Source organism: Lygodium microphyllum, chromosome 27, assembly GCF_053477565.2.
Source record: "Lygodium microphyllum isolate KBCC chromosome 27, Lygodium_microphyllum_v1.1.10, whole genome shotgun sequence".
NCBI lineage: Eukaryota > Viridiplantae > Streptophyta > Polypodiopsida > Schizaeales > Lygodiaceae > Lygodium > Lygodium microphyllum.
Window position 1 is genome coordinate 95,320,881 of NC_141161.1, and position 144,179 is coordinate 95,465,059.

Here is a 144,179-nt window from a genome sequence, read left to right on the forward strand (position 1 = left end):
GATTGCAACCCACATATCCATTGTCTCTTCATTTTAAGTGGGTGGTGGATTTGGTCACAATGCCTACATGTCTTTGGCAAATGAGGTACTTGTGCTTACTCGTGAAGACTTGACTAATCAAGTGGAAGGGAAAGCTTTACGTTGTTACGCGAGCGGTGATCGAGAGCAAGCCTCACTCACAACCCGATAACGAGATGTTAAGGAGTGACGATTGGGGTACTTGACTTTGTCGAATGCACAACACAACTTGAAAAATTCAAATATTCGATAAAACACCACAAGCCACATATAAAAACAAGACAAAACACAATGCCTCCTGAAGCTCAAAACAACTAAAAACCCGAATGTGGGTAGAGCATCACACAACCGCAACACAAGGATAATACCAACAATTCGAAAACAAACCAAGTGAGATATATTTTTGTACCTTAATAACCTTGAGCCGATGCTCGGCGCTTTGACATCCAAAAGCTCCAACTTTCAAATTGGCATGACTAGAGCTCACTCTAGCATGTGACCCTCCACTCTCCTCTCTCACATAATACAATTGTAATCAAGGGGGAAGGCCCTTAACTCTCCATTCTCATCTCCTTATATAGTTTTCTATCCACACTCACACACATTAGGCTTTTTGCTTTCAGCTTTTAGCTTTTGCTTTTCTACTGCTTTTCACTATTTTCGTTTTTTCTGCTTTATGCCTATTTGCAACTTATTTGGATCATAATTTCGTCATTTGAACTCTGAATATAGTTATTTGGATACTCAAAACTATCGAAACGCATCTGATCGACAAGCCTATGTGGGCAGAATTACAAAAATCCATCAAAATAGAGCAAAAATATTGATTTTCGTAAATCACATCATTTTTCTCCATCTTTTATCTTGGACGACTTATTCCCTTACTTGGCCTATTGTTCTTGTAATTGCACATACTTTCAGCACACATGTCCTCTTTTCCTTCAAGAAATACTCACTGACAATGTAAAACGTACGACCTTTTTCTTTGATCCTTGAGTCTTCAAAATAAACATTCTCTGGATATGAACCTGTCTTTTATACAGTGTGCCCTAGCAGGAATATGGTTTTTTGAAATGAACTCCGTGCCCAACCATCCATGATTTGACAAAACATGCAATTGATCGAATCCATGACATACTACCATTCAAACAATGCTCACACAAAAAAAATGGATGCATTGAAGAATTGTGCCTAGCCTATCTAGATGTGATCGTGCATCATGCAAAATGCAAACAAAATTCCTTGTTAATTTAAAATTCATTATCCTCACATCTCAACTCTCATCAAGAAGATATGATATACTCCGCTCCACCCATCCATAATCTCACAATCACTCTAGAAAATGATGGTCCTCAAGATGTTGACCAAATATGAACAACCCTTCTCACAATTGGTGGCATCCTTCACGACCCTCTAACTCTCCCAACCACCTTACACTCTCAACCAGAGGATCCTAACTTTGTGATGAACATCCCAAATGGTGCATGCAAAAATTGTGTGTGCTCAATGACAGGTGCTCTCTCATGTGCACGTGCATCTAAAATTTACTGCATATAGTTGCAGCAGGCCTCATGCCGTGCTAGTGTTCAATGATAGTGCAAAACGTGCATAATCCCAACCCATGGCATGGAAGTATTTGATAAGAACAGGAGACAACCCCCGAGTTCAGTGCATCAACAAGTGCAACGTGAAGTGCTCGTGAACCCATTATCCTCGTGATGTGCAAAAGTCTCGACAAGAAAACATACCTTGTCCAAAATGTTCAATAGCTATTAACAAACACAAGCTTCATCCTGTCCAAAAAAATACCAAGCTCGGCCAAGGCTATCAAGTTTCACACTCAACAAATCAAACAAAATGACAGAAGAAAATCCAAAGCTAGACAAATACAAGAAATCCAATTTCAAAATAACAAAACAAACTGTCATACAAACAACTAAGTTAGCACAAATCAAACCTAATTGACTAGGACTTTTCAGTTTTCACAAAAATGCTTGACAACGTACTAAGACAACAAATGATGTGTGTACTTTTCTCTTAGAAGAGATATTTTGTCGTTATGGCTGTGTGGGAAAAATTACAGTAGATAGGGGTGAGTTGGATGCAGATGAAGCTCATGATTTCTTTGCACGGTTGGGGATAAAGCTTGCTTTCACTTCAGTCTATAACCCTGAAGGAAATGGAAAAAGTGAAAGAGGTTACCCACCTATTGTGAAAGCATTGGCAAAAGTGTGTGGAGAGAAGGTAAAAGAGTGGCCACGGTTGCTCCCTTATGCTTTGTGGGCCGACAGAACAACTCATAGTGTTGTTACAGGATATATGCGTGCAGAATTGATGTATGGTCAAAAACCTATCATGCCGATAGAAGAGATGACAGTCACATGGAGTGTGTTACCTTGGGAGGAGGAGTAGAATCGAGAGGAGTTGTTGGCCTTATGCATTAGACAGTTGGAAAGAAAGTCAGAAGACATAGAGGCACTAACTGCAAAGTTAAGGGCAGCAAGACGGTTTGACAAAAGGCATAGACCGAGACCAAGAACCACACAAGATAGGGATAGGATATTGGTTTATGATAGCAGTTTAGATAACCAGCATAGTGCCATGCATTAAGTTTTCAAAAGATGGTTTGGACCCTATGTGGTAAGACAAGTGTTTGATAATGCTACTTATGCATTAAATGAGCTGGATGGGACAGCCATTAAACTTCCGGTAGTAGGGAAAATAATCAAATTATTCAAAATGCGAGAATCTACTACCTATGAGTTGCCAGAATTGAAAGAAAATAGTGGTCCTGATACAGGGGCTAGCCAGGAAGATATGGAAGATGAAGAAGTAGAGAATACGTTTGCAAAGGATGAGGAGGACTCAGAATCTAATGACAACTAGGATTTTGGCACATAGGATGTGCAGGTTCGGAGGGGGTGGATGTTGTGATGTTATGAGGACACAGTGTGAAAAAGTATAGAATGCATCATCATCCAACTTCTTATTAATCAAGAGAGTCAATGTGATCTGAGTCATTAGTATTAGTGTGAGTTGCATGGATTATCCGAAAATACTAGATTTTTGAATAATTTTAGTCTATTTTTTATATTATTTATTGTATTAATATGAAAATTTTAGAAAAAGCTTCTAGATTAGGATGGCATGCAAAAAGCAAGTGGCTTTTTCAGCCAGTTAGGAGATTTTTCATAAAAAAGACAAATTAACGAAATCGCACGCGTCGCGATCACTGTAAATAGGTTGAAAACTGCAAAGTGCGCAGCTGTTGTCTGCCGCAAGCAGGGGAACTCTTTCTAATGGAAGCCTAGGGGGACCTTGATCACCAGGGCGGACGGAGGGGCACCTGTCTCTGACGGGGGGGACTGTGGCTCAAGGCCAGCGGGGAGCCGCCTGCACAGAAGATGGAGGGGGGGAATGTACTGTAGAAGAGCTCCCTCCTCCTTCTTGTCATAGCCTGGGGGGGCTTTATAGAGGGTGGAGGTATGGGGGAGATGGCGCTCCCGCCGTCTGTGGGGGCTGCATGCCCCCCCTATCTCCCACACTTCTCTTTCTCTCTCTCTCTCTCTCTCTCTCTCTCTCTCTCCCCCGCCATGCACACAACAAGGGGAGAGAGAGGGAGAGTTTTAAAAAAAATTCAAATTTTTTTGAAAAATCTAGGGGGGTATGAATTGAAAGAAGAAGAAGGGGTGATCTAGGAGATCCGTGACCAAGTGCCCTGGTGTTTTACCGCCCTTTCGGAGCCAATGGAGCCATCAGATTTGGGTTCCGAGCAGTAGAGAAGGAGCTATAATTTTTATACACGTTTTGTTCTATGAAGAAGCTCCAAGAGATCTAATGCCTGGAGATTGCTTTTGAGTAGTGCGAAGATTCCAGGTTCTTTCAATACATATTGATTCAATTCATTGTGATTTGTCTTTGTAGTGTTTACCACTTGGGTATTCTCTATCTTCTCTTCCATCTCCTATCTCTACTTCCTTCTACTTCTGATCACCGGTGGATTTGACCTTTCGATAAAAACCCCTCCGACAACGTAGTTTGGTTAGACAATACATTTTATATGCAATTGCGAACACTCGTTGGTGAGTTTTTCTGTTAGTATAATCTAATTAATGCATTTCCAAAAAAAAAGATTGAACCGTCAATTTTATAAATCAAAATCTAGTGAAATTTCACCCACGTGCCGGGTATCATAAAAACTCATGGATATTAAAAAATTGGCCCCATCCCAATACTAAAATTTCTCAATTTTACCCAACCATAGAAGTGATGTAATGCAAGTGGACTAGCAATCGGAGGAGTATTGGTACAAGATGGGAGACTTGTAGGCTACAAGGAAGTTGAAACCCTATGAGTCAAATTATGTCACTCATGATATTAAGTTATTCACAATAATCCATGCCTTAAAACTATGGAGTCACTACCTATTGGAAAGAAGGTTTAGTAACAGAGTATTAGAGTCTTAATTGAATTTTCACCCAAGTTGGCCTAAACATGAGGCAAAAAAGGTGGATAGAAATACTACACGACTTTAATTTTTAGATCAAAGATCATCTAGGCAAGGATAATGTCATGGCAAATGCCTTCAGCCAAAAAGCATTTGTTAATAGTATTGTTGAGATACTGAGAATTGTATCAATAGTTGCCAACCCTATCCTAGAGCTTGTACATTAAGTCATTTCTTAGGACAAGGAATATGAAATGCTTTGACCAAAGTACTTTAAGGTGGAAGTTCCAATAAGAAACAATCTAAGATAAATGACTATCCAGCAAGCAACGGTTATTCATACTATCAAGATAGCCTTTGTGTCCCAAAAGGAGGAAGGAAATGCCAAAATCTTATGGGAACCTCATGGCAGCCAAGGTTTTCTAGAAGCCATTGTTTCTTCCTTGCGAGGTATGTGTTGAGTTTTTTCTTCTTTCAGCTTGTTCTAGCTTTCTCCACACTTGTTGACAAGCTTCCCAAGGCTTAGTTGAGCCTTGTTGAGTGTTTACTGAGCTAAGGAGCAACCAACTATCCATTTTGAGTGGATATAGAGCATGGTATAGAAGTAATGGACATCTATGGTAGCTTGATAACATAGCTATATTTTGGCCATAACTTTTAGACAGGATATCGAATTTAGGCATTCTCAAGCTAGAAATAAAGAGTGTGATGAGAGCTACAGATTTGGGCACTCACAAAGTCAACTTTGTGCAATTTTATGTTCTTTATTTCACACAAAATAGAATAGTTTTGGTTTGGGTAGCAAAAAATAAATTCCATAATTCCGAAATGCTATTTCGGTGCATAGATGGTATGGTTCTGCTTTTCGGACTAATTTGAGCTTGAAATAGCTCTGATTTCATTGTCATTTTAGTGTTGTAATAACAAGGCATCAAGAATTTATTAGTGAAAAGCTTATGCCTAATGCTTTTGCGCTGAGATTTGGGCTATGTTACATTGATCTTGGCTATGGTTACATGCCTTGATTACTTTAGTGGCTTATACAGTGCTTGAATAATCTATTGGGTTTTATACTGCGAACTCATGATTCATGTATCTTGGATACTTGGATGTCATGTACTTGATGTTTTGAGCCTACATTGCTCATTTGGCATTTGATTTCGTTCTAGTGGGAGTTACCTACGCTACTTTGGATGTTACATAGAGCTTTGGATTTATGCATCTAAGCTTGAGCTTTCTTTCATCGAGACAATGGGACACTTACTTCATGTACATGCTCTCTTGATATGTATTGGATGAAGTTGCCATACAGTGGGTTGATTTGATCACTTACTTTGGATTTGGCACTTATGTCTATCAGTGTGTTATTAGTTATATTTATGTGCTTTTGTGTTATGTATTGAGCTTTGCTTCGGTGAGTTATACATTTGGCAGCTCTTCTCTCTTTACCTTGAGATCTCATATGTACATGATGTCCATGCCTATTGTGTGTATGGTTACTAATACATTGCAATTGTGACACCTTCAGTGTTAGTTGTTCCTAGTCTTTCTTTCTTGGTTGCTTACACTTGGTTGTTGGCATATTACTATAGTTTATTACATCAACCTATCATTTCAGTTTTATGCATTCTATCTAAGGGTAGTCACTTGGATTTGACAATTACTTTATTACAGTTAGTGGACAACTCATCCTTCTAGTAGTTTCTCTTGCTTGGCCCTTAATCTAGTGGCTATGATTTTGGGTCTATTTTACTATCATTTACAACAGCATGTTTGTCTTGGATTTTGCTTTCATCTCTTGTATTATGGTTGGTGGGTCAAATGACAGTGGGAATTAAGCCATTGAGACATGAGGATGTAAAGCCCAAACATTTTGATGTAGAGGATTGGGTTGAACTTGATGAATTATGTAAATCTACAATCATTTTGTCACTCTCTAAGCATGTCTATTATAATGTTGTCTTTGATAGGTAGACTTCATGGGAGTTATGGGATAAGATTTGCAATGTGTATGACAAGTAGAGCCCTAACTCTCAGATGTATTAGCTAAAGAAACTCATGGACCTTTGTATAGAGGGGACCTCCATGTCTACTCATTTGCTATTTTCAGCCACTTGTCTTTGTAGGATGTAGAGGGTGTGCTCTTGAATGAAGAGGTAAATAAAGAGATTGTTGATGCTTCCTACATCTCTTATGCTTTGACAATCAAAGGAAATAATGGAAGGAGTAGTAATGACTGTTGTGGGAGAGACTCTCAGAAGTCTCATTCTCTTAGTCAGTGCATTGACTTGTTACCATTGTGGAAAGCAGGGCCATATTCAACCACAATGCCATAGAATGAATGATAATAAGCACAAAGAAAAGGGAAAGGATAAAGTATAAGAAAAAAATGATGATCACAACATTGTCCTAGCAAGTTCAATATCAAGATTAAAGAGATTAATGTACTGTAGATTGATTTTGATGATGACTACATACTTGAAAGCAGCTTCATCTCTTTATATTTTGTAGTTGACTGGGAGTTGTTGAGAGTAAAGGCCCATGTATCTAATTGCTCATATATCCTTTATATTGGTCATATCTAGACATCAGTACACTATAGATGATGGCTGCCTATCACTATCACTTTATTCTTTATTCTTTCAATGACATTTGAATAAGGGAAGGTTGTTCACATATTGTGATTGTTGGAGGTCCCACATATGGTATCTCTCTCTCTCTCTTGCTCCATCTTCCATAGCTCTAACTTTCGCTCATGTGCTTTCACTCGGGCTATACCTTTCAATAAAACCTTGCACACTAACTAGTCCAAGTGTGGGACAATGCCCAAGCCTTCTTAGAGTTCAATCCATCTCCCACTTATACATGCATGAGCACAAGACTGCATAGTGACCTAAGCATGCCCCTAAGAGAGTACATACCTTACAAGTTCTATGAAGATCCACAATTGCTAAGATTTTATTGAAGAACCAACAACATTAGTGGCCAATCACCCTCTTCACTAGCATGACATCCATGAGTCCTCATCTACCTTCTCACATACCCTTAGTAGATGTGTAGATCTATACTCCTATCATATCCTTTGGACAACTATGGCCTCCTAGAAGAATCACACCATCTACAATCCCTAGTACTTTAGCGATGTGCCATGGGATTGATACTCATCTAGGAGGGGGTAAAATGTTAACCCTCTCAAGCATGCAACATGAGCTACAAATTTTTTTGGGATTTTTTTATATAAAAATTCTTTTGTCAAAGATGTTAATGAGAGATGGGCTTGCTCTCATGCAAATTGTATACACTATTTTTTGAGAAATCTAAGTGAGTCCATAAGAACACATATGTGCATGCAAAATGGGATGGCCACTAGAGTGTGTTAAGTTCCCAAAAAGGGTGAAACCCTAACTAAATGTGTAGAAAAAAGATGAGAACTAATGTAGAAGCTATTCACGTGTTTGGCAACCTTGCTCTTATCTTCTTGTGTGGTTCTTGCAAGAGAGTGAAGGAGAGGAAGAGAGTGAGGAAGTGTGAGATAGTGAGGGATAAGGAGAGAAGCTTTCTCCCTTCTCGCCTCATATTTTTCTTCTCATTTCATTATATTGAGCACATGTGGGTGCAATAGAATGTGAGGTTGAAGTGAGAGGGGGTGAGGGATGTGTGTATGAAGCTCTTTTCTCTCTTCTTCTTCTCTACTTGCCCACAACCACTCACCATGTCAAGCAACCATGGATGCAAGGTAGCAAGCGAGGTGCAATGTATGTGGATTATGAAGCAATGTGCATGCCAATTGTTTGTGACTACAATGTTGTAGGTGAAGGTAAGCACATTCACTATATTGTATGTTAGATTGTGTATTTGTGCAAGTGTGAATGAGATAGGTGAGAGGTGGTCCATGCTTAGGTTAAAGTCCAGAAACAACAGGAGTGTGCCCATGGTCCTAATGTACCATGTGAATGCGACAATGTGTGTGTTAGCATATATGTCTGGATGCATGTTTGTGAGTGTGTTTTTATACGTGTGTATGCATTGTCTCTCCTTTTCTCTCTCTCTCTCTCTCTCTCCATTTTTTTCTCACTCATATATTTTTATGATTGTACAAACATGTATGCATATATGTATACATGTGCATGCATACATGTGTATATATACATGTATTGTTCATGTGTTTTTATAGTTTATGTGCATTTGTGTATGATTTTAGAGTATATATAAGTTGCATGAATATGTTACACCATTAGAATTATTATCTCATTTCATATGTTCAATTAAAAAAGAAATTCAACTCTTTTTTAATAGTGCATGTGCATTTGTGGATGTTTTTAGAGTAGGTACATATTGCATGCACATGCTCAACCATTGCATAATATATCATTTCATATGTCTAATTAAAAAATAAGTTCATATATGAGAGAGAGAGAGAGAGAGAGAGAGAGAGAGAGAGAGAGAGCATAAATATAAGCCCCACTCACCCTTCAAGAAAAAGCCCTCTTTGTGCTATAAAGACTTGGGAGCTTTTTGATTGTTTTAGGATCCCCAAGGCAAAGCTCTAAATAATATTAGGCAAATTGTGCCTAGATTCTCTCAATGCTTTGCATCAATATTGTCTTAGTGCTTTGCAATAGGGTTTGAAAGCATGTTTTATGTGGCAAAGAGGGTTCATCTTACTATTATATTATTTTAGCTATAGGTTCGGAAAGCCTTGAACCTCTAGAGGGCTTCCCGAGCCTACCCCCTTTTCCAAACCTCTTTTCTTTAATCAAAACCCCTTCCCTTCCTCTCTTTCTCACGTGTAATATTTCATTTTCTCTTCCTCTTCCCTTTTTTCATTAAAGTCTCCTTTCCTCACCTCCCTTTTTTAAATTAAAACCCACTTCCCTTTTTAATTAAATTCCTCCCCCTTTCCCCCTCTCTCTCTCATGTGTAGGGCCTAGGTTTCCTCTCTCTCTCTCTCTCTCTCTCTCTCTCTCTCTCTCTCTCTCTCCCCTTTAATTAAATCAAACTTCTTTTTAAATCAAAAGTTTCTCTCTCTCTCTCTCTGTTAGATTATTATTTTTTAATTAAACATTTTAAAAGTTTTTTTTTAAATTTAAAAATTTTCGAACATAGTTTTTCACACACTTTGAGAAGGAGATAGAATAAGAGAGAGAGAGAGAGAGAGAGAGAGAGAGAGAGAGAGAGAGAAGAAGAAGAAGAAGAAGAAGAAGAAGAAGAATAATAATAATAATAATAAGGATAAAAAGAAGAAGACGGAGAGAGAAGGGGGAGAAAGAGGAAAGAGAATAGTCTTTTTTAATTAAACTTTTTCTTCTCCCCCTCCCCCTCTCTCTCATGCATAGGGCCTAGGTTTTTTTTTTCTCTCTCTCTCTCTCAAATTAAACTTTTTAATGTAAACTTTTTGTTTAATTAAAATAAGGAGATACACACACACACACACACACACACACACACAAAGAGCAAAAAAGAAAGAAGAGGAGAGGGAGGGAATAGAGAGAAAGAGAATTATAGAGAGAGAAAATATAAAATTTAAGAGAGAGAGAGGAAAAGAAAAAAGGAAAAAAGAGGAGAGAGGGGAGACAGAGACAGAGAGAAGAAAATGAGAGAGAGAAAATAAAAAGAAGATAGAGAATTTGAACACATAGAGAATTATAGAGAGAGAAAATATAAAATTTAAAAGAAAAAGAAAAGAAAAAAATTTAAAGAGAGAAGAAAAAAAGAAAAAAGAGGAGAGAGAGAGAGAGAGAATAAGAAGAAGAGAGAGGAAAAGAGGAAGAGGGATGGAAAAAAAAAAGAGAAAAGTCTTTTTAAATTTTTTTTTTTTTTTTGAGAGAGAGGAAGGGAGAGAGAAGGAGAGAGGGGGGAAGAGAGAGAGAGAGAATATAAAATTTAAAAGAGAGAAGAAGAGAAGAAAAAGATAAAATTTAAAAGAGAGGGAGGGAGAGAAGAAAAAAAGGAAGATTAGGAGAAAGGGGAGAAGAAGAAAAGGGGAGGGAGAGAGAGAGGAGAATATAAACATAAAGAGAGAATTATATATAAGGAAAAGATAAACATACTTTAAGAGAGACTGAGAGGGGGGGGGGGGGGAAGAAAGTGAAAGAAGAAGAAGAAGAGAGAGAGAACATGTAGAGAGAATTATATAGAGAGAAAAGATAAAATTTAAAAAGAGAGAGAATAAAAATTAGAGGAGAGAGAGAGAGAGAGAGAGAGAGAGAAAAGAAAAATTTTAAAAAGAGAATGAAGAGAGAGAGAGAAAAAAAAAAGGAAAAAAGAGGAGAGGGAGATAGAAGGAAAAGAGAGGAGAGAGGGGGGAGAATAAAAGGAGAGAGAGAGAGAGAGAGAGAAAATTAGACATAGGGAATTTTGGGGAGGGGGAGAGAGAGAGAAAGAGAGAAAAAAGAGGAGAGAGAAAGATGAGAAATGGATTGTTGAGCGAAGTTGCTGTGCAATAGCACGACAACTTCGCTTGTCGCTTCGCGGCCTAGCATTCTGTGTGCGCGAAGCGCATGCAAAACGCTAGTAAGAGGTTAATATAAGAAACATAATCCGAACTCAAAAGCTTTGGCAACTTAGACTGATACAATGTTGAATGCATGGAAGTGCATATATATGGGGATGTGGTACTCACTATATACATGGAGTGAAAGACCAACATTAAGTCATATTGGCTTATCATGGCATGCATATTATCCTCACACTCAACATCACGTAATTTTGACAATCTATCGATTATATTGAGAATTTCTTCTTCTTCTTCTTCTTATTCACACACACACACACACACACACAAATTAATAATTAATCACGTACATACATAATTATATATGTATAATACATTAATTAAAATACAAGCATATATCTTTTAATAATAATTAATACGTAATATCTAATCAATTACAATGAAGTATGAACACTAAAAAAACTATAACAAAACTAATTAATGTATTGATAGTTCATGATTGACAAGTAATCGATTATGTTAATGTATTAATAACTATTACTGTACAATTATATCGTATATATCATTCTTATTATTTGTTATTATCCATATTAAACATAACTATACATAATCTTGTAATAACATGTATTGACTATTATATATATTGATAGCTATAATATACCTATTATAATTATAATTAGCTTATATAATAAATTAATGATAATTACACATAATAGTTAAGCACTAATATGCAATATAAATGTTAACTCCATTTATGTGTGTTGATTATAGGTTAAGTATAATTTACATAATAAATTTTAATAATTAATAATTAATGAGTAATCAACACACACACACACACACACACATTTTTCTTATCGATTCTTGTTTTTCATATGCTTTGTGTATGTGTGCGTGCATATATATGTGTGTGTGTGTGCATATATGTATGTGTGTATATGTGTATATGTGCATTTAATATGTGCCTGTCTATTCGTGGTCTTGTAAAAGGGTATCATCTCTCTCCTCTCATCATTTTTATTTTTCTCTCCTTACTTTTTATTCCTCTTATCTCTCACCTTTCTTCACTTCATATGTGTACATGTGTATACATATATACAAGTGTATGCATGTGTGTACATATTGCATGCATATGTACTTGTATATATTTGCGTGTGGATGTGTATGTTTGTATGTAATATGAATGTGTGTGTATCCATTCTTTCTCATTCGCTTTCTCTTCATTTTTTGTCTCACCCATATATATTTAATGTGTATAAGCATGTTTGCATATATGCATATGTGTGTGTTTAAATGTGTATGTGTATACACATATGTTTATATGTGTGCACATATTATTTATGTGTTTTTATAGTTTATGTGCATTTGTGGATGTTTTTAGAGTATATACACATTGCATGCATATGCTTAATCGTTTAATATATATATAACAAATTTTCAAAGGCTTACCTTTTTCTTTTCCATGATCATATCCTATATTCAATTGAGAGAGAGTGTGTATGTGCATGTGCAATTAAGAGAGAGAGAGAGAGAGAGAGAGAGAGAGTGTGTGTGTGTGTGCATGTGAGTGTTCAATTTATATATATATATATATATATATATATATATAACACTCCTACTCACCCTTTGAGAAAAAACTTTTTTTATTTCTTGAATACCAAACTCTTTCTTCTTGTATCACATAGGCTCTCGAGCTTTGTCTTGAGTTAATGATCCCCAAGGCAAACCTCTATATAATATATAGCATATGATAGATATAGTAGAAGTAGAAGTAGATAAGGCAAAACTCTCGAGATCCCCCAACTAAGGCTCTAAATAATATATAGCTAACATATATCGAGTATTATATATTTTATACATTTGAATTTTATAAAATTAAAATACTGAATCATCTCCAATCTGTTGAAAAATTCACATTTGATGATTGCATCTGATTAATTTTCTATTTTTATTTGTATATTGTAGAGAATGGGCCTTGCTCTCAAAAATATTTTTCTAATTTTGTAAAAGAAAAAACAAAAAAAACGCCTGCCCATGAAGCTTGCGGGGTGGCTCAAGATAACAGACGGCATAGAGAGAGAGAGAGCGAGAGGCGGAGAGAGAGGCCGCCATAGCCATGGAGCTTCACCCTTCGCTCGAGCTTGTCAGGGCCCTGTGTTCGCACGTGAACGAGCACTCGGCTGCGGCTCGCATCCTCAGACCTCTCCCGCCGGGCATCCCCCCGGGCCCCTCTCACGACTTTGCCTTCGACATGGCCTGCGACCCCCTCCTCTGCATGCAGCGCTTGAAGGACCAGTACGGTCCTTCCGTCGCCTTCAAGCTCGCCTCGCAGCCTATCGTCCTCGTCAGCTCTCCGTAAGTTCATTTTGTCAGTAGGCTTTACTGCCTCCCTATCCAAGCTCTCCGTTAGTGCATTCCCCCCTTCTGCATTTCGTCTGTAGGCTTCGTTGCCTCCTTTCGAAGGCTAGCCTTCCTTCAGTTCCATAACAATGTGTCAGGAAAGTCACTTTAAATATGTAGTCATCCTATATGCGCATAAGAAAACGTTAAAAGCAAAAGGCATCCATTGAACGAGTGGCCTGAAAACACATGAGATGATCCTAAGTTGGAGTAGTCTGAGCCATCATGAGCGAGTGCGTGACCATATAGTCTAGTCAAGAACAAACCAAACAATCCTGAGTTGTCGCAGGATGCTCTTTAGTAGAGTACTGCCTCTGATACTATGTGGAGATATGTGAGGGTTTGCAAAGAAAACAAAAAGTGTACAGACACTACTAAAACCCTATGTAAAGAAATTCACACAAATAACAAAACTGAAGAATGAGGATAAAATTAACTGAATAATGAATGCTAATTTATGAATGGATGAATTACACAATGTTCAAAGGCAGAGCAGTCCAACAGCTGATGCGGAGTTTGGAAAGGGTTGTTTTACTGTGGCAAATCATGAGTGCAGCAACTGTCATGTTGAATCAGAAGATGATGAGGATGCAGAAGATTGGAGCCAATGGTGACAAAATGTAACTGCCATGGCCAATCAATGCAATAGGCTGATGTGGAAGGCCCTTAACAAGAGGGCAGCAGGTTGGAAACCAAAACATAGCAGGTCTTTGAGGTTGGAGAACGTAGATGCAGCAATGTACAGCCCAGCCACAATCTCCAGATGATGAATGATGCTGAAACTCAAAAGTGCAGCAGTTGATAACTGGTTTTGATGGCAATATGGTAGTCAGGGTAGCCTTACCTGCAATGTCTAGGAGTCAACCTGCAGTTGGATGATGATGAGGGAGTGCTGGAATAGTAAAAGGCAGCCTGAACAGATGATGGCGATAGGCTGCAGAACTGAACAGATGCCGCCAACTGATGGAGATGGCAGCCACTGGAGAGGGAAGACTGATGATGCAAGTGACCTAGCGCACTCTCTATTTATAGAGATGGAATCAATCAAAGTTTTGCAGGTTTGCTTGTGGAGCAATTGTGCACAAATGAGCCTATGGAAGGTTTAGTGAGTAATGCATCTTTTTAGCTTAACACAACATCCTCAGAAAGCTCTTCTTTCTTGAAGGTAGTTCAGATTTGGCTTGTTTGGCTTGTCTAGACTAAGGGTCTTGCATTGTGAGTCTATGTGACTTAGACTTTTTTGAAGTTCTAGAACTGGCTCATGTGGGACCATGAATAGTAGTCAGCAAATGCAATTGTTTTTTGGTGCAGGTGATAGTCTAGCTCATCCCAGCGATAGTCCGTATGAGTGTTTCTGTGCAAATGCAGCAGTTTTTGGTGTAGGCAACAGCTGATATCCTCTAGGTGGATCATCTACATCAATTCCTTGCCTATCACTAGTTTGTAGGCTTTGATGATTTAAGGACGAGCCTTTTCATCACTCCTCTAAAAGGTGGCGAGATTATCATGATGATTTTTGTGAAGACCAAGAGTAGAGGTCACCAAGTCCATTTGTATGGCAGCCCTCTCCCCCCCGCCCCCCTTCCCTTCATGTTTCCTAGAAGACCCATCACTTGGTCTTAAGATACCTCCCATGGCACCCTTTGTGGAGGTGCTCGTACTTCCTTCTTTGCCCAATGCTATTTGATGGGCTTCTCAAATGAAGATGGTGGAGAGACTTCCTGATTTCCATCGTGTTCACACTCTATGCCCCAGTTGCTTGAGGGGCAAGTAGTATAGACAGTCTCATCCATAGGTTGCTACTTCGAGGGCTTCGATACCACTTGAGTTGGTTCACACTGACGTTTGCAAACCTATGGGTACGGCCTTCCTTGGAAAGGCCAAGTATTCCATGTTGATTATTGACAACTCTAGCCATTGTGTGCCACTACTTCTTGGAGTACAAGAGTGAGGTGTACTCCCACTTCTGCAAGTGGAAGGTATTTTTGGAAGCACAAACCTCTTGCAAAGTTTGCAGTGTATGAGCAGACCACAAGGGTGAGTTTTGTTCTAATATGGGTGGAGTATTCCCATCCGAACACTCCATCTGAGAATGGTGTGGTGGAGCGCACTAACAGACTATGCTTGAAATGGCCCAATAAATATTGGAGCATAAGAGTTCCCCCCATTCCCTTTTGGGTGAGGCCATGGCTACCACGGTACATATCTGCAAGAGGTTCCCTACTTTGGCATTGAAGGATATGACTCTCTTTAAGGCTTTCTTTTGGAAGAAGCCTTCCGTATCCCACTTTTGTATCTTTGGGTGTGACACATATGTCCATGTGGATAAGAAGAGAGTGCAAACTCAATTCTAACTCAAAGAAGCTTTTTTTTGTGGGCTACAACACAACCACGAAGGGCTATTGGCTCTACGTCCTGAAGACTTGAAAGATCGAGGTGAGTAGGGATGCGGTTCTCGATGAGGCTATGGCCTTTGAAGATCCAATTGATGGTTCTTTTGTTACAAGTGGTTCTTTGTCTCACTGACTAAGTGCCAATAACAGTCCCCCCCTTCCTTCTAGGTTATTCCCCTTCGATTGTTGATGGCTCCTTCATCTCTTACCTCATCATCAAGTGTTTCTACCCCTTCTCTTTCTCCTCAAGTTTCTTCTAAGGGGATTGAGTTGTTAGAGGGGGAACCTTCTTCATTGGATGAGGAGGATTTACCTTTTCTTAGTGAGGGAGAGTGTCTCCATGGACATGTGCATTACAGGTACTAGAAGCCTCTTGGTCTCCTTTATAGAAGGTTATGCCTATCACCATCCCTAGGTGCTATTAGAGGCTCATGTAGGAGTTAGGGATTTTTCAGTTCTCTAAGACACATCTAGGCCCACATAGATGAGCTAGGATTCAAGCCCAATGGGATAGTTTACTTTGCGTGAAATGTGCCCTTATGTTGGATTCTTTAGGACTATGGGCCTACTATAGGTGAGGAGGCTCTTGCGCAGGAAGTTTGGCGCATTGCTATGTAGATTGAGCTCGATTCTATTGAGCAGAACCCGACTTGGGAGTTGGTTCCTTGTTTGAAGAAGTAGAAGGTGATTGGCGTCAAATGGGTCTATGAGACCAAGTATCTTGTAGATGGATCCTTGGACAAGCATCAGGCAAGGCTTGTTGCCAAGAGATTTTCTTTGTGGGCCAGCTTGGATTACTTGATTTTCATGAGACTCCCCCTCTCCCTCTCTCTCTCTCTCTCTCTCTCTCTCTCTCTATCCTCTCCTTCCACCATTATCTCTTACTGCTAGGCATCAACCTCCAGCATCATCTAGGTTGCATTTTAGTGGCAACCTCCTCATCTGGCACTTCTCATCCACACCTTGTCGACAACACTCCACCTCCTGGTGTCAATGTCTATACCTTGGTGCGAGCTCCTTCTCCTCTAGGCATCATCACCTACTATTGGTGACAATATTTGGGTCTACTAGTGTTTGTGTTTTGCGTACTGGCACCTCCTTCTCCACCATTAAACATCACATTATCTAGTTGGCATCATCATCTTCAGGCCCTGCTTGCATTTTGATATCCTGGTGGCTCCTCTACAGTAGGCGATCTCCTTCTCTAGTTGGCAATAGCCCTAGAGACCATTGTTGCTTGCGTTTAGGCAAGCTCATCCTCCTCCACTTGGCATCACATCTAGCTGGTATGAGTCTTTAGGCTTGCCATTGCAGATTCAGAGGCTCCTCTTCGACGGTAGTCTCTCTATTCTAGGTGACACCTCATCATCTCTATGTTTCTAGACTCAAAGGCTTTTTCGGTAGTCTCCCTACTCTAGGCATCCTTTGTGCTACAACACCCTTGTATTAGATTCAATTCATTCATTCAAATTTTCATCATTTTATTCATTTGAGTTTCTCTTTTTTTCTCAGTGTTTGCCGTGCACATTTTGTGTTTCTTCCTGCAAACCCTATTGTCTCTTTGGTTGTTTTGTCATTTCTTGACATGGTACCAGAGCGAGACGGGCTCAATGTACTGCGAAGATCCTCTACATGAAGGCAAAGACAAGTTGCAAATTCGGCATCAACATTTGATTATTACTCTACTTCTACTGCGTCATTGGGAGATATCCTTCTTATCCTTCTTGCCCTCCCATTTTATAGCTTGACATGCTGGTACCATGGCATCTCCATCAACAAATGGCTTGTCTATTGGGTGCTCCTATTGCAGCAAGAATGGTCACACCACTAAAGATTATCGACGTCGACCTTTGCTCCCTATTGGAGTATATGTATCACAGGGACGTGAAATTTGGAGATGCTTTAATTTTGTTGATAACATGTGATTAAGTTATTCATCAAATGTGTAAGGTTATTTAGCACATGATGCACATAGTAGTTATTTCATGGTAATAGGCTAAGGACCGCGAGGATGTAGTGTGTGTCAAAGGCAAAAGTTGTGATAAGTTATGCCAACTGGGTTTTAGGAGTTAGTTGGCGTGAGTTTTGACTCTAGGACAATTATTTGGCTAATAAGTGTTGATGGTGACACTAGGGACTAGCATTAATTAATTAATGCTAGTCTAAGGGTCAATAGAGGTTGGGGACCACTCGAGGTCACAAATGGCTTAGCCAATTTAATTATGGATAGGCACATTTAATTTTGGGCAGGGTTAGAAAGACTGAAATCAATTTTCAGGATTACCTGATGTCAAAAATTAGTTAAATGACTGGAAAACACTAAAAAATAGGTTTAGAAGGTTGCCACTTGGCAAAAATACCTAGGCAAACTAAGAAAACGTTTTTGGGGTCTGGGTCTTAGCCATTCAGTTAGTTTACAGCATGGAAGAGAGAGAGAGAGAGAGAGAGAGAGAGAGAGAGAGAGAGAGAGAGAGCAATTTGCTGCAGAAGACAATCATTTGGGGGCCTCAGCAAGTAGGGGACAGCAAGGAGTCACCTTCTAGGGATTGGCAATATCATTGCTAATTAGGTGTTAACATTTTGGAGGTGTTTGACAATAGGTGATTGCATTAAATGTAGGCTGGAGTAGGCAACAGACAGAATTTAGGGTTTTCTTGCAAAGAAAATCGGATTTCTCTAATCTTGGCTTTCTCTCACCTTCTCCAACCCATTCTCAAGAGATCTGGGCATTTCTTAGCCATTTTGAGCAGATCTCAATCAAATTTGGTGGATAGTAGAGAGATCCTTGTTGTAAACTTTAAATTTTTGTAGAAACTAGGGTTCGATAGGCACCTAGGGACCTGGGCCAATTAGTGAAGGCATCGTACATTGAATTTAACACCTGAAATTTGTGTAATTGTTAGGGAATTTAGATGCTAGCCCATTCATTATAATTTGGGGCAGCATTGGGCCAGTTGGTGAATCCATTTGTGTTAAGTCTTGGGTGAAAAATCAAGGGGCAATTGGCCCAAATTGATTGCTAATTGTTGCTACAACAAAGAGGCTTTTGGAATAGCAAAGGAGATTATAAATCTCAGCTTGTTCTCATTCCATTAGTAATCAAGTTAAAGAAATACCAAAAGAGGCGCCAATTTGGGGGCCAACAAGGTGTCCAATGTCCAAGATTATTAAGGTAATTTGTGCAATTTAAGTTGTGTTCATTTGCTGATTGCTGTAACTAAGTGCTTGATCAGGAAATTACCACCCTTTCCAAGAAGGAAGGCCGGTTTCATGCTTCCATTTCCGGGATACCACTCAATCCCTTGATTTAGTAGGCTCGAGACACATGATTGCAGGCCAAAGCTTTGTGCTAGTACTGAATTTTTCTCTGACTTGAGGAATTACAGCAATATGTCCTTGTACGGCGAGATGCAATCAAGCAGTGATGATGCCTCTTAGTATAAACATTCACATGGGAATGAAGGAAATGCAATGTCTAATCTTGGACAAGGCTCAGACCATTGACAACAAGCTAAAAAATGTTGCTGTTGGGCAAGATATAGGGCCTTCAAGGCATAACGAGGCTGATGGCTAGCAAAATGAAGAGGAATTTGATGACCAATTTAAGAATCAGATGAGTACAATAGTAAATCTCTTTGTTGAATTGACAAAGGATCCTCAATTTACCCGAGTTTTAAATGCTTTGAAGAAGGACAACAAAGGCAAGAAGAAGAAGACGTCTTTTATACCTTCGAAACAGCAAGGTGCACTAAAGATAATGCCAAAGCCTTCATTTGAAGCTTCCAAAGATGGTAATTAAGCGAAACAGTTGGTACCTACGAGGCAAAGAATGCAAATGTAAGGCCATCATGGAAGTGCCAATCCAATGGATTTTGGACAGCCGGGTGTGCATGCTATGATGGGCTAGCTAGGATACTTTGGTGGAAGCACAATTTTTCATGCTATGGTTGGACAAGGACCGCATAGGTGAATGTATGGCACAAATCCCTATGGTATGCAATAGCCAATGCATGGTGTGCAAGGCCCAATATATTTGAGTATGGTTGGAAATGTGCAAAACCCTATGTATGACAGTGTTGGCTTGATGCGTGGGGCACAAAGTTGCATGTTTGGTAACGCATTTGCACTCTCGAATGCTTATGGGGCTCAAGGAATGAATGTTGATCATGCAAATGCTTTATTTGGCGTTGGTTTTGATGTGAGTTTAGTAAATGTATCCTTTTTGCAGTAGCAAGTGTATGATAACTTGACATCCAAAGGGGCAGCAAAAGACTATGATGAGGGTGGAAAAGTAGTGAAGTTTGAGTTCTTTAGTGGTGCAAGAGATAGGTTGAAAGCTTTGACTTTCAATTAGTAGTTTAATGTAGTCTATTCAGGGGAGAACTTCACGGAGTCCTCGAAGATTTGAAAGGTAGCCACTTTTTTGAAAGGAAATGCATTGCAATGGTGGTCCACTCTTTTGGTACAAGGTAAAGCACTGTCAACGTTGGCACAATTCAAGCAAATATTTGCATTGAATTGGTTGACAAGTACCTTTGAGATGGATATTGTGAGAGCTTGGAATAAGCTGGATGCTAAGGAATGTAAGAATTTGGAGCAATATAACAAGAAGTTTTGGGATGCATTGTTGCCTATTACTTTTTATTGCCTTATATCCCTTCATGAGCAAGTGAAAAAATATGTTTGTGGGTTGCCCAAAGGAATTGGGGATTTTTGCATTAAATCTAATGTATCTAGCATGTCTCAGCTCATAGAGACCGCTGCTACAACCGATGCTTTGCCGCGTGGGAAGGAATCAGGCTTCTTAGAGAGTGGGGAGAAGCCGAATAAAAAGTTGTTTAAGGCTAAGAAAAGGGGCTAATCTGAAAATCAGCATGTAAAGAGGCCAAAACAAGAAAGAAAGAGCTCGAAAATATTAGCACAACGTGGGGAATTGATGGTTACAAATAAATGTTTTATTTGTGAACAGGAGGGTTACATTGCAAGGGACTATCCCAATAGGCAGCAAGCTGAAAAATCAGAAAATCAAGGAGATTCTAAAGGAAAGAATCCCAAAATATCAATGAGATTGGTATCCGATGTATTAGTGATCAGCCCAATGATGATGCTATTGAGTTGTGTAGAGCATGGGGCAAAATTAGGGATTAACATGGAGTGATTTTTTTTGATAATGGCGCATGAGCCAACTTCATCTCTATAGACATGGCAGCCCATCTAGGCATCAGAGAGGATGAGATGGGACCCATGGGGAAAGTTGGAATGGCATGTAAAGGCCATGCAGAGCCCATCATACCGCTCATTGGAAAGCTTTGGTTGCATATACAAGGATATGTGAACAGTGAAGAGTTCTTCATTGCTCCACTTGAGGGTTGTAATGTATTGCTTGGTATGCCATGCTGTCATCGTATACATGCAGTGATTGATTCTCATGCAAAAAAGATCACTGTTCAGCATAAGGAAAAGACACTCACACTTGATATAAAGTTGAAACTTGAAAGGTGAATATATCCTTGCTATATCTGCAGTTGCCATTTCTAAAGTAATGAAAAATCATCTTTTAGTATATATGGTTTTTACTAAGGATAAGTGTGATAGTGAGAATGTTGGGAATATGTCTAAGTTAGAGAAGGATCATGTGTCATTTCTGAAAATGTATGTGGATTGCTTCTCTTAATCACTTCCAGAGTAGCTACCGCCCGAAAGGCTAGAAGATCATGGCGTAGATCTTATCCTTGGAAGTAGCCCATCTAATAAGCCACCCTACAGAGTAAATGTAGACCAATAAGAGGAGATTATGAGTCAGGTGAATGAGTTGTTAGAAAAAGGGTTGATTCAGCCCAGCTCATATCCTTTTTGTTCTGCAATGCTTTTGTTGCAAAAAAAGGATAGTTCATGGCATATGTACATTGGTTATCGTGCTCTGTACAAGATCATGATACAAGATCATGATAAAGAATCATTTTTCGATTTCTTAGATTAATGATGTTATGGATAGATTGTAGGAGATGGCCATATTCAACCATATAGATTTGAAAGTGGGTATCATCAAATACGCATTAGATCGGAAGATGTGCCTAAGACAATTTTCAGGATATCTATTGGGTTGTATGAGTTTCTTGTTATGCCTCTTGGACTTACGAATGCTCTTGCCACTTTTAATCGGATGATGGATCACATCTTCAGGCCACATAGAGGATTTGTGGGCACTTTCTTTGATGACATGATTGTCTATTCAAAGAATGAGGTAGAGCATAGAAGACACTTGGACATTGTGTTCAATGAATTACGTGAGCATAGGTTGGTTATCAATGACGATAAAAGTGAATTCTTCTTGTATGAAATTCACTTTTTGGGACATATTGTATCGGCTGATGGTATTCACATGGACCTTGCAAAGGTAAGGCAATATGATTATGGCCACCTTTGAGAAATGTGCATGAGATTTGCAGCTTCTTGGATTTATGTTCTTATTACACGAAGTATGTATGTGGGTTTGTTGAAATTGCATCTCTATTGCATGCTTTGTAGAAGATGGATATGCCATTTAGATAAATAGTAGTGGAAATTTTAGTATTTGAAAAGTTGAAGGAAAAGATGACTTCGGATCCTGTACTTGTATTGCCCAATCTAAGGAAGTCATTCGTAGTTCAGTGTGATGCGTGCGGTAACAATATTGGGGTTGTTTTTGTTATGCTAAGAAATGCACTTAGCCACTTAAACAGCCCCAAAACATGCTTATTTTAGGCTTATTTTAGGCTTATTTTAGCCAAAACCTTAAAACGGGGAGCGGATCGAGAAAGTTTAAGTGGGAGTGGATCTAGAACCCTAATTTTCTATATATTGGCAGCCATCTCTCCACTCTCTCACAATCTCGTTTTTGCAAGTTTCAGGTGTTACCAGCTTGCTGTCCACACCCCGGTCACAGAGAACATCTCAGCCCTTGCTGTCCATCACTGTTTCCTACAGTCTGGCGCTTGTTTCCAGCCCTCCACACGCTGATTGCTGTTGTTTCTGCCTTGCGACTGACTGCTGTTCATCTGCATTGTTGTCGTACAGCCTGCCACGCCAGCAAATTGTTGCACTTCCAAGCTCCAGTTGCCGCCCTGACAACTTTTCTCTCCTGTAGGCTCTGTTTTTAATCTTTCTCTCTCCTGCAAGCTGTTTTACGTACGTTTTCAGTCTTTCTGTCTCCTGCAGGCTCCATTTTTAGTCTTTCTCTCTTCTCATTGCTGCCTATATCACATCCAGCTTCTCATTGTTGCGTTTGTTGGTGTTCGACATCCGGAGGTTGCCTTGCTGCGATTCAGGATCCGTTCAGAGTACGACACACTCTCAAGCTCATTACTTCTGTCCTGATCCTAAAGATACAGGAGTTCGAGGTTCAGTATTCATTCACTGCATAGTGTGTTTGCTGCATGAGCATCGTATTATTAGTAGTCATATCATTTCATTTATTCACTGTATTCATTGTCTTTGAGTTTCTCTAACCCTAATCCTAACTGTGTTCTTTTTATCAGTCTGTGCTTTGTCGTACGGTTTCTGTTTATATTTCTGTATTAGGGTATTTTTCTTTACATGGTATCAGAGCCTGGTACTCTCTGAGAAACCTAGGCCTTTGATCTGAAAGCTCTTCGCAAGAAACAACAATAGGTTCAAATAACTTCAAACACATCAACACCAATTCAGTCTCCAGATCAGCCTATGCCAAGAACCGAGCGAGAGTAGGCCGATCAGCTTGCTCCACAAAGTTCCGACATGGTGGGAGAAACATCTGAGTACATGGAAGAAAGATAGGCAAGCTGACCTTTGAGGAATATAAACTGATCATAGTCTATCGACAAAAGAAGATTGAGGAGCTCGATCGAAGGATTGCCCTTAAGAAAAGCTTCTAAATGAAGGTATACATGGATTTCACTTTTCAGATGTTGTGCGTAAGTCTGATGATGTTGCAGGGCCGTCGAGATCTCCATCAGGGATGGGCCCCCCTCTTGGAGAGCAAGATCCGGAGTATGTTCCATTTTTTCAGACTCTTCCGTCCTCTTCGATGCAAGGTATTTTTGATTCATCTTTTGTTCCTTATTATTTTACCTCTTCTGTTTTGCAATATATTGGTAGAGATCATGTGGAAGAAAAAGTCCAGTCTGTTGACTATGGAAAAGGTCCTCTAGAGGACCAATTCTTGTATGTTAACACACGTCGCGGGGATTATAAGAAAAAACCAGGTAACTCTTCTTCTGTCCTTCCTTCTTTTCCGTCTACTTCATATAATCAGATTGAATTTGGTGTTTCTTTTACTTCATTACATGGTGTATCATCTCCACAGTTTCATTTTTAGTCTTTAAATGATAAAAATGAACAAAAAGAATCTGCACCTCATACACCTCACTTTCAAAACCTATCCATCCCACCACATTCTTCTGCTACTTCACCACTTCCATTTACACCATTTACATTTCCATTTCAGACACCTCATGTCGCACCGCACATCACACCGGGTGATTATGGAAACATAGGCACATCCTTTAGGACCTCATCCTTTCCTCAGCTGGGTGGTGTTGTACCTACCTCATACACACTTTCGGGATCATTGTAGCCTGGGTATCCCACTCAGTCTCTCCCGAGTGTGGATCAGCTGCCTCCACAGTTTGCCTCCATGGCATTGCCTAGTAGACCTTCTTGGTTATAATGCTGTGTCCCAGCCTTACTTTGGACAAGGCTACTGTGTCCTAGTGCCTCTACCTACACCGGCACTATAAGACGGCTCTCAAGAAGAGCCTAAAGCCAGAGGGAAAAGCAGTCGGGATGAATGAGCACGAGTGATCCTTTCACCTCCCAGCCTTGCCTAGTTTATTGCTGGCCAGACCCATCGTGATCCGATTGCCAGCCGTCGAACCTTGGTGAGTCCTACTATTCTTGGACTCTCTTTGGTTCTAGGCTCCCCTAAACCCCGTTTGGGCGCCCAAGAGCCCGGACGGTCATCCTCGTGCATGTTCCCCTTGATTTACATGTATGTCACATTAAATGTCTGTGACCTTAATGTCACATTAAATGTCACTTTAATGTCACATTTCCTTCCCCTTAAGAATCAGTTTCGTCCTCGAAAACGATACTTACTCGCTCCCATGTTGAGCTTTCTTCTGAACAATCTTTCCACTTAACCAAACATTCTTGATAAATAGTATTCCTTGTTCGTCTATTACGAACATTTAATATTCTTTCTGGTTCATGTGGATTAGATTGGTCATTTAATAGCTCCTCAATATCATCATTTAAGATTAGATTATCCAAATCACCCAGCTTCTTCCTTAATTTACTTACATGAAAAACTGGATGTATTTTACTACCAGCAGGTAGTTGGTGTTGGGGTAAAGGTGCCTCCGCCGTGCCGCTTCGTGTATCACTACACTGACAGTACCCGCCACTGCACACTGCAGGTGGTGGACGCCCGTCACATCACTTTATTCTTTACATTCATTTTAGTGACTAGTAAATAAAGGAAGGCCCAGTCACACATTGTGACTGTTGGAGTTCCCATTTCTTGTCTCTCTCTTTCTTGCTCTTGCTCTCCCACCATAGCTCGCATGCAAGCTTCGATCTTTCTCACCTTTTAACTGGTATCAGAGCTTGGCTTCCTCTTGCTCGAGCTCGACTCGGTGCTTCTCTAACTTCGCATCGACTCCCTTCATGCATTGGATCTCCATCCCGGCAGCCATATCCGATCTCCCTGAGCTCCCGTCACTCCCCGGCTTCCCGAGCACCTTCCCGGCCTATTGAGGCACCTTCAATGCATTGGTACTGAGGTATTTTATCATTCTTTCAGGGTTTTATTTCAGTCTACAGGTTGCAAACAGCAAGGGCAGCCATGGCTTTAAACCCTTGAAGCTTATTCCCCTCATATTGTGCCTTACACCTATCAAGGCTCAAAGAGGCTTGTCATAGGCCTTTGATAGGCCCTTCTTGAGCCCCCCATTATCCCCTTTCAGCCCACGTGGAGCAATAGCAAGTTCAGCACCAACAAGGCAGATTGTGCCATTTTTTTTCAGGCTGTTAGCACTCGTCTACTTCAGCTCCACACTTGGCCATTGCTTCTTGCTCTCTACCTTGATCAAGAGGGCTATAGACTTCATGTTTGATGTCATTCAAGCTTTGGGCATTGGTCTTGATCATTCGGGGCTGATTTCTTCAGATTTGGGACTGTCATAAACTGTCATAACAGGCTGAAAACAGGGCAGCACCATTGGCATTAGCATTTGTTGCTTACACTCCATTCCGGTTGTGCTATTTGATGCCCGTATGCGGTCTACATGATGCCTAGTGCCTTGGGAATGTATGCACATGATTATGCCATGATTTTGGCCTGAAATATTGGCTGATTTGGGACTGTCATTTACTGTTATACAGTGCTGGAAACAGGGCAGCCACACTTGGCATTGGCATTTGATGCTTATACTCTACTCCGGTTACCTTGTTTGATGCCCATATGCGGCCTACATGATGCCTAATGTCTTGGGAATGTATGCATTCGATTTGCCCATGATTTGGCATTGTTGTTGGGTTGGAAATTGATAGTTTTGGGCTGTTTAGAGCTGCTGTACATGAGCGGGCTGAAGCTCATTTGTCACATGTATTGCTTCTCTATCGATACCGGACGTATGCTATGGGTTATGTCATGATGTATTACACTTTGGGGATCGACTTCGAACTCATGATCGTGATTCCGGAATGCTTTTGAGCATCGCATTTGCTCCGTTGTTATTGGTTTGTCATTGGCAGTTTGGTCGACTTGACTGGCATTTGGGCCGCTTATGCCTATTGTCTGTACTTGACGGATAAACTCTATGCATTACATGCTTTGGTCCGTGGTTGATGCCTCTTAGTTCGTCCATGCTTGACAGATATTTTGGAGCTCGATTTGGATGTTTTGAGCACTTCCGACTCACAGGGATATTGACTTTGGCTTGCTACTGGATGTATTGACTTCACAGAGATCTTGCCATTGGGATTATGTCTTGCTTAGTGGTTGCTACATCAGTTGCGTCATGTATGTCATGCTCTTGGGAAGCGTATGACGCATTGACTTGGTCACTTGTCACTGGTACTTTGTCTTGGGTTGCTTGAGCCCTTAACTCGATTGTACGCCTTTTGTGCCAGTGGGAGCATCTTGCATGCTTACTTGACCTTGAGCAGGGATTACATGCTATTGGAGCAGTCTATGTCATTGAGCAGTTATAGATGTATTGAGACTTTGGGATTATACTCCGACAATTGGATGTTGCATTGAGTATATGTCTTGGTTCACACGATGCTTATGAGCTGAGTCTCAATTTTGGATTTGCTTTCTTTTGAGCAGACACCTATTTGTGTCAGGTTTTGGCAGTTGGTTTTACATTTTGCCTAGATTATCTGGGGGTGTGCCTCTTACTGGTAGATGCTATTTGATATCTCTTGGTGTTATGCTCATGTATTTTCACTGTCATTTGGCTTTGCCTTGTCCTCTTTATGCCGGCTTTGGACCTAGCATTGTTTAGTTGACATTAGATCCAGTTTTGGGACAGTTTGCTCTCATTATTGCAATTCTGAAATTTATTACAGCAAGCATTTATTGGTGGACTAAGCAGTATTTTTTATGCTGAAATATCCTGATTTGGTGTACCGCACCTAGTACTAAGTGGGTAGCATCTTTTGGCACACTTTTCTCGCCATTTGGAGCTCATTTCAGTGGATTTTGGGCATTTTCTGCAGTAAAACAGCCAGCAGTTTTACATTGTCTGTGCATTTCCAGCCTGCATTATGGCATCCGCTTCGACTGATAATGCCATATTTAAGATCACAAAGTTGGATGGTACCAACTACTCTTATTGGAAGAGTCAAATTTGGCAGGTCTTGGTGCAGAAATCTCAGATTAAGCCACTTCGGTTGAGTGGGGAGCAGCCTGAAACTATGGACAATGACGACTGGCTTGAACTTGATGAGCTATGCAAGTCCACGATTGTATTGTCTCTCACTGAACAGGTATATTATAAAGTATTTGAGGAAGCACAGAGTGCATGGGATCTATGGAATAAGATCAAGAATCTTTATGATAAGAAAAGTCCGGTGAGTCAGATGTACTGGTTGAAGCAGCTTATGGATCTGCGCATGAAGGATAATGCGACTATGTCTGCTCACTTGAGCCAGTTCCATGCTATACTGAAGAACCTAACTTCGCAGGATATCACCTTTGGAGAGGAAGTAACTCCTCTTTTCTTGCTTGGGACTCTGAATGAGTCATGGGATGTATTCCGCACTGCCCTATGTGCCTCTAGTGCTACTCTGAAACTGAATGATGTTGAGAGTGCTCTTCTGCAGAAAGAGGTTAATCGCAAAAACTTGGATGCCTCTTGTTAGCAGTCATGTTTGTCATGCCTTGTCATCTCCTGCCTGTGAGCCTCAGTCTGAGTCAGATGAGGACTTTAGGAGCTCTGACTTGTCTATCACTTGTTTTGACGGAGGAGGTAGCTCATTCTAGAGCACTCAGTTTATTGCATTTCAGTGCATTTTCTCCTTCAGTCGGGATTTTATGTGCATTTCCCGGGGCAGTTTCTGCATTCTTCAGCCTGCCTCACTTGCCGGACATTGTCCACCCTTTCCAGGATTTTTCTGAGCATTCATGGCATTTTTACCAGCATTAAATGCTGGTCGGATCAGCATTAAATGCTGGTCGGACATATTTATGGCCTCAAATTTCAGGTCGGCCAGTTTTTTGGGTTTTTTGGCTATTTATAGCCATTTCCCACTTGGCAGTCAGTTGTATTATCATCTTCCCTCCTTCTTTGGCAGGTGCACACTCCGACTCCGTCATCTTCCTCCGTCTTCTGTGCTGCCATCATCATCAGCCTGATCTGGTGCCCTCACTGACGCTTCGGGCTGCGTGCAAGGGCTGATCAGTCCACAGTTTTGTATTCAGCATTCATTACAGTCAGTGCAGATTTTCTTCCTTCATTTTCTGCTGTCTCTCTCTCCTCCTCTGTGTTCGTGTTCTTCCGTTGTGCACTCTCACATGGTATCATCGCCTGACTGAGAGCACGGAGGACCTAACCTTGTGGAGGGATACCTCACCCCTCTTCTGCTGCTGTTGCCTCATCTCCAACTGCCCAGGCGGCCCCTCCAGGTGGCCATTCTTCTTGCGTTTGCTGCAGACGACTAGTCCCGAGGCTGCCATGTCATCAAATGACCCCTCCTGCTTGCGTTTTCCATCAGGCGGCCCCTCTTTCAGCTGGATGACACATCATCAGGCTGTGTTCTGCAGATCTGGTGGTCGTTTCCACTCCTGGTGGCTCATCTCTTGCTGGCGATCCACTCCCAGGCTGCGTTTTGGTGCTGGCGGTTTCTGTTTTGGTGATTTTCATCAACAACCTTTGCGTTTTGCAGATCCAGGTGTTTGTAGGCTATCACAGCTTGCATCTTGGTGGTTGGTGACTCTACTGCTGGTCCTACTTCGGCTTCGGCACAGTTTTCTTTGGTGTTTGGTGTTTTGCAGATTGGAAGATGTCTTCTCATTAGTTTACAGGCTTTGATGACTCAGATGACGAGCTTTTGTCTCAACACTCATTTGAACGGAGGTGTGATTTCTATCACGAGGACCGTCGTCCGGAGTCTATTCCTCTTTTCCGCCCCCCTTCTATTCATGTATCTCGACAAGCCCCTTCCAGTGGGCCAAAGATGCAGCCTTTGGTACCCCTTGTACAGGTACCCGTACTTCCTCAGCTGCCCAAAGAGGACCGGTTGGATGGCTCCAACTTTTCTCTATGGTCCTGCAAGGTGGAGTGTATCTTGGACTCCTTCGATTTTTGGGAGCTTGTTTCTGTTTCTATTCCCCGGCCTAAGGTGGATCCCGCAGATGGGACATCTATGGATCGTGCAGCCTTATGGGATCGGCTTAATTCTAGAGCCAGATCTTTCCTCTTTCTAAGTTTGCAGGATTCTGTCCTTGTTCATGTTCACAGGTTGAAGACTGCAGCAGACGTGTGGAGAAAGCTTGCGTCTCTCTATCAACAGAAGACGTTTGCCCACCGGATATCTCTTGAAAAGAAGTTGCAGATGCTCGCTATTGATGATAGACCTTCCATGAAGGACCACATCAACAGATTACAGGATATGAGGGATGAGCTTGCATCCCTCGGTCAGACGATATCTTCTGAAGACATGGCTATGATTCTTTTGACTCAGCTGCCATCGCCTCGGTTTGATGTCTTCTACACCAGCCTTCTTACATCGAGGATCCGTGAGAAGCTTCTATGGGAGAAGCTATCTCCGCTTGTCTTGGAGCATGACGAGCGACTCAGAGAGGTCAGTGCTAGTGGATCCGACTCCACTCGAGCTTTTGTTGCAGGTTCGGGAGGACAGAAGAAGAAGAAGAAGTCAAAGGCTAAGAAGAAGGACAGTTCTTCAGGCTCTGACTCAGATTCAGAGAGACCGAAGTGCCTACACTGTGGAAAAGTGACACATGCCGAGGAGAAATGCTGGAAGAAGTACCCTCACCTTCGTCCGGGAGCAAAGGGTGGATCTACATTGGAGCCTTCTTCTACCTCTACACCAGCTGTTACCCATGAGTCAGTGTTCCTTCATATCCATGCTTTGGAGGAGGATCCTTCTTCCGTGGCTGCAGTGTCTTCTGCGCAGCCTTGGTTAGTGGACAGTGGTGCTTCGAGTCATATGACTCCCCGAGGTGATTTGTTACACGATCTCCGTCCATCAGAGGGTTCAGTCACTGTTGGTGACATTTTATCGGTGCCTATTAGTGGTGTTGGCACATTGCCTTTGTTACCTTCGAGCTCCTTTTCACAGGCCCTACATGTTCCGGATTTGGGCCTTCCCCTCCTCTCAGTTTATGGTCTTATGAGGCTTGGCACACGCGTGATCTTCACCGAGCATGCCATTGTTATTGAGGATTCTTTTATAGGAGCTGTCTTATCTACAGGTTGGTAGGAGAGCAGGCTTTACAGGCTCCATTCCCCTTCTTTGATGCAAGGCCCTCCGAGGCAGTCTATTGCTACACCCGTTCCCGCTCGTGCACCTTCTATTCCACAGGTTCCTTCCCATCCCCCACCCTCTCCTCCGGTGGTTCCCTCGTACCCCCCCATCCCTTTCAGAGGGGGACGATCTCGGTGATGCGGCTGTGGATTCCCTGGCCCCTAGTGTTTTAGAGGGGGATTCCTTGGATCGTGAGGAGCTCCTTCAGCGGCAATCTTTATTGACGGACTTCATTGACCTTGGCATTCCTCTTGCCACCCTCGGATCCGTTTCTCCCTTGGCCTTCAGCCACATCCAGGATCTGAGAGGGGTTGTTAGCAGTCATGTTTGTCATGCCTTGTCATCTCCTGCCTGTGAGCCTCAGTCTGAGTCAGATGAGGACTTTAGGAGCTCTGACTTGTCTATCACTTGTTTTGACGGAGGAGGTAGCTCATTCTAGAGCACTCAGTTTATTGCATTTCAGTGCATTTTCTCCTCCAGTCGGGATTTTATGTGCATTTCCCAGGGCAGTTTTTGCATTCTTCAGCCTGCCTCACTTGCCGGACATTGTCCACCCTTTCCGGGATTTTTCTGAGCATTCATGGCATTTTTACCAGCATTAAATGCTGGTCAGATCAGCATTAAATGCTGCTCGGACATATTTATGGCCTCAAATTTCAGGTCGGCTAGTTTTTTGGGTTTTTTGGCTATTTATAGCCATTTCCCACTTAGCAGTCAGTTGTATTATCATCTTCCCTCCTTCTTTAGCAGGTGCACACTCCGACTCCGTCATCTTCCTCCGTCTTCTGTGCTGCCATCATCATCAGCCTGATCTGGTGCCCTCACTGACGCTTCGGGCTGCGTGCAAGGGCTGATCAGTCCACAGTTTTGTATTCAGCATTCATTACAGTCAGTGCAGATTTTCTTCCTTCATTTTCTGCTGTCTCTCTCTCCTCCTCTGTGTTTGTGTTCTTCTTCCGTTGCGCACTCTCACACCTCTCGTGTTTCACATGCTTTGATAGTTAGAGGCAGGAATGACAGGAATGAACGTGGGAATGGCCGTGGCCGTGACTCTCAGAAGGGTCGGTCTAAATCTCGTGGAAAGTCACGTAGTAAGTCGCGTGGGTGCAACGCTAATGTCACTTGTCATCATTGTGGAAAAAAGGGCCATATCAGACCACAGTATCATGAGTTGCGCAATGAGAAGCGCAAGGATAAGGGGAAAGAGAATGTGCAAGAGAAGTTCTCTGATCGCAGCATAGTACCTGCGAAGTCCAGCATCAAGATTGAAGAAATTAATGTCACGCAGACCGAGGATTCCGATGGTAGTGATGAGTTCATACTTGCAGCTAGTTCTTCTGATGCCTCACACTTGACTGAGACACCTAGTATGTATGCACAGTGCTGGTTATTGGATTCAGGTACGTCCTTCCATGTGACGCCTTACTGTGAGTGGTTTCACTCTTACCGTACTGTATCTGGATCAATCAGACTTGGAGATGATAGGTCTCTTGATATTGTGGGCTGTGGAGATATTCAGTTGCAGTTTTCCACTGGCAGTTCCTTTTTGCTCAGGGATGTACGTCATGTACCTGCGCTTATGCGCAGTCTTATGTCTGCAGGACAGTTGGATGATGCAGGGTTTCATGTCTGTTTTGGGGATTTTGCCTGGAAGATTACCAGAGACAGACTTGTGCTTGCTAGAGGCGCCAAGGCTGACAGCCTCTATCCTCTTGTTGTATCTGGGTCTTCTGTAGACCATGTTTTGGCAGTGGGTTCTATCCCACATGTATTACTTTGGTATGCCCGTTTGGGACATATGTCTTTGAAGGGAATGAAAATGTTATCTGGTTTGCAGTATCTTCCGGCTTTGGACTATGCACGTTTTGACTCGTGTGATCATTGTCTTTATGGTAAGCAGAATAGGTCTATGCATAAGAAATCGGGTAGGCCATGCATGAGTGAGTCCTTGGCTTTGGTGCATTCAGATGTTTGTGGGCCCATGCCGTGTATGTCTATGGGTGGCGCGAAGTACTTTGTTACCTTCATTGATGATTTTTCTAGGAAAGTGTGGGCTTATCCCATAAAGCAAAAGTCCGATGTCTTGGCAGTCTTTCAGCGTTGGCTTGCTCTTGTTGAGAACCAGACTGGGTATAGGCTGAAATGCCTTAGGACTGACAATGGGGGAGAATATGTCTCACGTGCTTTTGAGCAGTTTTGTGATGACAGGGGTATTAAGCATCAGTTGACCGCTCCTTACACCCCCGCCTAGAATGGTTTGGCTGAGCGCATGAACAGGACTATTCAGGAGCGTGTCCGCTCTATGCTTAGCCATGCAGGCCTACCACAGAGCTTTTGGGCTGAGGCAGTTAGTATGGCAGTGCATGTCATAAACCGATCGCCTTCTAGTGGATTGGATTTCCAGGTTGCAGAGGAAGTTTGGGCTGGTAAGCCACCCTCTTATGCGCATCTCCGTGTCTTTGGATGTGAGGCATTCTGCCATGTGCCCAAGGACAAGAGGAGTAAGTTGGATCCAAAGAGCATTAAATGCATCTTTCTTGGTTATGGTGATTCAGGAGAGATGGGCTATCGCCTATGGGATCCGCAGGCGCGGAAAATAGTACGCAGCCATGATGTAGTCTTCCATGAAGACAAGATGCACAGGCAGCCTGAGAAGGTGGTTGAGATCCGCAGAGTGATCTTTCAGGAGGAGCCTAGAGCTCCTGCACAGCCAGTTGGACAGCCTACAGCTGCAGCAGATGCTCATGGTCAGGGTATTGGACAGGCAGCTGGGCAGGCAGTAGAGCCTGTAGTGAGACGATCTACTAGAGATAGACGTCCACCTGATAGATTTCAGCCCTCTATGCATTATGTTTTGGTTACAGATGCAGGAGAGCCTTTCACTTATGATGAGGCTATGCGCAGGGGTGACAGTCACTCCTGGGAGAGGGCTATGTAGTCTGAGATCGACTCCTTGCATAAGAATGAGACTTGGGATTTGGTTGCCTTACCTAAGGGCAAGAAGGCTTTGCCATGCAAGTGGGTGTACAAGCTGAAAAGTACCCCTGGACACCCCAAGCCGGCATACAAGGCTAGATTAGTAGCAAAGGGTTTTAAGCAGGAGCATGGTGTAGACTTTGATGAGGTCTTTTCTCCTGTGGTTAAGATGATCACCCTGCGCTTGGTCTTGGCTTTGGTTGCTCAGCTTGACTTAGATCTATATCAGATGGATGTCAAGACGGCTTTCTTACATGGGGACTTGCATGATGAGATCTATATGGAGCAGCCTAAGGGCTTTGCAGAACCTCACAGGGAGCACCTAGTGTGCAAGTTGAAGAAAAGTCTTTATGGCTTGAAGCAGGCACCTAGGGAATGGTATCATAAGTTTGATGCCTTTATGCAGTCACAGGGCTACAGCAGGAGTGCTATGGATCCGTATCTTTACACGAAGAAAGCCCGTGATGGTTTATTGCTTATTTTGGTACTCTATGTGGATGATATGCTGATAGCAGGGAAAGCTCATGATGAGCTAGATGCTCTTAAATCTCAGCTGAAGAAGAGCTTTGAGATGAAGGATTTGGGACAGGCCTCTCACATACTTGGTATGCGCATTAGACGCGACAGGCATCAGGGACTCCTCTACTTGTCACAGAGGGAGTATATTCATAAAGTCCTTGAGCTCTTCCGCATGCAGGACGTAAAGCCTATTGGCTGTCCATTGCCTTCTTATGTGAAGGTATCACAGGCCGATTGTCCGCAGACAGATGAGCAGAGGGCCGAGATGGCCCAGATTCCTTATGCTTCAGCCGTGGGTAGTTTGATGTATGCCATGATAGCCACTCGTCCAGATATTGCCTTTGCAGTTGGTGTTGTGGCACGCTATATGGCTATACCTGGCAGAAAACATTGGGATGCCTGTGAAGGGTATTATGAGGTACCTGAAGGGCACAAGAGATATGTGTATTTGCTATGGCAGCCAGGATACAGGGGTCGTGGGGTACACTGACTCCGATTATGCAGGACATGCAAATAGTAGGAAGTCCACTTCTGGCTATGTATTCACCTATGCTGGAGGTGCTGTCTCTTGGATGTCCAGGGTTCAGAAGTGTACGGCTTTGTCTACCATTGAGGTCGAGTATGTTGCAGCCACTGAGGCTTGCAAGGAGGCCATATGGCTAGGCCGTCTAGTTGCTGACCTTGGGATTGATGCTATACCTACACTACATTTGGATTCTATGAGTGCCATTCAGTTGGCTAAGAATCCGGTCTTCCATGCGAAGACGAAACACATTGAGGTGAGGTATCACTTCATACGTGGTGTCGTGGAGGACAAGTCTGTTGACCTTGTCAAGATCTCCACTGATGAGAATCCTGTAGATCTGCTCATGAAAAGCCTTACTACTGAGCGCTTTGCCTTCCTCAGGAGATTGATGGGCATTGAATGAGATGTTGCCTTTCCTCATCCCGTGTACCTATGTACAGTTGTACTGTCTTTTTTCTTTTCTTTTCTCTCTCACTGGGACAGATTCGCCTTTAATTGGGAGGTTGTTGGGGTAAAGGCACCTCCGTCGTGCCGCCCCGTGTATTACTACACTGACAGTACCCGCCACTGCACACTGCAGGTGTTGGACACCCGTCACATCACTTTATTCTTTACATTCATTTTAGTGACTAGTAAATAAAGGAAGGCCCGGTCACACATTGTGACTGTTGGAGTTCCCATTTCTTGTCTCTCTCTTTCTTGCTCTTGCTCTCCCACCATAGCTCGCGTGCAAACTTCGATCCTTCTCACCTTTCAGTTGGAGCTTGTAAACCAATTCTCCCACCTTTTGAAGTATTATGAAAGGACCACAATACCTTGGTGAAAGCTTTGGACATTGTTCCTTTTTCATAGTTTTAGTTTGTTCAGGCACCTTAAGATAGACCAATTCTCCTTCTTCAAAGGAGATGTCTCTTCGGTGAGGATCTGCATATGCTCTAGCTCGATTTTGAGCCTATTTTCTTGAGCAAATTTTAACATACTATTCATATCCTCCAAAAAGTCTTTGGCTGCCTGAACCTTTTTCTTATGCAGTCCTACTGCAAAAGGAGCTCTGGGCTGAAAGCCATACATTAACATAAATGGACTATATCCAGTGGAAGAGTGCTTGGCACTATTATATGCAAACTCTGCTATCGGTAGATACTTTTCCCAATTAGTTTGCCTTTTACTTATATATGCCCTAAGCATATCTTCAAGAATTTGGTTAACCCTTTCAGTTAGCCCATTAGTTTGCGGATGATCCGCCGTACTCATGCTAAGTTTAGTATCGAACTTCCTAAAAACCGCACGCCAAAATTGACTATCAAATTTCCTATCCCGATCAGAAACTATATTTGCCGGAAGGCCATACAATCGGTATATGTTCTCTACGAACAATCTAGCCAATTCTGGTGTTTTAACATCAGTTGAAATTGGAATGAACCTAGCCATTTTGGTTAACCTATCTACAATCACCCACATAGAGTCGTGCCCCCTCTGTGTTCTGGGTAAAGCAGCAATAAAGTCCATGGAGATACTCTTCCATTTTCCCGAAGGAATCTCAAGTGGATGGAGAAGTCCTCCCATTTTTAATCTTTCAGCTTTATTAACCTGGCATTTATTACATTTGACCACATAGTCAAGGACGTCCTTAATCATTCTAGGCCAATAGAACTGCCTTTTAATAAGACTATAAGTCTTATTAACTCCTGAATGTCCCGCGCTAGGGGTATCATGACACTCAAAGAGTATCTGGTGCCTTATATCTGTATCTTTCGGGACACATACCCTACCCTTGTAGAGTAAATAACCATTATCAACGGTAAAATTCTTCCATTTGAATCCTGTTTGAGCAACCCCTGATGCTCCATTTCCTTGTTGAACATCCTCAGATATTCCTTCCTCAGTAGAAGCACTTTCATTTGGATCCCCATTTTTTATTGCTTCCCATATGTTGGAATATGCCGGATCAACCTGGCATTTCCCTTTTAAGGATTCAAGCAAGTTGGAAGTGAATTGAGTAAAACTCAATTCATTAATGATGGGCATTCTGCTGAGTGCATCAGCTACTATATTATACTTTCCTTTTCTATATCTTATCTCATAGTCGAACTCTTGGAGGAGTTCGGCCCATCTGGCTTTACGCCCGTGTAAATCCGGTTGATCATTAAGCCACTTAATGCTTTCATGATCCGATAAAATCAAAAGTTTGGCACCGTACAGATAGTGCCTCCATTTCTTCATTGTATGTACTATTGCATATAGCTCCCTCTCATAAATAGAATAATTTTGTTTTGCACGGTCTAATTTCTTGCTTTCAAAAGCAACTGGTCAACCTTCTTGTAATAAGACCGCGCCTATCGCCTTATCACTGGCATCAGCTTCAACCACAAATGGTTTATTGGGATCCACAATTAAAAGTACTGGAGCTGTAGCAATAGCTACCTTAAGTTTTTGAAAACTTTCATTTTGGTCTGTTCCCCAATTAAAACTCTTTCCTTTCCCTTTAAGTTGGTCTGTCATTGGAACAGCTATTTTGGCATAATCTCGAATGAATCTACGATAAAATCCAGATAAACCTAGGAAGATCTGCAGCTCTTCTAGGCTCCTTGGAGATGGCCATTCAATAATTGCCCTTACTTTTTCTGGATCCATGTTGATTCCCTCTTTCGAGATAATATGCCCCAAATATTTGACCTCTTGTGCAAAGAATTCACATTTAGTTTTCTTCGCATAAAGGGAACGTGTTCTTAACAGTTGGAATACTAATTCTAAGTGTTCCAAATGTTCTTCTCTTGATTTACTAAAGATCAAGATATCATCCAAAAAGACTACTACAAAATGTCCTAGATAGGGCCGTAAAACACTATTCATCAGCTTCATAAAGGTAGCTGGTGCATTAGTGAGGCCAAAACGCATCACCAAAAAATCATAATGCCCGTATCTAGTACGAAATGCTGTCTTAGGAACATCTTGTGTCTTAATTCTTACTTGGTGATAACCTGATCTTAAATCTATCTTTGTGAAGAATTTTGCCCCTTGTAATTGATCAAAAAGATTTTCCATTCTGGGCATAGGAAATTTATTTTTCACCGTTATTTTATTAAGTGCTCTATAGTCAACACAAAGTCGCATAGAACCATCTTTTTTCTTTACTAATAAAATTGGTGAAGCCCAAGGTGAATTACTGGGTTGCATAATCCCTTTATTAAGGTAATCCTTAATTTGTCTTTCAACTTCTTGATGCTGTGTTTCACTTAACCTATACGGTGGTTTAGAAATAGGGTGTGTATCCTTATTTGTGTCAATTGGGTGATTTATATCACCCCTATCTGGTGGAAGGCCACTTGGTAAATCAGAAGGAAACACATCTTTAAGATCATCTAACAAACTACTTAATTCATTATTTACATTCAACTCACAAACATAAAAAAATTGTTGCTTTATAATACAGAAAGTGAAAGTGTTCTGTACAGGAAGAGACCATAACATATATACCTCACAAACTTCCTTCTTTATCAGCTTCTGAACTTCAGTAGAACATAGCAAAGGATTATCAGATACTTCATGTTCACCTTGAATGACAAAAGTCTTACCATCCCTTTCAAATTCCAGTGTATTATGATGGTAACTACGTTTTAAGGATGGTTCCAATCCCCATAGCCACTCCCTCCCTAGAGCAATATCAACTCTTTCCATGTTCATAATTTGGAAATCAAGTTTATCTTTATATCCTTGAATCTCAATTTACAAATTGGATACCATTGTATCCCATATTTTATTGTCTTGGCCTTGCATCATACGAACAACATATTGATGCCCACTCTTTTGTTGGGAAAGTTTCAATTTTTTGAGAAGTGCAAAATTTATAAAATTATGTGTAGCAGAGTCATCAATCATGACTCTAACTCTCTTTCCAGCTATCAATCCATGTACTCTAACTAAATCATGTGGCCCAAAAGTAGGTTGCCACATAGAAGTTGACATACAAGACTTGTGTTGCACATCCATGTGCAAGACCTCTAAAGATTTATACCTTTCATGTGTGAGAGTGCGCAACGGAAGAGGAAATACGAACACGGAGGGAGAGAGAGAGAGAAAGCAGAAAATAAGGAAGAGAAATCTGCACTGACTGAAATGAATGCTGAATACACTGAAATGGACTGATCAGTCCCTGCACGCAGCCCACAGCGTCAGTGAGGGCATCAGATCAGGCTGATGATGATGGCAGCACCACCACGGGGGAGAAGGAGTGTCGGAATCTGCAAGAAGACAACTGACCAAGTGGGGAGGGGGGCTGCCAATATATAGGCAACGGACAAACCCTAACCCTAACCCTAAAATGGGCGCAAACCCTAAAATGGGCGCAAACCCTAAAAGTGCCCTAAAATGGGCGCCCCACAACAGTGACCAAAAAGGTGGCCGGGCAGCCAGTGGCTGCCCACTAAAAGAGGCCAAAAAGAAATACACAACCTAAGACAGCCAGTCAAGAGTGACTAGCCTCCCCCATCATAACACATGACAGACATGTCAGAGCTCCTAATGTCCTCGTCTGACTCAGACTGAGGCTCACAGGCAGGAGATGACAAGGCATGACAAACATGACTGCTAACACCCCCTCTGAAATCCTGGATGTGGCTGAAGGCCGAAGAGGAAATAGATCCTGGGGTGGCAAGAGGAATGCCAATGTCGATGAAGTCCGTCGATGTAGACTGCCGCTGAAGGAGCTTCTCACGATCTTGGAAAGCCCCCTCTAAAACACTAGGGGCCAGGGAATCCACAGCCGCATCACCGAGATCGTCCCCCTCTGAAAGGGATTTGGGGTACGAGGGAACCACCGGAGGAGAAGGTGGGGGATGGGAAGGAACCTGTGGAATAGAAGGTGCATAAGCGGGAACGGGTGTAGCAATAGACTGCCTCGGAGGACCCTGCATCAAAGAAGGGGAATGGAGCCTGTAAAGCCCGCTCTCCTGCCAACCTGTAGATAAGACAGCTCCTGTAGAAGAATCCTCAATAACAACGGCATGCTCGGTGAAGATCACTCGTGTGCCAAGCCTCGTAAGGCCATAAACTGAGAGGAGGGAAAGGCCCAAGTCCGGAACATGTAGGGCCGGTGAAAGGAAGCTCGTAGGTCGGTCTGTAAATAAAGGCAATGTGCCAACACCACTAATAGGCACCGATAAAATGTCACCAACAGTGACTGAACCCTCTGATGGACGGAGATCCTGTAACAAATCACCTCGGGGAGTCATATGACTCGAAGCACCACTGTCTACTAACCAAGGCTGCGCAGAAGACACTACAGCCACAGAAGAAGGATCCTCCTCCAAAGCATGGATATGAAGGAACACTGACTCATGGGTAACAGCTGGTGTAGAGGTAGAAGAAGGCTCCGATATAGATCCATCCTTCGCTCCCGGACGAAGGTGAGGGTACTTCTTCCAACATTTCTTCTCGGGATGTGTCCCTTTCCCACAGTGTGGGCACTTCGGTCTCTCTGAATCTGAGTCAGAGCCTGAAGAACTGTCATTCTTCTTAGCCTTTGACTTCGTCTTCTTCTTCGTCTGTCCTCCCGAACCTACAACAAAGGCTCTAGTGGAGCCGGATCCACTAGCACTGACCTCTCTGAGTCGCTCGTCATGCTCCAAGACAAGCGGGGATAGCTCCTCCCATAGAAGCTTCTCACGGGTCCTCGATGTAAGAAGGCTGGTGTAGAAGACATCAAACAGAGGCGATGGCAGCTGAGTCAACAGAATCATCGCCATATCCTTAGACGATATCATACGACCGAGGGATGCAAGCTCATCCCTCATATCTTGTAATCTGTTGATGTGGTCCTTCATGGAAGGACTATCATCAATAGCGAGCATCCGCAACTTCTTTTCAAGAGATATCCAGTGGGCAAACGTCCTCTGCTGATAGAGAGACGCTAGCTTCTGCCACACGTCCGCTGCAGTCTTCAACCTGTGAACATGAACAAGGACAGAATCCTGCAGACTCAGAAAGAGGAAAGATCAGGCTCTAGAATTGAGCCGATCCCATAAGGCTGCGCGATCCATAGATGTCCCATCTGCGGGATCCACCATAGGCTGGGGAGTAGGAAAAGAAACAAGCTTCCAAAGATCGAAGGAGTCCAAGATACACTCCACCTTGCAGGACCATAGAGAAAAGTTGGAGCCATCCAACCGGTCCTCTTTGGGTAGCTGAGGAAGTACGGGTAGCTGTACAAGGGGTACCAAAGGTTGCATCTTCGGCCCATTGGAAGGGGCTCGCCGAGATACATGAATAGAAGGGGGACGGGAACGAGGAATAGACTCCGTAGGACGATCCTCGCGATAGAAATCACGCCTCCGTTCAGATGAGTGTTGAGACAAAAGCTCGTCATCTGAATCATCAAAACCTGTAGACTGATGATAAGACATCTTCCAATCTGCAAAATACCAAACACCAAAGAAAACTGTGCCGATGCCGAAGAATGACCACCAAAAGGGTCACCAACCACTAGAAGAACCACCAAACTCCAGGAAATCAGGTCGCCAAGCACCAGAAGGTGAAAACGCAGCTGTGTAGGGCACAAAATCCGGAGGGAAAGTTGCCAGGCACCAAAACGCAGCCCAGAAGAGAAGCGCCAAATGGAGAGAAGCCGCCAGGAGGGAAAACGACCACCTTGGATGCAAAACGCAGCCTGTAGTGGAGTCGCCCAGCTGAAAAGAAGGCCGCCCAGCTGAAAACGCAAGGAAACAGGGGCTGGTTGATGACGTGGCAGCCTCTGGAAGGGGCTAATGCAGCAAACGCAAATATTCAGACCACCTATGCAGCAAACGCAAATATTCAGACCACCTAGAGGGGCCGCCTGGCTATTGGAGAGAAGGGGGGCAGCAACAGATGATAGGTGTGGTCTCTCTCCAGTCGATGAAGACCTCCGTGCTCTCAGTTTGGCGATGATACCATGTGAGAGTGCGCAACGGAAGAGGAAATACGAACACGGAGGGAGAGAGAGAGAGAAAGCAGAAAATAAGGAAGAGAAATCTGCACTGACTGAAATGAATGCTGAATACACTGAAATGGACTGATCAGTCCCTGCACGCAGCCCACAGCGTCAGTGAGGGCATTAGATCAGGCTGATGATGATGGCAGCACCACCACGGGGGAGAAGGAGTGTCGGAATCTGCAAGAAGACAACTGACCAAGTGGGGAGGGGGGCTGCCAATATATAGGCAACGGACAAACCCTAACCCTAACCCTAAAATGGGCGCAAACCCTAAAATGGGCGCAAACCCTAAAAGTGCCCTAAAATGGGCGCCCCACAACAGTGACCAAAAAGGTGGCCGGGCAGCCAGTGGCTGCCCACTAAAAGAGGCCAAAAAGAAATACACAACCTAAGACAGCCAGTCAAGAGTGACTAGCCTCCCCCATCATAACACATGACAGACATGTCAGAGCTCCTAATGTCCTCGTCTGACTCAGACTGAGGCTCACAGCCAGGAGATGACAAGGCATGACAAAAATGACTGCTAACATCATGCCCCTTTAATTCTAAGGTCTGCACTACATGGATTTGTTTTTCTTTTCCCTTGCCCTTGTCCTTATCCTTTACTTTGTCTTCCCCCTTTTTCTTTTGAGGGCAATTCCAAGCAGCATGGTTAGGGGATAGGCAGTTGAAACACAACTTTTCTTTTTTGGCCTTATCAAAGTCATCAGGACTTAAATTTGGCCTCACATATGGTTTCTTTTCAAAAGGTTGTTTTTTACCCTTACAAAATGGCATTTTCATTTTAAATTTGCCCACAAATTTTGAGGTTTCGAATTCCTTAGACTTGGGCTCCGTATCAGTGAGACTAGTGAGTGTACCTGGACGCATACTATCTTCATTGATTAATGTAAATTTAATTGCCTCTTCCAGCGTCTTAGGTGAACTCCTTTTTACTTCCTTTTTACAGGCTTTATCTAGTCCCCTAATGAATCCTCTTGTCTTTTGAAATTCCTCTATTCCTTCCAATTTGAGAATTATCTCACGATATTCCTCCAAATATGTTAGCAGGGGTCTTCCCTTTTGTCTGACATAATCCTAATCTTCCCAATTTCTTTCCATTTCATTTTCAGGAAGGAATTCTTTTAAAAAGACGGATTCAAATTGAGCCCAAGTTTCAGGTATTTTATTTGCCTCCTTTAAAGTTTGCCACCACTTATATGCTTTGGGCCCCAAAGTTAAACTAGCCTCCAGTGCTTGGAGATGTGGTGGGGTATTTTTAAGTTTATGTAAATCTTCCCATTTTTGGAGGAAATTAAAGATTGTATCTTTATTTCTATCTTTCTCCTCCTCGTGAAACTGAGGGGGTTTCATATCCTTTAGAACTGGATTATCCCTCAACTTGTGATGGGGTTCCTTAGGATCTCGCATAGTCACATCTAAATCTTTCGATGAAGATGGGACATCTTTCGATGAAGATGGGAAATCCGAGGTTTCTATCTTATTTTTATCTCTTTCTAACAATAAAGTTAATTGAGATTTTATTTCAGTGAGTGTTTGAGTTAAAAATTCCATTTGAACCCCCTGAGCCTGTACACGAGCAGTAAGATCATCAAATTGTTCTCGTGTAGCAAAAAATTCTTCCCATTGTTCCTCTTGCATTTCCGATTCATGGGGATTTACCATAGGGTGGTGCCCAGAACTAGAACCTTCCATTACTCTCTCTTTCTCTTTTTCTGCCATTAATACACTGTAATTGGAAAGCAAAGATAAGAAATTTGCATACAAAGTAAAGTACTTCCCTGGTTTTAATGGCAGGCAGCTGTTGTTGGTTTGTAAATAAACCCGAAGAGTGAGGAACAAATTTTGCCTTCCCGGACTAAAACCGTGAAGCAGTGATGCTGGAAATGAAGTTTCCTGACTTCAATCGTGTATCATTTGACTTTTTTTTTTTTTTTTTCCTCGTCCGCCCCATGACGTTTTTCAGTCCGTCCCATAGCAGTCGCCTCACGCACAGCAGTCGTTTCACGTTTTGGCGCCCTTTTAACGTTCCGCCTCCGTTGACCACAATCGGATCACGTTTTGCTTCACGCCTAGTCGTTTCGCCTCACGCCTGACTCTGTCCGCAAAGTGTCACACTTACGTGACGTGGCATACGTCACGCCTTTCACTTTCCTTCACGGCCCGTCATTCCTTCACGGCGTTTCCCTTTTCATACACCCTTCCAGCCCTGTCGCGCACCCTGCCGGTGCTCTCCCTTTTCGGCCAGTACTAACATATGACGGGCGACGTATCCGTCATTTTGTCTAACCACAGACGTATCCGTCGATTCACCTGGCTTCGCTTGAAAGAACTTCACGAATGGCTTTGATACCAATGTAAGATGGCTCTCAAGAAGACCCTAAAGCCAGAGGGAAAAGCAGTCGGGATAAATGAGCACGAGTGATCCTTTCACCTCCCAGCCTCGCCTAGTTTATTGCTGGCTAGACCCATCGTGATCCGATTGCCAGCCGTTGAACCTTGGTGAGTCCTACTATTCTTGGACTCTCTTTGGTTCTAGGCTCTCCTAAACCCAAGCATCTCTGATTCTCAAATTGCACGATCCGTCTCAGGGGTCCAAAATCCTCTCGAAACAGACAGTGGTATCTACCTCGTATATCATAATATACAGTGCATGGGTAGATGTAGTGTTCCTCTGTCTCTGGCTCTCTGTCGCATAGTGGGCATATGCGTTCCTCTGTCTGTATACCCTCCCATCTTCGTGTCTCAATCCTCAGGTGGTGGGATGAGGTGCGGATTTGATCAATAACTGCGCGTAGTCCATGAGGCAGCTGTGTGTCCATGTAATTGGGTCGGGTGCCTGAAGGAAGTGGGTCTGGTAGTGTGCCATCCTCGTGCCATGGGGGGAGGGGGGTCGGATCCAGGTCTTCTCCGTATCTAACTTCAGTATGTCTGCTCTGATCACATGGTTTAGCTCTAATCGGCTTAGGTCAAGTGTAGGGCAATCCAGGCTATAGTCAAAGGGGGGTAGTCTGTCAATCTACAGCCCATGTAGACTCATCCATGTACTCATCTGAGCATACCAACAATGTCTGTTGCCATCGGCTGCTAGTTGTCTAGAAGAGGCCAAGGCTAGCCGTGGGTATCTATGTATGAAAGTCACTGCCTGGACCAAGGCCTCAACCACCATGGGTGATGCTCCCAACTCAGCTCTGATAATCTCATGTGGGGTCGAGCTCTTCGCTCGTATCATACGTGAGATCATCATGACCAGTGGTCTTTCCATATGCTCCCACCCGTCATAGTATTCCTTCTCTGGTCCATGCTGGTCTCCCGAAGGCGGTCTCCTTGTGTGAAAGAGACTCGGACCCCAAATAGCTGCCCCATATAGGAGTGTGGGTGTAACCAGGGTGTCAAAAAGCCACAATTTGGTGCGCGGCTCATGAAATTGTATATGAGCACATTGCCTCTCCAATGCACCTAAGGCTGCATATGCTTTTGCCAAACGAGCCTCTGATGTCTCTCTCCAAGAGAACTGTGGTCCCTTCAATGTGACCCCCAAATAGACATACTGCCTAACCATCTCCACTGGCTCTCCATCAAAAGTAAACTGGTGCTCAGCTCTTGTCACCCAAGCAGCTGAAGTGTTATATACCATAACTTTAGTTTTCCCAAGGTTCACCTTAAGATCTCTATCTCTGCAAAAAGCTGCTAATGCATCCAAGTGTCTATTTAGTCCCTTAGGTGAGTCAGATATAAGTACAATATCGTTGGCATAAAGCAGTAATGGTATCAGCACTTCAGCTAGGCTGGCTCTGGCTCCACCAGTTCTGTCCACATATTCTGAAATTTCATCTATGTACAACCCAAATAGTATCGGTGAAAGTGGACAGCCTTGTTTCACCCCAATGGTGCTATTGACTGTATCTGAGATGCCCTCAGGTGTTCGTACTCTGCCCGTCACTGTCTCATACAAGGCATAGATACTCCACTGTATCTCTACAGGCACATCAATGTTTTGCATTCTTCTCATGAGTCTAGCACGTGGCACTATATCAAAGGCCTTGTGAAAGTCCACAAAACAGTAGTAGATCTTTTTCTTGAATGCCTTGCCTTCTTCGATGATTGCCCTCAATGTAAAGATATGGTCTAGAGTTGTATATCCCCTCCTGAAGCCAGCCTGGCCTTTTGATCTTAGGCCATGCATCTCGGCCCATTCACTAAATGCTTGTTCCACGATAGAGCCATATATTTTGGCCAGCATGTGTCCAATCCTGATAGTTCAATAGTTACTAGGTAGCGCGGGGTCTCCACTCTTAAAGAGCGGCACAATAATATGGTCTGACCAACAGGTTGGAAATCCCTCACAAACTGCCCTATTAAAGATGTGAGCCAGTGTTGGTGCCAAGATATCACAAGCATGCGCGAAGTGTTCAGCTACTAAACCACCATGATCTTGGGCTTTTCCATTTTTCAGTTTCCATATAGCATTCCTCACTTTTTTTTCTGTGAAAAATCTGCAATTTGCTGGTCTTGAGGTTGAAGGGAGTGGCATAGGCTCTTGGCCAGGAACATCATAGAGTGTGCAAGCATATCCATGCCAATCATCCGGTCTAGTAATCTGTAAGGGTGGCTGGTTCTCATGCATCTTTTTCCATGCTCTCTTGCTGTCCTGTCCCAAGAACATGGAATACATTTCTGTTTCTAGTCTGCTCAGGTATTCCCGCTTCTTTTTGCGTACCCGAGCATGCTTATGTGTACATATGCCAAGTGCCACCTCTCGCTGAAAACGTGCTTGTGTCTCTCTGCACTCATCATCATACCAGCCATTCTGTGGGGCATTACCTCGTGGAGGTTTATCTGACGGTGTAGTGTGTGGGAAAGCGTAGGCTGCTGAAGTGTGTATTATCTCAGCCAACTGTCCTGTAAACTCATCCAGAGAGGCCTGTGTGTCTAGCTCCCTCAATGCATCTCGCACAGTAGTGCTGTATATGTGTGAGATCGCTTCCACAAAATCATAGCGTGGTAATTTTGGTATGTGTGGCTGTGCTTCGTGTATATGCCTATATTGCATTGTGAAAGCTAGAATAGCATGGTCTGCTGCTAATCCAATTGGTCTGTCTGAGATTCGAAGCTTTTTATGTCGGGTAGCAAGTTGGGTGATCCAATCAAATAGTCCACTGTGCTTGACCCTTTCTTGTTATTCCAACATGTGAAACCATTAGATCTTGGCCACTGTGGCAGCCCGTTAAGGATGGCCAAACCATGTGCACTTCCCAATGCCAGTAGGTGTGTTCCATATTCTGTTATCTCTCTATCTTGGGCTGATCTAACTAATCCCACTTCATCTAATGCAATATCTCTGAACATCTCATAACTAGTGTCAAAGAAAGCAGATTGGTTGCTTCCTGTGCGTGCATTAAAGTCTCTTGCTAGTAGAACATCCCCAATTCTCATAAATCTCATTATGACCTCATATAGTGGTGTGTACGGGGATGCCTCTTTAGGAGCAAACTTAGATTATGCAGGGGGAAAGTAGCATATGGCAATATACATGTCTCAAGTTCTACTTGTACGTAACCTGATCCACATGTATCTTGCCTCTACATCGCTATGTACCACTTGGACTGTATCTCGGAGCTCTTCTCTAAATAGAATTGCCACACCTCGTGATCCCCTCGTCCCTCCAGGCCGCCTAGGCTGAGGGCGATATACACTTTCCCATCTATATCCATATACATCAGGTAGACGGCTGTCTTTACATTGATGTGTCTCAGTATACATAGCAATGTCTATCCCTTTGAAAGTATCCTCAAAATAACCTGCATCTGTCTTAAGGGAGCCATTGCAATTCCACAGTGTGAACTTCAGGGTCTCATAGGCCGCGCACCGTCATGCTGTCCTTTTCTCTGTGATGATGACTCTTCCATCTCTGTAGATAGCCCATTTACCTGCTTTCCATGCCTCTAGAACACGTGGCATATTTTCCCTCTTGTGGGCTATCTGGACTTGGGTGAGGTCTTCATCTAGGTAGATTTTTCCTCCTTTGAGAGCGATTCTCTTGCAGAGGAAGGCTATCTTCTTTTCCAAGTCTCCAAACTTCAAGATGAGGGCTTTTTTTTTTGTGTCAGCTTTTTCGACTCACCAAGCCTCAATGATGGGTACATCTGTAGCCCCAATTTTTGTGGCAAGAGCTGTAGCATCTTCAATTGGGGAGCTTTTCTCATCTAGTCCAACCACTCTTACGTGGAGTGCGCGTGCCCGTCTTTTTGTCTCTTCTTCCAAGGTGGCATTCATAACTTCCACTTTGTTGCTATGCATTCCTTTGTTCTTTTTTGCTACATCTATCCATTCTGCATTTTCTTTGATAGTATTCTCAACATTCTCCATTTTCTTTTGGGTGCCTTCCACCACACTTGCATAGGTGTGCATATCCTTTTTTAAAACATCCATTTCTTTTTGTAGTTCCGGTGTGATTTGTGGTTCCTTTTGTGCATCCAGTTTCTTTTTGCATTCCTCTAGTTCTTCTTGTAGATTAGAGATCATTGAGTCTTTCTCTCGAACCCGCTCTTGTATATCATTTTCCATTTCCTTCCTCATGATACGCATTTCAGCACGGAGTATGGTCAATATCTCCTTATATAGTATTTCATTAATTTTGCGGGATGTCTTCCCATATCTACTTGACCCTGGAGAGACATTCCAATCTCGGGTTTTACGCCCATAGGTTTTGTATCTCGGGTTTTACGCCCATAGGTTTTGTATCTCGTGTTCTTTGGCGGTGTATGAAACATTGTTTCCATGGTTGGTTTTGTGATTCCTTCATTGTCAGTTTCTTCCATCATGATTATAGTATGTGCTATAGCATAAAACTGTTTACAGTTTGACTAGAGTAGTAAACCAGTAACATAAACTATCACTATAGCATAAACTGTCAGTATATCATAAACTGTCAATGTGACTCCATCATAAAATATGACTATAGCATAAACTGTCAATGTAGCATAGAACTGACAATCTCACCTAAACTGTCACTGTAGCATGAAATATTAATGTGTGTCAGTCTGAATTCACGCAGGTCTCCAGTCTACACAGCACAGCAAGATTCACATCAGTCTGAGTACATCTGCAATCTCAGTACATTCACACAGGTCTGCATTCACGTCAGTTTGAGAGAGTCAACAGATTTCTTATACAGTCACAGTCACGACACAAAACTGTCCCATGAGTCACTGCACATCCCTACAGATACTGTTCACAAGGCCCGCCACTGTTTACTACAGGTATATCCGGTCACTGTTCACTTAGTACTCCTGCGTCAGTACATTTACAGCATTCTCAGTGCTCCTGCGTCAGTACCTTTGTCACAGCATTCTCACTACAACATTCTCATTTGTCACAATACATTCGTCACAGCATGTATTTTTGTCACAGGACATTCGTCAGGACAGCATTACTGCATTAGAGAGGTCATGCTTGTATTAGAGAGAGAGCTCACGCGTGCATTACTGACGACCTCAGACTTGTATCAAACTTGACAACCTGCACAGTTATGTCAGCTCTTGTCACTCTTGCCAGACATTTCCGTCATGCCAGACACGTCTCATCACGCCAGCATCCCGTCTCTCACGCCAACATCCCCGTGGGTAGTTCGTCAGCGATCATGATTACGATAGCTCAGGCGATTCCATCATAGCATCCCCGTTAGCGATCACAGTGTCACGCTAGCGATCAGAGAGAGAGAGAGAGAGAGAGAGAGAGAGAGAGAGAGAGAGAGAGAGAGAGAGAGAGAGAGAGAGAGAGAGAGAGAGAGAGAGAGAGATATTCAATTGTTTAACTTTGAAGTAGTCTTCAAGGCTGAAGGTTGAGCAGACCACGTGTGTAGTCCAAGAAGCTGTTTCTCCACGATCTGGGGTAGAGAGAAGGTAGGTGACACCTTTCTGGCTGTAGAAAGAAGGCAGCCATTTGGGGGCCTTAGCCGGCAGGGGATAGCAAGGAGTCACGTTCTAGGGGTTGGCAACATCATTGCTGATACGGTGACAGCATTTTGGAGGTGTTTGGCAGTAGGTGATTGTAGTAATTGTAGGTTGGAGCAAGTAGCACACAAAATTTAGGGTTTCATTGCGAAGAAAATCAGATTTCTCTTATCTTGGCTTTCTCTCACCTTCTTCAACCCATTCTGAGGAGCTCTAAGCATTTCTCAGCCACTTTGAGCAGATCTCAGCAAATTTAGTGGACAATAGAGAGATCTCTGCTGTAAATCCTAAATTTCTGCAGAAATTAGGATTTGACAGGCACCTTGGAACTTGTGCCAATTGGTGAAGGCATCGTACATTGAATTTAGCACGTGAAATTTACGTAATTGTCAGGGAATTCAAATGCTAGCCCATTCGTTATAATTTGGTGTAGCATTTGGCCAGTTGGTGGTTTCATTTGTGCAAGTTCTGTGTGAAAAATCAAGGGGCAATTGGAACAAACAAGATTGTAAATCTCAGCTTGTACTCATTCCATTAGTAATCAAGTTAAAGCAATACCAGAAGGGGCGCCAATTTTTGCAGCCTATAGGGTGTCCAATGTCCGAGATTATTAATAATTTCTGCAATTCAAGTTATGCTCGTTTGTTGATTATTGTAACTAAGTGCTTGATTAGGGAATTACCACCCTTTTCAACAAGGAAGGCTAGTTTCAATATGCATCTTCCCCTAGGCACTCCTTGTGCTACCTCTCCTTTTTGGGCCACAATGATTGTTCTGTCTAGGCTCTCAGCTTACTATGCCCAAGACAATAAGACACATCCAATGTGTAACGTGTCCACTGGAACCCTCTAGGACACGTCTTAGCAGTCCATCGGAAAGGTTGTCTAGAAAACTCCACCCGGCACTCCCATGGAATGTTGCGGGATTTGTCATCTAGGACTTTCCGCGTCTGCCACGTAACGGAAGCGTCCTGGCCGTTTCCCACTTAGGATCGGCTGGAATTGTTGGTCATTTACTAACAGCGACTAGCGTCAGACCTGATCGAACTACTTTACGCAGAACGCCCGGTCTGAAGCGGATTCATGCTGCACTTGGTTCAAGGAGAATGGGAAACGAGAGGGATGCAAGGCTCGACCTCTCTGCTAAAAGGAATAGTCCCATTCCGTTCCCCTAAAACAGCTTGAATCGGGTAATCGGTAATTCCAAGTCATCGTCCTCATTACTTGTTTCGGTGGTGTTGACCATCCTTCTGTTTATCGAATGCTTTGAGAAAAGTTCCCGGCTAACCGGAACCACCCATCCGTAGGATGGACCCATGGTCCATCCTCCGCACTTTCCTCGGTTTGTTTTAGTTATGTAATTACCTACCACGTTAGTTTGACATATAACAAACAGCTTCCTTGATTAACCCTGTTAAGCACTGGTTCCTTCACGTAATCTTATCACACGACATAAAGAAAACAATGCCAAACAATTTCTTTATTATCATTTAATCCTTTTATCTTTGCAATACAAGGTGTTCCCGGCCGTAGGCGTATTCATAATCCGCCCGAAGGCTATCCAGTAATCCACCAGGGATTACTAATCCAAGTTTCCGCCCGTAGACTAGTATGCGGGCCTCGAGATCCAATCCCGAGTCACGTTAGTCTCTTGTGTAGGACCCGGAAGGCGAGGGATTTACAGCCAGAGCCTCCCCTGGCACCCAAGCGTCCTCCTGCTCCAAGCAGAACTCAACGGAGAGACCTCTCACGGCGGGTTCGGTCCACGTTCCCGGCGCGGTTCACAACCCCCTTGGTTAGGGTTAGGCAGGCAGTCGGGGGTAACTGAAGCTGCCTCTCCCTTCAGGCTTCAACCTGAAGTATTTAGATATGTTTTCCTCCTTTAGTTCATTGAGCAAACAATGCAAACAGTGCTTTTCTAACTGTTACAAGCACAATCAAATTCCAATGGTCGTTTTGGCTGGCAAACTGTCAAGGAGTGACTTCCTTTCCTCCGAATGCAATCCGCATTCGTTCCGGGATCAATTGCAACTTGGCAAGATTCCTATCATTCTTGGGTTAGGGTCATACCCTACCCATACTTTAGTGTTTAGTTGTGGTAGGTTCCAGCGACCATGTCGCTTTGGTTTATAGTCTGGTCATTTGCTTCAAGGCAAATACTTAACTTTCCTTTTCCTTGGCAAATTATTCCAAAAGTGAGTAACAGGATGATTAGACATCCTCTTGTAAGTTAAATTCTTTCAATAACTTGCCAACCTCATTTTCGAGAGATGACAAAAACTCTATTGTGGACAAATCTCAAGACTATACAATGTTGCGGCTTTGTGCACAAGTATTGCATCTATTCCATGGAATCCTTCTATCCATTGCTTAGCGTTTCCCGATCACGGAGTTTACCTCCATCGAGTACCAGGGTTTTATTGGGTATCCTTCAAATCATTCCTAATTAGGTTTGGCTCATGATTCTAGAAATATGCAACTCCGTCGGAGTTTTGTCATGATCCTTAGGATAACCTTAGGTCATTTCATACATAAACATCCCATTGCTTCGACATTTTGTGAACGTGTGTAGGATCTTTAGATTCACGGTTTTTGTCTAAAACTAGGTCGAATTATTATTGCACTAAACCCTAGTTAACACTTAGGATTCCTATCATGTCGACTCAGTCATGTCTATACGAATCCTTGTGGTTTGGATTACTTAGTCAAATTCCATTACGCTTGTCCTGCGACACGGATGAGCCTTCTCAAGGGTAATAATCTAAGTCTAACGGGTAACAATACTTACAACTACACCAACACGCGTAAACATGCGATTTATTGCCTTTACGCATCACATGATCCATGATAACTTTATCTTTCCTTGGTGCACGATAATCTGGCTACTAACTTTTCCTAGGACCTACTAGGTCTTACATCAATAGTCGTACCTACAACCTTGTTGTCTACACTTTGGCATCCTATGCTTTGACTCTTGATTGCGGCTCTTAATTGAATGACATTTTTCACATGACGACTACGCAATTCACAACATCCTCCTAACTACGAAGTAGATAATGAGGTTTATACAAACTAGTGTTAATTTATTCCAGCTTACAAGCTATTTGCAAGTCCACACGTTCACTTTAGTACTCTATTCTTTCCGGAAAATACCTTATGATGTTAACCCTTTTCTATGAAATCATTGCGAGAAGTATGTTGCCTAATGTGCGGCACACACTTATTCCTACCATGTCTAGGACGGAAGAGAATGCATTTATAAATTCCATTTCTTTGCCTAAGTTTAGACCCTTTACTTTGATGATGTACCAAAAACTACATGCAACTAGCCTTCTACTCGTTCAAATTCACGACATATTTCAATCTTACCTAATGTTCAAGAGATACTTTGTTACATGTATTTCTTTCCAATTTCCGTATGCATTAAAATTAAACGTAAAAATGCACAATTTCCTTTATGAGCTAAGCGCGCCTAATCATTTCCTTATGCGGAATTAACTCGAAAGAACCTGGACTTGTGGAGTCGGGGAGATGTCCACTTGCACGTTCGGAGATGAGCCTTCCGCGGTCGCACCTTGCGATCTTTTTGGGGCCATCGTAGACGTAGATTCGGTTTCTGAATTCGCTTTCGTCGTCTACGGATTGTTTTGCCTTGACATGCAACCTTCCGGCCTTTGCCTTTCCTCGTAGGCGGAAGATTTCTTTCCGGAATGTCGCTTGCGGTAAAGGGGCTTTAAAGACATATTGCGGGAAGCCTTTCCCGACGGTCTAGTGGGGTTCTTACGGCTTCACCTTCCCCTTCAAAGTCCCGGGAAGGGGTTATTAATGGATCTTTGGGGAGATGTCGTGGGAAAGGACCTTTGGGAAGGGGCCCTTGGGAAAATGGTGGGAAGGCCCTTTAAGGAGGCCCCTCTTAGAAGCTTCCAAAGAAGCTTCTAAGAAGCTTCTGACTTCAGCAGCTACGTGGAGGGGTCGTGAACAGCGTGGCGGGCGGGTGCTGGCTGTCTGGCGGCTGTGGCGGCAGCAACGGCGGCTGGCGGACAGGGCGGACTGGGGGCGACAGCTACGGCAGTCTGGGCGGCAGCGTCGGCGGACTGGCGATCCTCCTCACGACCAGCACGAACCTTCCTCTCTCCCTCTCTCCTCCAGCCTTCCCTCTCTCTCCCTCTCTCCTCCAGCCTTCCCTCTCTCTCCCTTCAATTCCTCCTCGACAGTCTCCCTCCTTAGCACACCCCCTTGATGAGGGGTGTTTATATAGGAATGGGGGTGGGGAAGAGGGTCTCCACCCACGTGGAGAACTTCCTCATGCAATCCCTCACTTGGCCATCCCCCCTCCACACTCCCTCTCCTCCAGCCATGCATCGGCTGGGGGAAGGGATAATAGTAAAAAAATTTGCCTTAATTTAATTAAATTGTCCCTCCCAAGAGGGTGTTTTTGCGGGTCTTGCGGTTTTGATCTCCCGGTCTTGATTTACCAAAGCGGAGGACCCCATTTCACGCGTGCGGGTCACACATTACGCGGTCAATAATTTCAATGCAAGAGATACCCTTGTACAAGGTTTACACGGCGTGCGGAAAGTTAATATTTACGGTACGGTACGCGGAAATATTACACAATGCGCACTAAATCCTCACGAGCAGATAGAGACTGTACGACCTCATGAGGGGCTAAGTCCTCCTAGAGACCACCACATTGCGTGGAGGTTTCCCCCCTCCATTTTCGGGTCTAGTGGCTACCACGGCCAACATCTTCTCCATAGTCCACTCCATTGCGAGCCCGTGACTATTCCCCACCCTTGGCGTATCCTAAGCCTCCTACTATCCCACCCTCTTCTACTCATGTTCGAGAAGACACCTCTGGGCGCGCTGTCTAGCTTTTGCTCATTTTGAGCTCTTGATACCTTCTTCGGCATGATTGGCGATACTTCCTTTGTCATCAGATACCTCGGAGTTCGTGATCCATGAGTTGGAGTCCATATCTCTCTCGGAGGGAGATATAAAGGGGGATCATCTTCCTTCGCCCTTAAAGGGGGTATCTCCTTTTTCTTTAGTTTCAAAGGGGGCTCCTACTCCTTCAGTTTCAGAGGGGAATTCTCCTAGACTTGAATTTCTTCACTCACCATCTTTTACTTCCAAGGTTTGGCTCTCTTTCGAGCAGTTTTACCTCCATTGAAACCCAACATCTAGAGGATCTATATTCGATCAGGATCCTTATTTTCAATAGCGACTTTGTGACTAGGCCTTTATATTCCTTCCAACATGGTGTAACGGAGCTAGTGGCTTCTTATCCGAGGTTGTGTTTCAGGTTTTACTGCTCATCTAGTCTCTTGACTATCTTCACCAGTCTCCTTTCAAGTGGCATTCTTGGATTGGAGGATGGATCTTCTTCTCTTCACCTCACTCCACTTTTGTGCTCATTTTTGGGCCTAAGATGAGATGTTGAGAAACCACATCATTATGTATAATTTCCCTTCTTCATTTCCATTTTTGGTTTCGATTTTCAATCCCAAAAAGGCTTTCTAAGGTCTTTCGAGAGTGTTGTAGCGCCGTTCGAGAGACTTAGCGAGATTTGAGACTGTTTGTGCCTATATATGGTGCCTACTACTTCTTTCACTCACTTCATGAGGCCATTATCTCTCTCTCCTCTACTTCCACCATTATCTACACACTCCACCTCCTGGCATGAGCATCTACATCCTAGTGTTAGCTTCTCCTCCTCCAAGCGTCATTACCTACTGTTGGCAATAGTAACTGAGTTTGCTAGTGTTTGCATTTTGCACCCTGGCGGCTATTATATCATCTAGTTGGCATTGTCATCTTGAAGCCTTGCTTGCGTTTTGACATCCTAGTGGCTCCTTTATAGTAGGTGATCTCCTCCTCTAATTAGCAACATCCCCAGAGATCACTGTTGCTTGCGTTTGGATAGTGTGGCTCATTCTCCTCCACGTGGTGTCGCATCCAATTGCTGGCATCAATCTTCAAGCCTGTGTTTGTGTAAAGAAGCTAATTCCCACAGGAAGCCATTAAACTGAAAATACAAGAAATAGAATAAAATGCAAGAAACCATAGCCAAGGTGGCTAGGCATGAAATTATATTGTCATGGAAGGCTGAGAATCATAGATGAATGCTGCAACACGAATACTCACCTCATGCCAAGGTGGGATATGGTATGCACCCCATGATCTTTGTGGCTAAGAGTATGCACTCTTTTAGATAGTGGGAGAAAAGAAACCTCAAATCATGTATTCTTTAAAATGGCAAAGGATACTTTACATGTTATATTTCCACCTTTTATACTTAACCCTAGGCTAAGGCATTTATGCTTTATTACAAGCCATCCCGGCCCAAAAGGGCTTTGTCCTCAAAGTTGGAATTGGGACAATTTACAAGGAAAGATTATAAGGATAGCTTTGTAAGTAATGGATCCATGCTGAAATGAAACTCCAAGTTGAAGAAGATCTCATATGTCAATGAAGTACAAGTATGAAATCTGAGTATACTGCTGGAAACTATCCAAAACAGGCTGCTGCACAAGAATGGCTATAACTTGAAAAAGAAATGTCCGATCATCATGTGTGAGCTATAGAAATGTAGAGGACAATCCCTAGTATCCAGTCAAACCATTAAAATCCAATTTTAATGACAGTAGAGCAATTATTTTTATGACAAAATCTTTATACAGCAAGCTGTCCTGTTCAGATTTTACTTTGTTTCTTACAAAAGCCATGGAAAAGAATCAAGGTATGATAATGGTTTCCAAGTAGACTCCTCCATGGAAAACCTTGCCATTTAATAAGGTATTTTAGCAGTGAACGGTTCCTTAAAAATTTCTCTCTTTTGCCAATAATCTTTTCGGGATCATAAATAATGAGACCATCTTCATCTATGGAGGGTAACTCCTCTAAAACCTTTATGGCTAGATCCACATATTTCTTAAGTTGGGAAATATGGAAGGTAGAATGAATCCTTGTTGAAGAAGGCAAATCAAGCTTGTATGCAAGCTTCCCAACTCGTTTGAGGATTTGATAAGGCCCATTGTAACGATGAGCCAACTTATTATGACCGCCTTTGAGAGAAGCATACCTAGATTTAGGTACTTTGAGAAATATCCAATCTTCTTCTTCAAACTCCAAAGGCCTCCTCTTTTCATCAGCATAAGTCTTCATAACATCTTATGCTTTTCTAATGTTTTCTTTGCATTGATGCAAAAGAGCTTCCATTTTCTCAACTTCAGCCTTGGCTTGTGGATTTACATCTTCATGAAAGAGAGCTAAAGGTATTTGCACTTTTTATCCATAAAGCGCTTTAAATGACAAGATGTCAATGCTCATATGATGAGTGTTATTATAACAAAAATCTACAAGATGAAGCCAATGGTCCCATGCGCTTTGTGTGTCATGGCAAAAATGACGCAAATAAATTTCTAGCCATTTGTTGACCCTTTTAGTTTGCCCGTCCGTTTGTGGATGATAAGCTTTACTAGGAGTCAAAATAGTCCCTATAGAAGAGAACAAACTCTTCCAAAAGCTGCCCATAAACTTGGTGTCACGACGGACACAATCTTCATTGACATTCCATGAAGCTTAAAGACACATTCCATAAACTGATCAGCCACTTGATTTGCTGTAAATTGAGCCTTTGTTGGAATGAAATGGGCTGATTTAGTCAACCGGTCTACCACCACATAAATGCTATTCCACCCGTGCTTTGTTGTAGGCAAAACCGTTATGAAATCTATGCTAATATCAGTCCACTTTTCATGAGGAATAGGTAGTGGTTGAAGCAAACCACCGGGTAGAAGTATGGAATTCTTATTTTGTTGACACGGAAGACAACTCATAACATAGTCTTTAACATTTGTCCAATTCCCTTTCCAATAAATGCTCTTATGAATATTATCAAATGTTTTGAACAAACCATGATGTCCCGCTAAAGGTGAAGAGTGCATCTCTTGCAAAATGCGGTCTTTGAAAGATGATTGAGGGAGTCAAGAAAACCCGTCCTTGATACCATAAAAGACCATTATGCCATTCATAATTTGGAAACTCTTCTTCTTTGCCTTGCTAAAATTTCTTTATCATTTTGGATGCTTGCTCATCAAGCAAATACTCTTCTTGAATGTTATGGATCAAATCCTTATGTACTGTTGAAATGGTAGAGATAGAACATGCCCACATTCTTGATAAGGCATTTGCTACCACATTGTCTTTTCCAGCTATATAAGATATCTCAAAGTCATATCCTTGAAGAGTAGCTAACCATCTTCGTTGCTTGGGAGAAAAATTTGGTTGTGAAAGGAAATATTTCAACACACAATGATCACTTTTGACTTTGAAATGGCTGCCATAGATGTAATGATACCACTTTTTAATAGCATGCAATATTGCTAACATCTCTTGCTTATAAACATGTAATTGGCGCTCCTTGTCATTAAGCTTTTGGCTCTCATAAGCTATGACTCCATGGTCTTGATATAAAACAACCCCAATTTCTCTTCCACTAACATCCGCACATATGATAAACTCCTTAGAGAAATCTGGGCATACAAAGATAGGTGCTGAAATTAAGAGAGAATTCAGCTCATTGAAACTTTAATCGATGATGGAGTCCCAAAAGAAAGCCTCCTTTTAGAGTCTATCCATCAATGGAGCCGCCACATGAGTATAATTCTTGATGAACCTCCTATAGAAGGATGATAACCCAAGGAATCCTCTCAAAGAGGTTGCATTCATAGGAGTAGGCCATTCTTTAACACATTTTACCCTGTTGGGATCCACTCTAATGCCTTGCTCTCCCACAACATGACCTAAGTATTCAACTTCATCTTCCATGAAAGGACACTTTGTCATCTTGGCAAAGAGTGTGTGTCTTCATAATGTGTCAAAGACCTCTTGTATTTGCTTCAAATGCTCATCCTTGGATTTGCTATAGATAAAGATATCATCAAAGAAAACAAGGACTGTTTTGAACAAGAAGAGCTGCAATATTTTATTCATGAGGGCTTGAAAAGTAGTGGGTGCATTGGATAGTTGAAATAGCGTAACCAAGAAGTGATATAACCCTCTTTTAGTCCTAAAAGCTGTTTTGAACTCATCTCCTTTCTTCATTCGAATTTCATGCTATTTTGGTGAAGACCTTTGTATCTTTAAGCTCATCCAAAAGATCATCAATTTGGGGAATATGATATCTATTCTTGACTGTTGACTTGTTTAAACCCCGATAATCAATACACATGCAAAATGATCAATCCTTCTTCTTGACTAAGAGCACAGGAGAGGCAAACGGTGATTGACTTTACTGAATTAAATCCATTTACAGCAATTCTTTGACTTTTTGCTCCACTTCTTCTCTTTCAAACTTGGATAAGCCATAGGGAGGTTTGTTGATGGGCTTTGTGTTGGGCAACAAATCAATAGGATAGTCAACCTCTCGCTTTGGAGGTAAAGATAATGGTGGCTAAATAAATCCTTGTATTCCTTCAATAGCTCTTCCAATCTTGGATCCTTTTTCTTTGTGAAAGAAGATGGTTGATTTGATGATTGCTCTTCATCTACTTTCGCAAGCAAAAGAGTGAAGATACATGACTTGGCATTGATTTCCTTTCGCAATTTCTTCATGGAGATAAGTTTTATATATTTGTGGTCTATGCCTTTCAATTCTATGTGTTGTCCTTGTCAATTAAATTCTATTTGTATTTGCTCCAAGTCTAAAGTGAATTTGCCAAGTGTCTTCAGCCAATTACATCCAATAACATCCAATAACAATGTCAATAAGTCCCATATCCAAAGTGATCAAGTCCACTTGTATTGTGCAAGAGGACGATAGTTGAATCAAAGTACATGGACACACTTCTTTACTAGACTCATATGCACCATTGGCAACTTGTATTTGTAAGGAAGAATCCATATCAATGGATAGCAACTTCAGTCCGTTCAAATATTTGGTGCTGATGAAGCCACGAGTGCTACCCGTATCTACTAAAATATGTGAAACATTGCCATTAATAAAACCTTTGAGTCTAAGTGTATTTTCCCCTTTGCAATTGGTCCATGCATCGTATGAGATGGTACACAAGGAAGCTTGAGAATCATGAGTGCCACGTGGATCAAATGGAAATCCATTCATGGGATCATAGAATCCTTTGTTAGTGGCATGCTCTTCTTTATGAATCTCTTCAACCATTGGGTATGCATCAACATGCAATAAATTTCCCTCTTGATCTTTTTCTCCTTCAACTTCCACTTCTTGAGTGATTACCATATTGATTTTCGAGTTCTTAGCTTTACACTTCAGCTTATGATCTTGTGACCACTTCTCCCCACATTTGAAGCATAATCCTTTTGCATGCATTTCTCTAAGCTTATCGTGAGGAATGAAGTTGCTGTTAGAACTATTTTGGAACAGTTTAGGAGCATTTTCAGCTCTTGAAAAAGTGTCTCTTGTCTCAGCCACATTTCTAAAGTTTGCCCTTGTTTTTGCGCATAATTTTCACCCTGTTTGGAGACATAAACAGTGGGAAAAGTTGGCACTTTGCTGTTATAACTGTTTTGATTGTTATAACCCTTGTTTTCTTGCTTAAAAGAGTCTCTTGATTGGTTGAAAACTTACCCATATTTTGTAGGTTGATTGGAAATATTATTGCCCATACTCCTTTGCTGGAAATTTCCTGCATCTCTCTTAACCTTCAAGGAGTATATTTCAGCCAATTGTATGGCCTCATGTAATGTTTTTGGTTGTTGAGCTCCTACCTTCGATGATAGAGCAAGGTCAAGACCAAAAGTGTATTTATTCAACTTAGCAAAATGTGAAATGCCTTCAACACACATGGAAAGATTCAAGTAGGTGTTGGAATAGTCTCTTACAGACATTCCTCTTTGAGCACATGCATACCATATTCTTTGGAGCCTTTCTTTTTCCAAGGGAGAAACAAAGACATCAATCATTGCTTGCTTGAACTCCTCCCAAGTGACAAATTTTTGCCTAATCTTGTGCATGTAATGCCACCAAGTATAGGCGTAACCTTCAAGATGAAGAGTCGCGAAATAAATCTTAGCTTCTTCACTTCTAAAATAAATGGTGAAGTACAAGTCAAGCTTATTAATCCACTCCTTCCATTCCGAAGGTGAAGCGTTATACCCTTTGAAATTAGTGATATTGATATTTTCCTTATATTCTTTTTCGTTGTAAGATGGCTGTCCATAAGAATGTTGCCTCCATGAATCTTTGTTCCATGAGTTTTGCCTAAAAGTAGGTGGCCTAAAACCATGAGATGAGGGTTTACCATTTGGAACATGCTCTTGGTTTGGGATGTCATGGACTGATCTTTGCTCATCATACCTTCCACCTTCATGAACTTAATTGTTGACTGCATTTTTTTTTGGTACATTTCAGGGCTGATGATAAAAAGTCTTGTAGAAGGGGTCACATCCATGATAATAATTATTCCATCGAGTGTTGTCTTTTTCCCCTTCATGTCTAGGATTATCTTTTGGGCTGCTAAATTGAGGCCTTGGGGTATGAATGCCATGGATTTGTGAAGGGTTATGGTTTCCCCTTACTCTAGATAGTTCTCCCCTTTCAAAAGTGTGCATAGCTAGCTGATAATTCTCTTTGTTTGGATGGGAAGGATTACCAACAAAGGGGATTGCATGGGAATCTTCAATAGTTTGAGGTTCCCTTTGTGGCTTGCTTCCAATTTCCTTTATGGCTGAGATGAGTTTTTTAAATAAAAATTTGTTGCTCTGCTGCAAATTAAAGATTTCCTTGTTTACTTGTGCCATCCCTTGCAACAAACCTTGATTTATATGTGTTAAGCCTTCATTCAAAGTCTTCAAATCCTTAGAAAGGTCTTCATTGACATGTCCCAACTCTTTTGACAGTAAAAGGTAATCATTCATTGCATGCACTTCATGTATGTCATGCTGTCCTTGATGTGCATTGTAAGCAATTCCAATGCTTAAATCTTCATCTATTTGCTTAACATTATGGGCTTCATTTGTGTAATTTTGATCCTCTTGAAAGTCCTTGATGCCATTATTCAATGCTTCAATAACGGGATCTTTATTCTTATTCCTGGCCATTAGGAGACAATGATGTAGTAGTAGATAGTTTGTCAATTAATCCCTTGTTTCTCTCAGAATATAGCACCAATCCCAATGCTTAATAGCTCTATGGGAAGCGTATTATATGGGGATATACCAGATTTCAAAAGATATGGACTTGGGTTGGATATTTTGGGTGGAACAATGTTAAACAATGTGCCCCTGTATGCTGTCTGGGTGCTGTCTCACTATACCTAGTGTCAGAAAATCACCAATAACTTGAGCTCCCAATATCAGATCGCCGAAATTTTTGATTCAAATCAAAGCTTAGGATCCCCTCTTCAAATTGAGCTATCAAGTTCTCAATTTAGATCAGGACAGAATTTTCTGTAGTTGAATCTTCAGGTTTGAACAGGAGTTTCTTGCACCCTGTCCACCACCTGCAAGTACCGTGTTTGACCTTGTAGGAATACCTTGAGTGGAAAAAACCCTTGTAAACCACTGTAGCAACCAGAAGAGGATTATGGGGAACTTGTAGGGCTCAAGGATAGCCTATAGATTGATATGTACCTACTGTATAACTTGTAAAAAAACTCAGTCCAACACCTATAGGTATCCTGAAAATAGGAGATGCCTTGCACCTCTTTCAATCTTATTCCAATGGAATATTCAACCACCTGTGGTACCTTGAATAGGGCTGTTCATTGCTATACTACTGCCAAACTCTGATAATGGGGAATGTACTTGCACCTAAATTTCAAAATTGCACGGGCTCCGAGACAAGAGGGGTGTGCAAAGTTCCACCTCAAGCCAGGTTGTGCACCCCTTCAGGGTCTTAATCGGGAAGGGAGGGTCACCTCTCTTTTGTCTTCCCGACTCACTTGGCATCCGCTTTCTCTCACAGGAATCAACATGACAAGTACATTCTAATGGCTAATCAAACAAGGATGCTATGCATTGACTGTAAAAGCCTTTAAATTCTTCAATGAAATGCAAGTGGGTATTGGGAAATGACTGAATTGAAAGGGCTATAGATAGGACATTATTCTTTTGCAGTGACTCACTGCTTTTACAATATGTCCTACCATTTTCATCATTATTTCAATCCTATAGCATCAATGTTCAATCATCTAACAAAAATCCAAGTTAAATAGGCAGTGAGTAGCATTTATGCAATCAAACCAGCATCAACATTTGAATGGGCAGGAAAGAAATTCATCAAGCAATCATAATCAGTCCTAGGCTGAGTTGTACATGCCCCATAGTAGCCAGAAATGTCAGAAACGAAATGTGAGAAACGTGTTTCGCAAATTTCTTTTAAGAAGGGTGAAATAAGAAACACGGGTTTTTTTATACAGGGATTTTTAATAGTTTTGACTAGGGAAAGAGGTTCTAAACCTCTATGGACATCTCCCTTAAACAAACTTCAAAGAATGGCCAATTAAGCTTAAGTGATAATAGAGTCAATTTAGATTATTGCGTTACATATCCATGATACATTATTGACTTGTCACTTATGTTAAAGTTAGTCCTTGGACAAGCTATACTATGGTTTAGAACTCAAACATTATGATCCATACATATCATACAAGGAAAATAGAAATTAACATGTAAATAGTCTATCTACAATATGGCCTGAGTCAAGTTGCAACATCGCGATTCTCATTTAAAAAAAAATTGACAAAATGTCAAAATCGAAAATGAATCATAATATATTATAAATAACTCATAAATGAGACTAAAGTTGTATAATATTCAACTTTGAAGACAAGAATAGATACTAGATTGACAAAGTCCAATAACTAAATAAAATCACAAAAAAATCACTCTCTCGTCCAAAATCTTGAGCCCTCACAAGTCATTATACATCATCATCATCATGTTTAACATTGCCCAATAGTTTTTATAAAAAAACACCATGTTTTGGATTCCAATACAGTTTTTAAAAAAAAAACACCTACGTTTTTTACTCTAAAAAACGTTTCGTACTTTAAGAAACGTTTCATAAGTTTTAAATTCAAAGAAACACGTTTCTTAGTTGCTATGACATACCCTACAATGGGAATTAAGAGGTTCTATTACACTCAATCTCTCTTATGAACAATAGGACTGGCTCAACAATTGGATGAAAAGAGAGATTAAGCTGAAAGCAATAGAATTATCTTTTTAATATTGATGAAGAGTAGTAGATGGATCCAACCAATCAATATTCAGTATAAACCACCATCAATGGACCAAGATTGGAGATCATAAGGCCAACTTCAAGAAAGCTTTATCCATTATGAATACTCCCATATAATTTCAGCTCCTGATCAATAAGATTACTCCAAGGCAATCAAGAGAATCCATTGATTTGATAGGAGTCTACGATGGCTTGTTGGAGAAGATTCTTTGAGCTTTGAAGAGTGTGAATTCTTGTTAGAATCAAAGATTGCAAGAATTTTCAGACATTGCCATGTAGAAGAGGCTGAAAATGCCTTCAATCTTGAAGAAATTATTCAATGTAAGCCAAATCTTTATGGAATACCTTCAATTAGACCTTCCCGGGGTTGTAGACAACAAAAGCCCCATGAATTGAAGCCTTAATGAAGCAAAATTTGATGAAGATTGATGATTGTCCTGTTTTTCCCCAATCTAAGATGAGGAAAATGCTTCAATCTTGCTTGGAAGCTCCAATGTTTGCCCAATGTCGGTTGTAGATGCTTGCTTTCCACCTCTTGAAGCTAAAAGATACCAAGATTGAGTCAAAACTTCGAGAAATTGCTGAAATCTTCATGTTGTCCATTTTTAGCCATAGCTAGGGTTGTGAAGGAAGCTTTAGAGCTGAAGGAAAGTGAAATATCAAGTAAGAGATGATTAGTACTTCAGGTTAGGGCTGTTGCATTTGATCATGCAAGAGAGGGCATAGCTTCAGGATGAGGTTCTGAACTAATTCAAGTGGACAATGGCATGCTGAAAACTGGCGCAAACTGTCCAAACCCTTTTCCTGTATCACATGAATGTTAATCTTGATGAAGAACCATCAAATAGGTAGTCCATAGATTGCCCAAGGTATCGGGAATCATCTCCAGTAGGTGGCTTTAAGAGAAATGATCATGGCAGGAAGAAATGAGAAGAGATCTCCGTGGCAGTTTTCAGCGAGAAGCTTGAAAAGAGGAAAGAGAAGCTTGCTCCAAAAAGTAATCAGGGTTTAACCTCTCTAAACCTTGTTTAGGCTTTAGTTAAGTCTATGATACTTCAAAATGGTCCCAAATTGACCATGAACCACCAAAATGACCGTGAATCCGTCATTATTTCTTTAGACATTTTTCAAGACTATCAAATTTAGTTGCGGCTTACTGTAGAGATCTTGACTAGTCACGGTTTTAACTGAGTCAAATCCTATGACCAATTCCTATCCTCCAGTTACTCTGTGCCTAAACTGTAACTAGATTTACTATGAAAATGGCCTTTCCATTGGATCAAAAGGTGCTCTGATAAAAATGTAAAGAATCTAAGTTCCACAGGAAGGCATTAAAGTGAAAATACAAGAAATAGACTAAAATGCTAAGAAACCATAGCCAAGGTGGCTAGGCATGAAATTATATTTCCATGGAAGGCTGAGAATCATAGATGAATGCTGTAACATGAATACTCACCTCATGTCAAGGTGGGATATGGTATGCACCCCATGATCTTGGTGGCTAACAATATGCACCCTCTTAGATGGTGGGAGGAAAGAAACCTCAAATTATGTATTCTTCAAAATGGCAAAAGATACTTTACATGTTATATCTCCACCTTTTATACTTAACCCTAGGCTAAGGCATTTATGCTTTATTACAGTTTGTGGATTTAAAGGCTCCTCTTCGATGGCAGTCTCCCTGCTCCAGGGCATCTTTTGTGCTATGGCACCCTTGTATTAGATTCACTTCATTTATTATGTTTTTCATCATCTTGTTCATCTGAGTTTCTCTTCTCTTCTCAATGTTTGCCGTACAGACTTTGTGTTCCTGCCTGCAAATCCTACCATCTCTCTAGTTGCTTAGTCATTTTTTGGCAAGATGGACATGAAGTTGGCCTTTTTGAATGGTGTCTTGGAGGAGGAGATTTTTGTCTCTGAGCATCATGGTTTTCTTGTGCAAGGGAAGGAGGACCATGTTTATAGGTTGCGGAAGGCTCTTTATGGCCTCAAGCAAGCTCCTCGAGCTTGGTAGCTTGGTATTAGAGGATTGATCGCTTCTTCTTACAGAGTGGCTTCCATCATTCAGATCATGATCCCAACCGTTATGACAAGGTTGCGGCACTATGCTTTGCTATCATGATGGGAAGAGTATAGAAGTGTGTGGATAGTGAAGCAAGAATGGACATCCAATTCCAAGTTGCCTACTTCACATGGATTGTTCTTTGGATTGTGCTCGACGTTTTACCTGGGGTCTAGGCCCTGCTTGTTATTGACTCATAAATTGTGAGGATCCCCCATATCATATGTGATGGTACTCCTATGTCTTGGAGTTGGTTTAATAACTTGGGCTTGTGGGAATCTTTATGGAAATCTACTAAAGAGCAATAGATCCTCTATTTTTACGCTCCATCCTCCTAATGATGGCCCTTAATGTAAAAACGTGGTCAAGGATGGATCGTCCTTGTTTGAAGCCAAAAACCACACATCGAACATCCACTTGAGCCCCATCTAGGGGACTTGTGGCTTGGTCCACCAATGCAGGCTGCCCATCTCGTGCAGTTATGGCCATAATGTTGTCATTGAGAGCAGCTTTTTTTAAAGGAGAGGAAATTCTATTGAATCCTTCAAAACAGAATATCCCGAGGCAGAGCTCAAGATCATTCAGAGCAGCTTGAGGCATCATACCCTGTGTTAAATCCTTTGGAGCTTCCATGCCTGGTATGTGATGCTTCTGCATTGCAACTTGCTGGGATGATCAGTTTGTGCTTTTATGGTCAGCTGGATTTCAGTCTGTTGTCAGGGTCATGTAATTTGCACTTTCTGTTAAGCTTTTTCGCAAGTGCCAGTCCTTTTGTCGATTTTGCGTGTTATGGTCCAATTCAGCCCATAACAGGGTGATGGTGTTCAGCCTACTGCATTCAGAAAAGAGCCTGCTTGAGGATCAACAGTGTGTAGTCATTAATGTTATATTGACTTTGTGCCCAGGTGGCACAAAAGCGTAAAAAGTGTTTCTGTTTTGGGACATCACCATTTTAAGCTTCTTTTGTGCTGTTTTACAGGAAACTGATCAAAGAAGTCTTGGTCACAAAATATAAAACCTTTGTAAAGGTATGCTTCACTTAGTGCATTACCTGAAATTTTATATGAATATCCATACTCTATCCATGCTATTTTGATATGCACATCCTGCTAGTTTTGATAGTTTGCCAAAAGCAAATTTTATCTGGAACCAACCTGTGCATGCTTGGAAGGACCTTTTGCCTTGCTCACTCTGTGAAATTTCAGTAAATCCAAAATTTTCTCATTGAAAGAGGTTCAATGTTGATATACATATGTGAATGAACAATGGGAACTTTATGATCAGGAAGGCACTGCATTCTTTCCAGGGAGCAGTCTGACAGGAAATGGCCTTTTAGTTAGTGATGGAGAGGTTTGGCTGAGACAAAGACGGCTGTCAAATCATGCCTTCTGCAAATGTGTTATTGAAAGATATTCTCAGGTACACATTAGTACTTACATAATTTAGTTGTTACTGGTATTGCTTTCTTGCAAAAGCTCAATAATGAGATTCTGAATCTTCAGGTAATGGTGGATTTAACTGTAAGTATGTTGGAGACAAAATGGAAACAAAGGTCTGTACGAGATGTGTATGCGGACATCAATGAGTTAACTATGCAAATTGTTGCAACAACGCTGTTCGGAGGATTTTCAGGATCACAGAGTTTAGATGAAATTGGGCAAGCAATCACCACTGCTTTTAAGCTGTTTACTACTCGTGCTACTTCCATGTTCATTGGTTTGTATATTTGCTTTCATGAGACAGTTACCAGCTGTAAAATGTAGTAGTGCTTAGCTTAAAAGCGAGTCTGTGTGTAGCAGTTGTGATTGTGAATCTTCAATTGTAGACAGATAGACCATCCTTTTTTTATAAGGAAAGCAAGATTTATTAATAAATTCTCTTGGACAAAGGTATCCCAAGGCAAAGTACAAAAGTAGCCTTGTAAGGGACTCCAAAATAAAAAGTATACAAAAAAGGGGATGTCTATTACAAGTTCTGAGTGAATAATCAATCAAGAGACCTGTAATGTGAAACCATGTGTGGTTGACAGTGAAAGAAAGTGCCAAATCCTAGGTCCTAAGAAAAACATTTCTCCCCCTCATAGTCTCCGAACCTCTATGTATCCTCTTCCATCTGTCATGGAGAGTATGGACAATCTCACTCCAAATCTTGGAGAGAGCCTTTGTAGTGTATGTGTCCAAGATGTGAGAGATAGGGTCTTTGCTATAACCAAGCCAAGTATCAACTGCTAGAGTCCTGTGTGCTAACGACCATAGAAAAAGTAAAATCTTTGTGGGTCAAAAGCTATTGGTCCAATCTCCTCGAGAAGTCAGAAGAGATGTCTTGTGCAGTCCAATGGTGAGTCACTCACGATATTAGTTTGGTCTTGCTTATATGGATCCTCTGTGAATAAATACCCTAATGCAGAAACATAAATGAAAGCGTGCAACAAAGCATAAAATCAATAGAACACAGTTAAGGTTAGGGTAACTCATGGACAATGAACACAATGGAAATCTGAATGAATGGTGGAATACGGAATATACAATGCTCATGCAGCAAACAAACCGTATAAAGAATGAAAACTGTACCCCAAACTCTTGTGTCTCCAGGACCAAGGTAGAGGTGATGAGCAGGAGAGAGTGTTGTACTCTTGATGGATCCCGAAACGCAGCAAGGCGGCTTCCAAATCTATTATTCTCAATTGACTCTATTATCACTCAAGCTCAATTGGCCATTCTTTATTTAAGAGAGAGTTCCATAGAGGTCTAGAACATCTTTTCCTAGTCAAAACTATTAAAAATTCCTATATAAAAATACCCGCGTTTCTTATTTTATCCCCTCTTGAAAGAAACTTACGAAACACGTTTCTAATGTTTCGTTTCTAAATGTTTCTGACGTTTCTGGCTACTATGCTGCTGTACCTACTGTACGTATTGTCTGTTTGGGAAATATCCAGCCCTGGACACGGCAGAAGGCTAAGGGATTTGGAGTGCTGTCAAAGTAAAGCCTGAGGAAGTGCCTTCATAAACAAGTTTGCAAGATTGTCCTCTATCTTGCAATAGACGAGGAAAATGGTCTCATCTAGAATCTTCTCCCGAATGAAATGGTACTAGATCTCAATATGCTTTGTCCGAGCCTAAAGCATAGGGTTCTTGGCCAAGACAATGCAACTCTCATGGTCGCTCTGTAGAACAATAAGACCTCTCCGTGGGTAGCCAAGCTTTTCCAAGAGCTTGCAAAGTCTCATTGTCTCACACGTAGTAGAAGACGCCGCCTGATACTCTGCCTCAGTCAAAGATAGGGTAACCGTGGGTTGCTTCTTAATGCTCCATGAAAGAGCACCGGCACCCAAGGTAAAGTAATAAGCAGTCATGGACCTCCAATGATCCACATCGCTAGCCCAATTTAAATCACTCCATCTTGTAAGGAGCAAGTCTGTAGCACCGGTATTTGCTGGATAATAGATCCCAAGATTAGGAGTCCCCTGTAGGAACCGCAAAATCCTTTGAGCATTAGTTTGGGATCAATTCATGATCAGTTGGGCATGAGTTTTTGCCTCACTTTTGAGATCAAATTTTGATCAATCTCGGCTTTGTTTTTTATCAATTTGGGAACCGTTTATGGTCACTTATGGGATCAGTTTTGCATCGATTGTTGATTAGTTTTTGCCATCACTTTGTGATCACATTTGCAGCAGTACGTGATTAGTTCTTAGGTCAGCAAATGATCAGTTTATGATTAGATTATGCTTAGTTTTCAATGGTTTATAGCTGGTTCCATGGACAACAGCATGTTAGTCAATGCCATTGACAGCTTCAGCCATGCTTTATGTGGAGACTATGCTTTACTATGGTTGTGAAGTTAGAATGGTTGAGAAACATGAGTTATGGATGTATCCAATAGGTTTCTAGCAACAGTTTTGGACTGTTTTTTAGATTTATGTCATGTATATGCTAGTTGGATATTTTCAGTAGGTTTGGGGCATATGGCACAGTGGTCAATGTTGTGACTGTGATGCCTTGTGGAAATTCCAATGTAGTATGCTTTTCCTTTGCCATAATGCAGTGCAATTGAGGATGATTGTAGGGATTTCAAGGGGGAGGTTTGTTATAGGGACGTGAAGTTTTGAGATGCTTTAATCTTGCTGATAACATTTGATTAAGTTATTAATCAAATGTGTAAGTTGTTTAGCACATGTGTTGCATATGGCAATTATTTCATGGTAACAGGCCAAGGACTTTGAGGATGCAATGGGTGTCAAAGGCAAAAGTTATGATAAGCTATGCCAATTGGGTTTTGATGGTCAGTTGATGTTAGTTTTTTGACCTTAGGATAGTCATTAATTAATGCTAGTCCCTAGTAGTGACACTAGCAGGGACTAGCATTAATTAATAAATTAATGCTAGTCTAAGGGTCAAGAGAGGTTGGGGACCACTCTAGGTATCAAATAGCCTAGCCAATTTAATTTTGGGTAGAGTTAGAAGGGTGGAAATTAATTTTTAGGATTATTTAATTTTGAAAATTATTTAAATGGCGGGATAATGCTGAATAATGGGTTTAGAAGGCAGCCACTTGGCAAAAATGCCCATGCAAATTGAGAAAACATTTTTAGGGGTTGGGTCTCAGCCATTTAGTTTGTTTACGGCCTGAGAGAGAGAGAGAGAGAGAGAGAGAGAGAGAGAGAGAGGGGAGTTACTAGTCCATTTTTCGATCAAAGAACAACAATTTGCTGCAGAAGATAACCATCTAGGGGCCTCAGTAGGCAAGGGACAGTAGGGAGACACCTTCCAAGAGCTGTTGCTGATCAGGTGACAACATTTTGGAGGTGCGTGATAGAGGTGACTGTATTAAATGCAGGCTAGAGCAAGCAACAAGCAGGTTTTAGGGTTTTCTCATGAAGAAAATCAGATTTTTCTCTCATCTTGGCTTTCTTTCACCTTCTCTAGCAATTTCTCAAAAGATCTCAGTATTTCTCAGCCACTCTCAGCAGATCTCAGCCAAATTTGGTGGACAGTAAGAGGATTTTTGTTGTAAATCCTAAATTTTTGCAGAAAACAGGGTTTGACAGCCACCTTGGGACTTGTGCCAAGATGAGAACACATCGCACATTGAAATTAGCACCTAAAATTTGTGGAATTGACAGGGATTTTAGATGCAGCCCATCCATTGGAAATTGGGGCAGCATTTGGCCAGTTGGTGGTTCCATTTGTGCAAGTCTTGGGTGAAAATCAAGGGGCAATTGGCCCAAGTTGCTTGCTAATTGTATGTACAGCAAAGGGCTTTTGGATCAGCAAAGGAAATTGTGGAATCTCAACTTTTTCACAGTCCATTTGCAATCAAAGTTAAAGAAATACTCAAAGGGGCTGCTTGAAAAGGTGGACCGGACTGTGTGGTGCTGAAGGTAGAGTCAGATTATGTCACAAATAGGAATGGTGGAGTGTACGTCACTTGTAGAGATTCCGAATGTGAGCAGGCAAACAACACCTGAGTTAGGGGTGCTTGACTATGAGGAGCTGTCTATCGGTGCTGAAGATGAAGGGAAATCTGTGTTTTGTATCAGGGCAGCAGCAAAGGCAGCAGTATGATGTGTGTTTGGGGCAGCAGGTAACCCAAGGTCTCTGATAAATATTTGTTTTAAACTGTAAATCTAGCTGAGCAGCTGTCTATGCAGAAGATGATGTGGTAGTCCTAGACAGGTCATGGCAGCAGTAGGAGCAGTTGTGGATAGATCATGACTGTCAGACAGTAGGGTAGCTGGCATGGAGGCCAGTTACTAGAGAGTAAGGATGATGAATGGTGTGAGATCAATCATGAGGATTCTTGAGAATGGACAGGGTTTGCCCTTGGCCCCCTTCTTACAGACTTTGTGTGAGTGTATGACTGCCCGAGAAGAACATTGTAAAGTTTATTCAAATTCACACTTTTGGGAGGAAGCATGTTTTGGGTCACCCTTGTGCTTCATACAACACTGCATAGTCATTCCCTGATCTCTTTCTTATTGTGATACATTGAGCATGTTTATGATGCCTTGTGTGATCCATAATGACATCTTATTTCAATAAACACACAACTTAAACCTCCTGGTTAAAGCATTCAACTTTGCATTTATAATCAATATAATGTTTGGGAAGCTTGCCCCTATTGATAAAGACTTTGATGGATTTTGAGAAAACATATAACAAGGTTAAATGGGCATCATATGTATTAACTTCGGTTCGGTTGTGTAGTGATGCTCTACTTTAAATTGTGTACCGATCTTTCTAAATAGGATCAATTCTTTTTCATCTAGATATGATTTGTAGCTTATGGTTCTTGAAGAGTTTTTGCATGAGCTACATAGGTCATGAGCTTTAGTTCCATACATGTAGGTGCTATACCTATAAGAAAATGGTAATATTAATGTGTAAGTAAACAAAGATAGAGTGCCTAGGTTTAGACCTTAGTCAATTTAGGGCATGCATTGTCCTTCATGTTGCCTAGTGTGGCTTTATGTGAGTGTGCACAGTGTGTATCATGCAGTTTGCACTTAGTGTGTCATGTAGTATCTTTGCATAAGCATATCTCTCATTTGTGAGTATTCACCATGTTTGGATGATCTTGTGTGCTGTTTATTGGGCACTGCATACATAAGTGTGTGCCCATCAATGAGTACCCAATGGGTTTCAACCTGTCCTTGTGAAGATATGTTTGCACCAAGGAAACATAGAATGTATGACCACGATTCAAAAACACAAACTCAGACAGTGACGTGCAAAACTCAATCCCCAAACGCAAAATGCAAAACACAAAAATATAAACACAAATATAGAAAAGAGAGAACTCTTAAGCGAATGAATCAATGCTGTAAATGAAGGAAAAAATGTACAAGATACTTAAGGACAAAGTTGTCCAACAGCCGGTGGCTCTCATGGGAGTAGGTTGAGGGAGGTGTCGATATGTATCATCCACGACAAATGCACCTTGAGTGTAGTTGGTGCGCAGATCGGACGCAGATAGCTCACGTGTTGAATCCGGAAGGTCCCCAAGAACAAAGTACTCTACTTTTTAGCACAAAAACCCATGTAAAAGCAAGCACGACAAGAGGCAAGAGACAAATTGGGTTCAATCTCCCCCATGCCTTGTGTGAGCGCTTCACAAAGCATGTATTTAATGTATATTTCCAATCTTCATGCTCAATAATAGCCCAATTACAAAAATATGACAAGCTTTTAGCTTTTGAGTTTGCTTTCTACCAAAAATAGGAAAATAAAGCTAATGGACGGTGCCCATAGAGTCTGGCACGCCCAATCTCAATGTCCAAATAGAAATAACATATCCAGGCGCATAAGCGCATACAAAATAATAATAAATAATCGATGTCTCAATAGACATAACAAAATATAGGCGTGGCGCCTATCAAAATCTAATCCAAGAGTCGAAAACCCGCTAGACTCCAATGCTTTCCTCCGCCACTGCTGCTATCTCTACACATCAACTGAAGCATTCACAATCGTTAGTAAAATAACACAATTAAACCGACAAAAGTGAATACCTAGCAGTCTTCAGCTACATAAATAAATCAACTGGTTAGAAATAAATCCTAACCTTAATTTATTACGAGTGCGCACTCTAAACTCATAAACGTTTATTAATTTAATATGCATTTTGCGGAATCACCCGCTATGGAATCACCCATGTACACACTAAATTAATGAAACGCCCGAAAAGGACAGGCGTCCCCATCAACTTCTCGCACAAAGAATCCTCTTTGCGTATGAGCCCCGGTCATCTAAGTTTACGGAATCCACCGTAAAACCTCACGGAATCCACCGTGGAATATGCCTCCTGGCATTATACCCCCGGGGTGGGATAGCAATTGACCTCAATTGCTATTAGCTCAATGTGGAGCTAACAGAGTGGGGAAAGCATTTAAGTCTCTAGCGTGCATCCATTGTGCTTCCTCTACAGGATGGTTCTTAAATTTCACTAGATATCTAGAATACCTTCGGCCAGTTCTAGTGGTCATGTAGTCAGTGTCTATAATGGCTTCTGGTTCAAGTATTTCAGTCTCTTCTTCTAGTAAAGGTGGGTTTTCATAGACAGGGTGGATAGGTAATTGTCCTCTAAATGGTCTCAATAAACTAATATGAAATGTATTATGAATTTTCCAATGAGATGACAGTTCTAACTTGAATGCATTGTCATTAATCTTATGAATGATTCTAAATGGTCCGTAGAATCTAGGAGCTAATTTGACAACTGGATGTCTATCTACACTTTGCAGTCTACGCTTTTCTATTCTAAGCCAAACATAATCATCAACTTTGAAATTCATGGCTTGTCTTTTCTTGTTAGCTTGTTTGGTATATGATTGTTGGGCTTTAGCAATCATATCCTTTACTTCATCAAAAATAGTGTTATGCATAACAGCAATATCATCGGCACTTTGTATTCTATTAGACAAAGATGCAACAGGTGTAGATAATCTATATCCATAAATAACTTCAAAAGGTGTTTTCTTTGTAGATGTGTGCGGTGTATTGTTATATGCAAACTGTAATAAATGTAAATGAGTATCCCATGTCTGAGGTTTAGAGATAGTGTATGCACGTAAAAGATCTAGAATGGTGCTATTTGTGGCTTCTGTTTGTCCATTTGTTTCTGGATGAAATGCAGATGAGAAATCAATCTTTGTGCCTAGATTTGCAAACAGTGTAATCCAAAAATTATTACAAAATCTAGAATCTCTATCTGAAATAATCACTTTCGGCAATCCATGGTTAATAAAAACAGTTTTCAAAAATAACTGTGCTGCTTGTGATGCTGTTAAAGTTTTCTTACATGCAATGAAATATGCTTGCTTACTAAATCTATCTACAATTGTCCAAATCATGTCATGGTTAGATTTAGTATTTGATAAACCAGTAATGAAATCCATAGATATATGTTCCCATGGTTTAGATGGAATAGATAAAAGCATTAATAATCCATACTGTTTACCATGATGTCTCTTTATTCTTTGACAAATCAAACATTCAGAAACAAAATTAGATACATCTGCATCCATATGCGGCCAATAAAAATCTTCAGTTAACATGCGTAATGTAGAAATGATACCTCTATGACCTTGATATGGGGGACAATGAATTTCATTTAAAACAAAAGATCGGAATGGAATAGTAACACACAGTCTTTTTTCAAAGAACATGAATCCATCATTATATGACAATGAATCAACAGGAATGAAATTATTTTGAACTAATTTTTGCCAATCAGAATGAAAAGTAATATCCTGGTGATATGTGTCTTTCATAGCAATCAAAGAATCAAAAGATATGATAGAAATATTATGAATTGCAGGTCTTCTACTTAATGCATCAGCAACTACATTTTCTTTTCCAGGTTGGTATTGAATGATAGGATGGAAACTTTGAATGAATGAAGCCCATTTGATATGACGGTCAGAAATTTGGGGTTGGCTAAGTAGATGTCTAATGCTTTGCTGGTCGGTCTTTATCATGAATTCTGAACCCATTAAATAATGCTTCCATTGTTTTAATGCTTGGACAACTGCTAAGAGTTCCTTGTCATAAGTGGAATATTTAAGCTCAGAGGGTTTCAGCTTAGAACTAGAATATGCTATTGGATGGTTGTCTTGCATTAGCACGGCTCCTATTCCTGATCCGCTAGCATCGGTCACAACTAAAAAGAATGGTCTGTTAAAGTCAGGCAATTGTAGAACAGGGGCATTGGTCAATGCACGTTTGAGTAAATCAAAGGATTTCTGCTGGTTTTCAGTCCATTGATAAACAATGCCTTTCTTAAGAAGTTTGGTCAATGGTAAAGTCAGTAATGAGAAATTACGTACAAACTTCCTATAGAAACTAGCAAGACCAAGGAATGAGCGTAATTCATGTACATTTTTAGGAACAGGCCAATGCAATATTGCATCAATTTTCTTAGGATCAACTTTAATTCCTTCTTTTGATACAATATGACCTAGATATTCTATTTCTGTCTTAAAGAATTCACTCTTATCAGGATTTGCAAACAATTGATTTTCTTTAAGTAATTGAAAAACTAATGATAAATGCTCATAATGCTCTTTTTCACTTTGACTGAACACTAAAATATCATCAAAGAAAACAATCACACAATATTGATATTTTAGAAAAATACGGTTCATCATTCTACTGAAAGTGGCAGGTGCATTAATTAATCCAAATGGCATGACTAAGAATTCGTAATGGCCAAACTGTGTCCTGAATGCAGTCTTAAATATGTCGGATCTATCTAGCCTCACCTGATGATATCCAGATTTAAGGTCAATTTTACTAAATATAGAAGATCCTTGCAGTTTGTCCATAAGGTCATCAACTCTAGGTATAGGATACCTATTCTTTACAGTGATCTTGTTTAATGCTCGGTAGTCAATACACATCCGATAAGTATTATTCTTTTTCTTGACTAAGAGCACAGGTGCACCGAATGGAGAACTGCTAGGTCGAATTAAGCCTCTATTTAGTAATTCTTCTACTTGACTCTGGATTTCTTTTTGCTCTATTTGATTGTGCCTATATGGGGCTTTGCAAGGTGGTTGTGTGCCAGGTATTAGGTCAATTTTATGGTCTTCTGGACGTGATGGAGGTAAACCTGGTGGTAGGTCTTCTGCAAAACAATCCTTAAAATATGCGAGAAATTCCTTATGCTTAGGGTGCATATGATTTTCCTTTGCATGCAATTCATTCACCCAAATGAGATATGATTTAGTATTCTTGCGTAGTGCACGTTTTGCTTGAGTATGCGAAAGCAGTGGAAACATATGAGAGGCATGCATACCAAACAATGTAATAGATTTTCCTTGAAAATTAATATTCATTGTGTGCGTGGAATAATCTATATTGGGATTATGTTGGTGTCTCCATGGCATTCCTAGAATAATGTCGCTAGACTGTAATGGGACAACTAAGAAATTTCTTCTTTCAATATATAGACCAATTTGAATTTCTAAATCTTGAACTTCTTGTGTGCCATTGTACCTAGTGCCTAAAAATGCAGCTTTTATGCGATAGTGCGTAGGTACAGTATGCAATTTCAATTCCTTTACCAATTTTGCTGAAATAAAGTCATGGGTACTACCGTCATCATGCAATATAGTTCTTTCTTTTCCATGCACCATACATTTCATAGTCAACAATGAATGTGAAGTAGACATACCTGGTAAAGTGTCGGAAGTAGTAGTAGGATCATCTTTTTCTTCAGTGAAATCCGGCATATCCTCGTGCTCGTCTTCGTCCATAGCTCCAAGGTAGTTGATATGTACTGATGGTTTCTTTGAATGACAATTTGCTGCGAGATGCCCTGGCTGGTGACACTTGTAGCATACGATGGGCTTGGCTTTGGTCACATTATTTGCAATGGCTGGGAGTCTGGGTATATTTGGATTTGCTTGTGGAATAGGCTTAGGATTTGAATTGACAGTGGATGGTAATGCAGGTGGTTTAGGTCAATTCTTGCGGAAAGATGGTGATGAAAAACGACCTGGATTAAACCTTCTGAAATTGGAATTGAATTGTTTAGATCCATAATTACCATTTGCTTGGAATGGCTGTGGTCGTCGATCTCTTATGCGTAACTTATCTTCAGTGTCGTGAGCTAAGGAGATGGCGTCTTCAAGGGTAGCAGGCTTGAACATATTTACCTCAGCGTAGTAATGTCCAAGAAGTCCAGACATATACTTCCGCTTATGTGTCGTCTCTGGTACGTCTTCAAGCATGCGTAGCTGTAAGAGTGCATTCCAAAAACGCTCTGTATACTGTGGAATAGGCTCACGATCGCGTTGTTGAAGTAAATCCCATTGCTTGATAGCCTTCTCATGAAATTGCGGTGGAAGGAAATTTTGCATGAACTTCTTCTTGAAATCTTCCCATGTAGCAGGACATTCTATGCTCTTGCGGACTACAGTCCACCAAAGTGATGCTCTGTCTATCAGATGATTAGTAACACACTTGATTTTATCTTTCTCGGGATAAGTTTCCTCATGGAAATAGTCATCAAACTGGCTAATAAATGATAAAACAGTCTTTCCTTCTCTTATGCCATTGAAAGTGCGAAACTTGAAACTTCGTTTACTTATCTTGGATTCCTTGCGAATGGTTTGTGCTTCAAGAGTGGCGTTGATGGTACGACGAATCAAATCTTCAGCTTGAGGTTCTTCTTTGTCAGTGGACGCTCCTTGTAGCTTTGTCAATTGCGCTTGCAAGGCTTGCCTAGCTCTTCGCTCTTCTTCCAATTGCAGCATGATAAGATCCAGCTTTTGTTCCATGGTAGGCTCGGGTAGATCGTCTTCAGCCATAGGATCATCCATATGTGGGGTAGTCATCCTGTAAAACTCAACAAACCTTTCTCACTCAAAATCAGTTAGCGGGATGAGCATAGCTCAAATTTGGGGTTACAAGGCTATGTATTTTTGGGTATTTTCTTCTTCAATTTTTAGAAATTCTGCAATATTTCTGTCTCCGTTTGCTGAAAGTACTTCAACGAACTTGTAGATATGTAGAACAGCTTGCTGCGAACAACTTTCCAGTTCAGAGTTTTTGCATACGAACAAGTCTTCTAGGAGTTTTAAGCACTAGTCAGTTCTGATTTAGTCTGACTTGCAGAGTTGCAGACTTAGCAGACTTGCAGAGTTGTGGACTTGCTGGACTTAGGCCGACTTGCAGAACTTGCAATACTTGATTCCAGATGACTTGCTGAACTTGACTTCTGATGCGCAGGACCCAGAGTTTACAGACTTGTTTGCCTTAACTGACTTGCAGAAAGCTTAATGATTTAAGCTTAGTAGCTTTAATAAATAAAGCTTATGATTTTTTTGGATTTAGGACGTCGATATGTTGACGCCGAGATTGACGCCGCCTGACACATCCTCTTGCCGCCGATTGACGAATTGTTGGTTGAAGCTTTCTTAAGCTTATAACTAAGCTTATTAACTTATAACTTTAAGCTTTGAAGCTTAATGAAGAAAAAGAATTACTCTTTTTGTCTGTTATCCACGATTTTAGTGAAGGAGATGATTGCGTGGTCCTCCGCCGACAGAGCCTGGTCCTTCGCGATCTGACAGTGGAAACAGGGGTTCTTGATCGCCAGAAGTCTGCTTGTATCGACGGTTCGCGACGAGATTGACTGTAGAGGCCGTTTGTTCCTGGAGCTCCGCCTTCGCCCGAGATTGGTAGCGATTGGAAGCTCTTGACCTCTGCTCCACTCTGATACCACTGGTGTGCAGATCGGACGCAGATAGCTCACGTGGTGAATCCGGAAGGTCCCCAAGAACAAAGTACTCTACTTTTTAGCACAAAAACCCATGTAAAAGCAAGCACGACAAGAGGCAAGAGATAAATTGGGTTCAATCTCCCCCATGCCTTGTGTGAGCGCTTCACAAAGCATGTATTTAATGTATATTTCCAATCTTCATGCTCAATAATAGCCCAATTACAAAAATATGACAAGCTTTTAGCTTTTGAGTTTGCTTTCTACCAAAAATAGGAAAATAAAGCTAATGGACGGTGCCCATAGAGTCTGGCACGCCCAATCTCAATGTCCAAATAGAAATAACATATCCAGGCGCATAAGCGCATACAAAATAATAATAAATAATCGATGTCTCAATAGACATAACAAAATATAGGCGTGGCGCCTATCAAAATCTAATCCAAGAGTCGAAAACCCGCTAGACTCCAATGCTTTCCTCCGCCACTGCTGCTATCTCTACACATCAACTGAAGCATTCACAATCGTTAGTAAAATAACACAATTAAACCGACAAAAGTGAATACCTAGCAGTCTTCAGCTACATAAATAAATCAACTGGTTAGAAATAAATCCTAACCTTAATTTATTACGAGTGCGCACTCTAAACTCATAAACGTTTATTAATTTAATATGCATTTTGCGGAATCACCCGCTATGGAATCACCCATGTACACACTAAATTAATGAAACGCCCGAAAAGGACAGGCGTCCCCATCAACTTCTCGCACAAAGAATCCTCTTTGCGTATGAGCCCCGGTCATCTAAGTTTACGGAATCCACCGTAAAACCTCACGGAATCCACCGTGGAATATGCCTCCTGGCATCAGTAGTAACCACTAGTTGGAGTAGAGGCTGATGAAGAAAAGTGTTGAAAGCACAAAAATGATCTGATGTAGATGATGGAAGTTCATTACCTATAGCAATAGGAGGCTAGGCGACAATTGTAGACCACGTAGCAGCATTTGTTGGGCGTTGGACAGCTGGTGGAAGAGGGCTAATGGTTGAAACTTGCAAGACAAGGATAGGGTTAAATGATGGACAGTCTATCTATTTATAGACATGGAAGGATCCTCCCAAATTGAGATTTTGCATATGGGACATAGCAACTCTCTACAATCGCTTCTCGTATAATGAAACTTTTGGTAATTTGCAGTTTTGGAGCTGTTTTAATGAGCTAATCAGATGTAATGAATTTTTAGCTTAATACCCCCTCTCAAGCCCAAAACTAGAACCAAGAAGGGGCTGTAAGAAAAGCTCAAGCCCATTTTTACTTGAAGGTGTTCCACCCCAAATCAACCAAGGCATTGGACAAAGGGTGCATGTTGACTGCCTAGTGGCCTACCGAGACTTTAGAGTCGATGGTTATCTTACCAAGGGAGTCCAAGTAGTCAGCTCAAAGAGGACAGGGCATTGGACAAAGCATGTGTGGTGGTTGCTAGTGGCCTACGAAGTTGTGCAAAGGCAGATGGAACCACAATGTTTTTTTTTTGAGAATAAATATGGTTTGCAGCCTTTCAAGTAACTGTGCCCTGTGGGGAGAATGGAAAGGGATGGTTAGATCCAACAAACAAGCTAACCCAACTACAGGAGGGTGTCGATGACGAGAGAAAGGGTGATGGAGGAGTAAGATGGTTGTAAGGCGGTAAAGAACCATTAGTGCAGATAGCTTAGGATTCGTTGAGGTGTACTTTGCACAATGAGATGCATAGAGTAGAGTGCTACATGATGAGAATGCACATGCAATAGGTGCCACTTGGACAATATCCCTCATTGGGGAAATTGTTTACTTGTTCTAGTGCCCTTTACAAAGATAATGAAATGATGCAATGCAAACATGAACCTACAACTGGGTGGGGGGGGGGGAGGTGCGGCGGATGTCGAAGACAAGTGCCGAAACTTGTAGAATACCATAAAGGGGTAGGGACTCTCTCTCAACATTGGATGTTGATGTTGAAGGAGAAAGAGGAGGTCGATGTTGGTCTTCGTGTGGTGCAAAGAACCATGAAGATGAAGAGGACGATAAAGCACCTCGAATGGAAGAGCAAGGTAGAAGTCACCACCATGATAGCATCAAGAGAGATGTTGCAAGATTTGCCTTAGGAGGAAAAGCCTCCATGGTGGTAGAAGAGCAAATCTCCAAGGAAGATGAAACCATGAAAGGAATGATGTGCATCCCCCATGTCTTTAGCACAAGGACCAGTACAAACTTGCATATTAGCCATAGATTGAAATACAAAACCATGCAAGAGAGATCAGAATCTGCAAAACAAGTTGACTCTCGAACTCATAGAAGGTTGGCAATTGGGAAAAATGAGATAATGTGTTGAATGAAATGGAAATATTTTTCAGGCAACTTATTCAAAAAGAACGTAACCCGATCGTTGTTTGCTGACTTTGGGGAGCTAGTAGTGGCAAACTCAGCAATTGCCAATATTCAGTCTACTTGACTTTCAGATCATCTCCTTTTTGAATGAAAACCCTCTTGAAGCTAAAAATTGAGATCATTATGCCGAGTGTGATCTCATGTCACATAGCGGTCAATGAGATGACTCCAATGCTTAGATGCGAGGGGAAATGTTGTAATTGAGAGTGAAACTCAGGAAGTAACCCCTTCATTAACTCAACATTGATTGTGGCATTGCAGGCTCTCTATTGACAGAAGTACTTAAGGTGAGCTAGTCAAGGGTTGAGCGTAGGCTCTAGACCAATGACAAGGTTCCAAAGTCCTTGAGATTCAAGCACTTGTTGCATGAAGTTGACCAAGTGGCAAAATTCAACCCGTTAAAATGAGTCTTATTCATGAAGACATTCTCGGCTGTAGCAATAGGAGTGTGTTGAGAAACCACTTCTTCGGTTTACACACTTCACTTAGGGTTTCACACTGACATCCCCAAAAGGGTTGGTGTCTACATTTTGGTCACTTTTTCAATGGCCGCCCATATAGTGGTGTGTCACCCAAGACAGCTTATGCTTATAAATAGGTAGTCACTTCATTTATTCTTCACCAGTCTCTCTTTAGTCATTCTTCACCACCGCTTCCCTTCTCTCACTAGCCCTTTCCACTACCCTCACACCCCTTCAGGAGGACATTGTGGTTCATTAGGCCTTGTATTTGGAGTATCTTCCACTTGGCGTCACCATCATTTTCTTAGTGTCAGCATTTTTTTCCTTCAAGCTCCACCTTCACTTGTGTTTTTTAGTCTGGAGGTCTTCTACTTGCCTAGCATCATTATCTCTAGCTTGGTGTCAACATCCTAGCCTCTGGTAGCAGTCTCCATCATTGAGCGTCAGTGATTTCATCATTAGTCTATCATAGGGATTGCTGGGATCTACATTTTTTGCAGCTTGGCTTCTCCTCCATCACTTGGCGTCACTCGTCTATCACACAGGCTTTTGGGACCTACGTTTTTGTAGCCAAGCTCATCCTCCATCATTTGACATCATCATTATCCACTCGGCATTAGCATTTGGGCTGCTCTCCCTGCATTTGATAGCTTTGACACTTTGGAATTTGTGTTTTGTTGCCCAGGTCACTCCCTTCGCTCCCTTGACAATTGGTGATCATCTTCCATATCTTTGACAGTATCACAGGACTGTGGTCCACTTCCTTGGCAACTGTCTTTTACCTTCTAGTAATTACTTCGATAGCCCATTGCCTAGAGGATTGCGTTTTGCACCCTTCACTGTGCAAATTTCCACATGTGTTGCTGCCTGATTCAGATAGGACAATGCAATTATCTTTTGAGCTTCGACTCTGTTGTATCAACTTTTTTTCTCATATCATGATTTAATGCATCATCATCGTGTTCTTGTGTTTTTGAGTTTCTTTTCTCTCTCAGTATTTGCTGCACACACTTTGTGTTATTCTGTACAAACCGTATTGTCTCTCTACACTATCGCTTATTTTGATATGGTATTAGAGCATACTTGTTATTTTGATATGGTATTAGAGTGCAGAAGCTCAAAGAGCTAAACATCCTGTTCATTAGAGAAGGCGCAAATAGGTTGCGGGTTTGGCATCATCTATTGATTTTCCCCTTCATTTCGGTTGCATCACCAGGAGATAGAGATGCCCTTCTCTTCTTCTCCCACCCACCCTTCCTTTTACAAGTTGACACTCTGGTGCTATGACTTCTCCACAAGCAAATGGAAGACCATTGGATGTACCTCTTTTGGTATCATTGGAACTCCCACCGATATTTGCCACCGTGAACCTTTGCTCCCTATCCTATTGGAGTATATACGTCTACCCCCATGCACTCATTGTGCCACCTCTTCCTTTTGGTACAGAGTTTATTTTGCACTGGCTTTCAGATTTTTATGCTAAGGCAATAAGACGCATCGAATGTGCGTGTAGCCCTTCGGAGCCACAGGAGGATGGACTAGTACCACGGCCTCCTCGCGACCATCGAATGTACTATAGAGGTTGCTTCTACTTCTTCTAGGGTTTCAGGAATGCCACCTCGACAACCCGTGATTTTGCAGTTTGCTCCATTGAGAGACAATGATTGTTGGCTACCGCCCCATCGGTAGTCCGTTCCTTCAAGAGAGAGTGATTGTTCAACACCTTCTATTACTTTGGCTCTGCAGTGTGCTCCACTAAGCGATGGTGATTATGGCCCACCCTTGGCTCAATTCGAGTCTCCCTTTTCCCCACCCTCGACTACTTAGGTTCAACAGGCCACTTGTGGGAGTTTGATTCCTTAGATACATTCTTCTGCATGACCGGTGGCACTTCGTTCGTCATTAGATGATTCAGAGTTCATGGTCCATGAGTTTTTAGATTCCCTCTCATGGAGGGGGATCTAGAGGGGGATGCATTCTCATTGCCCTCCAAGGGGACTTCTACTTCTTTGGCTTCAAAGGGGGCGCCTGTCTCTCCACCTTGTGAGGGGGCACCTACTCATCTCATGAAGTTTGTCACCCACCATTTACTATTTTGAGATGACTGTCCTCGAGCAGTCATTTCTCCTAGTGATACCTAGGATCTTCAGAGATTGCCTAGATCGAGGCCTTGGAGGATTAGCCATGACTTGGTGCCGAGACCTTCGAATTCCTTCTAGCATGGAGTTACGGAGCTAGTGGCTTCTCTCTTGAGGTGGAATCAAGTTCTATAGTTCATCATGTCTACTATTACTTACTATAGGTTACCTTTCAGATAGAAATCTTGGATCTCCTAGATCCTCTACATTTTCATTGTCTTTGTCTTCGCTCCTCTTTCTTCATCCCTTTATGGGCCTGTGAGGGGTTGTTGAGAAACCACTTCTTCAGTTTACATACTTCATTTAGGGTTTTGCACTGACAGCCCTAAAAGGACTAGTATCCATATTTTGGCCACTTTTTCAGTGGGTGCCCACACACTGGTGCACCACCCTAGACAGCTTATGCCTATAAATAGGTAGTTAATTCATTCATTCTTCACCAGCCTCTTCAGTCATTCTTCACCACCACTTGCCTTCTCTCACTAGCCCCTTCCATTGCCCTCACATCGTCACCATCATTTGCTTGGCATCAACACCCTTCTCCTTCAAACTCCACCTTCACTTGCGTTTTTTAATTTGGAGGTCTTCTCCTTGCTTGGTGTTATCATCTCCGGCATAGCATCAACATCCTAGCCTCTGGTAACAGTCTCCATCATCAAGCGTCAGTGATTTCATCATTCGTCCATCATAGGGGCTGTTGGGACTTGCTTTTTGCATCCTGGCTTATCCTCCATCACCTTGCATCACTCATTTGTCATAAAGGCCGTTGGGACATGCGTTTTTGCAGCCAGGCTCATCCTCCATCATCTGGCGTCATCATTATCCACTTGGCATCAGCATCTCGGCTGCTCTCCTTGTATTTGACAGCTCCGATACTTTGGGATTTGCGTTTTGTTGCCCAAGCCACTCCTTGGCATTAGATGACTGTTGTTTGCTCCCTCGACAGTTGGTGATCATCTCCCACATCTTTGATGGTATCAAAGGATTGTGGTCTGCTCCTTCAACAACTGTCTTTCACTTCCAATGATTACTTTGATAGCCCACTGCTCGAAGGAGTGCATTTTGCTCCCTTCACAGTTCAGATTTCCACAGATACCGTCGCCTAATTCAGGCAAGACAGTGCAATTATCTTTTGAGCTTCAGCTCCATTGTATCAACTTTTCTTCTCATAGCATGATTCGGTGCATCATCACCGTGTTTTTCTTGTGGTTCTGAGTTTCTCTTCTCTCTCAATGTTTTCCATACACACTTTGTGTTACTCCTCATAAACCCTATTGTCTCTTTGCACTATGTATCAAAGCATACCTATTATTGTGATTGAGTGGTAGTGCTATAGGATGGAAAAGGTGCGTAGGGGGGATAGGTTGGTTAGCATAGGGGAGTGGAGTACACTTGGAAATTAATCTTACAGTATGCACCATGTATGCGTGAAGTGTACAGAGTGAATCCAAAAGTGGAAATGGATTGATGAGACATTGGCATGGTGATTGGATGAGTAGTCCATGGAGGAGAGATAGGGACACATGGGGCAGAGGATGGAAATCCTTGAGTGGGAGTGACCCATGGAGTGTGTGACGACGCACCATACATAAGCAAAGGATGGAAATCCTTGCGTATGAACTGCTGATAAATGGGGATGTGAGGATTCAAGGGTAGTGAGGAGGATGCCATCACAACCGTCCTAGGGTAGAAAGAAGTGCTCACTTGCGGATATGTGGAAGGCACAATGTTAAAGGGTGGCATTGCTCCTAACATTGTACTAGGGTGCAAAGGGGTAGTGAAGTGAGGTAGGATAGAAGATGGTATGGAGAGAGAAAGTGCAAGGAACAGAGTTGGAGGATCCAACTTTTAGTGTGCTGGATGTGGAAGTGGAGTGTAATCTGGGGTCATGGAATGAAGAAGGGAGGAAATTGAGGTGTGGATCAAAGAGGGTGGGATGGGAGGGATTTGAGAAGTGTGGGTTACATGCTCAAATGAAACAGAAGATGCAGATGTACTTGATGAAGAATGTTTGCTTTGAGAGCCCCCTGTATTGATGTTTATATATTGAAAATGATTTGGATCCCATACATCAAAAGGAGAAATAGGAGAGGGCTTTGATTCATTTGACTCAAAGGGGTTGTACAAACTTGACAGTGGGCTTGGCTGAGATGAAGAAAATGGATTGCGAGTCATCCCAAATGTCATATATCCTCCATGATTGGAGAGGTGGCCAGCCTCACCAACTGGTCTAGATGGAGTAGCAAAGCTGGTAGGAGGGGTGTAAGCTTGACTATACATGATGCCGAAGTACTCATCAAACTCCTTTGTCAAGAGATTGAAATGTGGAACAAGAGAAGAAAAAGAAGGTGAAGGTGAAGGTGAATGTGGGGCATTGTCTTCCTCGCCAAGTTCATAATGCCTCCATAGGGCCTTCAATGATGGAGAAGTCTGATAAGACATCATGAGATCTCGAGAAGGAGGTTTTTGAGACATTACGAATCAGCTACATGTCATTCGTGTACCTCTTACAACACTAAGCCCCCACAATATCTGAAGGATACTTTTTTCAAGAGTACCATCTCTAATACCGTGTGAAGATATGCTAGGGTTTGCATTGAGAAAACAGAGAATGTACAACCATGACTGCAATACAAAGACTCAGACAATGATGTGCAAAACTCAAGCCCTAAATACAAAATGCAAAACTTAGAACGCATAAACACAAACACAAACACAAACAAAGAAGAAAGAGAACTTTGAAGTGAATGAATCAATGCTGTAAATGAAGAAAAGAATATACAAGATGTCAAGGGCAAGCTGTCCAATAGCCGGTAGCTCTCATGGGAGTGGGTTGAGGGGGGTGTTGATGTGTGTCTTCCATCGGAGATAGATCCCGAGTGCAGTAACCACTAGTCGAAATAGAGACTGATGAAGAAAAGTGCTGAAAACACAAAAATGGCCTGATTGTAGATGATGGAAGCTGATCACTGGTAGCAGTGGAAGGCTAGGCGACAATTGTAGACCACATAGCAGCAGTCATTGGGGGTTGGACAGCTAGTGGAAGAGGGCTGATGGTTGAAACCTGCATGGGGATAGGGTTGAACGATGGTCAGCCTATCTGTTTATAGATGTGGAAGGATCCTCCCAAATTAGGGTTTTGCATGTGGGACACAAAAACTCTCTAGAACCGCTCCTTGTTCCATGAAACTTTTGGTAATTTGCTGTTTTTAAGAGCTAATCAAGATGTAATGAATTTTTAGCTCAACAATCCTATGCATCCATCCAGTGAGTGTATTCAGTCATAACTGTAAGATCAAGACCACTAATGCGCAGCCTGACTTATGTTGCTTTTGACATCGTTTAAGCCTATTGCTTGACCTAACATCTATTTTTAAACAATACCATAGTTCCAGCATTATTTACAGCTTCACCAATTGTTAATGCAAATGCAGTCTACAGCTGTTTTCTCCAACACCAAAATTTTTGAACTGAATCTTTGTCAAGCATGCACTTCTCTAATTAGATGCAAAGTAAATAGTTCACAATTGTTCTTTGGGAAGTTTAGGATAAATATGTACATTCACGGCATAAATAGCCTAATGCAAAATGTTTTCTAATTTGAGGATCAAGGTCACATATTTTTATCACTGGATGTACGTTGCTTTTACTATTGGACTTAACGGCTATTTTTCTTGAAAAAAATGTTAGCTCCAGAATGGTTCCCGACTCCACAGAATTTGCAGTACAATGATGCAATCAAAAAGTTGGACAATGTTGTGTATGAGGTGATTAAAGAAAGGAGAGCTTTACTGGCATCAGAGGATCTCAATATCAAAGCTGGTAACAGGTGTAGTCATTTTCAAGACCTGTTGACACAGTTATTAAAGGTATGTTCGCAATTTGTAGCACAGAGTCTAAGTGGGATTGTGTGGATTAAATACATCCTCTGAACTAATGTTGCTAGAAGCTACAAGAATCTGGTAAAGGCTACTGTCACTTAGAGAACCCTTTGACAATTTTGAGGAGTGACTGGGAAGCTTTCTACCTTGTAGATAAACTGTTTCTCTCTAAAAACCTTTTGACAATAATGGAAGGAGTGACTAGAAAGCCTTTCGTCTTGTAGGCGCATTGGTCCACTCAAGCACAATTATTTAGGCACTACTAAAGAAGCTTTGATTGAGGAAGATGAATAACTTCATTACACGCAGCAAAAAGTGATGAGAGGAAGAAGCTGAATGATGATGTTTGGTTTGGAAGGAAACATGAGAGCTGGGGGTATAACACCAGGACCCATTTAGAAATCTTGAGAGTACAGCCGTCAGTTAAGCAGCACTTTTCCTGTCAATTATTCTGACTGGTACTTTGATGAGAGATGGATATGGAAAATTCAAAGTTGTCTATTGATCTCCATCTGTGTCAAAATAAAGGGCCAATTGGCAGGAAGACTGTTCTAAAATTTTTTTCTTCTGTTTTGTCTGAAATCTAGCATTGGCAGGTAATTTTTGGTAGGAACATGATTATCATTCATGTGAAAGGCAATTGTTTCGTGATTATGTTCTTGTTAAATGAAGGCCCATCTTGTTGTAATGTCTGGTTGTAAGATCTTCATTTAGTTTTGGAGGTCACCTAGGGTGGATAGTTGAGCACTTTCCCGGTACATCTTAAAAGGGATACTTAGTGAAATGCATTTTATCAGCGGAGAATTAGCTTGCCTACATGAAGATTTAAACTATTTGGACTGTAGCAGCAGGGAATGGCTGTTCCAGACTTTAGGAGCTGTGGGAATGTCTCTCTTACCCCCCAAACTGTTGGAATAGCCTGTCTCTCATTCCTCGGTCCATTCCTTACCAGTTCTCTCCTGTTCCATGGTTGGTTATCCTTTAGTGACAAAGATATTATAAAGAAGTTGGTGCAAAGATCTGCTAAAGTACAGTTGTCAGAAACAATGGCCTCAAAGGTAGCCAAATTATGGAGTTTCCATGCCATCCAAAGTGTCCAAAAGCGCACCTAGAAAAGGGAAGCAGCATTAGCCTTCAATCTGATTGGGAAGGATCCCAAGAGCAATAATACTTTCCAAAGCCAAAGGAAGGAAAACTAAGTTTGAGAGAAGAAGACACCTCTTGAATAAGCTCCTGCAAATGCAAACAATGCCATAAAATGTTGGATCATGAAGCACTACATCTGTGACACATAGTAGCAGTCCCTTGCTTGCAAGCTAATAACCAAAAGCAATAACATGTGTCATGAAGCATAGTTCTCCATGGAAAAGTTGTCTTTAAGTGGCAGTTTGCTGGTGCCAACTTTAGAAAGTCTCTGGTGCCATTTAACAAGAGAATATGTGTGATGCCAAAGGGAATTGGCATGTTTAAGTATCCAAGGCTCAACTTGAGAGTAATACACATTCGGGGAAGAATCATAATTGCACCTTCAGGAGTAAGAATGTCAGTCAGTCTAGTATGTGCATGTGTGCACACACATGCACACGTGCACACACGTACGCTTGCTTCTTTTTGGTGAGCAAGTTGAATGCATTGTATTAATCTAGAGTAGGTGTTGTATTCAGTGAGAATACAACACATCAAAAGCACTCATAAAAAAGTGAGTATGGATGACAGTCAATCTCATGAAGAGAGAGAGAATCAAACAAGTACTGTTGAAGGGATCTATGAAAAACCATAAGATCAAACAATGGGTCACTAGACATAGCACGATTGTAGGACCGCCAAACTATTGAAAAAGCAAGTATCTCACCCAATTAAAGAAGTAAATGTGCAAATGTAAGGCAGTGGGAACAATGCCAAAGAACATGAAGAACTTCCCAAAAGTTGTAGAGTGAAACAAGTTCTCAAATATGCTGAGGCATGCTCAAGAGGGAGTGCAAGACAATGCAGCTTGAAAAAACATGTTGGATTGTTGCTTGAGATGTCATGCAACATACATATTTCAATTCCCCAAAACCATGCTTAGCAAGGAAATTGCCCACTTGCAAGGGCATCAGCCAAACAATGCTAATGGAAAACCTCAATCGGAGAGGAAGCATGATTTTCCAAATCTTGTGAACATGCTTGCATCAGTATTTCAGTGGTCTATCCACATGTTACAAAGATTGACATGCTCCCGAATCCACCATGGAGAGAGGACATGAAGATACACTGATTTAGGACTCAGGAGTCAATGGAATAAGAAATGAAGGTCTAGAAATAGGAGTGACCCATTGCAGACTCCAATTGCATACGTAGGAATGTTGATGCAAAGGAGAATGGGTTCCAACAAAGATAGAAGATCCTTATTTAAGTCAAACCAGCCGATAGCGCATCCCTAGACCATATCTAGTAGAAACAGCCACAAATGATACCATGCGTGTACACATGCACATTGTCAGGAGTTGTGTGCTTGACGGCCGGTGTTGGAGCGTTTGGGGTCGAAAGTCTACCACGGGGGTAAGAGACAGTAGGGTGAAGGGAGATTTAGGAAGAGGAGTAGACAGAAGAGAAGGGGTTTAAAGAAATAGAAGATGTAGAAGAATACTCATAGAGGTGAAACCTGTTAATTTATTTCTGCATCTTGAGAAGATAAATCTCTTGTAGACAAAAAATGTGCATAAAAAAATAGCTTCCTCTCTGCTACTCAGACCGCCAATTCGATGCTTTTGTTGGTTCCGAAAGGGGGGACAAAATACTAGGACACCTGGTCAGAATACTCCCAGATCACTTCTTCCCCAAGTTTGGAGTGCTGTTTGTTGCCTGTAAATTGTGATCGTGCGTCACGCGATTTCGCCAATCCTTCTTTTTACATAAAATTCCCCAAAAATGGTTGAAAGCTACTTGTTTTTTTCTTAAACATGTCATTCTATTCTAGAAGTTGTCTACAGCTTTTGGACATTTACAAGAGATAATATCTAAAATATCAAAAATAGCTAAACTTGTTCAAAAATCTAGTATTTTTGAACCATCTACACTAGGACACTGACACTAATGACTAATATAGCATTGGCTCTCTAGATCAATAAGAAAGCCGAATGATGATGTACTCTAGAGTTTTTCACACTGTGTCTGTGTAGCGGCACGACATCCACCCTCTCTTAACGTACACATTCTCTGGCATATGCCAAAGTCTTATGGACCTGCAGTGTCAGAAGAAGTATCCTTTGCCATGTCAATGTCTTCATCTTCTACCTTTTCTTCTTCCATATTCTCATGTTCATGCTCAGTATCCAACTCCTTCAACTCATATGCTGAAGACTCCCTACGTTTAAAGAGCTTGATATGTTTTCCAGCCATTGGAATCCTTAGAGCTGTTCCATCCATCTCATTTAATGGACTAAACCTTACCACATATGGACCAAACCACCGCTTTGCCATCTTCCGACTGGCACTATGTTGATTTTCCAAGCTGCTGTCATAAACCAACACCCAGTCCTCTTCTTGTATAGCTCATGGTCGAAGTCTGTGTCACTTGTCAAACCTCTTCTTGTTCTTGATCCTTAATAGTCTTCAAATTTTTCATGGCTGTCTTAATGCCTTCAGGCCTTTTTTCTAACTGTCTAATGCATAGGACTAGCAACTCTTCTCTATTCAAATCGTCTTTCCATGGTAGAACACTCCAAGGAGCAATAGTCTCCTCAATAGGCATGATTGGCTGTTGTCCATATATTAATTTAGTAGGTATATACCCTATAACTGCACTATGAGTGGTCCTATCAGCCCACAAAGTAAAGGGTAACATTCTTGGCCACTCTTTCATCCTGTCCTTGCATGACTTTGCTAATGCTTTAATGATAGGCTGATGACCTCTTTCACTTTTGCCATTTGCTTTAGGATTGTAGGCTGAAGTTAAAGCCAACTTGATACCCAATCATGAAAAGAAGTCACGAGCCTCATCCGCATCCAATTCTCCTCTATTTGCAACCACTTTTACCAACACAACCATACCTACAAAAGACTTCTTCCAATAAGAACCTGTAAACTGCTTGAGTAGTCGATTCGATGTAAGAAGAATTGGCATTTATTAGGAAGGCACCTTGCCTAAAGATGGAAAGCACCCAAACTCATCAGGCAAGTGACGAGCAACAAGACGACGGCATCTAGCCTTGAGCATAGATGACTAGTTTGATGCATCTGCCCATCGATTGCTGCTTGTCGTTGATTGTTTCGCCAGTTTGATTGCCGCGTTGACTATCAATAATGTCGACTTGGAGTTGGATACTCTCAAAGAAGGCGATCCCGTCTAGAGCACCTCATAGCTTCCTCGCCATTCTTGTCGCACTTCATCCAATATGATACTCATGACGTTGATGCGCGGCCCATGACATGCAGTTTGGAAGCCAAGTGATGCCGTCCATGAGGAGAAGAGGATGGTTTGCTTGATGCACTTGAGAATACGACGGCTGAGAAGTATTAAGGTCCTCTAGAGCAGGTGGTGCACAAAGGGCTGCAGCCTCTGCGAGCTGGGCTGCAGACTGTCACACTCCAGGCAGGGCGGTCACCAAGCGCAGGGCTGCTGACCCCACGAACAGGGCAGGAGTGTAGGAGACGTACGTGAAAATAGGACGTCGGGCAGGCATCACGCTTCTCTCCACAGGCTGTGAACAGAGCAGAGCCGCTGCACATGCACGCAAGGAAGGACAGCAGCATGAAGGCTGGGCACCGGCTAGGACAGCAACACGCCAGTCAGGAAGGGCCAGCGATGGTGCGAGCATGACCAGGAGGGGCAGGCTCCATCATTCTCTCTCTCTCTCTCACTAACTCATGACCGGTAATTGGCCGTCAACCCTGCCTCGTCAACCCTGCCGTCCCCTCTTTCGCTCTGCTGGCCAACTACCATTGCCGCCGACTCCGTGTTCCTACTGCCGCCTCACCTTCCGCATCCTATCACAACCGCCTCCTCTATCCCACCACAACCGCCTCCCTGGCTCACAGCAATCGCCCTGCCTACCATGCCTCAACTTGCTTTGCCCGCACTCTCTCCTCGCTTCGCAGCCATGGACACTTCCTCGGCCTCCTCATCCACCCTTGTAGCCTTCGTAAGATTCCTTGAACAAGCAACATCCATCTCCCCTTCCCCCACACAACCCCAATAGGCAAACCAGCGGCTATACCCTGCGCCAACAGACCAAGAAGCACCCACACCACCGACACATGGAGCTAGTGTATCGCCAGAGATCGGAGCTGGTCCTCCACCGTCCCTAGGGGGTTCTTGTGTAGCCCCCCACATACACTTGGCCGATGCCTTCCCATCGATCTGCGTTGCTCCGGACACAGAGCTGGCACTCAGGGAGAGAGTGACAGCCCTAGAAGCATCATCCTTGGCCTGCAGAATGGTTGGAGATCGTCCGCCTATCCACAGTCTTAAGGACTCCATCCAGTCTACTCTTACCGGCACCCTAGCTAGGATCATGTGAGTGGTGCCCCTTGGAAAGGGATGCTTCGGACTCTTGTTCAGCTCATCCGAGCAGATGGAGGTAGCGCTTGCTACCAGTCCGCTTGATGCCAAGATCTCAGTAGCATACTTTGACAGATGGATCGAGGGCCGGGACTATTCATTGCTTGGAGATGGCACTGCCATCACCATCTCTTTTCCTGGCCTTGATGAGTATTTTACGCCATACCTTTCCGAGATTGGTAGTGCATTTGGCCACATCATACAGAGGGATATGACTTTTGCTGACGCAGTCTCAGAAGGCCCACATAGATACCCATCGGTCCGAGTGATAATACCCACAGAGTCTTTGCAATGCCTTCCCCAGAATATTAGAATTCCCTCCATTCACGGGGGCTTTCTTATCCGGCCAGTCTTTTATACAGGCCTCCCTGGTCAGTGCTTTGCTTGCAAGATGATTGGACATCTTGCAGCTGAATGCCCTAGGACACGCCGACGCCAAACCTCCTTTAGGGATGAGGAAGGTGGTAGACCTGAGACGCATCAGAGGAGTGATGCAGAGCGCGAGAGACGACGCAAGGCTAGACAGAGGAGGAGACAGCGCCAACGAAGAGAGCGCGTTGGCGAGAGGCAAAGGCACGAGGGCCTAGAGCCGAGACGGTGGAGAATGATGAGGGACCTTAAGCCGTCAGCCCATGCAAAGCCACTGCAGCCCCCCACTGCTCCCATAGACGCTCCTTTGGATGCCCAAGAGCCAAAGGTCCCACAGCCATTGATACGGGCAGCACTGTAGATGGATGTGATTCAGCCCATGAAGGTAGCAACACCAGTAGCCTCTTAGGACCTACATCAGGCTTTAGATACGCCACAGTCCCCTAGACCATTGCTCCATCAGGTTGAGCTTCCCGAGCTTAGCCCATCTCAGGTACTCAACACACAGTAGGCAAGGGAGGCCGTGATAGCCCGGGACAGTGAGCAGGAGGTAGAGGACTCAGATGCCTACTCTGAGGACTTCCCCCCATTACACCCCGCAGCAGAGATAGCGGAGAGGACACATGATCGGGTATATACTAGGAGGCAGCAGAGGCAGGCATGGGCTGTATAGCCATGTCGGTCCGAGAGGTTGAGACACACTCCATGAGGATACTCTCATGGAATGTACAAGGCTTCGGAGGTCGTCAGTTTAGGCAGGGCCGGAGCCTCATGCGATAGGATTTGCACAGAGCTCTAGTAGGAGGATCAATTGATTTTCTTGTGTTACAGGAGCACCACCTTTTGGCAGACAGGATATCCTGATGTTGCGGGAAGCTATTGCCAGGTCAGAGTCACACTTATCGGGCAACAGCTGTAGGTGCTACTGAGATACCAGCTGGAGTATGTATATGCGTCGAGGAGCAATGGACTCAATTGGTACATGGTTGGGGTATTCTGATTCCAGGGAGAGCCATGTGGGTCTTGGCGAGAGTGGAGGAGGCACTCATTGGTTTGTTGGCCATTTACGCCCCGAATGGCCAATGAGACAGGAGACAGTTTTGGACAGTGTCTACCACAGGTTGATCACTGGATGGTAGGGGGTGACTTTAACATGGTGGAGGCTCTTGAGGACAGGAGAGGCAGATGCACAGAAATCATTAGGGGAGGAGAGCAGGCTGCTTGGGAGGAGTTCTTAATCTAGATTAGAGGCCAGGACCCATGGTTCACAGCAAAGTTTGGCAGGACTACATGCTCACTTCAGTTCTCTAGGAGAGACAAGGCGATAGGAGCCAAGACTTTCTCTAGGATTGATCTATTTTATATGGATGACTGGGCTTGCGACATAGGCGGCCTTACAGGCATCATACCTGGCAAGACCCTCTCGGACCACTCACCGATTCAGATACTTCTTGAGAGAGTAGGGGGACCCCATTCTTGTGTCAGGATTCCAGAGCACTTGTTTTATGAGGATTGTGAGATGGAAGGATCGAGGTGCAGCTCAGAGTTCATTCGACAATGTGAGAGTAAGAGAGACAGAGTGAAGCATGACACCCATGAGAATAGACTGAAAGAGTGTAACCAGAAAGTACAAAGTACAACCCTTAAACCTTAGGGTTGTAGGGGGTGTTCACACCACCCGACACACACTAAGTGCCCATAAGTGTGTAACATAAGCACATAAGCACATACGACAATAAGACTATAAGTCTGGGGGAAAAAACCTCTCCTACCGAGAGTAAAAAGTGCCCCAGTGTCCTACTGATCACCGACACTCCCATATGAGCGTAAGCGCAAGTGAGTCGTGAGTCAAATACCCAACAAACCCCCCTGGAGTGAAGAGTGATCAAGAGTACAAGGATCATCCGCCACCAAAGGATATCAAATTTAAAGCATCGCGAAATGCTTCAAATTTGTCACAAGGAAGAGCTTTGGTGAAGATGTCTGCCACATTACTGGTGGTAGGACAATAGACAAGGCTGATATCACCTGCATGTAGCCTCTCCCTGACAAAGTGATAATGGATCTCAATGTGTTTCGTGCGGGCATGAAATACTAGGTTCCGTGCCATTGCAATGGCACTCTGACTATCAGTGAACAAAGGAGTAGGCTCCGTAATAGATACATCCAAATCAGCTAGCAAGCGTCTAAGCCATACGCATTCAACTGTGGTAGTGAAAGCTGCCTTGTATTCAGCTTCACACAACGATGTGGCAACAGTGGATTGTTTCTTGCTAAGCCAAGAAATGCAAGAAGAGCCAAGAAAGAAACAATTGCCACTAGTGGAGTGACGTGTATCATAATCACCAGCCCAATCAGAATCACTGTAAGCATGTAACTGCAGTGGTCCCCCCTTGGCATAAAGCAACCCAAGAGATCAAGTACCCTGCAAGTAACGAAAAACACGCTTGACAGCTTGCCAATGTGACATACGTGGCTGATGCATATACCTGCTCAAAGCTGAAACTGCAAACTGTATGTCCGGCCTAGTGTTGCATAGATAGATAAGACATCCAACTGCAGGAGCATATGTATGTATATCAAATAAATCACTGTCATCATATAATGACAGTTTCAGTCCAGGTTCCATAGGAGTACAAATTGGCTTGCAATCCTGTAAGCTAAACTTCTCAAGAAGCTGCCCAATATACCTTGATTGTGATAGCCCAATACCTCGAGCATCATGTATGAACTGGATGCCCAAGTAGTAATGCAAAACTCCCAAGTCAGACGTGTCAAAAGTTTGCTGCAAATTTTGTTTGAATGCTGAAATCTGATCAGCATTTGTTCCAGTGAGCAAAAGGTCATCAACATAAAGACATATAATCAGCATAGATCCCCCTTCTTTACATACGTAAAGGGTAGACTCAGATGAGCTGTTTAGAAACCCCTGACCAAGCAAGAAAGCATCTATTTTTGCATACCAAGCTCTAGGAGCTTGTTTCAAACCATATAGTGCCTTTTTGAGCTTGCATACCAAATGTTCTGAGCCTTCAACTGCAAAACCAATGGGCTGCTGTACATAAACTTCCTCCTGAAGTTCCCATGTAAAAATGCAGTCTTGATATCTAGCTGATGCACTGTCCAACCATAATGTGCAGCCAAAGCAATCATAGACCTGATGGTCGTCATATGGGAAGTAGGAGCAAATGTCTCCTCATAGTCAATGCCCTTTTTCTGTGCGTAGCCTTTAGCTACAAGCCGTGCCTTGTATTTATCAATGGATCCATCTGCTTTACTTTTCAGTTTGTAGACCCATTTCGTTCCAATGGCTTTCTTCCCAAATGGCAAGGACACCAAATCCCAAGTTTGATTCTTAGTAATAGAATCTAATTTAGCTTGCATTGCTGCCATCCAATGCACACTGTGTTGTGCATCCTCATAACATTTAGGCTCTTCATTATCAAAAGTACTTGCTGCCATAACAAACTCCATGGTATGTGCTGAGTCATGCAAACGAGTTTGCCTTCTAGTACGACCAGCCATGGGTGCATCCAAAGGACTATCTTGCATAGTCTGCAAATACCATCTAGGTAACTGTCTAGCTTCCTAATTGTGTGCAAGCTCTTGTTGAATTTCAGTTTCAGCATTATGTTGAATATTCCGATCAGCCAATGGCTGAATTTCTGCACTTTCCATAGGAGCAGCTGGCTGAACATTAGGTTCATTTTCTGAAGCTCCAGCTGAATCACCAAAAGTAATGGGCAGCAGCCCTTCAAAAACATCACGGGCAGCCTGATATGTGTCCAAACCAGCCAAGGATAATTCTGATTTTTCATCAAAAACATCCCTGCTGACAAAAACCTTCTTTGTAACGGGATCATAGAGTCTGTAGCCTTTGCTCTCATTGCTATATCCCATAAAAATGCACTTAACAGCCTTGTTGTCCAACTTTTTTCTAAGTACCTGTGGAATATGGGCATAGGCAAGACACCCAAAGGTACGAAAGTGACCAACTGAAGGTTTACGGCTGTTCCAAGCCTCAAAAGGTGTGATGGTCTTCAAGGCTTTGGTAGGGCATCTGTTCAAAATATGGCAAGCACACATGACTGCTTCCATCCAAAAACTATGAGGCAAGCTCTTTGCCTTCAGCATACATCTGGCCATCTCCATGAGTGACCGATTCTTCCTCTCTGCTACCCCATTCTGCTGTGGAGTATAGGCAGTAGTGTACTGATGGACTATGCCTTTCTTCTTCAAAAAAGAATTCAGCATAGAGAACATGTATTCCCCCCCTTGGTCCGAACGGAGAGTCCTAATTTTGCATCCAGATTGATTTTCAACAAGTGCACTGAAAGCCAAAAATGCATCATACACTTCTGACTTCTTTTTCAAACAGTAGACCCAGCAAAAACGTGTAAAGGCATCAATGAATGTCACAAAATAATAACAACCGCCCAATGACATGGTTTGCATAGGCCCACAGACATCTTAATGCACCAACTGCAATCTGGTTGTTGCTCTGAAAGCAACATCACGGGGAAATGAGAAACGATGCATTTTTCCCAAAATGCATCCCTCGTATAAGTGCTCAGGAGGTCTCTCCAAGAGAGGTAAGCCATCCAGCATCTGAGTACCCTGCAAAAGCATCAAGCTGCCAAAGTTTACATGCCCCAAATGAGCATGCCATAACTCCGCCTGTATCATAGCAGGAGTAAGAGTGGATGTCAAGTATGCCGTCTGATCTACTGAAAGAGCATCCAATTCATATAAACCATGACACAAAGATCCTGTCAAGACCAAAGTCATGCATTCTTTATCTCTAACCATGCAACGGTCATCATCAAATGTGACCTGCAAACCACAACGTGCCAAAGAAGAAATAGAAAGCAAATTCTTCTTGATTCCAGGCACAAAAGCATCCTGCAAGCGGAGAATAGAGCCATCAATGGCTGTGAGCTGAATCTCCCCAATACCACGAACAGGGTATGATGCATTATCGGCACACTGTATAGATTTCCCAACGGGAGGTGCATAAACTGAAGCAAACAGATCTCTGCGAGATGTAATATGTCTAGAAGCACCACTGTCAAAAAACCAAGTGTTAGCATCCTCTGTAGAGCTAAGTGCTCTATCGGCCCAAGGGATGTCATAATTGCAAGTGTAAAAACAATAGTCCCTGTCCACAACAAAGGACGCGGACTCACTAGCAGTGGAAGGAGTAGTAGAAACAGACATTCCTGACTCCTTCTCTTTGGCAATGCGCTTCCTGCACTCAGTGATATAGTGGCCTGGCTTCTTACAATAATGACATTTTCCTTTTTTAGCTTGCGTCCCCCCTTGTGTCTGATTCTGCGATGTGCCCGAAGTGCCAGAACTCTGTGGAGCATTTTTCACCTTGCTGTTTTTGCCTTTCTGTCTTGCCACAAAAGCTTGCTCAGAGACTATAGCATCCACACCACTATTTTTCCTTGTTTGCTCCTCCTCTAGAAGCAAACTAACCAGCTGAATAAAAGTGAGTGGGTGCTCGGCAATCCTCATGGTGAGGTTCAAGCTCGCAACCTGCATAAAAAGTCCCACACAGAGCAATGTGCCACCTCTATCACTGGCTAGTTCAGAAGTTCAGGAATCTGAATAGGCTGCTTTGACTGTACTTCTCCTCTGCGTCTCATTCACGTTACATCCTAGCTTCTGTTTCAGTTCTGCACAATTGGCTGCTACTTTTCCCTATTTGTGAAGGATGTTGTTTGATCCTAGAAAAACACACAACTCCTCCCGAATAGAAGATGGCGCTTCCTCTCTTCTACAACTGCTCTGAATTTGTAGCCAAGCAGCCTGTTCGAAGCTGGCTCCTGAGTTGGCAGTAGGTGTCTTAGTCAAATGATAGCTGCAGCTTGATGATCTTACCACCTTGGACCTCGTGATATGTAGCAATGGTCAAGTTTGTCAGTACTGAGCCTCCACAGATGGTACCATAAGTACATTCAACTTCCTTTGACAAAACTGTCAACCTCTTCAGCAATAGATAGTTTGCACTCCCTTGATTGTAGCCCATATTATAAAGTGCCACCTCATATCAATAGGTCACCATCATGAAAAATGGAGAAGAGAGTAGTGATCTCTCCTACTGTCCTCATGGACGGCCTCATAGGCCTCCCTTTTAATCATATTGCAAAACCATAACTGCATTGCATATTACACAGACCTGTCTTGCTCCAAGATTCACTGTGAGAGAGGAGCCGAGGCCAATCTTTCCAAAGGTAAGGAGGAGACTGTCCTTGACAGCGTTAGAAAGAGAAGTCAGAGGCTCCACATGGGCCCTTCACACTTCATGAAAGCATGCCAAAAAAGCATGCCGAAAAAGCACTCACCATAAAGGTCTCTCCTAAGGCTAATCATAGCCTTTTTCTCCGCCATCTAAAGGTCCTCCCTCTTTTTCTCCCCACATACAACAACTCTTAGGCTCTAAGCAAATAATTTTAAGACCTTCAAAGGGTAAACCCACATTAAGGCCTCATGAGTTCCCTTAGCCTTATAATGGCTGACAACACCCTTAGTTTGCAAGTTCTTAGTTGAAACTAGTTGCTTTATAGACAAATCAAACAGACTCCTCATGCACTTCTGCATATGGGAGATGAAAAACCACTTGAGAAATCACCCTAGGGAATGATGCACGGATAGTTTTCGGCTGGTGGATGCTCAGCACGCATGCATGTGCATGCACATAGGCGCGCGCGCACGCACACACACACACACGCACACACACACGCACGCACGCACGCACGCACGCACGCATGCACGCACGCGCACATAGAGACACACAAGTGCATGTGCACATGCATGCGGGTGCACACACTCTAGTCAACCAACATTAGTAAGTGAAGCACAATGATATAGTGATACAAAAGACTCATTTTTAATTGTTTGTTATCTCACTAAGTCGATAATGTACAAGGAGAAATAGAATTTATAGGGGTTTATTCCAAAAAATTAACAACAGTAAAACACATTCATGGATGAAACATCTAGGTTGCCAGCATGGCAGCAATTGTACTAGGATTGCATGAGTGAAAGTTGGACATAGGCATAAGGCTAAAATGAATGTGTGCCCATAAAAGCACAGTTCCTTTGAGAGAGCCTTTGAGAAAATATTCCAAAGAAGTAGAAGAATTCCCAAATCTTTAACTTGGAAATTGGACAATCAATTATCTGGAGAGGCTACTCACCCATAGGAACACTCCAAACGTGCATCTCTAGAAACTTAGCCATTGCTTCAAGGGAAATTTGTTTTTTCCAAATCTAGCAAGAGCGTGTTTCCACCATTTTAAGGATTTGTCTACATGTGGGGTTGTCAATCGAAGGTGGAAGGAATATATGTTTGTATACTTTCATGGATGCCATGACTTGTAAAGAAATAGGATGACACCATAGGGTATTGTGTTTGAGTCTAATATGCAAGCCTATCAGTTTCAACCATGGAAGGCACTGAAAACATTGTATCATGATGCTGATATTTCTCCAAATTGTTCTGTGATGCATGCCATGAGATTGCAAGCTTAATTGCTCTTGAATTGTCAATGATTCTTCAAAGACTGAGCTGCAATGTATGTTTTCCTTTCGTAGAGAGTTGCCTTATGATGGTGGTGTTAGCCTAGGCTTTGGACATTAGATATATGACATTAGTAGTATGTATTAGCCTTAGTCTTTTATGATTCATTTAGTTTGCTATGTAAGTGGACTTAAAATGTCATGAGATTAGTAGTTGGCATGGTTACAACAAGTGTGGCCTGAAAGCAGGCATTATTTTTTCTTTGTCTTGCTGATTAAGACTATGCATGATGAAGTTGATGAGAGATTTACAGAAATTCATCCTTTGATAGATTGTGCCTTGTTTTTGTGTCTTATTTCTTGAGTATTCTCTTCATTTTGCCTATTCAATGCTGTCATAGATATTATGCAGTCTCTTCCTCATGTTGTGCAATGTCTTTCTTGATTTGTGTGTTCATTTCTTGAGGCAGTAATGCCGTTTGTTCCCATGTCTGTAGCAATTATGCAGTCTTCTTGTTTATTTTGTATGGACTAAGGGCTGTAACTCTTTAGCCATCCTATCTATGACACCCTGTACCTTTGGTTAAAAAGTTCAAGCAAAATGATCCTGTTTCATGGGAAAATTTTGAGTTTCTTGCAAATCTTAAAGCAGTAATCGCTTGTCTTTCTGCTTATATGTCGGAGAATTATCCTTACCCATGAAATGTTATTTTGACAAGAAGCAAGTCCAATGAATTGAGGGAATTATGGGCAAGATAGTATCAGCAGGAACCATTGCGGAATGATGGAGGAGAAGTAGGAGAATTTGCAACCCTAGATGAGGAAAGTTGTACAACCTATCCTGCGCATTATCAAGATATTAGTATCTTTGGAGTTTGGAGGAGTGCCCTTGGTGTATGATTTTCCTGATAGCTCTATGGAAGAAGAGAAACCAATGCCTCTTACCCAAAATCAGACTCCTCCTCATCAAGTGGTTGAGAGATTGCAACATTTAGTATTGGGTAGTGCAATCCAGTTTTGTAGACTTTTGTACTGCTAACAAAGAAATCTCCAACTTCCCTTACCTCTATTGAAGAGGCCAAAGAGGCAATCCATAATAAATCCAAATCAATCATTTAACCCCAAGATTAGGGCTTTCAAGTCTTCTGGGAAGAAGAAGAAAGATCCAGATTGCCATGTTGCTCAGTTCAAGACAAGATGGCTTGCCATTGGCTTCAATAATAGGGATTAGGTCAAGCCTCAACAATTTGTTGCAACCTCTAAGGGAAAAGCTATGGACTGGTACAATACATATGGTATTCGTCATTTCACTACCTACGATGCTCTCAAAAGTGCATTTTAAAGTAGATTTCGGAAGGATAAAACAACAACCATTAATGTTCTAAATAAATTAAAGCAAAGTAAATAGAAGTCTATGCTTGTGCAAGATTATGCATAGAAATTCAAGAATTTGTTGAATAGATCGGATGTCGTAGATAGACTATTAGTGGAAATGTAGAGTTCTTATTCTGTGAAGGGTCTAGATAAGACACATAGCAAGTGTAATTACTAATATTGAGTTGCAGGCTAGTGGCACTATAGATGTTCTGGCTGATAGTGCTGAGAGGGTGGAAAAGAGACTTGGAAAGAGCAAGTCTACAAAGAACATTAGCCAAGACTCTTTTGACTTTGAATTAGAGTATTTTGATATAGATGATAGTAGGGATGATGAGGATTCTTCAAAAGGAGAAAAGAAGACATAAAAAGAAGTCAAAGAAAGACAAAAAGTTCTCTAGGGGTCGAAGGAAAAGTAAAGGCAAAGAGGGAAAGATAGCCTTGGAGAAGCGACTAGAAAAGAACATAAAAAAGTAGTTGATGGATATGAGAGTAATGAGTACTCAATGGAATGTGAAGTCCTATACTATTTGCAAAGCAATGTTAGTATAACTTGAATGTGAGGAATGCTAGGATACAGCCAGCATTGCTACAAAAATAGTGACAAATGTGAAGTCCTATACTATTTGTTTGAAAATCGGTCGGCTACAAAAACACTGAAATAATGACTAGCCAAGACCATGCAACAATGCTCAAGAGGACCTTGTTACTACTACGGTAGGCAGAGACATATGTCGGGACTGGGAATTACAAATGTCGGGACTGGGAATTACATATGTCGGGACTGGGAATTACAAATGTTGTAGGGGAAATGAGGAGTAAAGCAGCTCAGTCGTGCAGGTCTGTTGCACGAAATGCAGGAAAGCCAAGAGATTGATCAAGACCAGCGAGGTTTGCAAGAGGTTTTGTAGCAGCAAAATGATTATGAAGAAAATGGAGATTCCCATGAGCAGCAAGAAGGCTCTCAGTGACTTGTTTAAAGCATTGGTTAAGTCTGCTTTGCAACTAACCCTTGAACAAATCCAAAGAAGCTACTGTCAAGAAGTAGGGCCACTCAAGGAAGATTGTGGAAGCAATATGTTGAGGATGAAAAGGGCATATTAGATTGCCAAGCAATAATACCTACCTAGTCAAAGGTAGTAGACTACAAAGTGCCTACTATTCAAGTAGAATATTTGGGACTAAGATCGATGATGTGTTATTGGATGGAGGATTAGGGGTGAATAAAATCAGTGAAGAACTATATCTTTCCCATAAGCTACAAGGACTAGTATTGGCACCATTTCAAGTGAAGATGGCTAACTATAGGAGACTTTAACCTTTGGGGCTTTCGAAGAACCAGTTGACTAGAGTTGCAGGGCTAAAGTTCAAGTTCAGTTTTGTAGTACTTCAAATGGAGGAAAGCAAGCATGGATCAACTGACATGCTAAGAAAAAGGTTTTCAAAGCACACGATTTCATAATGGTCTATGATTTCAAGCTTGGTAAACATCTGGGTAAGTTGAAGCTCCGTTATGCAAGTCCTTATGAGATAGTCAAGGATGTTGGCCAAGGTGCTTTTATCTTAGCTACCTTGCTTAGAGACATACAACCCACAATTAGTGGCTTTAGGCTAAGGAGATTAATTTAACTTGACTATGATGAGCCAAAGAAGGATTCATAGGCTCAGCAAGTAGCAGGGCCACTCATTTAATCCAAGTAATTGTTGCTGTTCTTGAACCAACAATGTAGGATCCAATGGATACCTATGTGATTTGCAAGTCTTTTGGGAGAAACAGTCCTAATTTTAATTAAATCTATTTTATGATATGACTCATGAGGATGATAAGGGAATTGTAGTTCCTCATGAGGAATTGCAGGAGTTTAACTTGGACTACCAATTAGATGGAAGACATTGCAAGAGTGTGGAGTCACATATTTGTGAAATCGAAAGGACCCCTTCTCATCAGTGGAGAGAAGTGTGGTTGTATGTGTGAGATCACTGATTGTTCCAAGAAAGGCAAGGTCAAAATGGGGAAAGGAATGGCCAACAAAGCCAAGATGAATTTAGTGCCAACATTTTTGTCTTCTCTTTGCCATCGTGTGTTGCCAATTTCTCAAGTACTCTCTCCTCTTCATTCTCAACCAGCTTTGATACCTTCATCCATGCTAAAATCAAGGTCCAAAAATGATCCTGACTGGTCGAACAGCCCACCCAAGTTGATACCTGGCAAAAATCATGATGGAACTACACCCAAATCAGCCATGAAAGAATCTCATGGGGCAGGTGAGCTGCAAATGCCTTTCATGGATTCCATTTTGCAATTGGATACCTCTCACGCAAACACTAGAGCATGGCTACTTCAAATTGGATTGCTGAAATTTGCCGAATTACTCTGGAATGATTGGGCAAATATTCACTATTCGTCTACTCAGATGGAACTCATTAGGAAGATCAGCAAGGTTGAGGGCAAGCTTCACTCCATCTCTCATCTCAGATGTTTTTTCTAGTCTTTAATGACAATGTCAGACATTGGAGGTGCATGGAAGAGGCAATGAAAGCTAGATTTGGTAACCCTATAGGAACAAGAAATCAACATATGCTCGGACAATTGGACCCGTTGTGGAAGCACCATATTAAATGGTTTTATGGAGAGGTTTTTACTCTTCACATTAAAACCGATGCCATGACCTGTGAAACCTATGGAATTCTTTGGTTTGCTGAAAAAAAATGCGGGCGAAAAATATCCATGACAAGTTGATTGTGAGTGTGTGCGTGTTGCTGAATCCTAACCTAACAGTGTTATTTGAGTCATGCCTCTTTTTAGCTGCCACATTGCTTGTGAGCTACCATCGCCACCGCCACCATTGAGCCCCAGCTCGGCGGCATGCGTAGAGCATGTTCTTCGGCCACACACTTGAGATGCTCTTGTTGACACGCAACTTCTCTATTTGGTATAAGTTGGTCGCCTGCTGGTGGTCCATAATCTCCAACAATCATATGCAAAGTCGACGCCTGTAGTGCCATCTGCTGCCTGCCCGCTAGATGCCGTCGCCTTGCTGCTCCTCACTTGCCAACTGTTGCCTACTCGCCGTCGCGTGCCATCTGCCCATCGATTGCTGCTTGTCGTCGATTCTCGCCGGTTTGATTGCCCCGTTGACTATCAATAACATCGACTTGGAAAAAGGTAGATTTGTCAGGTCTTCTTGCCCCCGATAGATCGACACATTACAAAAATATTATTTTTAAACCTTAATCATCACTCACTTCAATCTCCGTTGATACCTATTTGTGCGTAGTCTGCATCTAGGCGTAATTTTGGGGATTTTTGCAGCAACAAACTTCAATTTCCACTTAATTTCATTTAAAAAAAAAGGGGCTCTTGTCCGAAATGCCCAAATTTCACCAAAATTTTGGGGTTTAATGTTTGATGCACAAAATTTGTCCATTTTCATGTCAAAAATTTGGGGCTTTTCACATTTGAGCCCTAATTTCACTATGTCTGTTGTGAAGCCTTACGATTTGGAACAATATGGATGTTTTAGAAAGTACGTTTTTTTGGACTTGCCTGATTCTATGAAGAGGTTTCAATTGGAGTCCAACTTGGGGACAGGGGCTGATTCATATTTTCATTTGGAAGCAAGCATATGCGAAGACGTAGGGACTCATCTTAAATTCTTGAAGTGGCTCAAGAAACTTAAACTAATCGGACTTTGTAAGTTGGGAATTCATCTTAAATTCTTGAAGTGGCTCAAGGAACCTAAACTAATCGGACTTTATAAGTACAATACTTTTCAAGAAAATAAATTAAAATTTCTGGATGCAAAGTTTGTAAAGACGAACAAATGGGTGTATAATAAATATACCAAGGTTATTCCACCCAATAGGATTGCTCTTATTGGCTGAAATTTGACCTTCTTTTTGTCAAGGTCATCCTGTATAGTATGTTTCCGTAACTTTGCCTCCTTAAATACTGCATCTCGGCTGTGCACTATCTTCTTACGTTGAGGGAGCCAAACTCTATAACTCATGTTTCCCTCTTCTCCATATCACATGAAGATGCCTTTGATGGATTTCATGTCTAGTTTGGTCCCCCGTTCTATAGGTACATACACAAAGACATCACAACCAAAGACACGCAAATGGTCATATGAAGCAGGTTTGCCAAACCAAACCTCTTTAGGAATGCCGTTTGCGATGCACGATTGGGAGAGTGATTCCATACATGAACTGCAATTTTAAGAGCCTTTCCCCGGAACTCTTGCGGGAGATTAGTTGTGGATAGCATGCATCTGACTCTCTCACACAGTGTGTGATTATATCTTTCAGCCACGCCATTTGATGCAGGATTATAAGGGGCTGTCAACTCCCTCTTAATGCTATGCATCTCATAAAACTTTTTGAATTCATCAGAAACATACTTGCCTCCATTATCCGCTCTTATAGCTTTTAACTTAAGCCATTTCTGTGTGGTAACAAAAGCATGAAACCTTTTAAAAGCATCCAACACTTCCTTTTTGCTTTTTAATGCATACACCCATGACTTTCTATTGAAATCATCAATAAAGTAACAAAGTATCGTGTACACCCATATGAATTAACAGGCATAGTGCACGCATTAGAGTGTACTATATTAAGAGCATTGGACTTCTTAATGACACGAGAGTAGTAAGAAGACTTGACATGTTTTCCATATATGCAATCATTATAAAATTCGAGACCAGAGCCTTTTATATCAAATCTCCCTAAAGAGGAGAGAACTTGAAGGCCTTTTTGGCTCATATGGCCAAGCCTTTTGTGCCAAAGTTCCATCTGTGAATGAACTTCAGTCAACTTGCTAGGTAGTGCTTTACAATGCAAATAATATGAAGTCCCCCTTTTGTTGCCTTTAACAATCAGCATAGAGCCCTTGTGGACCTTTCAAGATCCACCACCAAAGGTAGTAAAATACCCTCTTGCATCAAGCTGCCCAACTGATACTAGACTTTTCTTTATGCCAGATTTGACATCCTGTAAAATCAGCTCTTGGCCGTTTTCAAGGGCCAAGTGAATGGTACCTCACATGCATGGTTGTTGCCCAATTCCATGTTCACAAGCTTGTGCATGAGATGTACTTGATTCACTGGAGTTGTATTTTCATAAGTGTCCAACTTTTTCCATATAGCATAACCCGTATCAAGACGCTCAATGTTTGTAAGTACATCATCAAACACAGCCATCTTAATGTATGCAATGGCATCCTGTCCTTTCACAAATCAAAGCTAGTGCCCTCAAACCTCTTGATTTCAAAGAGGGATTTAGTGTCACTGCTGCTAGAAGCATTAGTCATCATTTTTCAGCAATACACAAAAAAACCAATGCTATAATTTATGACAGTAAACAACAAGCTGACTATTCATCTAAATTCAGCCCAAAATTTCAGGAAATAAGAGCAAGATTTAGTCCAAATACATGTATAACAGTAGAAAGGATGACTTTCAGCAATGTGACTGAAATTTCAGCATACATTACATGCATACATCACTGCCAAGTGACTCCCAGCACCATGAATATTCAGCAATACATCAACTCAATAGGAGTTGCCTAACATGTGTACTGCATATATATGTGCCCAAAAACACTTCTCATACACAAAAAACCTACTAAAATTCTTTGCAATTTCTCCAAAATCTCACAAGTGGGAGATAATAAACTCAAATCACACTGCTTACAGCACCAAGATTGCTTCAGCAATGTTCCCAAAGTGCATTTCACACATCAATTTTACCAAAATTCACAAATTTCAGCAAAAGGCCCAAAATTTCACTGACCAATCTGCCGTGATTGCATTAGTACATGTTCGAGAGAGCATAGAACAGGCAAATTTAGCAAAATTTCACAAAATTTTGAAAAAGCCCCAAATTTCTTGGGTCCAAATGTGCACCAATGTTAGTAAATTCGGCTCAGCTCAGCAAAATTTCACTGATACATGAAAAGCCCTAAAAAATTCAAAGCCAATGTGCACTATTTTTACAATTTCCAGATCAAATACATTATGCATGAACAACACCAAATCTAGGAAAAGCCCCAAATTTTCGAGCACCAAATCTAGGAAAAGCCGTGAATTTTCAAGCACAAATTTGCACAAATTTGTGAACTATGCTTACACCCCCATTAGTGAGCAAGGGCCTTGCTTGTCAGGAATCTTAAAAAAATTTGTTTAAAAATGTGATGAATCTGGTAGGAAAATGTGACGCAGCAGCTATTGACTATCCCATGACCTATCGACACCTGAATTTGCCTGTGCGTGACCCATGGATGCTGCGCGCGACTTGTTGCTGATTGCCACCTATTGTCGCCTGCTTGCCATGCTGTCACCTGCCTGCGCTGACCAGAAATGACCCTCACCTGCTGTCTGACTACAAAACGTAACTGTCACCTGCTTGAAAAGGTCACACATGACCTGCAGACTGCTTGGACATATGTGCCTGCATAGGCCACACACTGACCTACAGAAGTGATGACCTGCTGTTATCTTCGCGCGCACAAGCTGAAACTGACCTGCACGGACTTTGGGAAGCACGCATACCTTAGCCGCAGCTCTGATACCATTTTGAAGGGAAGAGTGTGCAATGGAAATGTGAATTAGAAGTGCGAGCAGTAGTGTTGAGAGTAAGAGAGAGTGAACGCAGTGATAGGTGTACTAGATTGTGATGGTACACAAAGAGTAAATAATGTATTTATATGTTAGGGTACAATAAAAGTGTGTTCACACTCGTATAGCTTTATACACGGGTGTGAACACACCCTTGCTAGAATTAGGGTTATAAAGTGGATAGCCCTTCATAATTAGGCTATAGCTAACAAAGACATGCCACTGTGGACTCAACATCTAGCTTTCCCCTCTTTCTCTTTGATACTTTTTTTTTGGCAAGTAAAATGTGGCTGATTATATTACTTTAAAAAAAAAAACTTATTACAATGGAGTGCTCATGCTCAACATACTAGCTGGAGCTGATGAAAGTCACAAATACATCATGTATACAAGCCTCTCAAGGTGGTCTAGGGGGGATAGGGGCAAGAAGCCATGGAGGGGGTGTATCGCCATCTGGGGTTGCTTGTCTGTATTACGAAAAACAAGTCCTGGCCACCCCAAGTGCGCATGAAATGACATCGGAGCTCCATCTGCTATCAATGTCACTCCATTTCTTGCCCATTGATTGTGAATATTTGCTGTTGCAATCTCTATGGCTACTTTCTCCTTTTGAAGCAATGTAGTCCTGATAGTTTCTGATGAAGGGGGCTTATATGTGGGTCCATACTCTGCAATCTTTGTCACCATATTTAAAAAATAAGGTGACCTGGCTGATTTGAATGCAATATGGTCATGGTAAAAAAAGCGTGCCACTGCTGCATCTGTTTCCTCTTTTTTCTTTGGTTCCCATGAAGTGTGCAATGAACTCTGTTTAGCACCATGACCTGTTGCCATTGATGGCCCACGAGAAGGCTGCGTAGCCACTAATCCTGGTGGTCTTCCGCATGAAGCACCATGCCCTGCTGGTCTTGGAGTCCATGTTATTGGATCCACTGCTATATTTGGCGTCCTCTTGGCATGTGAATTCTGCATAGATGTGGCTATGCGGTCAAGTAACTCCTGCCTTTTCTCAATTGATACATTGGTGCAAAAACGCACCTCTTTCCCCTCCTCATGTAGAAGATGGGCTCTCACTTTATCAACCCCACTAGTGCGAGCATAAGGGCAAAGTTTGCATTTCCAAGGGCGAGCCCCTCCACCTCTCAATGGCACCCCTGCATCTACCTCATCCCACCATGACCAAGTAGTGCTTCGACTTCGTCCAGTTGTTGACGAAGTACCTGCTGAGGATGATGAAGATCCCATAGATGTCAATGCTGCCATCTATATAAAAGTGACAAATAATCAGTAAAGTTCAATAAAATTGCAGAAATTTGCAGCCAAAATTTCAACGTGTGTGTTAAATTTTTAGCAATGCTAAAAACGCCAGAACTTTGGTGCTACTTCAGCCTGCATTCCTTTTACTGAAAATGCCACAAATTTGGGGCATTCTAGCCTGCATTCCCTTGCTGAAAATGCCCCAAAATTTGGAGTATTTTCAGCTCCCAAACTTGGGGCAATGACTGACTCAAAATGCCCCAATTTTGGGGCATTCCAGCCTGCAATTCCTTGCTGAAAATGCCCCAAAATTTGGTGCATTTTCAGCTCCCAAATTTGGGACAATGACTGATTTAAAATGCCCCAAATTTGGGGGCTCTTTTAGATCTCGGGATGATGGATCCCAATGCCCCAAATTTGGGGACATTGCAGCCAAATTTAAGTCCCAAATTCCAGAATCCAATCCTTGAGAAAGGCCCAAATTTTGGGTCAACTACCAACAACTGACGTCTGACCCAAAATGCCCCAAATTTGGGGGAGAATCGAGATAATGATCCTCGAGACTTCACCTAATCGCGGGGAGGAGTCACGCCAGGCAAGAGAGGTGGGCCAGGCAGGCGGGAGAGGTAGACGAGTCCCGAGAGCAGGTGGGAGTAGGCAGTGGGGGCAGGCGGGGCAAGCGAGATAGTCGGCGGGACAGTCGGTAGGGCAAGCGGAGTGGGCGGACCAGATACTCGGCGGGAGTGCAGTCGGCGCAGGCGAGTGGGAGCAATTGACGCAGGCGAGCGGGAGGGCAGTCGAAAAGCCGCAGTCGACGGGAGTGCGCGAAACGGGCGACAGCACGGGCAACAGACGGGCAGTCGGCGCGGGCAATAGACGGGCAGTTGGCGCGAAACGCCTACTCCAATAAAGTTAAAACTTAAAAGTTAAAATTAAAAAAAACTATTGTGCTGGAACGGCCGTTCCAGATAGGGAACGGCCCTGGAACGGCCAGGGAACGGATTGGAACGGGAGGGAACGGGTCAGGAAATGGGCTGGAACGTTTCGCCAGCGTTTCCTCGGCTCAAACCCCTTGGAACGTGTTAATCCGTTCCTATGTGCCGGAACGGACGTTCCCTGTCTCTATGGTCCTCCTATACTGATCGTGAAGGCTATGTATCTACTCTCTTGAGGTGCGAGGTTGGTGTACTTAAAAAAACTCCTTGCACATCGTGTCCCCCTTCTGCGCCCAGAAAGCTGCTGAGGTGCAAAAAGAGAACTCCGAGTGCCTGTCCTCTAGGCCAACAACGACTGCTCCCTGGCGCACCTCGTGTGCGTGGAGGGTGGGATCCCCTGGTGCCTCCTGTAATAATCTTTGCGTGGCTGCAAGGTCCCGTTGGAGTACTCTCTCCTTCTAGCTCTGCTGCCTGGCCTGTATGGCTGCCTCTTGGCAGATATTGCTCGACTTGGCTAGGACCTCTACAATCTCCTCTGCGATCCGGTCCCTCTTGCCCCATTCCCTGGTCCAAATTTGCTCAATTTGTCTCGTCACCTCTCGCTTCTATAGACCGAGTCAGGGATCTGATAGGATTGTGTCTAGGGCAGATACTGGGGGATCAAGTGTCAGGAGAATTGGGCAATATGATCGGACGTGGTGCCTGCCAATTGCCCAATTTGGTCTCCACGAGAGCCACTCCGCTCTCCCACATAAAACCTGTTCAACCGCTCCAGTATGACTCCACCTAGCTGCCTGTATTGCTAAGAGAAGTCCAGCGACCTCTCCCTCCGGTAGAAGGCAAGGTCTCTCAAGGCATCGTGTGCTTCCACTGCCAGTAGAAAGACCTCCCATGCCTCCTGCTCCTCCCCAACCATGCCTTGGTAGTTTCTATCTCTACCCTGTTGGTCCTCTAAAGCCTCCAGGTTGTTGAAGTCTCCTCCAACGATCTAGGAGTCCACCTTTGGGAGTCCATCTGCAATTTCCACCTAGAATTTGATGCATGCCCTAACCTCCGTAGGGGCATAGACATTGAGGACTCCAAGGCACGAGTCCCCAATATCCAATCTGATCCAAAGAACCCTCCCTGCCACTATCGTCCCGTGGTCTCGTACACAGGCAGTGAGGCTCGGGCCAATAGAGGTGCATACGTCTCCACTCTTGCCGTGGGCACCGATGGCATGCTCCCAATAAGTGTGTGAGCTGCCTGGGAGTACCTTCCCTACCCGTTGGGCTTGGGTGGGAGTGAGCTTGTGCTCCTATAGAAGTAAGATGTTGATCTGTCCGACAAGGGCAGGCTGCAGCTCCTGCCGAACAATCAACTTCCTGGAACCACGTGCCCCACTATAGTGGAGGCTATTCACATTCCAGGATGCAAGGTGTAAACTCATAGGGAGACCTGTGACTGACCAAATAAGCATTGGTTCGGTGTGGAAGCTGCTGACAAAGAAGAGGAACTATGAGCCATACGTATATGCTTCGTTTCCGGTCTAGATGGTGAACTCCATTCCCCCATGGTAGCCCTTTGGCAGACCATGGGGGTGATGGATGCACCTGGTGTACCATCAGGGCGTCTATCAACGAGGTTGAGAGGCGAGACTCCATACACTGGTAGAAATGGGCCGCATGTGCCAGGGGCCACTTGATCACATCCATCGATGCTCTCCACTACGGAGGGCCTTGAAAGATAATGCTCGGATGAGGGACCTTGGCCCCAACCCACCAGTTGATGTCCATCATGCAACCCGGCCACTGCTGGGAGAAAAGTGTCAGACCACCTTCTCCCATCCACTGAGAGATGTGGTTTGCTACTTGGCTCTTCACCTCCTCCTCTATCTGAGTCGTCGTCCAGTCTCTTGTGTGGGAGGTCTGAAGGAAGAAGGTGTAGTTTGGTGGCCTGGTCCCACGGGTGGGCACGAGGGGTTTTCTGGCTGTCAACAAGGGGGGGGGGGGGGGAGGAGATGCTGTGGGCCCAGTTGGGAGACGGCAGAAGGGGGGGAGGTGCAGTGACAGACGGAGACGGAGGGGGTACGGTGGCTGCCAAGAGGGGGGAGGTGAGAGGTGACCAGGCGGTGGGAGGGCGGCGCAGTGGCGGCCAAGGAGGGGGGTGCGCTGAAGGACAGAGGGTGGGGAGGTGCAATGGTGGAAGGAGAAATGGGGTGTGATGGCGGGGTGGCGACATGCAGCACGTCAGTCGCTCGGGAGCTTCTGCCTGTGTTCTCATATGTTTCACAGACAACTGAATCCAAGTCAAAAAAATAAAATAAAAATCTTTGACACATGATTGTAGGCATAAACATCCAAATATGCAAAACAGGCATAGAGGGCTTCTACCCTAAGGTGGCCTCATAGGGACTCATATCCTGTAAAGCAACATTGGGGACTTGTTGCAAATGCATACCACTATTGCTATAGCTTCAGCCCAAAAGGTATGGGATAACCTTGTATGCTCAAGGGTGGACCGGGCCATTTCGAACATGGTTATACTTTGTTGTTCCACTACACCATTCTCTGATTGTGTGTTGGTATTGGCAAACTCCATATGAATGCCATGCTGCCTTCAAAACCTATGAAACTCATTAGAGGTGAACTCACAGCCAAGATTGGCTCAAACTCCTGAAACCTTGAAAGCAGATTTACTCTCCACGATCGTTTTCACTTACAAATATGGGATTAAACCTCCAATTTGAGCTCCAAGAAATAAGCCAAAACTCAAAAAATCAACTTGGAGCATAAGATACTTGGCCTTGCCGAATGATGCCGTGCACATGGATCTGCACAAAGCGGTATGAACAAACTCCAAGGGTGTATGCCTTGGGCGTAGTTGCTTGATACTCTTTGCCCTCAAACAACTAGCACAAACAGATGGAATTTTAGGAGGGAAATTGGGCAAGCCCCATACCATGCTCTTAGAACTGGTTTGTCAAATGGAATCAAAAAGTAGGTGTCCATAGGGGGCTTTCCATAGAATCACAAGCTTCAAAGAATGGGCAGTGATGGTAGTGAGCTTGTAAAGCCCACCTTCTTGAGAATCAGACCAAAAAACAACACCTGCAGAAGTATGGTCCATTGTAACTGCTTCTTGTATAAACAGCATGCAGGTGCTTAACTGAGTAAGGCCATGAATGGAAAGAAGATTGAAGCCCAAGCGTGGCACACAAAGAGCTTCAGCTCTTGAATATGATCTTTGAGGAATGGTACCTATAGACTCACTGCATCCCACTGTCCAAAATTTACCAAACAGTATACTAGTAATGAACTCCTGAGTCATATTTCTAACAGTCTTTTGCAGTCCACTACATCTATGTGAGTCAACGTCACTCATTTATAGAATTTCTCTCTGAAAGTACTCATCTGCGCATTGTGATCCTCTATTTGTAGCCCAAGCCATTGCACCCCAACTTTCCTAACTGCCCTAAAAACCAGGCTGAACAATCTCCTCCAAGCTTCATATGCTTTGGCAAAAGCCCTTGTGTGTAAGTCGTTTCCACCTCATGCACTAGGTATAGATCTTCTCCGTTTCATCCACCAATTCACTTGAGCCTATTCACACTGCAAACAGATTGCACCGAAGTGCATTTGCCACTTATGCCACGTGGCAGCTAGGTGCCTTCTTTCCAGCCCTCATTCATTTTCAGCAACAGTCGCACTCATCCTCAAGTGCATTTGCAGCAGGTCAGCGTGTTTCTTGTTCAGTTGCCTATTTCTAGGCTGCCCCAGTCCATGCCTTCACTATCTCATCCATCATCATTCTCACTGATCTTCCTCAGTCAGATCTTCAGCCATCCATTTGCCACCCTCACTAACACACCTCCCTAGCTTGCAACTGCTGATTGTGTGCAACCTTGTATCATCATTTTCAGATATTTCTCTCTCATCTCTTCGTGTTCCTACTTGTTGCACACTCTCACATAATAACATCACCAAAGGAGTCGAAACAGAGCTTATCTAAGAGGAAACCATCATCGAAAGTGCTGCGAATTGCTCCAGACTGCAGCATTTTCACATCCTTGGGCCTCTTCTCAGCTAGGCAACCTCCAAAGGCAGCAGTCTCAGCCTTCACATCTTCTTCTGCAGCCTTGAAGACCCTTCTGGTTCTTTGTATTTTGGCAGGTTTCTGAATGACATCAATGGCAGACTGGTACAATTGGCAGGAACAGGTGGACTATCAATATGATAAGAGACCATAAGGACTGCCACAGTGACAAAGTGATCATGAAGACCAGTGATACAACTATCAAGATCAAGAGGACCAACAAGAGCATGTGGATCAAGAGAATCCTCGTGAAGACTAACAAGATCATGAAACAGCCCATGTCATATGATTATGGCACCCTCTTTTCAGATATCTATTCTACCAGATCTTCCCATGCAGCAGAAGTCAGATCGTTTCAACAATGCCTTGTGGTCATGCAAGTGGAGTGCCTCCTCCACACCTTCAAGTTATGAGACTTAGTCACCTTGGCCATTGCCCGCTCCACTGGATCCCTACATTGGATCCGCTGCTGATCAAGCAGGCCCTTTGGGACTGTCTCAACACTAGAGCCTGGTCATTCCTCTTCCTAAGCTGCCACAAATCTGTTCTTGTACATGTCAAACATATTCACTCCACAACATATGTCTGAACTCGGTTCGCCTCTCTCTACCACATTTAGATCATGGCACATTGGATGAACCTCAAGATGCGACTTCAACGACCCTTCATTGCTAGTTCACATAGCATAAAGGACCACATCAATAAGATGGAGGAGATACAAATGAGCATGCATCCCTAGAAGAGAAGGTTTCGCTGGAGGGCATGGCTATAACTTATATTGCATCTTCCATCCCAAAAATATGATGTGCTCTACACCAGTCCCCTCACCTCCAAGGTTTGAGATGCCATCACATGAAAAAAGCTTAGGCCTATGATATTGGAGCATGATGCAGGACACAAGGAGACAAGATCATGTGGAGTAGGTCAGCCACTCATGCTTTTGCAACTAGCACATCTTCAAAGATTGGTTTGGAGTAGAAGGGCAAGAAACCGAAAGAGCAGGCACATGTTGAAAGAAGTATACCCACCTTTGACCCAGGACGAAGGACTGAGTGGATTCCAAGTCTATACCCACCACAACATCGAAGTCCTTTTTGTCCATTTGTATGAGGTGGATGGCAATGTCGTTGCTTCTTCTCCAAAGAAGCCTTGGCAAGTGGATGACATACTGAAGTGACTCAGCTCAGGATCTCCATGCAGAGGGGACTCCATCACCATTTGTGACAATTCATCTGTCAAACAACGCGACTTCGAGTAGGGCGACCTAGTGTTTTGTACTGTGTGAAGGGCCATAAGCAAAATATGAAGTTCAGAGGATTGGAACTCAACATTAGTCGAACCGGCAACTTAGAGCTCGAGACTCTAGAGGGAGAGAGCATAGGCTTCTTTAATGGCAGTCGCCTCAAGAAGTACTACCCTCCAACGCACCCGTTGCACAAGCCTTCAATGCTAGACCGGCCTGTGAAAGGTGGATGGGAAAGATTGCACCTATCAAATGGTCTTCAGACCTTGTATTAGATATTCTCTCTTGATAGTAGACAGCCTGGGCCCTGGACATGCCTACTTCCCTATGCTCAGTTTCCTTCATTGATTTGGACTATACACTTACCTAATGATGATCATTCCTGGGGGTGATTTCGGTAGAATATTCTTTTCTTGGAAAAAATAATGGATTGTTTGAAAGCTCTATGATTATATCTGATTAATGTTCCCATTTAGAGAGTTGTTTTGAAACCACCCAGCATGTCCCCTCAAACTAGCATTAATGATCCACAGACAGCTCACCACTTGCTGATTCAAATACAGGTGGCACATGCAAGCAGCAGGCAACGATGGCCTTTTCGCCAAGATTTGGTGTAGTTTTGGCTTTTCTCAATTCAAAAGACAACCTTGTTTCTGCAGTCTTTAATGTTTCCATGCTCTTTCCAGAAGCACGTGGGAACAGTGACCAGAGTGCAACACCTGTGTAATATTCTTTTCCCAGATGCATGGAGGCAAGCCAAGAGAACTAGTGAAATCTGCCTGCACCCAAACAATATTGAATCATTGCATAATGGAAGATGATTTACAGAGCTCCATAGCACATACACACTGAATTATCATACCAAATGCTTTATGATCCCCTGCAACCGAGAATGCAGTATACAAATGGTGATGGCGAAATCAAAACACAACACTTAGGTTCCTCTGTTTTCTTGAGCACATGCACACATGAATAAGCACCTATCTGGACTTGGCCAAACACAAGCAAGCAAGAACAAGCACAAACAAGCACTGACAAGAGAATGTTACCATGACCCTCATGAAAATGTATAGTGAGCTCTTGTCTTCATGTTGGCTATGAAGCTTGCTTAATGGAGGAAATGGTGGTTGATGATTGGCTTTTTTTGAGGGCTTCTGTTGTTTTAGCACATGAATGTTTCCTCCTTTTAAGGGAACAAATCAACCACCTCTGTGAAAGTTAATCTGAATAAGTTCATCCTCTCACACATGAACATGCTTGGCCAGGCAGAAGATGATGATGGTTCCAGCATGAGCAATCAAAGTGTTCGGGATGAATTGATGACACTTCTAGTGGCAGTAAGTGCTTCCCATTGTTTGCCCATTGTTTAGCAAGAAGGGGCATATTAGATAGCTCCTGAATTAAGGACTTTAACCTTTTTCAAAGACAATCTCCTTGACTTGTTATTATTTTGCTCTGTTTTCTCGGTTTTCCTTAAATGCCTACTAGAACTCTTGCAATGCGAAGTCTTGATTATTTGCATGAAATTCAGGGGCTCATATGGTGTGAACACTCTTTATTGATGACTTAAGATATCTTGATCTTTATTTTGCATGGTTCTTGCTTTCAGCTCTCACCCATGGTGAATACTATTACTTACTGTTGTCTGAGAGCTGAGTCTTAAAGGTTCTGGAGTTCAATCCACATCCTTCTCTTGAACATGACCTAATATACTGACATGCATCCCTCTTTACATGGTTTGTGTAATGAATCCATTTTTGTTGCCCAAAGTTGGCCATTTCTTATGTTGTTTTGCATTTTTTAAATGTTTCCTTTTCCTGGTGCTTGTGATATTTCCTGGCCATTTTCTATGCTGTGACTTACGGGCATCATACTAAACGATGCACCTGGATTTATGCAATGTATTCCATTTGAGTATAAGGCCTCTCTAAGAAAAACCAATGCAATTATACTCCTGCAGCTATTTTTCCCAAAGCTGAGATTTAAAATAAATACCATAGCATTTGCATATGAGAGGGAAGGTTAAGATGGGGATGACCTTTGCTTTACCCTCGGCAGGGTCAGGAGACATCAGCCATTCTGTTGGCATGGTGCATGCATTTTCTGGCATTGTACCCAGAACTGCAAGAAAAATTACATGTGGAAGTTGAACAGGTGATTGGCAGGAGAAAGCCCGCTCATTCTGACTTGGCAAACATGCGGTCAGCTCCTTTTCTAAACCCTTACATGCAAGCCTTTGCTTTTTTGGTGGAGTCAAGACAAGGTATTCGTGAATTTGTAAAGCTGAAGCTAATTTCTTTTAGTGATCAGATATTTGGAAGCTTTCATTAGGGAGACAATGAGGCTAAGGCCCCCAGCTTACATCATTGGCCGCTGTGCAAACAAGACCACCACTTTGGAGAAGTGGGAAATTCCCAAGGGGACAACTATTCTTGTAGGCATCTACTTACTGCATCGAGATCCATTATACTGGTCATGGTGAGCCAGTATTTTTTCATGTTCATTCTTTATAATTCATGTCAGCATAGTTCTTGAAAGAAATTCCACCACCATTAAGTTTATGCATTGCTGTCGACAGGCCATTGGAGTTCAATCCATCACGATGGCTCCAAAATGGGCAGTTGAAACGACTTGGTGAGAATGATGCTTATATCCCGTTCGGCGGCGGTCCAAGGACATGTATTGGCTTGGGGTTCGCAATGATGGAGGCATGCTTGGTATTACTGATCAAACATTGGTCATAAGTGCTTGCAGATATTATGTGGGCTGTAGCTATCATGGTTGGGTCCCTGACGGGAATCATTTTGTCTTGAATTTGACCATGGCAGGTACTTTCCATCATTGTGCAAAATTACAAGATTTCTTTGCCTGTAAGAGCATCTTCAAGGATTAAGCCACGCGCAATGATCACTTTAAGGCCCGAAGATCAAGTAGAATTACAGCTTGTTCAAAGGATTGATAGGGGTGATACACGGAAGGTGTTGGCGCGAGAGTACTGTGTGCCATAAGCTCAATGAAAGGGGACACGACTTTAATCGATCAAACGATTTCTCTAGGCGACTGTGGTGTTGGTGCAGATGCTTCGCATCGCCATGAAACACTCCTCAAATGTTATCGAAGCAGGATTCCGGATTGTACGTCAGAGAAGAATGATGATTATACAAGGTGGTGGTCACTTGATAAAAAAACTACACTTGTAGCTTTAGACAACCTGCCCTTATGTATGGTAGCTGCACCCACCCATGTTTTTCATTTAGAAATTAGAGACTTCTCAAGTGGATGTGTTTTACTATTGTTTTTACTCTATTTTACCTTGTACATTAATACGCTTCTAAATAAGGATAACTCCATGTTTCAATGTGCAAACATAAGATAAATTGAAGTGAGTTGAACCCCAAAAACAATCAATCTTTGTCCCTACCGAGGAGTTTGCCTCTAAAATCGCCAAAAAAAGAAGAGTACAATCATATTATCAAATGTATACAAAACCATGTGTCCAGCTGTACATGCTACCATGAGAGAGAGAGAGAGTGAGTGAGTGAGGAACAAGAATGACAACGGTAGATTGATGACGATGCAAAATAGTATGTGTGTTGTGGGAAGGGAGAAGAAAGACTACAATAGATGGATGAAGATGCAAAATAGTATTTGTATGGTGGAGAGAGAGAGAGAGAGAGAGAGAGAGAGAGAGAGAGTATGTGTGTGCATCTATATATTAATAATTATCCAAACAAAGAAATAGAGAAGAATTAGAATGACAACAATAAAGATGATGAAGTTGAAAAGAATCGAAATAAACTTTTCAAATGTTTTGAACTTTGAAAAACAAATGAAGGTCTTATTAACATAGGCTTTGAGGTCATAATGAGAGATGTGACCTATCAAATCTAGTCTTTCACTAAATAAGAAAGAAAAAGTATGATAGATAAAAAGGAGTGTGATGTCATTTCCTTAAGATTTGTTGCCAAATTTTGATGAAATTTACGGAATGAATAAGGTGTGATACCTTGATGTGATTTAGCTAGTCAAGATAGAACTTATATTCAATCATTTTGTCTTCAGTTTAGGCCCTATCACTCGCTATCATGAGTAAAATTAGTCCTTTTTTGAGAGAACTCCATATGTACAAACAAATTTTGCAAGCCAAAAATCTATTGTGTTGCATGCATAGCATGATCCCAAGCTACATCACATTTTTAATTCATCAAAATAAATAGAAGAATATGTGCTATGTTAATGATAACCACAAAAGCAAATATTAACATTGGCATGTTTGTTAAGTAGGAAAATTCCATTGAAACACTTTTTTTCCTTCAGTAAAATCTCTATTCTTTTCTTTATTCTCTCTTCCTATTCAAAGTAGTAACCATATCATGTTCTCTCCTCTCTCTCTCTCTCTCTCTCTCTCTCTCTCTCTCTCTCTCATGGAGGTCATGTGTACAAATCTAATACACCACCTTTATTAGCAAATTCTTTGCATACATTTCTTATGATTTCTCTTTCTAGATAGGCTTCACTTTTCAATTGACAACTATGCTTGATCTCATAGCAAAGTAGTAGTGCAAATTACGTCGGGGATCATGGTGTGGTCATTGTGTGTGTGTGTGTACGTGCGCGCGCGTACAAAAGTCATTGCATTTTTGGTCGAAGGGTTCTATGCATGTTTCTCTCTAAATCTCTCTTTTTTGTATGCTTTTGTGCTTGCTTCTAGGGTGTGTATTGTTGTGATGCTCCTCTTTCCTTGATCTAGTTGTTGTAAAGGTTAGAACATTCTTCATCTTTTAATAATATTAATGCGCCATGTCACAATTGATCAACATTGCATCCTAGGTTGCTTGATGGCATAATAGATTTCCTCATGCATAATCATCTCATGTTGGCCATCATCAACAGGATTGCCATGTATGTAATTAGAGTCAATGCTACTTATGTTTGGCTTGTGTTTTGTTTCTCTATACTTGTGTAGTTCATGGATCAATAAGATGTGATTTAGGTGCAAAATATTGGTGAAGAAAGGCTTTGTTTGTGTGATCCGCTAGCAAAGTATGTGTAAAGTGGTAAGGCAAAAAGGTATGGTCCCACAATATCCTCTAAGAATCCTCTAAGTAGCATGGGCAAGGAGAGAGTTAAGATATGTGGTTGATATATATATATATATATAGGTGTGAGGTTTAGAGAGTGCTATGAGACATAAGGTTGATGCATAGATATAGAAGTCTAATATATGTGATTGTTTGACATTTTCTTTCTAAACTTGTGTTGTTGATGATATTGTTAGTATGAGGTGCCTTCTCTAATAAATCTAGAGGAGTCCTTCAGTATTCCATAGAAATTTGTGTTATACATATCACTCTCTAGTATTCCCTTGGGAAGTGTCAAACTTAGTTGAGCATTGGAATCTCGATTTTATTTCATAGGGGACGTGTGGACATGTCAACCTTAATAGCAATCTAATGCCTCCCTAAGAATGGTCACTTTGCAACCAATTAGAGGTAAGAGTAGATCTAACACCACACTTAGTTCAAAGAGAGTGAGCGATGAGGGGATGTATAAGTATAATCCCTTTATCTATATGATAATATCTCACCTTCAACCCCCAAAAATGGTATTTAGCCTAGTAAACATCCTACCAAATTTGGAGAGTCACTTACTAAACAACTCTATGTAGTGTTAGAAAAGTTATCCAACTTATTAGGTCCACCTAGTCATAGGCGATTGGTCATTTTAGGAGCGAGGCCTCCTACTTTCTCAATATGGATTATTTTAGTTATCTAATTAGCAAACATACTATCACATTGTTGAAACATATCAAAATAACTTCACTTTATTATCCCATTAAATAAGGTTCATTAAAACAACCTTTAGCACATCATAAACACTTCAAAAAAAGTATATTATTTCATAAAAAGTGTACAAAACTATATCTCCACAAAGTAGTATGAAATCTATTTCTTTGCACAGAAAACAATTGTTCTACCTTAGATTGGACCATCTTGTGTTGTCTTCCTAAAAAGCAATCCAATGTTTATTTCAATGTTTTATAAGTTATTTTTCAAGCGATTTGTAGGTGAGATAATTTACAAAGCAAAAAGATTGATTCTAGGCATCTTTTTATACTTTTTTGGGTTTATTCTTTTATTTTTTGTTAATGGGGCATATAACCATTATTATGAAGCGGCCACCTTGTCATTGATGGAAGATCAATTACTCTCTTTATCTCTCTTTGAGATCATATGAATTATCTTTAGAGATAGAATCTCAATGCGCACAAATGAACAATCTTTAAATTTGTGTGTGCTATTACTTACGGGTAGAGCAAGGCTACAAAACTTCCCATGAATTTTCTTGATCCATTTTGAAGTTGTTTAGACCTTTGGATCACCTTTCGTGCTTAACATCTAGGATATCTTAGCTCATTTCTTATTGGAACTTCCACCTTGAAGTACTTTGGTCAAAATCATTTCTTATTCCTTGTCTTGAGAATTGGCTTAATGTACAAGCTCTAGGATAGGGTTGACTAGTATTGATATGTTTCATAGGCTTGATATCTCAACAATACTATTGTCAAATGCTTTTTAGCATAAGGTATTTTCCATGACGTTATCCTTGCTTGGATGATATTTGATTTGAAATCCAAACTCTTATAGTGTTTCTATCCACCTTCTCTTCTCATGTTCAGGTGAAATTAGGTGAAAATTTACTTAAGACTCTAATAGTCTGTCACTAAATCTTCTTTCCGATAGGTAGTGTCTCCATAGTTTTAAGGCATGGATTATTGCGAGTAACTCAAGATCATGAGTGACATAATTTGACTCATAGGGTTTCATCTTCCTTGTAGCCTATTGGTCTCTACAAGTACTCCTTCGATTGCTAGTTCGCTTGCATGAGATCACTTCCAATGGTTGGGTAAAATTGAGGAGTTTTAGTATTGGGCTAGTAATTACACTTTCCTTGAGATTATCAAAGCTATCTTGAAGTTCAATTACCCATATGAACACAATGTTTTTCTTCAAGAGTTTAGCTAGGGGTACTTCTATGAGAGTAATCCTTGACAAAGCTTCGGTACCATCCTGTTAGTCCCAACAATCCTTGAATTTCCTTGACTCACTTAGTCTAGGATGTCTTTCATCATTGTAGAGTCCATTGAGAATAATATACATTTAGTCTTCTTAGTATATAGTTGATTTTGAAGAAGGGTGACAATTTTCATGCTCCTTTAGTGCTTTGGAGTATCTGGTATATTATCAAAGAATGCCATCACAAAATCATCTAGGTATGATTGAAACATATCTTACATCAATTGGTTGAATGATACTAGGATATTAGTCAATCTGAATGGCATGACCAAGAATTCGTAATGACCAAATCTAGTGTTGAAGGTGGTTTCTACAATATCTCGTTCCTTGGTTCAGATTTGATAATATGCATATCTCAAATATATCTTTGAAAAGACCTTTGCTCCATGAAGTCAATCTAGGAGTTAATGTATTCTAGATATAAGATACTTGTTCTTGATAGGTACTTGATTTAGTCCTTTGAAATCAATACAGAGTTTGAGAGATCCATATTATTCTTCTAGAAAAGAACATGTGTACCCCAACATGAATTACTTGGGTGGATGAATTTTTGCTAAATCATTGCCTTGGTTGTTCCTTAAGCTCAATGGCTTTAGGTATGGATATTTTGTATGGTCAACCTCTGGATTTGGGGATAGTCGAGCTAGCTCTTCCACAAAGACATCTTTGAAGTCATTGGTCCATGAAGACAATGTGCTTTCTTTCGTCTTTTTGACCTTATTTTAATCCTTTTTATGGGAATATTTTGTATAAATTTGTAAATTTTGGCAACATCTCCTTAGCCATATCAACTCTGAAATTTCATGCACAGAAACTCTAGCTCATATAATGGGGGAGATGATGATAAGATAAGTGATTTAATGGGAATATAGACTTATAAGCTTAATAGTTTATAAGATAAGGGAGATAAAGATGAAGGCAAAATGAACAACAACAATGATGGCATGATGAGAAGAAGAGGAGGAGATGAATGCAAAGTAGGAGGAGAGAAGCTAGAAAAGTGAGTGCCTCTTGTCTATTATGCAATCACTACTCATCAATGGAGGGCTGAGTTTCATCCATATCTAAGCATGCAATTGTGGCATCCATCAATGATAACAATAATATTTTTTTCATGAAATATCTCATGCTTTGGGTATCAAAGCCTTTATGCATTGTGGGACACACTTACATGTTGCCATTGATCAAAATCTTTTTTTACGATTTGCAAAGCTCTGGGTGTGGGCTCAAAGATACAGTAGGAGGCTCAATGATCACTTGCTACTTCCCAAATCATGAATCCTTTCTCAATTATGTCTATAATGTCTCTTTTGAGCTCTTATGTAGGAAAGCTTGAGTTGATCACTAAAAAAATAGGTGAAAAAAGATGGATTATACATATTTGATAAAGTTAAAATTTCCAACATTTTCTATCTCCCCTTCTTTCTCTTTTCCACATTTTTCTTGATAAGGTTAATCATTCCAACCTTCTCTATTTCTCCCTCCTTTTTTCCACATAGGCCATATTTCCAACTATGCTCCACCTCTCATAGTATGCTATGTTATGGCAAATCTCTTTGTAGTTACATGTGAGTTTCAACATGCATGACTTGGGGTTTTGGTGTGAAGGTGATAAGTACACATGTTGATCTAAAGAAGAGTGCATGCTTAATTGAAAGGGCATGTGTTAAAGAGCACATATATATAGGTTAAAGGTTAGTAAATTTAGTTTATTTTTAATCAATGGTTATGCTTGAATTTATGTTTCCCACATTTAGAACTTTGTATAAGGGGAAAATAATATTTCACTACTTATTATAATGAGGAATGATATTAGGATGCAAAACTAGAAAAGAGAGAGTCTAATATGTCAGTTTACCACCATAGGTTACACACTCTATCCAAGTCTAGAATTTTGTCTAGAGGTATTTTGCACTCTTCAACCCTTGTGATAGACAATAACATCGTAGACTTATGATTACATTGTCTTTGTGGATAATGCTTGGGACGTGAGTCTCAAGAGAATGAGAAGAAAGGAACAAACGAGAGTTCTTGTGACATATGATTTTGATACCAAGAAGTGCTTAAAAATAGCCAAAATTTCCAAATTTCAGGGTAAAAATAGACTTCGTCGAAGGTGGCGGTTGCAATCAGTACAATTTTAAGTGGCAATGCCCGAAAGTGCTTAAAAGATCCATTGGACGACAATTGGTGAATTTTCATAATTTTTTGGCATCTCAGACGAGACCCTGGGAAATGCCCGACAATGGAGGACTTCAAGACGAACGTCTAGGATTTTTCAGACTTTGAGTCGGGTACCGAACGATGAAATGGGGATGCTCGGGAGGCCAAGGCAAAATGGCAAGTGGGAATAGACTTTAGGGGGGCCAAAAGACATGACCTTTTGGGGGCTCCCTTTGGGGCGCCCTCAAATTTTGGAAATCATGTGGGCGGGAGGGGGGTACCGTTTTTTTCGGCGTGAGGCAAATGAAGGCGCCATTTTCTTATGATTGATGGAGGGGGGGGCTATGGCACCTGCAAACAACTCCCCCAACTGATCTCATGCTTGCCCGATCTACACTCAATCTTCGCTGCCTATCACTTGTTTCTATTTGTCAAATAGCTGCATGGTTGTGGAGATGCAGATCTAGTATTTCTCTCTCCTCTTTCTCTCTCCTGCATAGACGCACTTCATGTGGCAAGAATCAAGAAGAGAATCGGGAGATGGATGCTTGTTCGGGAGGCACCGGATTGTTCCAAGGGGCTGAGGAGGCTGAAGGCTAAAGATCTATGCTGAAATCCATGGTTGATTGGTCGATACACAGTCCCAATTAAATATTCAAAAAACTCGAAACACACAAAAAAGGCAGTATGCTCTATTTTATGAAAGAATTTTGCTTGTTTTTTATTGTTCATTGTCTAAATGGTGTGCATATGGGCTGAAATTTTATTTGAATGTTCCTTGCATTATGTTTGAGGGTTGTAATCATGTTATGCAGAACTTGTATTGATTTACAACAATTATAAATTTTCAAGACCCAAAAAAACACTAATTTTGATGGAAATTGATAGTTCCTTTGATTTTAAGTGGGAAAAAATAAGTGGACATGGGATAAAATAAGGAAAAATGCTGAGTTTCAGTTCAAATGATCAATCATCAGAAAAAACCAAAAAATACCTATTTTCTATTAAAAATAGAAAAAATAGAGAAAAATGGAAAAAAATAGATTTATTGCGTTTGAAAAAAATGAAAAAATAATATCTATGTATGTGAATGTCTGAGGGGGCTGAAGAATGAGGTTAAGCATTAGTTTGTTCCTTGTCCTTTGTGTTAAAGTGCGTATTTATTGCTTTTAGATATCAAAAATGACATAAAAGAACCTTTACATCTATGCAACGCAGCAAAATTTAAACGGTGAGGGGGAGGATGATATTATACAATAGTTTAAGCGTTGAAATAGTACAAAGTATGATTGTTCTCTTTATGCATAACTTTTAGGATGTAGTTTATGTGGAAATAATGGATCTAGCAACAGAGGTTCGTCTTGGTACTAGGTTTCTGCACAACGAAGCATTGCGTATTAGCAAAAATTCATTAAAAGGGTTGTTTTTGCATGACACATAGGTTGATTTCAAACTATAATTGTTTGTGCATAATAAGGCATACACTATTGCATGAATCATATGCATGGTATCTATTCCTGGCATGCATAGCAATTGGTTGTATTATAAATGACCCACACTGGAGAGAGTAAGGAACCCAAGTTGTAGGTCTAGATGATGGGTCCAAGGGGACAAGTGAGGACTGATACATTCCTGGAATAATATAATATTGGTACCAAGAGCAGAGTTTGTTTCGTATGTGTTATATGTGTTAGCGACGCATCAAGGGGCCAATCTCCAAGGTATAGGAGGGTTGCAGTGGGGCCACGACAATTAGCCAAGGGGTGCCTCCTATGTCGTTCTACGTGGTGAATTACACCCAAATGTGTAGAGTCTCCCTTTGAGGAGTCTGAGAAGGTTAAGGGTTGGACTATAAACATGATACAAACGCAAAATGTACGTACCATGGCAAGGCAATGTGTCCTGTAGACGCTCCCGACTGCTCCACGTGGGGTTGTCTCTTGTGCATGTCAGAGGTTTGGCTAGTGCTATAGCCAGTGCCGACCCATTTTAGGTCCCAGTAGTGGTGCGTCTGTCGGGAGCCGCCAACAAGTGGTGGTTCTCGAATCTAGGGTTTTTAGGGACCAAATATTCGATTTATATCCTCTGACAAGGACCGTCAAGCCGAAATACAAAAAGAGGAACGTGCTAAGAGGGCTAGATGGCGGTTGGAGATTGTACGGTGATATTCTCCTCAAAGGAGCGGCCCGTTACGCATAAGTGGCAATGGTTCTAGTAACCTAAGTGTTACGAGTAGCTCTTCAAGTGCAAGTGGAAGTCTTAGTACTTCCCTACTTCGAGTTAATCAAACCACAACAAGTGGGGGTGTAGTTGCACCTACACAAACTCCTGTTTGTCAATCCGGTTGTAGCCATGGCACAACCCATCGCAATTCCAAGAGAGGTACATTGGATTTACCGGCATTAGGAGCACCGTTGTCTATTTTCCATGGGTTAGCAGAAGAAGATGGAGAACTCCATATTAAGGAGTTCCAAATGCTTATGTTCAATTATCGGATCCAAGACGAAGGACACCTAATGATGTTCTTCAACATGACGTTAAAAGAAAGAGCGGCAGTGTGGTATCACGGTCTAGAAGCCGGAACAATAACTAGCAATGCCCAAATCTTTATGACTTTTCGTAGAGAGTTTTCCCCTGAGAAGGGTGGACAGTATTGGTTGCGTGTCTTGAATGTAACACGCTAAGAACCAAATGAGAATGTCCAGGCCTATGCCAAGAAACTTAAGCAAGTTCTTCACAAACTTAATACTTATATTCCCATTCCAACGGTTGCATAGTTGCAATATTTTCTACATGGATTGGATTTCAATATCTAAGTGCAGCTTAGTAGTGTCACTTTGGCCGACATTGACACTGCTATTACCCAAACAGAAGGAGTGGAGTCACGTTTGCAAGTGGCTTATGCAACAAGGATAAATTGGAATGGTAATAATTTGGCCTTGACCAATGGGAGTCAAGGGGACCCCATGTCAAATGCGAATGGAAGAGGGAGTATCATGCCAAATTTACCTATGTTACCAGCCCCTCCTAGTATGACTATGTCCATGGCTAGTCAGATGGGCCCACTAAATAGTGGTGGAATCCAAACAATGAATCCTAATATTGTCCTAGTAGGTCAGTGGCCAATTCCTAATCAAGTAGTTAGGCTGTTGGGACGAAAGAAAGATAATCGCGGATATGAGTCGAGTGCCTCTAATGTCCTTGGCGAAGTTAAGGACATGATGAAGAACTATACTGATATGATCTCTGAACAATATATATAAATAGCTGTGGACGTCAATTTTCTTAAGAAGCAGCAGAATTTAAGAGGGAGTCCACGCCGCCTGAGGAGGGTGCCCCCTCAAGATTCAGCTGTAAGTGGTGTGGTGGCCAACACTTCCCTAGGAATTGCCCGAATGTCAAATGTAATATTTGCGGAAAGTCTGGCCACTTAGCTGCTACCTGTTGGAGTAAGATTAGTTCTCTCCAACAAGGGAGTAAACAACCAGGTCCAGTTAACCATCGCGCACAAGGGAATAATCTCCAGCAAGATGAGGGACCAAGACAAATACTGCAATGAGGAAAGGCTACTGTAGAGGAGTTGCCTCATGGCAGTGGAGTCAACCTTATTGAGACCGTACGTGTCAATGATGCTGAAACTTCTAATCTACGAGCCGTAACAAGAGGTCAAAAGATAAAAGAAGGTGACAAAGGAATTGTAAAACCTGTCGAGGGAAGCCCTAAGCAAGATGCTAGGGAAAAGCGAGTCCTAAATCTTGATATGGAAGGTGGACCTTTAAAACCTGTTGGTAGTAAAGTTGATCCCGAAAAGGATAAAGGATTGCCAAGAAAGAAGGTGAAAGTTAAAAAAGAGGTACCAAAGCCGATTGAAAGACCAAAGGAGAGAATGGTTTGGCGCAAGAAGAGAACTTTGGCTAACTATCACGACTTTGACCTAGCAAGTTCTCTTTGCAAAGTTAAACTAGACGTAAATCTCCTACAATTGATTAAACTTTCTCCAAGAGTACGCAAGGAATTCAAGAAAATCCTATATATAGGGTATATTGTAGAACCTTTGGGCATAACTAGAGTGGGAGAAGATTGGTTCGATCATGTTGAAAAGCATTGCCCTAGGGTTCCAGCGTATGTGGATGGAATATTAGTGGAGCACGCTATCATGGACACTGGATCCTCTGTCAATATTATGAGTTCAGATTTGATGGAGAGGTTAGGTCTAGAGATCCAAAAAGACGACTCCACACTTCTTAGGATGGCTGATGATAGTCTAAGACAACCGGAAGGTTGCATCACTAGAGTCCATGTTACAGTTGCGAGCGTGGAATGCTATTTGGACTTCAGAATGATAAGGTTTGTAGGACGTCCTAGCTATCGAGTTTTGCTAGGCAGGCCATGGATTCTACGGACAGACTGTCAAGTCGATATACTCGATGGTCGAGTGATTCTAGGTCAAGGTGCCCATCGTGTAATAGTGGATGCTTACCTTGAGTCTCCTCAGAGTGAGAGAGCTCCTTTATCCTCCATTGAATTAGAAATAGTAGATGATCCATTTGGTAGTGAGACGTCATCGAGCGATGGATCTAAAGAAGGGTCCACTATAGAGAATATTTATCAGATAACCTTGAATGAGCTGATAGAGCCTCAAGAATGAATAAGAGATGCATACGTTATTGAGTTGGACCTTTGCATGCCTAATGATTCGCGGCCAATCAAATAAGGTTCCATGTTCAGTTCGGAAGAGAGAGAGGACTATGTGTCCCTGATTCAGGAGTTCCACGACATCTTTGCTTGGAGCTATGATGAACTTAGGGGTATTCCTCCTAGTCTAGTTGTGCATACCATTCCTGTAAAGGAAGGTACCCACCCTGTACATTAGAAAGTAAGGCGTATGCCTTTTGAACTAAGGGACAGGCTGTTTGAAGACCTTCAGAAGTTACCGAAGGCGGGATTGATCCTCCCAGTTTAGCATACTAAATGGTGTTCACCAGTTGTGATATGAAATAAGAAGAATAATCAAATCCGTGTAGACTTTAGAGAACTAAATAAATAGATTGTTAAATTTTACTACGCGTTACCGTTTATTGACCAAATTTGGAATCAATTAGTGGGTAGGGAAATATATTCCTTCATGGATTGCTTTGCAGGGTATAACCAAATGGCGATTGCTGAGCAAGACAAGTTGAAAACAACATTTATCACTGTCTTCGATACCTTTGCGTACCATGTGATGGCATTTGGGTTATGTAATGCACTTGGTTTGTGGCAAAGAACAGCTGACAAGACCTTTGGTGACATCTTCCCAGAGGAGTTGAAAGCATTTATTGATGACCTGGGGGCAGCCATCGTAAGAGAAAGGCAGTTGATTATTTTGCGGAAGTGTTTTGAGTGTTGCAAACAATTTTGCATAGCTCTCAACCTGCGGAAGTGCGTCTTTGGAGTGCCTTATGGGCTATTGTTAGGCCATGTGGTCAATTCTGTAGGGATTGCGACTGACCCTAAAACGATCAAGGTCATAGTCGCCATGAGTCTGCCATGTACTCCAAAGGAAGTGTATGCTTTCTGTCATCGGTAGGGTATTATCGGAGGTTTATCAATGCATTGGCAGAGAGAATGTTGCCATTGAGGAACCTATTGTCCTTTAACTGTTAGTTTGCATGGAGTGATGCTTGCAAAGTATCTTTTGACGATGTGAAGCAGGAGATTGCCAAAGCTCCTAAAAGGGACAAATTGTTCTATATATTTTTAGCAGCAATCATGTATAGTATTAGCTGCTACTTATCCCAAATTTGGAAGAAAAAGTGGTACCATCCGATAGCTTTTGCTAGTCGGAAGTTAGGCATATCGGAAATTAACTACACCTATATGGAGAAGTTGTGCCTTGCGATGGTATTTGCAACCAAAAAGTTCAGGCACTACATTCTTTATGAGAATGTGGTTTTTTATACGAAGGCAGAAGGGCTTCGATTGTTGTTGAATAGTTACAGTCGCCTAATTGTTTAGCAAAGTGATTAATCACTTTGTAGGAATTTGATTACAAGATTAAGAGCAAGCCGCCAAAGCTATAGGGCATTGTCGAGTGTCTTGTGGATTTTGGAGAGCTAAAAGATGTCTCAGCTGAAGGAAATGATATGGAAATTTTGTTCAAGAATGATACGGTGTCTATTCCCTCCTGGTATACTGCTATAACGCACTATCTTTCTACGTGAGAGACTGGAGCTAATTTATCAAAATTGGAGAAGAGGAAAATTAAACAGCAGGCATTGAAATTTTCCTTGATCACAGGAATACTATATCGGCAGGGTGTTGATGATATCTATTGCCGATGTGTGATGCTTGACGAGGTTCCATTTATATTGGAAGAGTGCCATGACTCCGCTTGTGGAGGGCACTTTGTTGGGTGGTTGACAACATAGAAGGCTTTAAGAGCTGGGTATTGGTGGCCGTCCATCTTCGAGGATTCATTTGACTATGTCAAGAGATGTGATACATGTCAAAGACATGACATTAGAGAGAATAGGAAGCATCCACGTACGCTGATTATGGCTACCCTTCCATTTGAGAAGTGGGGTATCGACTGTGTGGGACCTATTACCCCGTCATCTACTACTCAGAAAAGATACATTATAGTAGCAAATGATTACTTTACAAAGTGGTCAGAAACACGAGGGACGAGGCAGGACAATGTAAAAGAGACTGCCAGTTTCCTACTTACGCAGATCATCTGCCATTTTGGTCCACCAAAGGAAATAGTATCGGACCGTGAATCAATCGATCAATAGGTATATCAACTTAATAGTTTGCTTGTAAAATCCATGGCTTGCAGAGTAATACTTGATAGCTAGGTCACCCTACAAACATAATGACCCTAAAGTCCAAAATGCATTTTACATTGGCAACGGTCACATGGACTTTAGAAATGCAACCTTCAGGTTGTCTTAAACTATCATCAGCCATTCCGAGAATCATGGAGGCATCTTTTTTTATTTCTAATCCCAACCTCTCTATCAATTCCAAACTCATAATGTTGATGGAGGATCCTATGTCCACAATAGCATGGTCCACTAATATTCCATCAATATATGCTGCTACCCTTGGACAATGCTTTTCAACATGTTCAAACCAATCATCTCCTACTTGCACTATTCCCAAGGCCTCAATGATATATCCAGTGTGAAGAATCTTCTTAAATTCTTTATGCACTCTTGGAGACAGCTTAATCTATTGCAGGAGGTTTGCATCTGGCTTAACTTTGCAAAGAGAACTCACTAAATCAAATTCATGATAGCTAGCAAGAGCTCACTTTTCTCGCCAAACCATTCTCTCCTTTCTTCTTTGAATTGGCTTTGGTGCCTGTTTCCTAGCTTTTGCCTTCTTTTTTAGCAAGACATTATCCTTCTTGGGGTCAGCTTTACCATCTATGACTTTTAGAGGTCCACCTTCCATACCAGGATAAAGGACTTGCATTTCCTTATCATCTTGCTTAGGGTTTTCCTCAACAGGTTTTACCTTGGCTTCTTTACCCTTTTGCCCTCTCATTATAACCCGTAGATTAGAAGATTTAGTTCTATAGACACAAATGACTTCAATATAAGGTTGTGGTAGCTCCTCTACCATAGCTTTCTCTCTTTGTAGTATTTCTTGCTTAAGATTGTTTTCTTGTGCTTGATGATTTACCAAACCTAGCTATTTACTTCATTGCTAGAGAGAACTAATCTTGCTCCAACGGGTACTAGCTAAATAACCAAACTTTTCACATGTCACATTTAACATTTGGACAATTCCTAGGGTAATGTTGGCCGCCACACCACTTACAGCTGAATCTTGAGGGGCACCCTCTTCAGGGCATCGACTCACTATCAAATTCTAGTGCTTCTTAAGGAAATTGAGGTCAACAGATATTTGTCTATATTGTTCGGTGAACATGTCAGTATAGTGCTTCATTATATCCTTAACTTTTCCAAGCACATTTGAGGCACTTGTAGGGATATTGGCCACTCCTTTGCGGAAGACTATCTTCTAATAATTTCAGCCTGCCATCTAGCCCTTTCAGCTCTTTCTTGCTTCTGAAGTTCAGCTTGACGATCTTTTGAATCTATCTCACTACCTTTTGGCATATAGTAATAACCTAGTTCCTATTGATTGAGATTTGGAAACCGCCACTTTTTAGCGGATCCCGGAAACAAACACACCACCTATCATCGTGGAGCCTAAAACGGGCCCAACATTGGCTCTAAGGCACTAACCGTGCCTCTACTACTCACCTAAAACCACCCAACACAGCCTCGCGGCCAGGATTATTCAAGAACTTTGTGTTTGTATAATTTTGTAGTCCAACGAATAATTCTTTCTTCCACTCCTCAAAGGGAGTCCCTAAACATCTTGGTTTTATGCTTCACGTAGCACATACACAGGGAGCACCCCTCGGTTGATCAGCTTGGCTCCAGTACACTACTACGGCTCTCCTACACCTCAAGGATTGGCCCCAAGATGTACCGTGAATATAAAACACATTTGAAAAACAAAGTCCACTCTTTCAATTAAACAATCTAGGAGATGATAGATAAACCTCACCAAATAACTCTCAAGGAACTGAATATATAGCCCTATAGCTTGGGATACCTTACACTCTCAGCATCGGCCATCATTATTCATACAAACAGGTTCTATGCATCCAGGATACGATACCATCTGGTGCATCAATGCAAGTGTGAATATGACCATCGTTCTCAAACAAATGTTCATTGAAAATTAGCAATGTGAAAGTGTGAAGACAATTCTTTTCATGATTTTTCATCTACTCTGATAGTGTGTCGTTGCTTAGGGCTAGCACCGAACTTCCTTGTGCTACTAGTCCCTTTTGATTTTTAACAACTGCGAACTCTATATGATATGTACCATGAAATATCATAATTTAACGTACACTATCCACACTCAACAACCCATTACTCCCTACTATTTAAAAATTTTCATGTGTTGATTGGTGTAAGGCGTGGTTTTTAATGTATTTTTTCTTATTGAAAGTGTTAAAAACTCACTCTAACAAAAAGATAGGGCTGAACTGAGGCTAACCCTCATGCTTTAGCTCTATCATATGTATACACATATTAATCTTATTTTTTGACTTTTCATGATGCAAAAACCTTAATTTCCTCCATTTTAAATCATGTTTTCTATTTATTTATAGAAAATTACATATAATTACTAATTTTTTGGTGTAGATTGATTATTCTTATAGAAAATAATATTCTTAGCAATGTTTCATTCCATAGGAACGGCAAATGCACACCAAAAACCCAAAATTTGCATATTCTCCCTTAAACTGCCTAGTCTCAAGGTTTTCGTGTTTTGCATAAAATTATTATATGACTCATTTTTAATGATTCTTTCAACACGTCTAATCAAATAGAGTATGGGCAATCAAATACAATCATTACTAACCATTTCAAACAACAATTGATCATAAAATGATAACATCTACATCTTTCTCATAAAATTGCCCATTATTATGATGCGTGTTTTTTGACGTTGAGCCCCCCTGACGCTCTTTCACAACCACTAACGATCCTTCCAACCTTGATTCACGTCTTATTTCACTCTCGCATCATCGTTTGACCAAAAATGTCAATCTCAGCCTATCTCCCTCTCTTTTACATTGATCCATGAGAACAAACCACAAGAGGAGAGAAGAGAAAGGAGAGAGAAATACTGAAATCGGATATTTTTACTCAGTGCATCATTTTCGATGATTTCTAAAGCAATGAAGGGCAAATAAATGATGGAGATTGCTGCCCCCCTCCCCCATGTTTCATGAAATGGCATGTCTTTTCATTTATCCTATTAACTAAAGCTTAAATCTTAACCATAAAAAGAACCAGTTCAATTTGGAGGTTTCACACTATGGAAGAAGTGGTTTTTTCACTTTCGAAGGGGGAAACAGGCTCAAATTGAGATCCATCTGGATGCCTAACTTCATGACATCGAAATCTATAAACGTGGCCACCATGATGCACTTTCCGGCTTTTGGATCATGTAGTTGCTCCATAATATGAAACTTTGCGATGATTAAATAGGAGGTCAAACGAACTTCGATCGACAAACTGAGACTTGCGTTGGGTTCCTTGCATTGAATTCCATCTAGGAAAACTCCATCTCATCAATCTGCAACCGTTTCATTTTGCATGATTTTTTTTTCTTTCATGGCCTCTCGGGCTCTTTTCCACTTTAAAAGATGGCTCTAAAATCCGCTCTCAACACACTTTAAATCTACATGTCAACATTTTAAAAAGAAATAATAACTTTACAAATATAATATTTGGCAATCCTGCCTTGTTTTTTCTATCCATGCCATGAAAATGAAAAAATATTGCTCGCTTTTTGCCTTTTCTTGGTCCTACAGTGCTCAAATGCAACTCCCAAACACACTAAATTGATGGAAAATTGCAAATATTATAAGTGTACTAATCAGAGTCATCAATATTTCCTAATTCATTAATATTAACATGTCCCACTCTCTTATGCCATATTTCTAAATCTCTAACTGTGTTAGAGCCATGGGTAAACATGGTTGATTTCAACTATGGCAAAGTGGCATCAAGAGTAAAAATCCTACCATTCCTATGACCGCGAGCAATCAATTTACAACCATTACCAAACTCCTCGATGAAGCAACCATGCTTATTAAATCTAACTTGCAAATTATGCTTAGTCATCTAGCCCACAAACAACATATTTTTAGTAATTGAAGGGACATGAAATACATCATGTAAGTTCTTCTTCTTACCATCATGGATTACCAAAGGCACCTTGCCTTTATGTTCAATGCTATGCTGCATATCATCCCCTGTGCATACATAGCCATTCCTCTCAAGCTTCTCTCTAATGTGGTCAATGAAGCCTCCAAATGCTCTAGACAGGACCCAAGCACACTCCAATAGCAAAGAGAAACATGAATGACCTGACACTTACTCAGCATGAACAATGGCAGCCTGCTCCTCTTCAAAGAGATCCTATCTCTTCAATCTTTAGGTCTTCTTCACTTTGTTAAGTTGTAGAAAGCCCATCCAAGATGGCTCTGATACCATATGTTAGGAGAGACGAGACACGGATAGAGGAAATCCTAGAGAGAGCTCAATCATGCTCTCATCCTTTATCTATTATCTCATTGCGCTTCTCTACTTGCACAAGAGTAAGTCATACACTAGGTTTCACTAACCATGACTAACTCTAGTTAGGTCACACCGACTAATCCGACTTATGAAATGTCCTACATGTGTACTGCTAGACATAGCTAAGATACTATCGATCACACACAAGATAATGAGCTTGAAGTAGGAGTACAAACAAGTATAATAATAAACTCCTTATCTATACTTTAATTTGAGCCATTAAATTCACCACCTACATGTGAATAGCCTAGAGAAATATCGGGTACACCAAGTGACTCAACTACCTTTTCTTTTTCCTTGTGTGATACATTTTGTGCACTTATAGGAGTGCTATTTACATACAATCTACCACTCCATGGTCTCTTAATAGACCTATTAGAAGAGAATTCTTTTGGCTCACTCAATGATTGTGACTATGGGTCCACATTTTTTGCCATCACCTTTTCTTTTACATAATCCACAATAATCTATTTTTTAGAAGTATACCAATTGCTTATCTCATCAAACATAACATCTCTGCTCACGTATAGCTTGCATGTAATTGGATTATAATACCTGTAATCCTTTTGCTCAATAAAATAGCCCATAAATACATATATTTTACCTTTTGGGTCCAACTTCTTTTTTAGCTCATCACGAATATGTACATATGTAATGCATCCCAATACCTTAGCATGTGACAAATCTGATTTCTTGCTAGTAAACTTCTCCTGTAGTATCACATCATGTACTGCAGTAGTAGGAGTCATATTTATAATATACACATATATAGAGACAACTTTAGGCCAATAATAATGTCAAGGCATGTTTTGTTCAGCCACCATCAAGGCTCATGTAATTTTTGCAATATGCACGTTCTTCCTTTCAGCAACACCATTCTATTGTGAGGTGTACTTGTATGTAAATTGTCTCTAAATTCCATATTATCTTAGAAAATTACTAAATTTATTAGAGAGATACTCTCCCCCTCCATATGACCTCAGGTACTTAATCCACACATTTATTTTTCAACCAAAATTTTAAAGTCTTGAAAGTGAGAGAACACCTTACTTTTCTCCACCATGAAGTACATCCATACCTTTTGTATATTATCATCAATAATGGTTATATAGTACTTATATCTAGCCATTGATGCAATATTTGTAGAACCCCATACATCTGAATGTACAACATCAAGTAAATGATTGCTTGCATGTTTGTCATGAGGAAATGCATGCCTTGCCCATTTTCTAAATTGTCATGCTTCATACACTTTTTGCGTATTAGGCCCTTTGAACTTAGGTAAGGCCATCACAATTTCATGGGATTACATATTTTTTTAACCACTGCACATTTACAAGGCCAATATTTTTATGTCAAATGTTCATATCCACCATAACTCATAACCTTCTTGTGCAAACATGTAAGTAGCCTTTATCTCAAGTGCATTTACACCCAAGGTAAACATCCTTCCCACATGTTTGCCTTTCATAATCAATTTATATCCATTTCTTAAATCTTCTATGAAGCATCCATTTTGATCAAAATTTACTTGCAATCCTTGCTCAACCATTTGTGCAATAGAGACCAAGTTCTTTTTGTGATGTTAGGCACATGCATCACATCAACCAAACACTTAACTTTTTCATCATGTATAGTGTTGAGCCTAATGCACCAACAATCAAGACTTTGAATGGACTTCTATTGTTTCAGAAGAAGCTACAACTCACTTCGATGACAATCTCTCACCTTGTCTCTTAGCACTCCACTCTAACTAACCAAGCACCCTCCTCTCCAACCCAAGAAAGAAAGAACACAAGACTAGTTCAAGTTGTAAAAAACTCACCTAACTTAACTTCTTGCGTTTGATGACTCGAAGGCTTGAAGATGGTTCCACAACCACGATCAATACAATCCAATGTTGTCAGTCCTTCGCATTCACAACCAAGCACACCAACAAGTTGAAGAGCTAGTAGGGAAGATGAGAAAAGCAAGACAATGGCGAAGAGCTTCACCTTCCCTCTGTCCCTCTCTCAATACATCTCTCCCTCTTAGTCACTCTCAACACAATGGAAGCGAGATGATAGACTAGAAAGATTGAATAGAAAGCTTGAGTAGTCATAATGACATAGCTTTCATAACATGGATGTTCCAAACTACAACTAACCTTAGACACGAGATTAGGGCTAGGGTTAAGGTTTATGCCCCTTTTGTATTTAGGGTTTCCACAACTGTGAATTAGGGTTTGCACCCTTTTTTTAATATCCTACCCATTTAGTGGGCTCTAGGCCAATCAATCCTCATTGCATACTTGAACCTTAGCCTAAATAGACTAAGCATATGCTAAACTAATCACACATACATGTGCACAACCCATGCTACACTTGCAGGTGCGACAAATACAACTATGAGTGATAGATATAATATGCACGGGAGTGAGGAAGTTCTCACAAAATAATACATCCATAATAATATGATGATGTCCATGAGTACAATAATAATATAAGTACATTGATGTTTCAAAAAGTAGTACACTGAAGTTCCAAAAATACTAATCCATCAAGAAAGAGTATCTACACTCGCACTTCTAGTTTTCCTTCTCAAAATACCATTAATGTTCTTTTTCCTTAAGGTGAGTGCTAGTCCCATGGCACGCACGCCGTAGGCAGCATGCAATAGATTACACCAAAGATGCAAAATATTGGGAATAGACAATGCAGGAGTAGTGGTCCGGATAGAGAAATATGAATGTTGCTGATGAAGAACTGTGGTTGCTAAAGAGGAATGTGCCCAATGAAGGAGGTGATGAAGAACTGGTACTAAAGACTAAGATGCCCCAATTGATGGTGTAGATGATGTCCAAAAATTGAGGCTCACCGATGGAAAATGATGGTAGCCCAAAGGATCAAGGAGAGCTAAAGAATAAATCATGAAATGGGGAGAAGGTAGAGGCCAGAGATGTGGATGGTACTTCATGTCTTCAAATGGCCTATTGTAAGAACCTGCAAGCCAGCGTGTGCTCTCCCTAATGGGTGTGCTAAAATACATGTGCGATCAGTTGTGCATGTGCAAGTCCAACTGGGAGATAAGTCAAATTCCAAGCAAGCCTGAAGTGTCATCCCATACTTGAGGACCCAGTTGGTGAACTATTATTGTGCAGTCCGAAATTCAATGTGACAGGTCATCTGAGCAAGCCGCCCAAGATGTCCTGCCTTGATGAGCCCTGATATTTTGTAGTGAGGGAAGGGCTAAGGGGTTAGAGGCAGAGCCAGCTGACTGAAGCCACTAGACGCATCCAACTGCACGACCCTTAAGTGTAATGGAATGTGAGTGCACCTAACTAATCATGGAACTTTTTCTCTCTTTTCTTTTTTGTTTTTTCATTTTTTTTGTTTTTTCTTTTTTTTGGGTTTTAAATTTATGTCTTCATGTGAATGTACAGGTGATTTACTCCATAGAGAGTGACATCAAGGTAAGTGAAATATGCCCTTTTCTCAAAAGATATGGCTTAAGAAAGGTGCAGAGATCAATGGGTGATTCTAGGTAGAAAGGGTGTGAACACTAGGCAAATATGTTGTCCTTGCAATTGTTCTCTCAGCCCTTGCATCTCCTGGTTGTTCTTTACAATCTGGGTCTGTAAGACATGTAACTACTAGACTTAGTGCCTCAAAAATTCGTGATGAGTCGATCTCTCTTCCTCATACTTCTTTTGTAATTCCATTCTCTACATAGTCGCTCATTCCTTGTCCTATTTCAACTCTCCACATAAGATCTCTAATGTGGCAAGACCACCCAAAGTCACTGATGTCCTTGAGCTAGTGATAGTCTCAACATGTCCATGCTTCTACATATACGAACTAATTGTAACATCTTCATTCTCTTTACCTTGTTTGAACTTGTTGACCTTGGCATGTATGGTTGGACCCATTACAAAGTGGCCTTCCTAAGCCTCCCCTTGACCTTTGTCAAAGTCTCTTGCCTTTCTAGTAATTTCCTCCTCCATTCTCTCTAATATGAGGTTGCATTTCTTCTCATGTTGTCATCAGATGATTCCTACATGGCTATGGCTAGGTCGTCCTTTTCCTTTTGTGGAGCTTCCTTCCTGTGTTGGGCATCGTTCGATAATTCCTTAAGGGCTTTCTGGTGATCTCTCTTGTATTTTGCTTTCTTTCTTCCTTCATGGCTCTGTTTTTGGATGGATTGCCCCATACTTGGCCCTTGTTCCTCTCTTAGTCTCTTGTATTTCATTTGTCCCACCTCTGCCATGTCCTGGTTCACTTGCATTGACTTAGAGAGTCCTAAGGCTACAGTGATGACCCTAGTGAGAGAATGGCCATAGTTGATTATACAAAACTTAGCCCCAATAGTGGTAGGCTTCCCATTAGGGTTTTTGGGGAGGGCTCAATGTGCCCTTCCAAGGGATTCATAGATTTGTTCCAACCAAAAATCATTCAGATCCCCCTTAGCAATTTTACCAAATAGGATATCTTCCATAAAGCCCTTGGGTATCCTTCCTGTATGGGTGTTGGGTTTGTTGTAAGTAAACAAGTGATGAAAAACTTTTGTAGAGATCTTAAGATCCTCCTCCCGAATAGCTGAAATCGATAAACCATCTGAAGTTATCGCTCCATCATTGATCTGCCAGATGTGTTTTAAAGGGTTTATCATGCTTCTCTAATCCGTGACAATGACCTAAGGCTTGTTCCACTAATTTTGGCATGAGTATCACCTCCCCAATTTTTTGCTCTCTTCCTATCCAATATCTCATATTACTTGTTTTAGTCTTAGGAGGATAGTTTTGCACAAAGTTGTATCAGTTTAACAAAGTAAATAGGCCCATTGATGGCCCTAATATAGTCATTTAGGCCACATATAGCCACCAACTTCCTGGTTTTAGCATACCGACTAAGAATTTTTTCCAAGTTGGTAAGGTGACGAAACTTCAAGGCTCCATAGCCCCAAAAGCTGACTTCAAGACCAAATTCTTTGCATTGCTTCATTGTAAACACTATCTTTTCATAATTGCAAGGGTCCTTAATGGACAACCCTATAGGCATGTCCTCTAGTTTGGCTAGAGAAATCTGCATAGTTGGCATCTGCTTTAAATAAATGAATAAATAAGACCACATCTTGAGAAAATTTCAGCTAATCTACACAAAAAGTTACAATAAGAACCAAATCATACCTTTCACAAATGCCAACATTGATTGACCCCATTTCCCCTTGCAAAGCAATAAACACAAGGAAGCTTCCTAGCTTGCAGGGGCAAGTAGAGGATTGGCAAAGATGTCAATGCAATACAATAAAAAGAAAAAAATGCATGAGGAAGTATGGCCAAAGCAAACAGAAAGACAACTAGGCTGAAGGGGAAGATAAAGGAAGGGTAGACAACCACCAAGTGTAAAAGTTGGGGTTGTCCTCAAATTCCACAAAGGCATCAAGGTCTATTGGGCATGGAGCTAAACCACACAAATAAGTGGTAATATCAATGATGAGTAGATAAGGACTAGCAAAGTGACTACCCACATGGAGTTGCTCCTCGAAGAAGAACCTTATTAAACAATGGATGATGTTGTAGGTTGGAAGGCACTTCGAGGTCATGAGCCAAAACGATGGCATGGAATGAGATAGGTGAATGATATGTAGGATCAGCCCAAAGGTTACTAATGGCACGTGTTGCTCAATAGTTGTCATAAGGTGACTACCAACATGATTGATCTCAAGCTAGTGGCCATACCAAGTGTGTAAGAAAGGGCGAGAAGTGGTGAGTTTGGCCATAAGGTCTACAATTGCAGCAGCAGCATCACATGTGGTCACGAGAGCATAAGAAGAGATGAAATAGGAGGATTGGAGACACTTTTGAGGAAGAGTCTTGGCGTACTTAGCCTCTGCACCAAGAGAATTTTGCGAAAGAGATGTTCATGCTCCTCCCACGTGGGATTCCATCAAGTAACAAGTTCAAGCACCTCATTATTAGCAAGGCCAAGGTCAATCATAGCAAACAATTTTTCAAAAGTGGTAAACATAGAGTTGAATTGGAGTAAGCAACTAGCTTCGGAGGAGGGGTCCTTCGTGGCCAAGTCCATGACCATACCACTAAGAGAGTGACACGGGAGCAAATGTTTAGACCAAAAGGGGGAGGAGGGGCCGTGGAACTAATCTAAAGATGAGGTGGAACTAGTTCCCCATATTCATGTTGAAGTTGAGCTTGGGTTGCTAGATCCAACTGTTGGACTAGCCATGAGGGGTTGTCAGAGGTGAATGCCACAGACGAGGTTGAGGGCACAAGAGTGGGTGTGGGAAGGAGGCCAATAGGGGAATCTTGATCAAAATATGAAGATGGGGAGTTGGGGAAAGGCATTAGAAGTGACTCCTTGGGCAATGGATGGGCAAGTGGGACAGAACAGGGTGGAGAGTGAAGCTCGAGACAAGACAGTGCAATGGGGGTTGGGAATGGACGAAAAGCTTGCAGACACTAAGTGGAGCACTTGGAGCTGTTGGGAGTGTCTAAGAACAAAGACTTGGGAGAAATGATAGATAAACATTTAGATTGTTTGGGAATCCAAATGTAGGCATTACCTTTGTAATAGCCTTGGGCCTCCAAGAAAGCACATGCCATTTAACACAAGGAAATTTTGGGCTTGGGAAGAGTCTTGTGACATTGAATTGGCAACCTATGCAATGGCTTTGAGGGTGGGGAAGGCAGAGATGGAACTAGTAATGGGAGGCAAGGCTGCCCCATTGGGAGTGAGCAGGCTTGGCAGCTGTGGGGTTGGAG

General features: G+C 41.8%; 1 protein-coding gene across 2 annotated transcripts; it reads left to right on the forward strand.

Annotated features, from left to right (window-relative positions):
• The first annotated feature begins 12,978 nt into the window (after positions 1–12,978).
• On the forward strand, positions 12,979–120,433 carry LOC148012621 (uncharacterized). 2 transcript variants are annotated; one of them, XM_087669772.1, is made up of 10 exons: positions 12,979–13,274; positions 66,935–66,983; positions 67,240–67,374; positions 67,458–67,671; positions 87,897–88,075; positions 118,287–118,358; positions 119,080–119,222; positions 119,332–119,499; positions 119,600–119,738; positions 119,850–120,433. In XM_087669772.1, exons 1-10 carry the CDS (start codon positions 13,036–13,038, stop codon positions 120,027–120,029), a joined length of 1,518 nt encoding a protein of 505 aa, XP_087525898.1. In that variant the 5' UTR covers positions 12,979–13,035; the 3' UTR covers positions 120,030–120,433. The 2 variants fall into 2 exon arrangements, with proteins under 2 accessions (XP_087525898.1, XP_087525899.1); XM_087669773.1 differs by lacking the exons at positions 119,600–119,738; positions 119,850–120,433 and having other exon boundaries at positions 119,325–119,485.
• The last annotated feature ends 23,746 nt before the right edge of the window (positions 120,434–144,179 follow it).

Excerpts from the sequence above, each read along its gene's own strand:
- LOC148012621 (XM_087669772.1), top strand. The coding sequence starts at position 13,036 with ATGGAGCTTCACCCTTCGCTCGAGCTTGTCAGGGCCCTGTGTTCGCAC. Across the intron at positions 67,672-87,896 it reads TGCTACTTCCATGTTCATTG|CTCCAGAATGGTTCCCGACT; the intron begins GTTTGTATATTT and ends AAAAAATGTTAG. Across the intron at positions 88,076-118,286 it reads TGTTGACACAGTTATTAAAG|GCAGAAGATGATGATGGTTC; the intron begins GTATGTTCGCAA and ends ATGCTTGGCCAG.